At 35.8% G+C, this 144,179-nt stretch overlaps 1 protein-coding gene and 1 long non-coding RNA gene across 5 annotated transcripts in view; both read left to right on the forward strand.

Annotated features, from left to right (window-relative positions):
- The first annotated feature begins 20,387 nt into the window (after positions 1-20,387).
- On the forward strand, positions 20,388-120,995 carry ZNF644 (zinc finger protein 644). Of its 4 annotated transcripts, none has more exons than XM_040627052.1 (8): positions 20,441-20,518; positions 21,310-21,906; positions 53,485-53,545; positions 98,669-101,706; positions 101,884-102,489; positions 104,418-104,540; positions 119,170-119,272; positions 120,073-120,995. In XM_040627052.1, exons 3-8 carry the CDS (start codon positions 53,502-53,504, stop codon positions 120,263-120,265), a joined length of 4,107 nt encoding a protein of 1,368 aa, XP_040482986.1. In that variant the 5' UTR covers positions 20,441-20,518; positions 21,310-21,906; positions 53,485-53,501; the 3' UTR covers positions 120,266-120,995. The 4 variants fall into 4 exon arrangements, with proteins under 4 accessions (XP_008688829.1, XP_040482986.1, XP_040482985.1 ...); XM_040627051.1 differs by lacking the exon at positions 21,310-21,906 and adding an exon at positions 75,605-75,684 and having other exon boundaries at positions 20,445-20,518; XM_008690607.2 differs by lacking the exon at positions 21,310-21,906 and having other exon boundaries at positions 20,388-20,518.
- A 19,433-nt stretch (positions 120,996-140,428) lies between these two features.
- The window catches only part of LOC121102062, a 4,015-nt gene continuing 264 nt past the window's right edge, over positions 140,429-144,179 (forward strand). Inside the window, exons 1-2 of the long non-coding RNA XR_005834115.1 lie at positions 140,429-143,569; positions 143,670-144,179. The exon at positions 143,670-144,179 is cut by the window's right edge and continues 264 nt beyond it. This is a non-coding gene — a long non-coding RNA (uncharacterized LOC121102062). The remainder of the gene's footprint in view (positions 143,570-143,669) is intronic.

Consider the following 144,179-nt stretch of genomic DNA (forward strand, 5'->3'; position numbering starts at 1 on the left):
GACAGAGATAGAGGCAGCCAGCGAGAGAGGGAACACAAGCAGGGGGAGTGGGAGAGGAAGAAGCAGGCTCCTAGCGGAAGAGCCTGATGTGGGGCTCGATCCCATAACGCCGGGATCACGCCCTGAGCCGAAGGCAGACGCTTAACCGCTGTGCCACCCAGGCGCCCCTATGCATCTAGTATTTTAAATATATTAACAGATATCAGTATTTAAAAAGTCTTTCAGTATGTTTACTATATTTATAATTTGCTTATATTGGGACTGATATTTGAGTGACATTCCTTAATGTACATAAATTGGTTTAGATAAGAATATGCATTTCAAGGTAATTTATCAATAAAATGCAACAAGAAAAGTCTTAATGATCTCTAAAAACCAGCAATGTTTTCACCTATTATTCTTTATGTATTGAAAATGCTATCATGAACAATTCTTCCAGAATTTTCTAATGATTATTCAATAACTAAAAACTATTAAGTATTTGAGTATTTTCTATAAGATTGCGTATTTAGTATTGACAAAGATGGACAAATTAAGTGACCCTTTCTTATAAGTATTTTAAACAAGTGGAAAAGAAGCAGAGCAGAGCATGATTTTGACAGATTGATTTCTGCAGCCCACTCACCATACTTTCATCCTTCTTTCTTCTGTAGTAAATTACCAGTGTCAGCAATGTTCTGAATAGCTTAGAGTACTTCTCTGAGAGCAGCCCCTCCCCCACCTGTGACAGTTACCTTCACCTGTAACTAGTTGCTCTAGGAGAAATCAATTCTCATTTAAGAATATATGGTACGAACAAAAGAACGCTATTTGAGGGAAGGGGGAGAAGTGCGTTGATTTTTGTCTGCTAACAAAAATAACGCACATAGATACCTAAATAGATGGAGAGCTACACTATGTTCAAGAATTAGAACACTAAATATTGTTAAGATGGCAATCCTTCCTGGACTGATCTACAGATTCAATGCAATACTTAACAAAAACTCTGCAGGTGTTTGTTTTGTGTGTGTGTTTTTGTAGAAATTGAAATTGATTCTAAAATTTATGTTGAGGGGCACGTGGGTGGCTCAGTCTTTAAGTGTCTGCCTTCCACTCAGGTCACGATCCCAGGGTCCTGGAATCGAGCCCCAAGTGGGGCTCCCTGCTCAGCAGGAAGCCTGCTTCTCCCTCTCCCATTCCCCCCTGCTTGGGTTCCCTCTCTCACTGTCTCTGTCTCTCAGATAAATAAATAAAATATTTTAAAAAAATTTAAAAAACTTATGTTGCGGGGCACCTGGGTGGTTCTGTCGGTTAAGCATCTACTTTCGGCTCACGTCATGATCCCAGGGTCCTGGGATGGAGCCCCATATAGGCTCCCTGCTTAACGGGGAGTCTGTTTCTCCCTCTCCCTGTGCCCCTCCCCCTCACTCATTTTCTCTCTGTCTCTCAAAATAAATAAATCTTTTTAAAAATTAAAAAATAAATCTTATGTTGAAAATGCAAAGAACCTAGAATAGCCACAAAATTTTGAAAAAGAAACATGTTGGAGGATTTTTACACCTTATTTCAGAAAATACCTTAAACCTATAGTAACCAAAACAATATGGTTTGGGCATAAGGATAGACATATAGATCAAGGAAATAAGATAGAAAATCCAGACATAGATATAAGGGTAATTGATTTTTTTTTTTTTTGACAAGGTGCCAAGGTAAGTCAATGGGAAAGGATTTTTTTTTTCAAATACTGGTACTAGTATAATTGGACATCTTTATATTAACAAAACAAAACCTTTGCTCTTACCTCACTTATACACAAAACTTAATTCAAAGTAGAATGGTTTGGGGGCGCCTGGGTGGCACAGCGGTTGGGCGTCTGCCTTCGGCTCAGGGCGTGATCCCGGCGCTGAGGGATCGAGTCCCACATCGGGCTCCTCTGCTATGAGCCTGCTTCTCCCTCTCCCACTCCCCCTGCTGTGTTCCTCTCTCGCTGGCTGTCTCTCTCTCTCTGCCAAATAAATAAATAAAATCTTTAAAAAAAAAAAAAAGCTCAAAGTAGAATGGTTTGCAATACATAATATATCTAAATGTAAGAGCTAAAGCTCTGGAACTTTTAGAAAACATGAGAAATATCTTCGTAATCTTGAGTAAGCAAAGATTTCTTAGATATGACACAAAACACAAATAATAAAAATTTTAAATTGATAAGTTTAACTTTATCAAAATTAAATATGCTTGTTCTAAGAATATCATTTTAAAAATTAAAAGATACTGAGAGGAAATGTTTGCAAGACATGTATTCATAAAGGAGTTGTATTTGGAATATATTTAAAATACTCTTACAACCCAACAATAAAGACAAACAACCCATTAAAAGACATGGGTAAGAGATTTGTTTAGTCACTTCATTCAAAAAGATGTACAGATGACAATAAACACATGAAAGGATGCCCAGCATCACTAGTCATTAGGTAAGTGCAAATGAAAATTACAGTGAGATTTCATTACACGCTCAAAGAGTGGCTAAAATCTCAGACTGACAATAGCAAGTGATGGCAAGGATTTGAAGAAACTGAACCCCTCACCTGTTGTTAGATCCACTTAGGAACAATTTAGCAGTTTCTTTAAAAGTTACTGCATAGGGGCTTCTAGGTGGTGCAGCCAGTTAAGCATCCCACTCTTCTTGATTTCCACTCAGGTTGTGATCACAGGGTGATGAGATTGAGCCCTGTATCAGGCTCCACGCTAAGCGCGGTGTCTGCCTGGGATTCGCTCTCCCTCTCCCTCTGCCCCTCCTGCTTGCGCTCTCTCTCTCTCAAATAAATAAATAAATCTTTGAAAAGGAAAAGTTACCACATAAACCAGAAAGTCCACTTCTCTCTATTTACCCCAAAGAAATTAAAGCATAGGTCTCCACCAAACTTTTTTCATAATAGCATTATTCATAATAGTCACAAATTGGGGATAACTCAAATGTCCATCAATCTGTAAATGCATAAGCAAACCATGGTATATCCACACGATGGATAAGTAAAAACTTGGCAGTAAAAAGGAACCAGTTACTTATATATCTAACAACATGGGTAAATCTCACAAACACCGTGCTAAAGGAAAGAAGCCATGTACTTTTAAAAGACTGTATGTTGTATGATACCATGTATATGAAAATTTGGAGAGGGAAAAATTTCAAAATGTAGATCAGTGGTTTCCTGGGGCTGAGAGTGAGAGAAGTTGATATAAATGGAGACAATGTAAGTTTCCAGAGTAAGAAAAGTGTTATAAAACTTGAATGCAGTAATGTTTGCAAAGTTATATAAATTTACTAAAACCCATTCAATTGTATACTTTTAACATGGGTAAATTTTATGGTATGTAAATTATACCTCCATAAAGCTGTTAAAAACTAAAGGACAAACACAGTTAAAGGAGTAACTGTGAGAAAATATTTATAATATACAATCAACAAAGGATTAATATCCACAAAATATAAAAACTCCTTTAAAACAACAACAAATAGAATAACGAGGATATTTAGAACTTAGATCTACAGGGGAGAAATCACTCTCATACTACCACGAACATGTTACTGCATTTCCTCCCAGTCTGTGTTAGTATATATTTTGACATAGTTGAAAGTGTGATTTTGTGAGCCAGATCTATTTGGGGGAGCCTGAAGATTTTTTCAAATTATTTGATGAGGGATTCCATGCAATCAAATAATTATAACACCAAAGGAGGATAGTTCTGGCTAATAATGGTTAAGAATGTACATTTAGTCAGTATGGAATGCAGTGAGTAAAACATGTATTTCTTCTCACCACCCCCTCTCTCTTTGTGCCTGTAATTAGTGCTTACCCTAAGAAGTGCTGTCATGATGGCTTCTCTTTCTCAGGTCTTTTTATCAATAAATATAGAGGTAGAAAGTCAAAGGATATTGAGTCCCTACTTTTTTCTAGGAATTGTGCTGTTGGATATGGCTGAGGGTTCAGCAGCGACCAAGAAATGAGAGCTTTTCTTAGCCTTTATCTGGAGGAGAAGCCAGGCATTATACAAATCATGATAAATAATTAAATTGTTACAAGCTCTGAGACTAAATCTGAGCCCTATGTTCAATGCCCAAACTATAAGCTCACCTTTGGTCTTCTATCTCTATGCATTATCATCTTCATAAGGCACTGTGTTTTCTTGCCCTTTGTTCTGCCCTTTCCCCATTGCTCATCTTCTAAATTCTTCCTCTCTGGCCTCTGGAGCTGTTCCAGTATCAACAAACTGGCCTACATTCCCAGACTCATCTACCTCAAGCTGGATATTTACTATTTAGTTCATTGAAGCTCAGGCCTAACTTCCTTCCCTTCTCTGTAATCTCTCCCCAGGTGAGCTCATCCATGCCCATGATCATGATCTGTGTGCTGACAGCTCCCAGATCTTCAGTCCAGGCTGCATCCTTAAACCCCAGACCTGTGTATATAATTGCTTACTTGACTTTTCCACATCACATTTTAAAGTTATCTCAGATGCAACATGCCCCACAATTTGAATTTGTGAGTTCTGACTATCCCATCTGAAAAAAAGAAATGGAGGAGGGAAGGAAAGAGGAGGGAGGGAGGGAGGGAAGGAAGGGAGGGTGGGAGGGAGGGAGGAAAGAAGGAAGGAAGGCGGAAGGAAAGAAAATTACATAAATTATGCAGTCATATAAGCTAGAAATTGAGAAGTCATCATTGTTCATTGTCTCCTCCCTCCCCCAAACCCCATCTGAGATCTGAATAAATTAAAGAGTAGGTCAAGAGTCATGAAGACAGAGATCAGCTTTACTACTGATGAAGGCCAGGTTGAAGAATGTTACTTAGGTACATGGCAAAAATGAGTTTCTTAACTCTGAATCCAAGCTTTAGGAAGATTTATCTACCCTGTCCCAGGTAGCACCAGACCACTGGAGCCCTCTTCTCAGAAGGACAATCTCTTTATCAAAAAACTTGACCCTATGCAGACCAAGAGCCCATGCTCCCTGTAGATAGGCCAGTCCTAAAGAGAAGGCAGGAAGGGCTGAGCCTTGCAAACATACTCTCCCAAACTCATCCATTGTGTGGAAGGAATATGAGATGAGTCAAGAAGCCAGGAAATTTTAAGGGAAATCCCTCTTCATGGTAACCAGAAGAGTATGGAGGCATCCCCCTCCTAATATAATGCAATACCAAAGCTTATTGATTTCATGTCCAAAATAACTGACATTAATTTCTTTTCATTTCTATTTCTACTTCCCTCACCCAAGCTAACATTATCTTTTACCTAGACCTCTGCAATAGCCTTCTCACCATTTAACTATTGGAAACATCCATTCTCACCTATTTCCTATTTGTTCTCCACACATTATCCCCGGTGATATTTTCACAATGCAAATTGGATCATAATTTTTCTTCCCATCCCTTCAACTTTCCCCCTTACCCTTAGCTCTTAGCATTAAAAACCCAAATCCAGGGTGCATAGGTGGCTCAGTCAGTTAAGCATCTGCCTTTGGCTCAGCTCATGAACTCCCAGGCCTGGGATTGAGCCCCATGTTGGGCTCTCTGCTCAGCAGGGACTCTGCTTCTCTCTCTCTCTCTCTCTCCCTCTACCCCTCCCACTCCCCCCCCACTTGTTTTCTTTCTTTCAAATAAATAAAAAAATATTTAAAAAAATAAAAAATAAATAAGAACCCAAATCCTTTGCATAGCCCTGGGCACCTTGCCCCCCGAGCCACCCCCACTTGTTTTCTCTCTTTCTTTCAAATAAATAAAAAAATATTTAAAAAAATAAAAAATAAATAAGAACCCAAATCCTTTGCATAGCCCTGGGCACCTTGCAAAGTCTGTTCCCATCTTCTGCTTCAGGTCATTTTATAGGTATCCCTTTGCTCTTTGCTGTCCAGTTACAGTAGCCTTCTTTCTGATTTTAGATGCATCTAAATCCTTCCTGCCTCAGGGCCTATTGTATGCCGTCCTCCAGAAGGCAATTCACTTCCTTCTTCCAGCTCACTATCAACTCCTCCTCAACCTTCACATCTTGATCAATAATCACTTCCTTGGGAATGTTTTCCTGTCCCATCAAGTCCTTTCATAGCATCATGTACTTCTGTTTCATAGCCCTTTTCATAGGTACAGTTTTATATTTACATGTGTGATTGTTTGGTAATCTCTGTCTCTCCCATAAGGCTCTGAGCTCTGTGAGGAAGGTATTATGTCTCTTTTTCCTCACTAATGTATGTCCTGGCCTCCAGACCCAGTACCTGGCCCATAGTAGGTTCTTGCTGAGTGTCCATAATATTGAAACACCAGAGTGAGGGGGGAGGTAGACTTAGAATGAGGGGTTAAGAGGTTTCAGGGAGGAAGTGACCATTAGGTGAGACATGGAGGATGACTAAGACCAATTAGGTGAAAGAGGAGGACAGCAAAGCATCCCAGGCAGAGGGAACAAGTGGGAAAAACCTATGAGGAAAGCAACAGCTTGGATAGTGTGTCCCAAGAAATGAAAGTTGCAGAATGACTGGAGCTTGGTTAAGAGTTTGGAATTTATCCTAAGGGCAATGAGAAGACTTTGAAGTGTTTAAGCAAGGTATGACAGATATATTTGCATTTTCTGGCTGCTGTGTAGAGACTGGATTGGGTGGGGATGGAGGAGGCTAAATGTGGGAAGATAATCTGAAGGTCTAGGTAGACTATGGTGGTTGTAATGAACATAGTGAAATAGACTTGAGACACCCACACTGAAGATGGCAGAAGGAATAGACCTGATGACTGATTAAATGTGATGATTGAAGGAGAGGGTGGAGTCAGAAGTGACTGCCAAGTTTTTAAGTTTGACAGTACTTGAGTAGATAGCGGTGTACTTACTGAGATAGGGAACGCCAGAAGGGACTTTGGGAAAGAGGTAAGTTAGTTCTGAGTATTCTAATTTCGAGGTGTTCTTAAGACAACCAAGTGAAGATATTCACTAAATAACTGGAAATATGAGTCAGAAATAGAAGGAGTTTATAAGAGAGATCTGACATGAATATAAAAGTTTGGGAGTTATCATTTGGATGGTAATTGAAATCCCTAGGATATTATTGGTAATGGATGAGATGCCTACGGGGAGTATACAGAGTGAGAGAACATCTCAGGCAATCTTAAGGAGCTCCAAAATATAATGGTAGAGGAGAAAGGTGCCACAAAGGAGACTGAGACCGACCCATGAGTGGGATTGCCCAAAAACCAGGGGAACAAAGTACCACAGAAGCCTAGGGAACACAGTGTTTTTAGGAGCAAGTATCTTCTTATATTGACGGTCCAATTTCTACCATCTACATCTGTTTCTAGGAAGAAATGATCTAAAACATTTTTCATTTACTGAACCTTTTATGTTCCATTTCCCTGAAATATCCTCCCTCCCTTCTGTGCTTTGGGAAAGAGAAAAAAAGTTTCAATGTATTACTGTCTCTTAGGAAACCTTTCACATTTTACTATGGTCTGTTGCTTTCATGACTATCTTTCCTGTTACCTCATGACCAGCACAATACCTGGTACACAGTGGGAGTTCGACAAATGTTAACCAAATGAATGAGTGAATCGAATGAGTGGATAATATTAAGAATATCTATCATTTATTGAATATTTCCTGTTCCTGGGCACCTGTGCTGGTGCTTGATTTGTAATTACTTTTTTAAGCCTTATAAAAACTCCATGATGGGGCATGATTATGCCCACCTTATAGATGAAAAAACTGAGGCTAAGAGAAAAGTTCTCCAAAGTTACATAATTAGTAAGTTGCACAGCTGCAATTCACAAATAAATCTGCCTGATTCCAAAGTCCATGCTTTTAACCACCACCTCTCCCAAGAGAAGTAAACATTCACATTTTCCAGACATCTGTGGAAGAGACATTTTTGAACTGGCAGCTTTCCCAATTCATCTCAAATCATAGCACATAAGCAACAGCCTGCTCTCACTCCAAGTATGTTTTATTCTGGATCTGAATGAGCCCCAACTGAGTTGCCCACCATTCCTGTGAAACAACAGGTTTTCCTTCATTCCCTCCCCTGAGCCTGTCTGCCTCAGCAAACCTTGGCTTCCCAAGCCAGGGGTCTGTCTTGGGATTAATACTCTAATTTCATTTTTTCCTTTCCTAACAGTTCTTATCCCATTTTATTCATAGGATTACTGATGAATACTTTGCTTGAAGGGCCCAGAGTGATTTATTACAGATCCACTCCTTATGTTGAGCTATAGTCAACAAACTAGAATGAAAGCTTCATGAGGGCAGGGACCTTATTGATCTTGTTTATAGAATTATGCCCAGTATCAGGAACAGGGTGATTCCCAGCATCCAGTAGCACATGATGGGTAATTGTTGACTGAATCAGTCTGATGGTGATGCAGCCCCAAACTTAACTATCACAGCAACATAGACATGCTATGCTCTGGCACTTTACAGAGAATAAAATCATAAATTCATGGGTGCCAAGTACCTATCAAAAGCTCAGCTGAGTAAAACCATTTTCATGAAGGTTGCCTAAAAGCTGCAGGTCAGTCCTTCTAGATGCAAACCAATAAATAAGTGAGGAGGGACAGATCCAATTGTCTTTGGGAGAAGGGGAAATTCTTCACAAGTCACCATAAATAATTCACAAAGTAATCTGTCTTAAGAATGATTTAGAGTTATTTATGTAAGTGTTCTCTGATTATTTATCTAAACAAAAATACTGAGAATATACTTATAACAATTAACTTCTAAGAATTCCCTATCTCAATAGTTAAGGTTCTGAAAAGCTGAGGGAAATTATGAATCCAGCACTCGTCTTCTTCATTTGGTGTGGGTGTGTGGGGGGGTTGATGATCAAATCACAGTAAACTCATGGATCATCTCTTATTTTCTGTTACCATTTCAGCAATTTCTTCTGCCAAGTATATTTGCAGGCAAAATATTACTAGTTGGCTAGCTGTGACTTTTACACTTAATTATGAATGGTGATCATCCTGGAATCTACTCCAGATTCCTTATCATGGTTGGCTACACGGAAAATCTGTGCATTGACCTGATTTAGGAAAATATCTGAGACATGATTACTTTTCCTATAAAAAAAAGTTCATTATTACCGTAGGGATAAAGAGAGATTAATTTGATCTCTTTAGGGATGTTGTAGGCAGAGTCCCCTTTTTCCATTTTGTTCCTTTGGAAAATTTCATTGTCACAAGAAAGCCTCCCTGAGGGACAATTACAAGACTGTTTTGTTTTCCTGTACAATTAAAAAAAAATGTTGCTTTTTTGGTCCTAGTGCTTCTTTGCAACATTTTTTTCTTATTAGTCAGGTTGGCTATCACTGTTCTTTTCCAAAGCCTACTGCCAAATTCATCAATTTCTATTCCCAACCCTTAGGGATTCATTTTTCCCCTTTTCACTAAAAGAAACATCCCTTATGCATCTGTGCATAGTTTTAATTTTTTTGGATCACAGCAGTAGAGGAAAAACATGCATATATCTTTTTATACCTTTTTTTCTTTTACTGTTCAGCTATCTCTTCTTAGTGTCTCACAGACAGAGTATTGACAGTCAGCTAGGTGACCACCATACACTGGATTCTGGCCCCAAATCATAGCCTCATATAAGGTTTCTTGCTCTACTCAAAACAGATTTACAAAAGTAGAAAGCAGCTCTTACTTCTCTATCTTCCCTCAAATCATTGTAAAGGGATTCCTAACTCAATGTTCAATATGTATAAATACACAGTAAATAAATACACACTTGCATGTATTTGACTACTATGTACCTGATATTTCTCTGTTAAGAAGGTAAAGAACTAATTTACTGTCTCACTTTCATTTTATGCAGTAGAGCCACATTATTTAATATGTAAAGATTTTGTAATAATCTGTTATCCAAAGTAAGTGAGATAGCAGGTTGGCGTTCATCTTTAATGGAAGGTCATTGTGAAGGTTTATTGAATTACAAGTGAAGAAAATACCTAAAGCTGTTCCTGACAGTGTACTAGATATCAGTGTACATTTCCTTTTACCTTTGTGTTCTCTAGTTATAGGGCCTAGCAATTCAATATTGGCCACATACTTCTCCCAGCTCACAATACTCACCCTAGAAAGAAGGAACATGATTGGGTGCAGTTTAAAAATGGGGACGTGCAATGGAGCCACCCTGATTACAGATGGTCAAGTGATCTGTAGCTGATATGAGTCCCATCGTGGCCTATACCTGGGTAGTGTCTGGTCCCCTGCGGTCTGCAAGGGGTAGGAGTAGAGCCTGGGGGAGGAGGATGACGGAAGCCTGAAAGCAGGGACCATGTATATTTAGACTGCTGTATCTTCAGTGCTATTAGACACCTCATGCCTGAGTCAAAAGGCTCAATATAGGGGCGCCTGGGTGGCTCAGCCATTAAGTGTCTGCCTTCAGCTCAGGTCATGATCTCAGGGTCCTGGGATCAAGCCCCGCATTGGGCTTCCTGCTCTGCAGGAAGCCTGCTTCTCCCGCTCACACTCCCCTTGCTTGTGTTGCCTCTCTCGCTGTCTCTCTCTGTCAAATAAATAAATAAAATCTTTAAAAAAAAGGGCTCAATATATGTTTACTGGATGAGTGAATGAATGAATGAAAAATGTCTTGATATCCCTGGCAAAATAGTGGAGCAGCTGCCATAGAAATCTGAGTGCTCAAAAGATTAAAGAAGTTTCTGAAAGATGTGTTCAGAGAAGTGAGAGAACTGTTCCCTCACTTGTACTGCTGCCTTGTGCTAGAGAAAATTATATAATGATACAGAAGTGGGGTCACTGCAGATTCTTATTCTCTAATATCAGCGGAAACCCCAATGCTGTCCAAATGCTAAGGTCTGGGCTCACGCACTCTCCGTGGCAGCTGTTTCAGACCTGTTCCACTGTCCTCAAGCCCTCTGCCTGCCTCCTTCAGGTCACTTAGTACAGAGAGGCTTGCTGCCAATTTTACAGAGAAATTGGACAACATCTAGTCAAAGAAATAATTTCATCTGCCTGACACCTCATGTAGAAATGTGTCAAATGGGAGTGTTATCTCTCCCTCTCCAAGTCTAATCTTAAACTTCTATTCCATTCCTTCAAGGAACTCACTCATTCCATTATCTCTGTCTTAGAAAATTAGAGCTTTATTAAGGCTCTTTATTGGAACTCTTTTATGGAAGCAATAAACTGAACATATTTAAATTGTACAATTTGGTAAGCCTTGACATCTGACTACACCTCTGAAGCCATCACTACAATCAAGAGAATGAACATAACCATCACCTCCAGATATATCCTTGTGTCCCTTTGTAACCCCTTATCCCCACTCTTGTCTCTTTTTCCTCCTCCACGACAGGCAACCACAGATCCACTTTCTGTCACTATAAATTAGTTCACATTTTCTAGAGTTTAAATAAAGAGGATTATACATTAAGTATTCTTTTTGGAGGCTAGCTTTATGCATTTGGAGGCTAGCTTCATACATGTTTCCTGTTTCAGGCTCTTACAAAAAAAGCTGGTAGGAACATTCTTGTACAAGTCTTTGTGCAGATGTATATTTCTTCCATTTTCTTTTTAAGATTTATTTATTTATTTGAGCGAAAGCACAAATGCGGGGAGGGAGAAAGAGAGAGAATCCCTAAGCAGACTCCCGGCTGAGTGCAGAGCCCTACTTGGGGCTCTGTCCCACAACCCATGAGATCAGGACCTGAGGTGAAACCAAGAATCTGTCGCTTAGCTGACTGAGACACCCAGACACCCCATATATTTTATTTCTTAAAGAAACCACCAAGGTTTATTAAAGACTGTTGTACCATTTTACATTTCCACAAGCAGTGTCGTAGCATTACTTGCTATACATTCTGGACAACACTAAGCATGGTCAGTCTTGTTCATTTTAGCCATCTCACAGATGTATAGTGATATCTCATTTGTGGTTTTAATTTGCATTTCCCTAATGATTAATGAACATTTTTCCTGTGCTTATTTGACATCAATGTATCTTTTTTTGGTGAAATACCTGTTAACTCTTTTCTCCATTTCTTATTGGGTTATTTATTTACTTACTGAGTTTTGAGAATTCTTTATATATTATGAATATAAGTCCTTTATCAATTACGCAACTTGCAAAAAATTTCTCTTCATCTGTGGGTTGTCTTTTCATTCTCTTAACAGTCTTTTGAAGAGCAAAAATTGTTAATTTTGATGACATTCACTTTATCTTTTTTTCTTTTATGAATAGTGTTTTTGGTGTCATATTTCAGAAATCTTTGCCTAATTAGAGCTCCCAAAGATTTTTTTCCTAGCTTTTCGGTTTAGGTTTTATATGAGGTCTATAATTTGTTTTGAGTTAGTTTTTATATTAACTCAAATATATAATTAACATTATATATGGATCAAAGTTCAATTTTTTTCATATTAGATACTCATTTTTTCCAGCATCATTTATTGAAAAGACTCTTCTTTATCTACTGCATTGCCTTGTCTCCTTTGCTGAAAATAATTGACCATGTATTTGTGGATCTATACCTGGACCCTCTATTCTCTTCCATTGATCTATTTGTCTATCATAATGCCACACTATCTTGATTACTACTTTCTATGCCGCTATGTCATAGGTCACTTGCCAGCCTATGAATTGGTTTTCCTTGGATCAGTTTCCCATCCATGGTGCAGTCACTGCAGCCAAGTGTTAGAGGGAGCAGGCTTGCAAAGTACAAAGGAGAATTGCAGAGGACTATCCATGTGGGCTGAGGGCAGGGCAGTTTCCTTAACATGTGCTATGGTTATACGTAGGCACCAGATTCTATCCTGAAAATATCCCACTCTTCCTCTGCCTCAAGTTTTATACTCCCTTCAATAAAGACATTTCTAAAATGCAAATCTGATCATATAATTTCCTTTCAAACTTCATCAATGGTTTCCTAATTGCCTTTAGGGTAAAGTCCAAGTTTCTTGACCTTTGCGACGAACTTCTGCTTTCCCTTCCAGTTTCAATTCTTAGCATTCCCCATTCTCCACTTATATGCTATATTCTAGCCATGTGAATTACTTGTCATTCCCCAACATACCACACTCTTGCTCTTCTTAGGCTTTTTTCATATGCTCCTTCTGCATAGAATATTTTCCCTCCAACTCTTTTCCCCAAGCTAGCTTTTAAAAGTCTCGTAGGTCTCATGTTAGATATAACATCAGTTCAGTTCAGCAAATATTTATTAAGCTACTACTATGAGTTAAAAACATGTTCCCTGACAGTGCAAAACCAAGTATAACACATCTGGGCATAAATCCTGTCCTCTGCCCAGTTCCCAATTTCAAATGAGGTAGGCTAAATTTCTTAAATTGGGGTGGAGAGAGGCAAGGTGAAATGGAGGAAGTGGGATTCTGCATTCCCGATATTCTCCCAACCCAATCTTCCTGGATTAGGCAAGTGAAATGGATGCCAAGTAACTGAGAGATTCCTGGAATCAGCACTGTGATTCTGGAATTCCCAGCTAGTCATAGGACCTAGAATCATTCCTAGTATATTTAAGCTGGAGAAGTCAAGTACCAGCAGATTGGTCCAAACTCTAGCCTAGATGAGGATGGATTTTAATCATGCAGCCAGAGCTCTGGAACTCTTGCCTGCAAACTATGTAGGCTCACTCCAGCCATTTCATTAATCTCATAATAATATGAACTACTAATTAATGAAATAGAATTTTGGGGCCCTATTTGTTCCATCATGGTGGGGTTTACTGAATGCGGAAGACAAGTATAACAAAGGGAAAACAAAGAGTGCTAGGTGGGTGAAGTAAGGGGATGGGGCAAAGCCTCTCTGAGACAGGGATATTCAACTGAAACTGAAGGATGGTGCCTCAGAGCCTTCTCTGATCCCCCAGACTAGCGGAAGCCCTCCTCCTTCTTGTTTCAAGCCCCTCCTGGCTGCTTACTCCTGTCTTACATTTATTGCACATACCACAATGGTCTTTTTCTTTGTTTATCTCCCTCCGGTAGACTGGAAGCTCCTTGAGAGCCGGGACTGGGTATGTAGAACCGAGTAGCCTATCAATTCCCTTTGTGTGAAGTAGGAACAAGGACTCTCTGGGCAGAGGAATTAAAAAGGTGATGCTCTGTGCGGAAGAATTAAAAATAGGCAATGCAGGCCCGCAGGCATAAGGATTGCTCCACACGAAAAGGCAGTTTTGTGGGAAGAAAAATGGCATCCTTTCCTGAAGAAAGATTCAGCCTCTGTACTAGGGACATGATTTGGTGAGTGGAGAACAGGCTGGATTTCAGCCTCCATTCACTGCTTGGCTGAGTGTCTCCTCTGTGCAGCACACAATCCCCAGAGCTGTACATAGTGAGCTGGTGGAGTTTTCACTACAGTCTCTGCAGTGACTAGTAAAGGGCCTGACACAGACTAGGTAAATATTTAAAAAATCGTCCATAGAAATGAAAGCTTAGACTAAGAATCCCAGCGCTGCCTTAGTAACACGTGTATTCCAGATTGTCAGCTATGCCTATGGAGGTGTCTGGTGAAAAATGGTGGTGCCATGTGAGAGGCAGTCATTTCCAGCGGAAGGCTCACTGTAGCCACTGAAGATAGCTCGTCATATCAGGGAATGGGATAGTTGGTAGGACCTGTTCTTGAGTACACATGAGAATGCCTGAAGGAACTTTGCAGGGGTTTAAGGGTCCTGCAGTAAACAGTGGTAACAAAACCCCTGAAGGTTATTTCTGGTTTACTTTAGTAGCAAAGAAAGAACTTATGTATGAACTATCCTCCAATGTTCTATATCTTTTGGGAATATAGCTTCATTTATAACTGCCTGATCAAATATGAATTGGGAAGACAAAAGCTTGACATAGTTTTTGAACGTAGGCAATCAGTAATGATATTAGGGCAACTAAGTTTATGAAAGTCAACTTACTAAAACAGAATTGGAGGAGTTTCTAAAAATGTCAGTTATTCTAAGATTATGCCATTATTTTATGAACCCCTATGAAATAAAAAAATGCCAGTTACAAACTAGGATTTGTAAAACACACTTTGATCTCAGAGATGTTACAATAATTAAGAGAAAGCGTTATAGAACTGATGAAACTTGGATTACAAAATACCTCATCTTTTTCTTTTTTGAAGATTTTATTTTTAAGTAATCTCTACACCCAACATGGGGCTTGAACTTACAACCCCGAGATCAAGAGTTTCATGTTCCACTGACTGAGCCAGCCAGGCACCCCCTCCATCTTTTGTTTTGTTTTAACATATTGTTATATGTTTTTAAGGAAAAAAAGAGTTATTTTCCTGGTGAGAACAGACTAACAGTTTAAGTTCCCTTGACAGGTACATCTTCATGGCAGAGTGCAGTTTGCTATCAAAGTTTCATGACACCATCTGTTAAGATCATTTTCATATCATTCCATGCTCATTGAGCAAGTAATCTGGCGTTCCTGGCACCCTTCTCTACAGGGGAGGGACTGTGTTGATCAATCTGTCTGAGTATTCTATTATGGTTGGCAGTCAAAATTTTCCTGTAAATTAATATATTAACATGTGATTTATACACTTTCTCTTTTATATTTCATGCTTCTGAGCTTGATCAATTCTGGTCTAATCGAGTCTCAAACTGCAAAGCTAAGAGCCAAACCCTAGAGGAAAATGACTTCTTGGCATTATCATTACCACACGAGGCACTAATTGAACAATGAGCTGACCTCTTTCTTTGTCAACTTTAAAATGCAAACAGCACTTTGAGCGTGTGACTTTTAATCTATTTGACCATAAGACATTTGAGAGTCAAGAGTGTTCTATTTACCTTCACATCTTCCAAGAGGCCCAGTACAATGCCTGGAGTATTATAGGCACCATATGAATATTAAAAAAGAGAATGACTCTATATTTTCAGTGTACCATTCAGGGCTAGGTAGAAAAGGATTAAATTCATCAGCTACCCGGAGACCAAAGCCATTCTATGTTAAGGGTGAAGTATGGCAATCAGGAATGAATCTGACAGAGTTTGTAAGAAAAAATTTAATGTCCTGGAACAAAAAGAGAAATGGATAAGAAAAATAAAGGTGACATTATTGTATCATATTTTTAGAAATGTATTTTTACTTCAGACTAAATGTTTCCTAAATCTGTTTTTTAAAGGTTGTAACTACTGTTCTTTTCCTTCTTCAACATATTTAGAAAACTTAAGTGTATGATAGAGAAAATTTTAAGTTTCATTTTGAAGATATTTAATTTCATTTACAATTAAATTGGAGATATCAAAGTCTAGTTTCTACTTATTAGAATGTAGTTAAAGGAATACATTTGTACAGTTATAACTCCTAATTATTGATTACAAGGGATATCAATACATATAATGGAATATATTGGCTTACTATTTTATGTTCATTTTTCTATAGTAAAGCACATGAAATGGTTGAAATTGCAGATGCCCTTTTTCCTTGGATGGATCTCAACCAAATATCCCGGAACATCTGGAATCTTTCACTGCAGAAAAAATAAACAATAAAGGCATTTCTCAAATTTAATGTGTGTGGAAATTTGATGAAGGCCTAGCGAGGGCTTTTTTCTAACCAAGAGAAAGCTGGCTGGTTAGTTGCCAAGAATCCTTGAGCAGTGCGTTTACCTAGAGCCTGAGATTAGTCTCTCAGCCTTGTGAGTCCAGTGGCTCAGTTGCTATTTCCTCTTCGTTCCTTTTCTTTCACTCCTGAACCCACTGCAGTCGGCTGAGTCACTCCACTGACCTTGCTCTTACCAAGGTCACCAATGATCTTGTATACCCAGTGGACACCACTTATCTTTCATAACCTTTTTGCTACATTTACTCAGGATGTGCAGAGCCCCTGCTTTGTGTTCACCAGTCCCATTTCCTTTTCCTCCAGGGCACACTGCCTAACTACATTTCCTAGGCTCCGCCTGCCGTTAGGAAGGACCATGTGACTAAACTGCTTGTAAAAAGTGAAAGTGAGAAGTGATTTGTGCCACTTCTGGGCTTGGCCACTTCAACTTACTGCACTCGTTTCTCCATGTATACCTTCTGTCTCTTTGCAGAGGATCTCATAGAAGACTCTAAGATCTTAGGGGATGCCAAGTCAAATGGTGGAAGGACCTTCCGTGCTTTGGGGCCTCCCCTCTCCTTGACTGCAGTGGAGTGTGACCTGAATAAGAATGAAACTTGACTATGTGAAGCCATTGAGGTTATTTGTTATGGTAGTCAGCTGTTACCAATACCTCTTTGGCTTCTGTGGGGTTATTCTCATGCCTGAATCTACTTTTTTGGATCTGTCCTTCCATTTCTTGTTTTCTTGGACTTCTCCACTTATTTCTTAAATATTTTTTTAAGTTTCCATGGCCCACTGTTTTCTTTCTCTACATGTATTCTGTGAACAAACTTACATACTCTCACAGACTCTCAAGGTCTACTTCTGATATGCTGATGAGTTAAAGTAGGAAATGTGTTTCTAAATATTAAACATAATTCTTACTAAATATTAAAAAGTATATATGTACTTAACCTATTTTATACCATGTTTTACAAGATTTTGTTTTTAAAAGCTTTCATTTATTTATTTATTTATTTTTAAGTAGTCTCCATGCCCAGTATGGAGCTCAAAACAGGGCTTGAACTCAGGACCCTGAGATCAAGAGCCAGACACTTAGCTGACTGAGCCACCCAGGCAGCCCTATGAGGCTCTGTTTTAACCATGATTTTGTTTAACCATGATTTTGAAATCTTTATTATCTATTTCCTTATCTTCCCCATTCCCTGGTAAATTGAGAGTTGATTATATTTTTTGTCTAGTTCTTTTATTGGACTGTAAAAGCTCCTCATGCATTCAACTATGATTTATGAAATATGTACAACAAACTCTCTTATTCTTCTTTTTGCTGCAGTGCCTAGTATAGCACTTTGCATAGAGTAAGCAATTGGTGAACATTGGTTGAATTGAACAAAATTGTTTATTGCATACTTGCTATGTTTAAGGCTCTGTGCTGGAGTTAACGTGAGACAAAAATAAAGATAAGACTTGATTTCTATTAACTTCATCTTTTTCCATGCCAAACATCCTCCTACCCCCACCCCAATTGACAAACATTATAATATTTGCAGTTCCACAAATGAGGCTGCTTTACAGTCTTGGTACTCAGAGGTGGGTCTAGAACTAGTGAGGCCCTAAGATAAATCCAAAACTTGACTTTATTACCAGGATAGTAGATTAATCAGGTTTTATTTTTTCTTTTTGCTTGGAATTAAGAAGTATTAGAATGTGGAGGCTTACCTGCTTTTATTCAATATCAAATTGCATTTTCTTTTCGATTAGGTCATTTGAGACCACAGTTTACTTTGTATCTTTTATTGGGTAATTCCATTCACTGGAATAACTTTCTTCTCTCTCTTTCTTTTAAAAGATTCTTGATCAGATGCATTTATTAGAGCATTATTTTATTATGGTGAGTAGATGTGCTTTGTGAATTTTCTCCCAGGGTCAAACTGTTTTCTACATCTTGATGTTTATTCTCAACTGCCATTTCCTTTTAATGTCTTTAAATATTTTGGCATTGTACCACATAACTGGTCCTTGGATTTTTCCAGTTGCCTACGTGTATTTTTCTTTTTGTATTACCTTTTTCAAGCTTCCTACCCTTATTAAGTTTTTTGACATCTGTTTTGTTTGTAGTTTCATCAACTATTACTACTTTTACTATGTAATTACTACTATTTCTTGTACTACTATATCTATAGTACTAGATTTTAGTTGCCTGATTCTAGTATAAAACAAACAGCTTCATTACTAAGACAAGTTCCAGATCATGGTTGAGTTCTAAGTGGTTCCATTTGCTTGTTGTAGGATTTGTCTGCACATAAGTCAGTCAGTAATGTATATTCACAACAGAGGGTGGGGTTTATTTATTTATTTATTTATTTATTTATGTATTGGTAACTGCTTTTGTAGTGATACAATGTCGGGAGAATTTTCATAGTACAAAGTATTTTTATTAATTGTAAGTCCAGTAGTAAATGGAGAACGTCCAATTTTAATGATTCTGCAGATGAGATGACCCAAAGGGATCCCCCCTCAATTGGCTAGAAAAATATACACATTTACATTTTATTATTTACCCATTTGTGTAAATAAGGAAGGAAAATTCACATTTTAAAGAGTCTAAAGAGCTGTGTGACTTTGAGAAAATTACCTAACCTCCGTTCGCCTTACTAGGTTGTAATGAAATTCATTGAGTTAGAACAATATTTGGTACCTAGTAAGCGCTCAAAAGCATTAGCTATTAAAAAAAAGTGTTAGCTATTATTATTAACTAATGCAGCAAGTGTAAATATCTGTTTTGGGGGATCTATATTTCCTGCTGTTGATAGTCATATAGTACAGGATAGAGAATGTTCCTCATTCTTGTCAAATAAGCACAATTACACTGTGTTTCTCTGAATACCAATAACATCATGAGGGTTTGGAGGAGCACAGTTTATAATAGTTGCTAAACTAATGAAACTTTTTTTCCTTTTAAATTGAAAACAGAGATTCAGAAAAGCTGAAGAATTTATTAAGACAGGACTTGTAGATTTCTTGGCAGCTTTTGGTTCATGTCAAACGTATTAGCAACTTCTTGTTTGCTCAGTTCAAAAGCAAAGAGAACAGCCCAAGTCAGTGTTTCTCAAAGTACAGTGTGTGAAACTCTGTCCTCAGACTCTTGGGGTGGATGCTTCTTAAAAAGGGAGCTTTCCAGAACTCTCTTGGGACCTACCGATTCATTGAAGGGTTAACCGGTATCTCAAGTGTTTCTTATATAACCTTAATTTGGAGACTCCTGGCATATTGAGTAATGCAGGGAGAGAATATCCTCCCTGCACTTGAAATTTGAAAGAAATCAAATTGGGCCAAACCCTGGGCACCTTTTAGGGTAGGCTGCTCTGCTAATTGAGTTGCCACATTTGATGCTTCGGCTGGTCATCAAGCATCTCCCAACAATTGGTTCTGTTAAGATCCAAACCTTCCTCTGCCATTACAGTTGTGACTGGCAATCTTGAGTTCCTTAGCTGTTTTCATCAACAGTAGGAAAAGGAATTCTGGCACGCTAGTGATTATGGAAATCAAATATGGGCCTGTTCCACCTTAAAGGGCCTAGGCTTGCCTAAGTGCTTGGGTCTTGCAGAGTTTGGGCACCACCATATTTGGAGAGTGCCTACTTTGGGGCGGGAACCTCCTTGAGAGTGATTAGGTCAGCGCTGGGGGAGGTGACCTTGTTTGGTTTCTGGCATCCGAGAACAGTGGTGCACTGTTTCTGCTGCCCCCGTTTGCCTAATTGGCCCAGGCGCTCCATCAGAGCAAAGCCGCCCAAGAGCTCCTCGCTGGACGCCCCCGCGGCCCGCAGCTCGGTAGAGGCGGGAAAGCAGCGCGCCTGCGCCGTGGGAACCGGGGCCGGAGGCGAAAAGCGGGGAGCGGAGGGGGGCCGTTGGAGCCGAGTAGCGTACAGAGCGGCGTGTGACGCGGGGACGCCGCGCGCTCCCAACGTCGCCCCGGTTTGACGCACACGGCACCAAACTGTGAGTTTCAGGGGTTATTTGGTCGGATTCTCCGGGACTCGAGTGGGTTTCGGGCCTCTGGGCTGTGGCGGCGGCGGGATTGAGGGTGGCGGAAGAACTTGGGGGACCCGACCTTCGGCGCTCGGGCCCGGGGAGTTACGCCCTAGGCTGGGTCCCAACCATCCAAAAGGACGCGTTTTGCCGCACAGGCTAAGATGGCGGCGGCGGCCGAGGAGGCGGAGTTGGTGCTACACAAGGAGCCCGGGCCCCGGGTTCGGGGAGGCGGCGGCCGCGGCGGCCGCGGGGGGCGGCGGAGCCTGAGGTGAGCGGCGGCCGCCGCCGCGGGGCGGGACTCGGCGGAGAGTGGGTGGGGGGGGAACCTTTCCACGGCGGCGTCGGAGGATCCGGTAGCGGACACAAAGGGGCTGAGCTGGGCACTAGACTTGGGGGTTTTGTTTAGTCACATGAAGCCGAGCAGCCAGTGAGCAGTAGGGGGAAGGGGCCGAGATCAGGCGGCTTGGGGAGCCTGGCGGTCGCCATTGCAACGCACTGAGTAACGGGGCGGTCCGAGAGCAGTCACCAACCCCTCTCCGGGGCTGCTCGGTTTTGGCCAGAAGCGCCAGCTCTGGCATTAACTGTACACACCCCTCCCCTAACGTGGGACCAGGACTGCATAGCCGTCCCCTCCCCCTGTTCTGGAAGATCTTATGCCGATAGGTGCCTGGGAAGTAACAGCAAGAGGTAAATCGCCCAAAGTGTTTGGGTTGCCAGGGGCTTGGTGGGTGACCAGCTAAAGCTTTTTGCTTCTCCAGGTCTGATTCCCTGGCCTTTGTGTCCCTGGGAGCTTAATCTCTGCCAGAGGAAAGCAGGTGTGCTCCACTTCTCCCGTGAACCTGAAGATGAGTTGTCCCAGACCCTTCTCAGTGATTGGAAACTTAGGTGGTGGAGCTAAAGGTTTCTTGTTACGAGACTTCCACAGACGACTCTCGTGTTGGGATCCATCCATGGTTTAGCAACATTAGTGGAAAACTTTTCTTGAACTGTCTGAGTAATATTGACATAAATTTAGTTGTTATAAAACTTTCATGTTTAGACTTCAGATTTTGTGTGGTCATTAAGAACTACTCAACAAAGGGGTAAACACAATGAGGGCCTAAATGATGGTCCTGTTTTGTATACAAGTCAATAATTACAACAGAAATACCAAAACACCATCATCTCTTCTGGCCAGTTCCGACTAATGCCAGTCTTGTTGCATCTGGATGATAGATTAGATTTGCCTTAATAGTATATTGCTTCTCTGCAGTAGTTTAGTTACATTTCTTTGGTCCAAGAAGAAGGAAAGCATTTCAAAAATAGACAACTCAAGTTACTCAAAGGAAACCCGCTCTTTGCCTTCAGTGTCGTGTGTAAGTATCCAGGGAACTTGATGGCAGTAATCCTGCCTTGGTAGCTTTGGTGAGAAAAAATTAGTTTTTATGAGGAAGTTATAATTTAGTTTAGACATTTTAATGGGTAAAACATGAAGGCTTGACCACTGTTGGTGCAGTGATAAGTATATTCATGTTAAAACCATGGCAGTGTAAATTTTAGAATTCTAACACAACGTTATACTGCACTTATGGCTACATCGTACTTTGTATATTGTATTAACTAATGTTTGAAGTACAGAACTTGGAAACAACTAATGTTTTGGCCAGGTCACATTAACAGAGTAAATAATGTGATTGAAGGGATAAACACATTTAGATCGTTAACTTTAGATCTCTGTTCAAATTAAAATACAATTTTTTAATGTAACTTAAAACTTTCATTTTCCTTGCTTCTTTCAGATACATATTTTCCCCCTTTTAGCTTTTCTTCTAAATAGAGAACAATCTTACTGTATTAATGAATAGGAGATACATAGGCAAAACGTATTACTGAGTCATGCAGTGTTAGAGTGGAAGGAATCTCAGGGAACAGCTAGTTATACCCACTGTTTTATGATATATTTAGGGCTAGATATGATTATGTTAGTGCATAACGGAAGATTGTCTTTTCAACTTCTACCCCGTTGCTCTTTTCATCGGTCACATTGCTAGGATGAGAAGGTGACTCTGTAACTAATAGTGGTTGAAAACTAAGAGTATGTTTGAAAGTATCTGTGAGATACTATTATTTTAATGAGAACTTCTGTGACAATAAGTTAAAAACTGTTATTTAACATGATGCCGTGATGTAGTTTTTAAAGTGACTTCCGGTGAAATAATTCCAGATAACAAAATCCAGACATTTCAGGTAATTTTGGAGCAATATTGCTTTTGAATTTCGAGTTTTTAAAAAATCAGTCTTGACCCAAAAAATTTAAAGAAACAAACAGCTTGATGAATTTCTTGGAAAGTTTGAAATAACTGCCATTATTACCAGTTATTACATAAGAAATGAGATGCCTAGAACAGTGACGTAGTGCCTTCATTTTGTAATAGCTTTTTTTTGGGGTAAATGGACATGCCACTGAGATAGGCCCTTGTTAAAAACAACTTGTTAAGATTACTACTACCACTGAAGTAAGATCAGTTAGGAAATCCAACAAGTAGCAAAATCATTTATGGTAGGATCCCACAGTTCCTTAACTTCTTTGATATATGTAACAAAAACTTGTTAAATTGCATTGAGGTTTTAAAGCCGTTATGGGTCATTTAAACTGCATTTAAATTATTGATTTTTTAAGAAAGTTGATAAGCTATTAATTTTCAACACTGTGTGAGTGGATTTACTTACAGTTTAGTCTTACGATAATTAGGATAACTCTCAGATGATTTGTAATTACAGAGTCTGTTACCTGCAAACTTTAAACATTTTGCAGTTTTAATTTGTTATTCAAGTTATAAAAGGGAGAGTTTTGGTGTGGTTGAATTGAGACCGTATTGGGTAGCAGGGGGAAAAGAGAGTCAAGGACAGTCACTAGAAGTGGTGGGGATACCTGCAATTTAGAGAAATTGATAGACAAGATTAGGTTTGTCAGAGATACACTGTTAGGGTTACTTATTTAGATTCTTCTCAGGGTGTGATTCCAAAGGAAAAGAGTGGATCTTATTCTTATTATTATTCTTGTAGGAATACTTTTCTCATGATTGCTTTTCAGGCAATCTTAAGGCAGCAGTTTGCCCTGAATTCAGAAATAGGTATGATGAGTTTCCATTCCTAATTTTTAGAACAGTCCGTTTTTAGCAGTCCTTTTAAAAAAGTGTTTTTAACTTTTTTAGTGATAGCCCTATACAATAAAACATGAGAATAAAGGATAGCTACTATGATCTTTTGGATAGGTATTCAAATGAGCTCTAACTTTTTACATTTATTACCATTAATCCCTATAGAGTCTATTTTGTAGTTGGTATTTGTAAATATTTACAAAGTTATGAGATGTAGCAATGACTGAAGCAGTTTTAGAAGTGTTGTCTTTTAATTCAGGTTTATTGCAAGGAAATTGTTGCTTTTACTATTACAAGCCATTTACATCTTTGAATTTTCAGAAAATTGACAATAATAATCTGATTCTAGCACTAGCTCACCCTGCTGGTTGGCTGAAGTATTTCTATATTTTTCTTAAAAACAAATATAAAGATCACCGGAGACCTAGAAGGTAGAATGGCAAATTCAATTCATAGTCTTTCTTCAGGAAGATGGGGAGTCTCCATGAAAAAGGTATTTTCTCATCTCTAGGGTCTTTGCTCTACTGTTAAATTTTTTCTAAGATCTGCCAAATTTTGAGTTACTATCCTCTTTGAATTTACTAGGAACTCTTAAGTAATTATGAGGAGTTACTATGTTTTTGCCCTTTTAAATTCAAGATAGGACATCCTTCGACAATTTGAGAGATGATAGCAAAGAAAACAAAAAGTCCTGTGAGATAACTTTCCAGGAGGAGAAAAGCAGAGGATTTCAGGGGGAAGAAAAGAAGCATGCCAGGACAGAAGCAGCAGTGCATACTTCTCCGGAATGGAGGGAAGTGAGGCTGGATTAAGACTAGTGTTTCTAAGATATTTCCTTTATACTCTCCCTCTACTAATCTTTGCTTTACCTCTTCTGTTTGCAAGCTGTAGCCTTCCCATTCCATTTGGGATTCTTGGAACTGTGATCTTGTAAGTAACTTTGTGAAAAGTATAGATGAGTAATTTGTTCCTTGCAATTCAATTCTATTAGCCTAGATTGTGGTATAGTTGAAGTTGCTTAGAGTGATAAATATGATTTTTAGATATTAAACCTTTTAGTATGTATATCATTCATTGAAGCTGAATATATAGTTTTTAAAAGACTTTTTGTACAAAGTCCAATTTAAATATGTTAGGAGCCAAATGGATAATTTAAAATAAAATCCTAATAAAGTGTTAGGATTAAAGTACTTTACAGATTACAAAACATATATATATCTGTATTGTATCAGTTATTTATCTAACTTTTATAAAAGATTAACATTTTTATCCTTTCTTCTGTGGCATTTATTCTTTTAACTGAAAGCTTAATGCAGATCTTTTTCATCAGTTTCTTGAGGAAGATGTTAAATGTAACTGTTATTTTCAAAACACCATTTATTGGGGAGGGAATGATTGCCAGTTGTTGAATGGTTTGTGAAGGTGGACAAAACCTTGCCAAAGTGGGAATTGCCTACTGCTTACCATTGATTTACTGAATAATACATACACACATAAACATGTATATGTACACACACACAGGCAATCATAGTTGCATTTGTAATTATATAGGAATAAAGAGGCAGGATGAGATAAGGTTTAAAAGTGTAAGCCTTGAAGTAAAACTGATGGGGTTAAAATCTAGCTGTGTGGGGGCACCTGGCTGGCTCAGTTGGTAGAACATGTGACTCTTGAGTCAGAGTTGTGAGTTCACGCCCCACTCTCTACATTGGGCATAGAGAGTACTTAAAAAAATCAAGCTGTGTGAGCACTAAGCAAGAGGATTTAACAATATCATCTTCATAGAGGCTTAAGGTTTACATTGCATAATTCACGTAAAGTCCTTAGCTTTCTGGCACACAATGGGTACACAAATGTTACCTTTTATAATAGTTATTACTATTATATAGTATTTATAGTTATTACTATTAACTATAGTAGTTATTACTACTATAATAGTTATTACTATTACCATTGTTTAATTTTTTTTATAGTAACTTGAAATTTTCACCTGCAAGTGATTTGGAATTGTATGCTTTTACTGTTGTTCCTTTTTTAGACCCATGTCTACAAAGGTAAGGTTGTTATAAAGGAAGTCAGCAGGCATCAAAGTTTGCCTTCAAGCAGCAAAAGCTATTAACCAGGTTCAGTATTTCAGGAACACATTCCCTTTTGTTACTGTCAGCTGATGAATAAATGCACTTGGGAGTGAGTACATTTTAGTGAAGTTATTTCCCAACCAATATGTTGGTTTATCTTTGTTAAAACATCCTGAATTTCTTCACTCTCCTTTAAATTTCTGACCATGAGGATGGTAGTGATCATTAGTAGAGAGAAGAGGATGAGCGGCTGTGTGTATTTGTACGTAATATACGTATAAACCCCAGATAGGAGTGAAGAGGAGCTTCAACAGCAGCTAGATTGAGGAGAAGCATGTTATCTTTTCATTGCTTAGTCTGAGTCAGGGGAATTTCCTCAAACAGCATTTCCTTTTGCTGTTTTCCTCTCTATACTTTGTTTTGTATTTGTCTGTGCTGATACAGCCTTAAACTTATTTCTCTCTTTAATTTTTCTTCTACTACCTACTTCTCCCACCACCAACACAAATTTTAAGCTTTTTAAAAAAAAATGTAAAAGGAAGCTAGTAAAATTTAGTTCACATGCAGAGGGGTGTGAGTATGAAAAATTAGAAGTTTCGTATATGCTTAAAAATATTTTTCAGCAGTTTGGAAAATGAAGGGGGGAAAAGTCCCCCATAATCTTATCACCGTTATGTAGTCATTAGTATTAAAGGAAAGGGAGATGAGACTGACATACTTAAACATCTCCTGTGTATTCCTTACAGTAATGCTTGATATATATATTCCCATTTTATGTGCAAGGAAACAAACTCAGACTCAGGTCACATAGATAGTAAACAGTACAGCAGTCAAGTTTGAATTATAGGCGTATCTTGATTATATAGATAAGTTCTTTCTATTCTACCTTCCTCTCCTTTCTATCTGTCTATACTTTAACCTAATTATTACAATCTATAAGTTTTATTTCCTACTTATAAAACAACATTATAAAAGCATTTTTCTGCCTACCCTTATTTCAAGCGGTATCTTATTGACCACATTGTTTATTCATACAATCATATAAATACTCTTTGTCTTGGCTACTGGATATTGGTACAATGATATTGGTTAAAGTGGAAGCTGCCTTTTTCTTTACTGAGTGACCAAGAAGAAAAATAGTGTAGGTTAATCAAAACTAATACTCTCTGGTATTAGAAAAACTACAGGTTTAATGATACTATCTGATGAGATATTTAACTCAAAATTGGATATACATAAAATGTAGATGACATTTCCAGTTTATAGCCATCAGAGAACAACTTTTTAAATATTTTTATACTTTGAAATGCTGTAAGCTTCCTTGTTAGAAATACTTTAAAAGTGATATTAAAATTAAACAGGTACTTAATTCTGTTTAAAACGTTACTGTCTGTAATTCCTAATATAATAATTGCTATAGAAGGGAAAAATACTGAATTCTTATACTCTCATTGGGTGGATGAGATGTATTAAAAAACATTTGTGGGACTTTTATAAATAGATTATAGAGGGCACACTGCCCAAAAGAAATACGTTGAGCCACAAATGTGATTTAAAATTTTCCATAGCCATGTTAAAAAATGAAATAGGTAAAATTAATTTTATTGATGTGTTTATTTAACCCAGTATAATCAAAACAGTCTTTCAGTATGGAAATACAATTGAGATATTTTACATTCTTTTTTTCATGCCAATTCTTCAAAATCAAAAGTGTGTGTTCCACACTTAAAGCACATCTCAATTCAGATTAGCCAAACCTCAAGTGCTTAGTAGCGACATGGTTTTCATACTGGACGGTGCAGATATAGATAGTAAGTTCTGTACAAGTATGGAGAAAAGATAAAATAGAAATTGAACTGAGCCTTAAAGAATAGCTAAGAAAAGAGTATGCTGGAGAACAAATCTGTAAAGTGATAGGAATTAAAATAGGAGATGTAATTTGAAATCAGAGTGGCTTGAATCTAGTTTAGGGAATTTGTTTTGTATGGAGGGTGTGTATGTGAAATATATGTTGGAGGGTGCTTAATCCATGGCTTGTACATGAGCATTTAATGACTATTGAATTAATATTTAAGTGAATTAATATGAGGCAGAACAAGAAAAATGCTGAAAGAATACTAATAAAGTCTCATAGGTCTCCTAAGGGGAAAGAGTTGTACTCAGAGTATATTGGTGTTCTGTGATTAGCAGTATAATGGAGAATGATCAAAACGGATGAGATTTGAGAAAAGGTTTTTATATTTGACCATTGTTGGTGAGTTATTTTTAAATGTTTTATTTATTTATTTTTAAAGATGTATTTAGTTATTTGAGAGCAGGAGGGGAGGGGCAGAAGGAGAGGTTGAGAATCTTAAGCCGACTCCCTGCTAAGCACAGAGCCCAACATGGGGCTTGATCTCATGACCCCAAGATCATGACTTGAGCTGAAATCAAAAGTCAGATGTTTAACCAACTGAGCCCCCAAGGCGCCCCTATGTATTTTGTTTAGATATAACTTACATACAGTGAAGTGCACAAATCATGAATACAGCTCAGTGAAATTTTACGTGTAAGTACACATAACTTCTACTCAGATCAAGATATGGAACACTGAGAAAGGTGCCTTGTGCCCCTTCCTATAATTCCCCCTCCAGAAGTAACCACTATTTTGATCTCTGTCACCATGAATAAATTTGACTTATTTTAAAACTTGTTTATGGCATATTTGTCCTCCTTTCCAAGGGTAGTAAGAATTGATGGCTTAAATCTCTTTCTTTTCTATTCCTGTTTGGCATAAAGTGAATTTGGAGGTAATGAGATGATAAGTAGTTGGTACCATGGCTCTTCTGTTTTGTTTTTTTCCAGTGTGGTTTATGCCAGGATCAGAGAGGTGTTTCTTAGTTTTCATTAATATTGACCCTTTAGAAGTTTTATGACTAGAGAATTTGTTTAGAATGCAGAGATTGGAGTTGCTTGTACAGATAACATAGTTATCTGGCTTGCTTTCATTACAGTATTCTCTAGGCATATAGTCAAGAAGTAGGTAGAGGAGGTCTTGGATTGCCTCCTTCTATAGAGGCCTTTTGGAACCTCTTTAATAGCTTCTAAGCATTATGTGAGTTAGCTTTCAGGCATTGCAGGTTACTTAATAAGGTATTTGAGTATTTCTGATTGTGATTGTAGGGGTAAGAATAAAGTGGTATACTTCTGTTTACAGCTCAGTATCCATTCTCTACCTGAAAGATTTTGACATTTATGTGTAAAGAACTAAAATGTTACCTTCAGGACAGTTACACAAAAAATCGAATGGTTAAAATCCATGAGGTACACTTTACAAAATGAGAACTGAAATGGAATTATTGATAATGATTTTTACTTCTAGCACTTGCATTGGTTTTATTTTTCAAATGGAATTAATGGTCACAACATTGTGTTTCATAAATAATGAGCAGTGGAAGGCTTGTTTACTAGTGTAACAGTTGGTGTTTTTGGCAGAGGGATTTTTATTTCTGAAATATGTATTATAGTAAAGTTGTAAAAAGTACGTAACAATGAAAATATGTATCTACATTCTAGTATGCCTAGTTTTGAGGAATAGATATGTTTTGTAAATTGTGCAGAAGTGGACATAAAAATACTTTCTCGTTAACATTTGGATTATGAATGCTTTTGAACTTACAAATGAAAATATTTATATGAAGTTTTGGTTTTTTAAAATGTATCGTAACTTTGCTTAATATACTCTTGTTCTAAGAATTTAATAGTTGTCTTGAAGAAATAAAAGCTCATCTATCAACTTACGTAGGTTTTGTATTTGTGAAGTGTAGAAGGCTAACGCAAAATCAGTTAGATTAGACCTTGAAAACATACGGTTATAAGCTACAAAATATGAAGACTTTATGTAATACCTTTTGGGTAAGATTTAGAAAACCACAGTCAAAACAATTAGAATGTTACTAATTAACAGCCTTAAGAGCTGACTTCTGTGGGTAGAAAAAACACACTTAAGGGTATGTTCTGTGTTTTTGTGTTGTTTTGACAAAAATGGATTTTGTATTTGAATTTAGTTTTGGGAGATTGGATTTTTTCGTATGCAGAAAAACCTTATTTGTATGGTTGTATTTTCTCCAACCTTTGCTTGTTTTCATTGGGTTAGTTATTACAGAGAATTCATGTAGTACCTCACTGGGGGTAAGAATGCTGAAATACAGAGCAAAGGATATGGTTCCTCTTCTAAAGAACTCATGAGCACACAACTTGAGGAGTACTTAAAGAAACATTTGAATTACTGAGTTGACACAAAATAAAATGAGTGGTATCTAGTAAGATTGGACTAATTAATTAAGCTTCTTGGCAAAAATATTTTTATAATCTAGGTTTTGAAGAAGTGGTATGAATAGATTAGTGGAGAGGGAAGGGAATATCAACTAGGGAGAAAGGCATGTTAAAAAGCACAGAGATAGGAATTGTGGAGTGCAAGCATTTTCCTTACTCAGAGTAGCCTCTATTTTAAATGAATGTAATGAAAAATAAATTTGCTAAGATTGTGGCCTGAGCTGGAGGAATCTAAAGAAATTTGGATTAGAAATTAGAAATAAGGGGGGCGCCTGGGTGGCACAGCGGTTAAGCATCTGCCTTCGGCTCAGGGCGTGATCCCGGCGATCTGGGATCGAGCCCCACGTCAGGCTCCTCTGCTAGGAGCCTGCTTCTTCCTCTCCCACTCCCCCTGCTTGTGTTCCCTCTCTCGCTGGCTGTCTCTATCTCTGTCGAATAAATAAATAAAATCTTAAAAAAAAAAAAAAAAAAGAAATTAGAAATAAGGGATTCAACTAAAGTACACTGAACAGGAATAAATGAAGAAAAACAAAAAAGGATTAGTAGCCAGATATAACATGATTGGAGAAGAGATTGAAGTGAGGAAGGCCAGTTAGAGGTTATTACCTTGGTGGGTGGGAGGGAGGATATATTAAGAGTAAATAAGGGTGGGTAGTTTTAAAATCAGGCAGGTAAAATGTGTGGGTCCTAAGTTTGTTACGCAAAGTTAAAATTAGAATGAAACAGTTTTATTATCTCCAGCTATTGAAAATAAATTTACTTGGACACACAATTTGCAAATAAATTATTAACACTAATTGGGATACATCTGCCTTGTTCCATAAAAAAAACTGATGAGCTTTTAAGTTAGATTTTTTTTCAAATCAAAACTAAGTAAAACTCAGAGTTATGCTCTAGTGGTATTTTCTGAATTGCTAGTACTTTGAGGAAAAAATACTTGAGATGGATAGTAAGAAGAGCTTGTAATTGTTGTATTTTGTTATAATAGTACATTTTAGCCATGGTTTAAGAGACATTCTAATTGGTATAGGAGTTGGTGGGAAAATAGATAATGAAAATTAGTGGTCTGGACTTTGGTGTTTAAATTTGTTTTAAAATAAATGCTTATTTTAAAATTTAGAATAGTTGGAAACACACTGCTTTTATTGGAGGAAAAGATCCCTATAGTTTCCTTGGAGCAATAGTATTTTTTGATATTTAAGATGTAAGTTGTTTGTCTTCACTGGAGTTTTTAAGAGTTCTTGAATGTGTACCATGACTTATAATTAGTAGATTATTCTTAGAAGAATTTTTAAAAAGATTTATTTATTTGACAGAGAGCAAGAGAACACTTGCTGTGGGGAGGGGCAGAGGAAGAGAGTGTCTCAAGCGGACTCTGTGCTGAGCACAGGGCCTGATGCAGGGCTTGATCCCACAACCCTGAGATCACGACCTGATCCAAAACCAAGAGTTGGACACTTAACTGACTGTACCACTAGGTGCCCCTTAAAATAGAAGAATTAGAAGAGTATGAAAAAGTTATACAAGTAATAAAATTAAAAATTGTTTTCTGCCCGTTTTAGAGTTAGTAAATAGAACAGAATTTGGGAGTGAATAGAGTCTAGGAATTTAAGGTAGTATGTTAGTCTTACTTTAACAAATTTACATTTTCACCATTCTCACAGTTAATATAGGGTGAACTTCAGCTAGTAAAGAAGTTAGGTTTCTGGCAACCTGGTAAAATAGGGAGGTACATTTGTGTCCAAGTTACCTGTTGAGATATCAGTTAAAGCAAAAGAGAATACGCTGTTCCCTACTGTCACTGGAAATAAGAGAATTCATTGATCACTCTGAAGTTTGGCATTTTAGTATAAATAGTATGGGTGAGAAGGGATAATAGCAGAACTGTCTATTCTCTGATTATCCTGATGAACTATTGGTATGGGAATAGGAAGCTTCCCTGAAAGCTCTCCCCTGGACGTCTTTCCTCTTCCCTGTTTGCCTGTAAACTTCTTGGAAATAGATCCATCCCCACCTGTTTACGCTGCTTGGGTCTATGCAAGGTGAAAAGCAATGAAAAATCACCGTGTGCATGAGGAGAGGCCACAGTTTGAGAGGGAAGGGGACTAGGAAACAAAATTGACTGTCCCATACACATTGATCCTACCGAGAAGTTCATACAGGAAAGAGGTGGAGAATATAGAGATAATTTCCAGTGGCTGTGATGGAACCAAAAATCTTGTGCTAGATCAGTGAATGCCTTAATGGTGGCAGTGCCATTTAGAGTGATACAAATAGCATCCTCCATAGGTATCCTTTAGTGTGATATTCTTTGTCTAACTTCCTCCTCGTTCATCTTATTTTCTAAGACTTATTCACCAACTTCCTGTCAAGTTTCGTTCCCTGATACCCTTCTAACAGCTTTTTCTTCACGTAACAGGAATTGGTCTTCCTCGCTCCCTGCCTTTACGTACTGGATTAAAAATTCTTGGTGTGTGGTTTGGAGTTTTATCTAAGACATAATAATGAACCTTAAAAATAAAAGAATAGCAAAAATATGAAAACTTAAAAGTTAATCAATGTCAAGCAAAGGAAAAAACCTTTCTAGGGTAAAATGGGTGAAAAAAACATTTTTAATTAATAAAAAGTTAGAGCTACTAAACACTATTAGGCTTGAACTTTTGTGTGATAAACAGCATTGAAATGTGAAGTGTAGAGTAAGTAGGCTTTCTTTAGAGAAATTAGTAACACCAACTTTCATTTATCTTAGAATTTAATAGAGCAAATAAACAACAATTGAGGCTTTGTTTGAATAGCAGTATGTTTTATTTACTAGATGTATGTCGAACTTTGTTCCAAATAGAGAATAGACATTCTTTTCAAATTCCTGTGAATTTTTAAAAAATTGTGTCTTGGGCTTTAAGGAGAATTTGAAGTTTTAAATTAGAGAAATTGAATTGTATAGGCCAATGTTTTTTGACTAAAATAATAAAACTGGTGTTCAAGCCAAATGATTATAACTACTTGGATGATGAAAACTCTGTGTCCTACTGGGATTTAAGCTTAAATTTAATACTGATTAGAACTTAACAACAATGAGTATGTGGCCGAAAAAACAGATGAGGTTAATATTCATTTAAACACGAGTTAGAGACCTTTACTTTGCTATCAGAGCCCTAATAGAATTACAATAGTGGTTTTGTTAAAAAGGCATTGATTGTCAAGGACAAAGAAAACTGGAAAATTGATCACAGAAGTAAAACTTTGGAAGCTTGAAAGCAGAAGTGGTAACTAATTTTGTAGATCTGAGAAAACTGAATTTTCTGCAATTAGTGGGGGAGGCCTAGAATTGGTACTGTAGACCCTGGGATGCTTCAGAAATTGGTGGCTTCAGGTACTTTGAAAGAATTGCCCCAAAGCATATAATAAGTAAGCAATGCTTGTGGTACTAGGAGGGGGTTTCTTACTTTGAGGTTTCTTCTCTGATATTCAAATGGAGGATTTCTGTATCTGAGAACTCTACACACAGCTTGGGTTAAGGATGACATACTAAAAAAACAGAATTACATAGAAATCTACATGTTGAACCAGGAATCATCTCCAGCCTTTTTTTCTCTATTAGTTCTGAGAATACTGGGTGTCAGGCTCATAACCCCAGATGTGAGACTGGAAGATTAATCCTGTTATAGCAAACTAATGATCAGGAAAAAAAGACCAACAGATAATAACAGATGTAGATCCACCCAGGGAAATGGCCCAGATTGATCATCCTGCAGTGACACCTACCCATTAACACAGGATTTCCAGACAGCTTTTATGTGTTTCATTTTAAGATATGACATTAAGGATCATTAAACATTTGAGGATAACCCCACTATGAAAGAGGAGGAGATAGCAGCAATTCAAAACAACAAAACAAAAAAACTTAAAAAGTTAGTGAAATACGTTTGAAAGTAAGATAATTGTATCTTTGAAACAAGAAAGGATGTTTGCTATAAAAAGGCAACCCTCAGAAAACAAAAGCTCTTAGACATTTAGAATATGAAATAAGAGGAGGATTGGAAATATAGAATATGAGGTACTTAATAGAAGAGAAGTTTAGAATATTAAATTCTTGTAGAAGGTTGGAAGATAAAGTTGAGGAAATCTTCTAGAAAGTAGGACGAAAAGATGTTAAAGATAAGGAAATTAGAGGATCATACTTGGTGAGGTCAACATGAAAGATAAAAATTAGAGGATGGGAGAAAATGTGTGGAGGAAATTAATAATAATTAAACAAAAACTTCGGTTTTCACATTGAAAGGCCTTACAGAATGCTCAGGATAATGATTGAAAAAAACAACACATCGAAGTACATCATGATGAATATTCAGACACCAGAAATAAAAGGAAGATCCCAATAGCTTTCCTATATGGAGCATATAAAAGAGATTAGGAGTCAGTAACAATGGAAAGGAATTATTAATGGAATAATACCTTCAAAACTCTTGAAGGAAAGGTATTTACAAACTACTAATTCTGTACCTTGCCAAGCTGTCAAGTGTGGGAGTAGGTTAAAATTATGAAGCATATGAGGTTGTTAGAATATTTCCTTCAACTGCACTGTATCTCAGGAAGTTACTAGAGGACATGGACTTTATCAAAATGATGAGTTAAGTAAAAAAGAGGAATTCTCCAGGAAATAGAATTTAGTATAGGAGAGAAGTAAATACATATCTAAAAAGATGGTGAAGGGACATCCAAGGAGGGTGGCTGTGCAGCAGGTCTGAAGAATGATCAGTTCAGATTGGGAGAAGAAGAAAAGAGGATCTAGATGGTATGTCTTTAGAAAGACTTGTGTGCATGCGCACATGAAGTGGGAGTTTTGTGATTTTATTCAAAAGGGACATTTATCTATAGTTTTCTTTTCCTGTGATGTCTTGGTTTTGGTATGAAAGTAATAATGACTTCATAAAATGAATTAGGAAATGTCCGTTCCTGTTCTATTTTGGGGAAGGTTTGAGAAGGATTGGTGTCAATTCTTTAAACATTTGGTTTAGGGGCGCCTGGGTGGCTCACTTGGTTAAGTGTCTGCCTTTGGCTCAGGTCATGATCCCAGGGTTCTGGGATCAAGCCCCATGTCAGGGTCCGTGCTTAGCAGGGAGTCTGCTTCCTCTCCGCCTCTTGCTCATTCGCTCTCAAATTTAAAAAAGAACAAACATTTGATGTAAAGGTAGATTGCACCAGAGAATCCATCTAATCCGGTTTTATTTTTGGTAAATTTTTCCATTACCTAATCTCTTTAATTTCATTACTTAATCTCTTTAATTACTAAATCTCAAAGTAATTTTCATTACTTAATCTCTTTAAAGGTCTGTTTAGAATTTCTGCCTCTTCTTGATTGAATTTCAGTAGTTTTTTTCTAGAAATTTGTCCATTTTAGGTTATTTGTTACTATACAGTTGTTCCTAGTGTTCCCATATAATCCTTTTTATTTCTTACTATAACGCCAGTAGTAATGATCCTTTTATCATTCTTGATTGTAATAATTTGTCTTTTTTTCTTGGCCCACCCTAGCTGAAGGTTTGTAAATTTCATTGATACTTTCAAGGAACCAACTTTTGATTTCATTGATTTTTCTGTTCTCAGTTTCATTCATTTAAGCTGTAATCGTAATTATTTTCTTTATCTGCCTGTGTTGGGTTTAGTTTTCTCTTTTTCTGGTTTTTAAGGTCTGGTTATTGAATTGAGATCTTTTTAAATGTAGGCATATATAGCTATAAATTTCCATTTAAACATTGCTTTCACTTCATTTAAATTTTTGTGTATTATGCTTTTGTTATAATTTTAAAATATTTTATAATTTTCCTGTGTGATTTCTTTGATCTATTGGTTATTTGGGAGTTGGTTGCTTAATTTCCACATATTAATTTCCCATATTTCTTCTGTAACTGCTTTCTAGTTTGATTCCCTTGTGTTTGGAGAACATGCTTTCTATGATTTTATTCCCTTAAAATTTTTGAAACTTGTATAAAGCGTAATATATGCTCTGTATTGGAGAATGTTCCATGTACACTTAAGAAAGTGTTCTGCTGTTTTGAGTGGAGTATTCTATAGTTGTATGTCAAGTCTAGTTAATTTATAGAGTTAAAGTGTTGCATTTCCTTGCGTTTTTTTGTCTGGTTCTATCCATTATTGAAAGTAAGGTTTATGTCTCCAACTATTTTTATTTATTTGTTTTTATCTGTTGTCTATTTTTCCTTTCAACTTTATATGTTTCTGTTTCATATATTTTTTGAGTCTTTATTTTAGGAGTATATATGTTTATAGTTGATCTATAATTTTTGATGAATTGATCCTTTTATTATTATAAAATGTCCTTTTTTGTCCCAGTAACACTTTTTTTCTTTAATGTCTATTGTGTCTGATAAGATTATAGTTACTCCAGCTCTCTTTTGGTTACAGATTGCTTGGTATATCTTTTTCCATCCTTTTACTTTCAGTTTATTTCAGTGTCTTTGAACCTACAGTGTATCTCTTTTAGGTAACATCTAATTGGATTGTGTTTTTTTACCCATTCTGTAGTCACTGGTTTTTTTTGTTGGGATGCCCAATTAATTTCTATTTAATATAGTTACTGATAAGGGAGGATGTATGTCTGCTATTTTGTTGTTTTCTGTGTCTTAAGATTTTTTTCTGATGTTCCTTTATTCCTACACTATTGCTTTCCTTTGTACTAAATAGATTATTTTCTTGTACCATTTAAATCCCTTGTTGTTGTTTTTCACTATATATATTTTTTTCATTGTGGTTGTCCTGGGGCTTGCAGTTAATAACTTATTTCAGCCTAGTTCAGATTGATATCAATTTCAACAATATACAATAATTTTGCCTCTGTATAGCTCCATTCCTTCTCCTTCCTTTGTGCTATTGTCATGCAAATTGTCTCTATATGTCTTAAATCAGATAGAAAAAAGAAGTTACAAAATTAAAAATTATACTGTCTTTTATATTTACCTATCTAGTTACCTTTACTGTGCTCTTTATTCTTCAGGTGGATTCAAGTTACTGTCTAGTGTCCTTTCATTTCAGCCTTTAGTATTTCTTGTATAGCAGGTCTTCTGGCAACCAGTTCTGTCAGTTTTTGCTTATCTGTGAATGTTTTAACTTCACTTTCGTTTTTGAAAAGTAACGAATTCTTGGTTGACGGTATTACTTTTTCCGTACTTTGAATATGTCTTTCTATTGCCTTTTGGCTCCCATGGTTTCTGATGAGAAATTAATATTAATTTTATGGAGGATCTCTATATGTGACAAGGCACTTATCTGTTGGCTTCTTTCAGGATTCTCTGTTTTTTGTTTTTTTTTTTTAAGATTTTATTTATTTATTAGACAGAGATAGAGACAGCCAGCGAGAGAGGGAACACAAGCAGGGGGAGTGGGAGAGGAAGAAGCAGGCTCATAGCGGAGGAGCCTGACGTGGGGCTCGATCCCATAACGCCGGGATCACGCCCTGAGCTGAAGGCAGACGCTTAACCTCTGTGCCACCCAGGCGCCCCTGTTTTTTGAGTTTATAGTAGTTCTTGAGCTTTTTGGGTGTTAGAGTAATATTTTTCATTAGATTTAGGGGAATTTTCAATGATTATTCAGATATTGTTTCTGCGCCTTTCCCTCCTTTCTTTCTGGGACTCCCATTATGTGTATGTTGGCATGTTTAATGGTGTCCCTCAGGTATCTTAGACTCCTCTTTTTTTTCCTTTCTACATTTGTTTTTCTTTCTGTTTTCAGAGTAGATAATCTCGATCTTCAGATCCACGGATTTCTTTCTTCTGCCTGCTCATATCTGCTGCTGAAAATTCTAGTGAATTTCTAATTTTATTTAAAGTTTTTTACTTTTCAACTCCATTTCTATTTCATTCTTTTTCATAATTTCTTTCTCTATTTGTTTTCTGTTCATGGGACATCCATCTCATACTTTCCTTTATTTAGTTAGATTTCCTTTAGGTCTTTGAACATGTTTAAAGTAAGTGATTTTTGAATATTGCCTAGTAAGTCTAATTTCTGTGTTTCCTCAGACAGTTTCTATTGACTGCTTTTTGTTCGTTTTCCCATGTGTATGAGCCATTCTTCCTCATATATTTATAAGTCTTTTCATTTTTTTGTTGAAAACTACATTTTAAATAAGGTGGCAGCTTTGATAATCAGATTCTCCCCTTCCCAGTGCTTGTTGTTGTTACTGTTTGTTGTTTGTTCATTGATCTAATAAACAGTTTTTTAAACGAATTCTGTAAAATCTGTATTCTTTATCATGGGTGGCCTCTGAAGTTTCTATTCAATTAGCTTAGTGGTCTAATAATTTGACAGAGATGTCCTTAAATGTCTGAAATCCCCCAGTCTCAACATTCAGAAGGGAATTTTATAATTTTGCCTTACTCCTCACTTCCTGCTTGTGCAGAGCCTCTGGTTAGCGAGAGGTGAGTGCTTAGGGCCTTCTCAGGCCTTTCCTGAGCATATATGCACATCCCTTTGCTTACATGTGACCATGTAGATTCTCAGAAATATATTGCAGCTTTTCTTAACACCCAGTTTTTCTTTTTAAGCTCTTTCGGTTAGCCTGTTGTTTGCCTCAGCTCTTATCCACTGCCTTGGTCAGCTGCAGTATGAAACAATTGCCTCTGATAGTTTTTTACAGACACCCTTGGGGAAAAGTTTTGCTTGTTTTGTTTTTGCATTGGGTGAGTTCTGAGGTCAAATTAAGATAACTTTGGGAGTGGGGTCTTCCAAGAAGCCACCAAACATGTCAAATAATGACAGTCTTCTGGGAATGTAGTAGAGGTGATCTCATCATCTTCTACACACCCCACCCCCAATATAGCTGCCAGGCTATTAGTTTTCACCAGGTTTGTGGACTGTTGAGTTTTACGGCTACTATAGAGCTGGAGTGGGAGGATGGGAATAGGGCAAAATAAAATGCCACAAAGTTTGCTGGTCTTAATCAAGATTTAGCCATCTTTCTTGAATAAGTTCTCCCCAGATTGCAGCAAGATTCTGGCTAATTTCTCACTTGGAAAATGTTGACCTTTTTTTTTTTTTCCATTGTTCCTGTTGGTTTAATGGAGATGATGTTTTTCAAATGTCCTTATTTTGATATTTTTGCTATGTCTTACTGTTGAGTTTTGAGAGTTGTATTTTAGAGTCTTGTTATGTAGTTTGCAAATGTTTTCTCCACTCTGTCACTTGTTTTTTAATCCTCTTAACAGGATCTATCACAAAGTAAATAAAAGATTTTTGTTTTGATGAAGTCCACTTTATCAGTTTTTTTCTTTTATGGATCATGCTTTTGGTGTTTTTTCTAAGAATTCTTTTTCTAGGTCTAGATCCCAATGATTTTTTTTCCCATCTTTTGCAGGACTAATAATTTTACATTTAACATTTAAATCTATAATCCATTTAAAATTAATATTGGTATAGAGTGTGAGATTTATGTTGGTATTCTTTTTTTTCTCTCTATATTCAGTTGCTCCAGCACCAGTTGTTGAAAAGACCTTTTTTTCTCCATTGAATTGCTTTTACACTTTTGTGAAAAAGTCAGCTAGCCATCCTCATATAGGGCTTTGAGGAGGTTATAGAAAATATAGAACAAATACTAGAGAGTTAATTCATTTTCTTATGTAGGAGGCAATTAGATCCAAAATGAAAGACTGGTATAACCAAATTGTTTAGAAATCGGGTGGGGGAGGATGGTTAGAGAGGAGGTGGTGGGTAGTGCTGGTTTTCATAACAAGCTTTAGTTGATTCTTAAAGTAGACATTTGTATAATTTTAGTTAAAAACGAAATACTGTAGGGTAATGCCAGTGCTTTACTTAGGGGAAAATTTAAAACCTTCAGTGTCTATATTTTTGGTTTTGAAATGTATTTAATGTGAAAAAAATACTCAGAATAATATATGGTAAAAAAAATAATGTACAACTTCAGAATTCAAAAGCTCATACTTGCTTAACCAACCCCTAGTCAAGAATTAAAACATTGCCAGTTCCTCCACTCTTTTTCCTTCCAGTCAAACCTACCCCTCTGTCCTTGGGAAGCCACCATCTAACCTTTTATAGTAGTCACCTTTTTGTTTTTGTTTTATATTTTTACTACTTTTTGAACTATATATTTTTTCCTATTAATGAAATTTATGTAAATGGATCTTGGCTTTTCCAGCATTGTTTGTGAGATTCATACCTATTTTTGCATGTAACTATAATTCATTCAACTTCATGGCTGTGCAGGCATACCTCATTTTATTGCACTTTGCTTTGTTGAGCTTTGCAAATAGTGGTTTTTGTTTGTTTTTGTTTTGTTTTTACAGATTTAAGGTTTGTGGCAACCTTGTATCTAGAAAGTCTATTGGCGCCATTTTTCCAACAGCATTTGCTCACTTCATGTCTTGTTTGTCACATTTTGGTAATTCTTGCAACATTTCAAACTTTTTAATTATATTTCTGGTGGTGATCTGTGATCAGTGATTGTTGATGCTACTATTATAATTGTTTTGGGGTGCCACAAACCATAGCCATATAAGATGGCAAACTTAATAGATGTTGTGTGTGTTCTGACTGCTCCACTGACTGGCTGTTCCCCTTTCTCTCTCCTTTGACTTGGGCCTCCCTATTCTCTGAGACACAATATTGAAATTAGGCCAGTTAATAACCCTATAATGGCTTCTAAGTTTTTAAATGAAAGGAGGAGATGTATGTCTCTCACTTTAAATCAGAAGCTAGAAATGATTAAGTTTAGTAAGGAAGGCATGTCAAAGGCTGAGATAAGGCCAAAGGCTAGGCCTCTTGCATCAGTTAGTCAAGGTGTGAATGCAAAGGAGAAGTTCTTGAAGGAAATTAAAAGTGCTACACCACTGAACACATGAATGACGAGAAAGTAAAACAGCCTTATTGCTGATGTGGAGAAAGTTTCAGTGGTCTGAATAGAAGATCAAACCAGCCAGAACATTCCCTTAAGCCATAGCCTAATCCAGAGCAATAGGCCCTAACTCTCTTCAATTCTGTGAAGGCTAAGAGAGGTGAGAAGGCTGCAGAAGAACTGTTTGAAGCTAGCAGAGTTTGGTTTACAAGGTTTAAGGAAAGAAACCTTTTTTAGAACATAAAAGGGCAAGATGAAGCAGCAAGTGATGATGTAGAAGCTGCAGCGTTACTCAGAAGATAGCTAGCTAAGGTAATTAACAAAGGTGGCTACACTAAACAGATTTTCAGTGTGGACAAAGCAGCCCTATATTAGAAGATGCCACCTAGGACTATCGTAGTTAGGAAAAGCCAGTGCCTGGCTTCAAACTTCAAAGGGCTGGCCAACTCTTGTTGGGGGCTAATGCAGCTGGTGACTTTAAGTTGTTGAAGCCAGTGCTCATTTACCATTCTAAAAATCTTAGGGACCTTAAGAATTGCACTAAATCTACTCTGCCTGTGCTGTATAAAAGGAATAACAAAGCCTGGTTGATAGCATATCTTTTTATAACATGTCTCACTGATTATTTTAAACCTATTGTTAAAACTTACTTGGATAAAAAGATTCCCTTGTAAATGTTACTACTCACTGACAATGCACTTGATCAAGAGCTCTGACAAAAATGTACAGTGAGGTGAATGTTGGTTTCATACCTGCTAACCCAGCATCCATTCTGCAGCCCATGGATCAAGGAGTAAATTCAACTTTCAAGTCTTCTGATTTAAGAAGTACATTTTGTAAGACTGTAGCTGCAATAGATAGTGACTCCTCTAATAGATCTGGACCAAGTAAATCGAAAACCTAAATTCGCCATTCTAGATGCCATTAAGAGCGTTCGTAAGTCATGAGAAGCAGTCAAAATAAAAACATGAACAGGAATTTGGAAGAAGTTGAATTCAACCCTCATAGATGATTTGGAGGGGTTCAGGACTTCAGTGGAGGCAGTAACTGTAGATGTGGAAACAGCGAGAGAACTAGAACTAGAAGTGGAGCTTGAAGATGTGACTGAATGGCTGCAATCTCAAGATAAAGCTTGAACCGATGAAGAGTTGCTTCATTGGGATGAGCTAAGAAAGTGCTTTCTTCAGATGGAATCTACTCCTGGTGGTGTTGCTGTGAAGACTGTTGAAATGACAACAAAGGATGTACATATTACGTACCCAGTTGATAGAGCAGCAGCAGGGTTTGAGAGGATTTGGCTCCAATTTTCAAAGAAGTTCTACTCTGGGTAAAATGTTACCAAATAGCATCACATGCTACAGAGAAATCTTCATGAAAGGAAGAGTCAATAGATATGGCAGACTTCATTGTGGTCTTATTTTAAGAAATTGCCACAACCACCCTAATCTTCACGAATCACCACCCTGATTAGTCATCAGCCATCAGCATTGAGGCAAGACCAGCAAAAAGATTATGACTTGCTGATAACCCAGAAAGTGGTTAGCATTTTTTAGCAATAAAATATTTTAAAATTAAGGTATGTACTTTTTAAAAGACATACTGCTATTGTACACTTAATAGACTATGGTATAGTATAAACACAACTTTTTTTTTTTTTTTAAAGATTTTATTTATTTATGTGACAGAGAGACAGCCAGCGAGAGAGGGAACACAGCAGGGGGAGTGGGAGAGGAAGAAGCAGGCTCATAGCGGAGGAGCCCAATGTGGGACTTGATCCCGGTACGCCGGGATCACGCCCTGAGCCGAAGGCAGACGCTTTAACGACTGCGCTACCCAGGCGCCCCTAAACACAACTTTTATATGCACTGGGAAACCAGAAAATTCATTTGACTTGCTTTATTACAATTTTGCTTTATTGCAGCAGTCTGGAACTGAACCCACACTATCTCTGAGATGTGCCTATTTAATACAGTACATTATATGAATAGCCCACAATTTATTCATTCTGTTACTGATGGAAATTTGGATTGTTTCTACTTTTTAGGCTTTCATGAATAATGTTGCTGTGTATTTCCTTGTACATGTCTCCTAGTGCACACATGCACACATTTATGTTTAGTAAATATCTAGTTTAATAGCTTAGTTTTAGAGTTTATTTATGTTTAAGAAGATATTGAAAACTTTTTTCTGAGTGTTTTGTAATAATTTATAATCTCATCAGCACTTTTGCACTTCATCTTTAACATCTTCACCAACATTTTGTATTGTTAATTTTTAATTTTAGCAATTTTAGTGGATGTGTAGTGGTTTTATTTCGCATTTCCCTGATTCCAAATGTGATTGTACCTTTTTATATATTTATTTGCCAAACTTTATAAATACTTTGTGTATATTTGAAAAGAATGTGTGTTCTGCAGGTTTTGGGGTACCGTATTTATATGTGTCAAGTCAGTTTTGTTAAGCATGTTGTTTAAAACTTCTGCATCCCCCCACAATTTAATTGCAGCATGTTGGTTCAATTAGAGATGTGTTAAAATCTTCTCCTGTTATTGTGGATTTATCTTTGTTGTGTTGCTGCCCATTTTTGCAGATTTAGAATTGTTCAAGGTTTCTGATGAGTTGAACATTTTATCATCATCATTTCTCGTCTGTGGTAATGCTCTTTGCTTTGCAGTCTATCTTAACAACAGTGTAGCTACATGGGCCTTATAATTAGTGTTTGGGTGGTTCATTTTCTCCCCCCAACCTTTATTTTAAGTTTTTCTGTGCCCTTTTGTTTCAGAATTGCTTTATGTATCCACCATATCATTGTTTGTCTTTCAATCTGATCTAACACTGCATCTTTTCATTATAAAGTTTATTTAGAATTTCATGTAATTATTGATGCATTGGGGCTTAAATGTACAGTCTAATGTGCTTTCTATTTATTCTGTTATGTTCTTTTTCTCACCTTTCTTGCTGTCTTTTTGGATTAAGTATTTTTATTCTCTCCTTCCCCCATCTTTTTTTTTTAACTCTATTTTGTCTGCTAGCTAAAATCTCATTTTTATCTGAAAATATCTTTTTTTAATTCACCTTCATTTTGAAGGATAGTATCACTGGATATAGAAGGTGTTGCTCTGGTATGTTCCATTTTTTCTGATGATGTCAGCCATTACTTGTATTGTCATTTCCTGTGTGTAGCCATTTTTCTCTGGCCACTCTCGCTTCAGCCTTTAACAGCCTAAGTATGATATGTGTGTAGAAATGGTTCTTTGTGTTTATCCTACTTGGGTTTGTTGAGATTCTTGGATCTGTAAATTAATGTCTATCATCTGAAATGTTTTTGGTTATTATTTCTTCAGCAAACATTTTGAACCTTTTTTATTCTTCTCTTCTATTGCATCTTGTATATCAGTGTTGAGTTGGGTTATATTTGTGTTGGACTGCCTGATATTGTCCTACTGGTCTCTGAGACTATTAATTTTTCTTCATTCATTTTGCTTTCTGTTCTCTGGACAGTTTTATTGCCATATATCAAGCTCACTAATTCTTTGCCACCTCTAATCACCCCCTTCAGTTGAATTTTTTATTTCAGTTATTTTACCTTTCAGCTTTTTCATGATTTCTATCAATTCTTTGAATGTGTTTTCTTTTAATGTTGGTAATGTAGTTAGAATTGCTGCTTTGAATTCTTTATATGCTAACCCTAACATTGAGGGTACTCAGGATCAGTATTGATTAACCCCCCCTTTTTTCCTGAGTATGGATCACAGTGTACTGTTTCTTTGTGTATGATATAGTTTTGCTTGAAAACTGGACATTATGAATTGTTTTAGTGACTCTGGTTTCTACTAATGTTCTTCTGGGAATTGTTGATTGAAATTTATAGTCTGATTTTGACGCCTGCCCTGTGATTTTCTTGCTTCTAGGGATCCCAGTAATATCCATCTGTTCTCCTGGGCTTGCGTTCTGTCCTCTGGCACTTCAGTCTTATAAGGCTTCAGCTTCCTGTTGCCCAAACTCTGCACACTTGAGAAATGCACCCGGTTGAAAAGGAATCAATAATCGTACAGCTCTGTTTTTCAAGTGTAAAAATACTGACTTCTGCTAACTTTCCCCTTGACCCCTTCAGTTGTTCTCTGTGCATACATAGTTTATCAGTCATCCAGTGATTTGTGCAAAGTTTATACAGAGAAATTTTGTTTGACTGCTTCTCTGGTTCTCTTACTGCCATGTTCTTTCATTTAAATTTCCGTTTAAATTTTCAGCTGCCTCTCCAGGCTTAAATTCTGAGCCCTATGGTAATATCTTTTTCCAGAGATGATTTTTATTTGCTTGTGCCACACCTGGGGTCTCCAGCAGTCTGGGATTACTTTAATTAAATTTTAGGGATTGAATTTTTTTTATTTGCTCAGCTAAATGCCTTTAGGTAGGGCTGCAGTACATGCAAAGACTTGTTTACTTCTGGCTCACTAGAGTTTAGTCCTTTGGGTCTCAGCTCAAATAGTGGACCATTTAATATGGTCCCCACTATTTCTAAACCTTGCATTCTCCTTTTGATTCTGTTAGCTCTGTAATAATGTCAGAAATACTGATCAGTTTCTCAGCTGCCTCATCTGGATTGGCAAAAACCCCCAAGGCAAATCATCCTTGGGTGCTGGGTTGTTTTTTGGTTTTTTGTTTTTAAGATTTTATTTATTTGAGAGAGAGAGAGAGAGAGAGAGAGAGAGCAAGGGTGGAAGGACAGAGAGGGGGAGAAGCAGACTCTCTGCTGAGCAAGGGGCCCGATGCGGGGCTCAGTCCTAGGATCCCGGGATCGTGACCTGAGCCGAAGGCAGCCACTTAACCAACTGAGCCACCCAGGCACCCCAGGGTGCTGAGTTTGTATCTGTAGGTTTCTATCCTGTCTTAGATCCTGGCCTGGTCATTCTTTACTGTTGTGTTAGCTTTTTGGTGCCTTTAGATTGATTGTTTTAATATTTTTTTCAGTTTCTCTAGTAGGTTTCAGTACGAGAATTGATAAGTATTTACTGTTCTGCTGTTAACTGCAATTATTTGAGGCATGTTTGGATTGATAGGTGCATATGATATTATTGTAATAATGTTTATATCTCGTGGCTTGGGTTTTTTCTGTGGTGGCTTCATTCCTAAGTATGTTAGGAGGTGGCAGAGATGGCTACTGGCTGCTCTGACATACATAATTCTTATAGCTGTTATTTCTGCTATAGAGTATACCTTTCCTAGTACTTGCAGACATCCTGAGGAGGATTTTTAATTTCCCGCTCTCGCCTTCGTTCTCATCCATGAACAAATTACTGTGGCTACCTGAAGACTTCTCATCAGCCTGGGTGTCACTTGTTCATCCCTCAGTTCAAGGCCCTATGATTGGTATCACTTTAACAGTTGAGTAAGAGTGTTTTATTAGTTGGCAGTCAGAGTGCTCTTAACATAGATAGGAAAAGGAATGTTAGGTAAGATAGCAGATTACTTTATAATAGTTTTCTTAGATTTTTGGAAGATCTTGAAAATTTTCATTATATGGTTGAATCTAGTAAAGCTGTCTAGCAACAGAATTTCACACAATAATAGTTGAGTGGTAACATTACTTATAAAGATGATTTTGCTCAGTTTATATGTCTCTTGAGATTGGATGTTTTGTAGAGTCACTGCTAATAAAACAGTAAAATAAGCATATCTCTTTTTTCCCTTGCCTTCAAAAATTAAGATCTAGACCAACTGTTAATCTAAAATAACTCTTACAGGGATAAGAATAATTTAATATGGTATCTTTAGGATAGAGTTGTATCATTTAGCTATTACTGTGCAACAAACTACTCTAAAACTTGGTGGCTTAAAACACATTTATTATGAAAACAAGTCTGTGAGTCAGCTAGGCAGTATTTCTGGTCTTGGCTGGTCTCATTTATGAGTCTGCATTTAGCAGCAGTTCAGGAGGGTGGCTTTGCTGCTCTTGGCTGGATTCTCTAGGATGGCCTATCTTGTTTCCTCCAGCAGATTAGACTGGGCTTGTTCTTATGGTGGTGGCAGTATTCTAAGAGCAGAAGCATACAAGGTCTAACTCAGAATTGACAAACTGACATGCGTTGCATTCTATTGGTCTTTCTTATAAGGAAGCCTAGAGTTAAAGGGTAGGGAAAAACACTCTGCCTCTTGATGGGCAAAACTGCAAAGCCTCATTGCCAAGTGCATGGATAATGGAGTATAGAATTGGGGCTATTTTTGGGGCGCCTAGGTGGCTCAGTCGTTAAGCGTCTGTCTTCAGCTCAGGGCGTGATCCTAGCGTTCTGGGATCGAGCCCCACATCAGGCTTCTCCGCTGGGAGCCTGCTTCTTCCTTTCCCACTCCCCCTGCTTGTGTTCCCTCTCTTGCTGGCTGGCTATCTCTGTCAAAGGAAGGAAGGAAGGAAGGAAGGAAGGAAGGGAGGGAGGGAGGGAGGGAGGGAGGGAGGAAGGAAGGAAGGAAGGAAGGGGAAGGGAAGAAAAGAAAAGGAAGGAAGGAAAGAGGAAGGAAGAAAGAAAAAGAAAAGGAAAGAAAGAAAAGAAAAGAAAGAAAAAGAATGAATGAATTGGGGCTATTTTTGCAGACAGATTTTTGATTCATGCTGTAAAATTAATTTGTTCTAGGTTTATTTTATTATATATTTATATTTCAGTAGGAATTGTGTGTGAGTATAGAAGTTGAGGCAAGTATAAATTGAATACATCAATCTGTGTGAAGGTCCAGATGACTCTAGTTATACTTGTTTTGTAGGATATATCTGATGACATTTTGGAAGCATCGCTCATGCGTTGGATTACCAATTGTAGAGTAATTGTAGTACCAGTGGTAGGTGTTGAAAGATGATTCATTTCTGTGTTTGTTCTTTTTTGGTTATAAATGACAGTATTCTTTTTGTGCTCATTATTATTACTTTAACTTCTTTCATTTGAGATTTCGTTATTTTCCCAAGTTTATTAATATTTTCATATTGTGATCTTAAGCAGATTTGTTGAAGTATAATTGGCATATAATAAATCTTATATTTTATGCATATAATTTGAATACATTCGATATCTTGTATACACCCATGAAACCATCACCACAATCAAGATAATAAACATATCCTTTACCCTCAAAACTTTCCTTGTGCCCCTTTTTAATTCTTTTCATACTTATTGCTTCTCCCCTTATGCAGTATATAATCTTTTTGTCTACATTTTTTTCACTCAACATAGTTATTTTCAGGTTCATCCACATTGCATGTGTCATTAGTTCACTCTTTCTTATTCCATTATAAAGCTATAATGTAAGGGTTCACATGTTTGTGGATGTTTTTTCCTTCTGCTTTTGGCTATTACAAATAAAGGTGAACATTTGTATATAAGTTTTTATATGAACATATGCTTTAATTTCTTTGGGTAAATACGTAGGAGGGTGGAAATGACTGGATCATACATGTAGTAGGTATATATTTGACACTTTAAGAAATGGTGAAACTTTTTACAAAGTAGTTGTACCATTTATCTTCCTGTATGGTTGTATGAGAGTTTCAGTTCCTTCACACATTTACCAACATGTGGTATGGTTGGTCTTATTAATTTGAGCCATTCTTATAGTTGTATAGTGATAACTCATTGTGGCTCAAGTTTGTACTTTTCTTGTACAAGTAATAGTGAGTGTATTTTCATGTACTTACCATTCATGTATCTTTGGTGAAAGATTCCACCAAAAGATTTGTTGCTTCAGATCTTCTGCCCATTTTGTGATTGGGTGGTTTTGTTTTAATCGAAGTTATAAAAATGGATTTATTGACAAATAATTGACATGTAGTGAAATACACATTTAAGGTGTACAGAATAAATTTTGAGGTATGTATACACTTAGGAAGCTATCACCACACAAACAAGATACTGAGTACATTTATCACACCTGAAAGTTTCCTCATGCCATTTTGATTCTTCCCTTCTGAGCCACATTCCCCTTTTGGGTCTCTCTTTCAAAAGCATTTAGTCGAGGGTTACTCTAGTCAGTGCTACCTGAATTAAGAGGTTTTCCACTCTGAAGAAAACAGGTCTTATTTTTGGCTTTGTGTGAGACTAGGGCAATAATCCTTGTCATCCTTTTGAGTGGCTCTTTCCTCAGTCTTGGACTTGTTTTAATAATACTTAATGGATGTTCTCGCTCTGTGCAGTTGTCTTCTTTCTAGTACTCTGCCCTGCAGTCCCTAGCTGTCTTAGCGTTGGACTTCCAATTCAGTCTCCTTAACTCAGGGAAACCACCAGATTCTGCCTGGGTATCCCATCCCCAGGTGAGAGGCTGTAGTAAGTTGGGATTGTTGGAGGGTTTACCTCATCTGTTTCCCTTCTCTTAGGGTTCACCCTCTGTATTTGCCTGTTTAATACCCCAAAACTGTCATTTCATAGATAGTACTGATTTTTTAGGCTTTTCAGTTGGAGGGCAAACGCAATCCCTGTTAATCCATCTTGGCCCTTGTATGTATTTTTTTTTAGTACTTATTTATTTTTTAAATAATGTTAAAAAAAAACGTTAAATTTACTGTCTTAACGATTTTTAGTGTACAGTTCAGTAGCGTTAAGGATATTCACATTGTTGTGCAGCAGATATGTAAAACTTTTTATTTTGCAAAACTGAAACTGTACCCATTAAACTCTAATTTTATCACCCCCTCACTTCTGGCCCTTGGGTAACAACCTTTTTACTTTTTTTTCTGTGATTTTGACTACTATAAATACTTCATATGAGTGGAATCATACAGTGTTTGTCCTTTGTGATTGGCTTATTTTACTTAGCATAATGTTCTCAAGGTTCATCCTTAATGTGGCTTGTGATTGGATTTCCTTATTTTTAAAGGCTGCACAGTATTCCATTCCAGTGTTCCGTGTATATACCGCATTTCCTTTATCTATTCCTCTGTTGATGAACTTTCTCTGCCACTTGGCTATTGTGAATAATGCTGCAATGGGCATGGGTATGTAAATCTGTCTTTGAGATCCTACTTAAAGGTCTTTTGGATATATACCAAGACTCGGATTGCTGGATCCTAGGGCAATTCTATTTTTAATTTTTTTAAAGATTTATTTATTCATTTGAGAGAGAGAGAGTGCATGTGTGCAAACTGGGGGAGGGGCAGAGGGAGAGGAAGAGGGGAAGCAGACTCCCTGCTGAGTGGGGAGCCTCACACGGGGCTTGATCTCACCACCCTGAGATTCTGACCTAAGCTGAAACCAAAAGTCAGACACAACCAACTGAGCCACCCAGAAACCCCTGTAAATGAGATTTTTATAATTTTGTTTTCTGGTTTCGTCATTGTTATTATACAGAAATGCAAATGATCTTCACATGCTGATACTCTGAAATTTTGCTTAAATCATTTATTAGAGTTTCTGTTTTTTTTTAAGAATCTTTAAGACTTTCTACCTAAAAAAATCATGTTATCTGCAAACAGATAATTTTACTTCTTCCTTTCCAATTTGGAGATCATTTATTTCTTTTTTCCTATCTGTTTACCCTGACTAGTACTTCAGTAACATGTTGAATAGAAGTAGCAAGAGTCCGTATTCTTGGGGTATAATTGCATTTGATCCCCAGAGAGTCAAACCAGGTCACTGTAAACACTATATTTTTTAAAGGGGAATTTATAATGAAGTTTGGTAGAAAGTACTTTTTAAATCCATGCCTAAAAAGTATAATATAATTAGGAGGATAGAAGGCCAAGATTAGGGTGTTCGGTTTATTTGAGGCTTCTCTCCTCAAGATGGCTATTTTCTTTCATGGCATTTCCTCTGTGCATGTATCCCTTGTGTCTTTTTTTTCTTATAAGGACACCATTCATATGGGATTAGGGCCCCATCCTTATGTCCTTTTTTAACCTCAGTTAACCTTTTTGAAGGCCCTTTCTCCAAATGCAGTCACATTGGGAACTAGGGCTTCAACATATGAACAAATCAGTTCATAACACCTTTTATGTAGTGCCTCTGGTTTATTTCCTAGAGAACCTGCTAGCGTCAGTTTATTCATTTCTGTTGTTCTAACAAATTATCACAAACTAGGTGGCTTTAAAAAACAAACTTACTGTCTGACAGTTCTGAAAGCCAGGAGTCTGAAATCAGTATCACTGGACAGAAATCAAGGTGTTAGCAGGGTTATCCTCTCCAGAAATTCTAGGGTAGGATCCATCCCTTGCCTCTCTCAATTCTGGTGGCTACTGACATTCCTGACTATGGCTACAATCCTCAAGGCCAGTGTTTTCAAATCTCTCTACTCTGTCTTCACGATCTCTGTGTATAGTCAAATTTCCCCATCTCCCTCTTTATAAGAATACATGTGATTGTACTTAGGGCCCACCCAGATAATCCAGGATAATCTCTCCATCTCACAATTTTTAACTTAATCACATTTGTAAAGACTTTTCTTTTGGGGAGAGGGGTCATATAAGGTAATATTCACAGGTTCTGGGGATTAGGATGTGGATTCTCTTGCAGGGCCATTTTTTTCATCCCTTCACACTCAGCAATTCATAGTAGACTTTTAACGTTCTCACTTTGATTTATAGTTTAGTTTGTAATAGGTCACAGTATCCAGTTCTGGGTAGGTAAAGATTGGTGGCAGTGGGTGGCCGAGAATATTCTCATCTCTTCTAGACATTATGTAGAAAACACCAGGTCTGTGGTTCTTAGTGTGTGGTCCTGGAAATAGCATCACCCTAGGAACTTATTAGAAATGCAAATCATTGGGCTCTAACTTAGAATTACTGAATCAGGAACTCTGAGGGTGTGGGCTAGCAGTCCGTATAACAAGCCCTCCAGGTGATGCTGATGTGTGCTAAAGTTTGAGAAACACTTTGCTAGGTCGTTGACATTATTAGTATTAAGACTATATTCACCTTCTTCCCTAGCTCTTTTCTGCTTAAGTCTAATACTTCAATGAGTCTAGGATTTATAGTCCACAAGCTTTGTTTTCTGTAGGGATGCAAACATTGAATACCAAAATCTTGGTATTGATGATCAATGAAATTAATTAAATCACTCAATAAAAGTTTGTACCGGGGTGATTTTTATCAGTTGTCTTTTTACTTAGATGTAGTTGTTTCATGAAGTAACGTTACTGGATTCAGAAATGATGTGAATTCTTTTTCTCTAGTTTGGAAATGTGAATTAAACTCATTAGCCTGAATTTTACTTACTTGTCTTCTATATCCCTATGTACATTTTGGATACAACACAAAATTTCTAATCTTCGAGTCAGCCTATATTGTTTTACTTTTACTATGTGCCACCCAGTGAAAATGCTGAAATGAGATGAATGAATTCTTGTCCTCCATGTGTCCATACTGTAGTTCAGAAAACACATAAGTAAACAGTTGATATAGAGCTATCACCAGTTGCTATAGCAATTGAGAAACACCATAGCTGAAGAAATTGAAGAAGGATCTTTCAGGGTGACTAAGCTAAATATTGCAAAACTAATTAAAAAAAAAAGGTGTTAGCAAACTTAAAGAGAGATAGAAGCTAGGTATAGGTCACCATGTGAAGCAGTGGGAAAGCTGAGAAGGCATGGGGGCTGTTCTGGGAGTTGAAGGGGTTTAGTACTGGAAACCTTGAGTGAATGGGAGAATAAAGATTGGGGATAATGGTAAGGATAAGATCATTGATGAGTACTGTTAAAGGACTTGAAGCATAGATGTGACATCCTGAGGATAACCATTGTAAAATGATAACTTACATGATTCTGGGAAGTTTGAGATGATAGTCTGGAAATAGAATAGTTGCAGGAATCTAGGTGAGAATGGCAGTAGGGATGGTGGTACCATTTTTTGTGAATAAGAATTCAGAAGAATAACAAGCAAGTTTCAGGTTGGGGAAGGAGATGTGTAGAGTACAGGATAAGACATACTAAGTTTTCAGATTTCGTGGAATGTGATAAAATTTAGGGGTAGGTAATTTTTCAGGTCAATTTTCAATGGAATGTTGGGGTAGCTGTTACATTATACTAGATTGTGAATTAAATTGAGGAAGCAGGAGAGTATCAATGCATACTGTCCTCTAGAATAATTGTCCCTGGCATTTAGTAAGTATTTAATCATTGTTAGCCATTATTATATTTACTATTAGTGTATACTTTTATGCCATCTCATACTGTATTTTTTTTCTTCAGCTTTTTGGTGTACTGTTTGGTATATATTTAATAGTATTAGATAAACATCTAGATAGAAGTATGTGTTTTATTAACAAGTACCGATTTTAATTGCTATACTATTAAAATTAATAAAAACAAGTTATTGTAAATTTTTTGAAAGAGAACTAGAAAGTTTAAGTTTGTCATTTGAATAGATTATTGTTCATAAAAAAAAATGGTACTTAGCAAGTTTCCTAAAAGTTTAAAATGGTCATGTTTTAGTAGAACCACTTTTTTGGATACATGTTATGTCAAAATAATTTGATTTGCAGTTTTTAATTTCAAAGAATAAGTGAATCGTAGATGTACTTATTCATACAGGACACAAAAACTAAATGATGGTCTTTACATGTATTCTTTCAGGTTTGAGTTAATTTCGAATGAGATTGTTTTTGCAACGAGCTGTTAATAAGACAAAATCTAGGTAAGTAGAAGACTACTTTGTTAAATGTTACATATCAAAGTAGGAATAATACAAAAAACTTATGTTTTAAAAATGTGCCTTCAAGTTCAGAATTAATGAGTTTTTCAATAAAATTTTGAAATATGAAGAATTGACTTTGATGTACTTGCTCCAGTTGATTTGGTGGGAGTAACAGTAGAGTCATCAAATTGTGGAACTAAATTTTTAGTTTTCCTTCTTTTATGTTGAGTTTAACTTAGGTATGTAGTTTCCCGTGACTATTAAACATGTTAGAAAATGGAGTTGGTGTTTGGTTTAGCTATTCAGAAACCAGTTCAGTAAGAGATTTGCTGGATGCTTCAATGTTCTCTTAGTCGATTACAGTGCTTGAGTAGTTTTTGCCTTTGCGAATTTTACTTTCTTATTTCTATTAATGAAGCACGTCTATAAATTGATTAAATTTGCCAAATTGTGACTTCTTTATGTTAATGTTCAGAATTATAAATGATTGTTTCACTATTTTTCTTATGAGTGTCTCTACTGAATGACTTTTCTAATTTAGCATTCTGATTTGCTTTAATTTTTCTAAGACTGTTGACTCTCAGGAAATTGAATTATGATCATGTACGTTTTGGGTTTGATATGTGAAAGAAGGGTTTTTAATAATATAAACTGTAGAGATGTTAAAAAGATAGACTTACTATCTTTTGGCAAGTGAACATGGTTTCAGGATATAAACAGGTTAAAAGAATACTTAAATTGTAGTTAACTTGGTCTTTTTCTAATCTAACCAGATGTTTCAGCTGTCAGAAACTTGCTGATCTCCAAGTTAAAAAAAGAAAATAAAAAATATAGAATGAGAAGTGCTGTAGTTGAGTAATACGCAGTTAAACAGTGTATTCTCAATAAGTGGTTTAGGCATAATTTGAAGGGGAGTTTCCCTTTTATTACTATTATATAATAATAATTGTAGTGGTAGTGTGAAGAGTACTTATTGTGCTCTATATTGTGTTAACTGCTTCTCATGCCTTGTTAATCTTTATAATACTTTCTGTAAGGTAGGTACTGCTGTGTAGAAGATTTTTATTTTTTTGGTTTATAGTGAGCTATTTCTTTTCTTTAGTAAGAGTACATGGTCTTCACAGCATTTATTATAAAGAACACTTGTCTATATATCTTCTTGTGGGGAAGAAGAAGCTAGACTTTTGTACTTAAGGTCTTATAGGAATTTTGTTTGCTAATTGAATATGCCATGTGTTAGAACCTTTATTCTGATTTCGTGTAAGTCCCATATTGCTTAAGGAATGACACTGGTTTAACTTATTTTGACCCTGTTCTACCACAATTATGCATTTTTCTTTTTTTAATAAGATATAATTTACATTTTATATAAATTGAGTTGTAATTTATGTATGGTAAAATTTGGAGTATAGAGCTGAATGAGGTTTTTAGATATATGTTCACACATGTAACTACCATAGGGATCAAGGTGTAGAACATTTTCATTGACCAGGAAGTTCCTCATACTCTTCCCTTTCCAGTCCAATAGCCTTTTCCTCCTGAGATAAGCATCTTTCTGAATTTTATCAGCATAGCTTAGTTTTGCCTGTTCTTGAATTTTATGTACATAGAATTATATAATATGCACTCATTTATATGTGGCTTTTTTCAATCAACATACATTTTGTTGTGTATCAGTGGTTCATTGCTTTTTATTGCTGAGTACTATTCCACTGCATGACCGTGCTACAAATTTTTTATGTATTCTTTCTGTAATTTTGTTTATTGGATTCTCCAAGTCTCTGACCTCACTTTCCAGCATTCTACACTGCTTTTCCTTCCTCTAGGTGTCCCCTTTATTGTTCCCCTATCACCTGCACAATAAAATGTAAGCTCCATAATGTGGCATACAATGGTCTCACTGCAGCTATTCCAGAATGCCTAGAATTATCTGAATAACTAACTGTGATGTTTCATATATTTAGTTTTAGTCCTAATTATATGTTGTCACTCTCCCCCAGCCTCTCACCTCCCCAGCTGTCATTGTCCTTCCTCCTGCTCATCAGCTTATCTCCTAAGATAGCGCATCTCAAGCATTATCTTATCCTTTGAGCCAGACCTGGCCCTACTGCTATAGAGTGTTTTCTTTACTGGGCTGTGAGTTCTTTGAAGGTAGACACCATCAATGTCTTACTTATCTTAGAAGCACAGTGCAAGAGTACTGTATGTACTTAGTGAATTTTGTAAAACATGGAATGGTGAACAGAATTCTCTCTCAGTCAACTAGGGATTCAGAATACTGGCTGGAATGGGATGAAGACATTGGCACTTGAGTTGCCATAAAATATCCCACCAGTCTTTTTTGAATCCAGTTGAAAAAAATGGCTAGTAATGTTCTTAGTTGAGACCTTAAGGAAAACTGTGTTGATTTTGATTACTCTTTTTGAATGAGGGCATTAATCCGTGTTATGGAAATTGGAGTGTTTGCTACTAATGGTATTCTTTTTGTGAGTTTGTAGTAGTTATTTTTTTAAAGATTTTAAAGGATGTATTAGATTAATACAAGTAGAAGATTAGGAAGACTGGTCACATCTGTAAAGAAACCTTTTTCTTGTTTTCCTGAGGGTAAAAAAACACTGGAGTAGAGAAGGAAATTGAATGATGGTCTGGAATTGTGGTAACATTTTTTATTTTTATAGCTTAAGCTTGCTGTTTGATGAAAAGTATTTTTAAAAATTTTGTTTTTATCATTGTAGGTATGTAACATATAAATAATATGCTTACTTAAGAAACTTTAAAAATATTGTAATGTATTTTACACTAGTTTTTTCTTCCATATTTGAAATTAGGCTGGTTGGGTTGGCCATTGTAGTCACCTAGGGGATTTTTGTGCCTTCTAGCAAGTCCAAAGCAAGGAGAGGTTCTTCCCCACTGGGATCAATTTGTTGCTTTTCTTCTCTACAGCTTCTGCCATAAAGGTTGAATACAGAGTTGGACATTGACCCCATCTCATGCTGTTTCTTCTGATCCCTACAAGGATTTTCTTAGGCATAGATTCTTATCAAAAGTTAGAACTTCAGTTATTTGTTTTATTTCATCATGGGTGTGAAGTATGTTTAGTTTTCTTGTTGATAAAGTTTGAGTATTCAGAGAAATACAACCTTGAGGTTGTTTGACTTCTGTGTATTTAAAGATTTTAGGCTAGTTTCTCTTCTCAGAGGTTGATGCGTATACCTCATTTCAGACTCTTCGTCTTCATTCTGTGCTTCAATATTTTATATGGTCAGCCACTGCTTTTTTCATTTTGCAGAGTCCCTGAATCCAAGGATTTGAGGTTCTTTATGAATACTTACCTTATATTAGCTAATTTCCTTTATTTTCAAATTAAGTTCTCTGTGCTTCACTGTCCTTAGTAGCAATGTAGATGTGTGCTGCTCTTTGTTGTAATGTGAAAAAAAGACTTTTAAATTAATAAAAATATTTGTTCTTCATTCTAGATGAGATTGCACAATGTACATTTGACCTTTTTCAATTATATTGCCAAGTAACATATAGTATTTTTGAAATTTTATTTTTTTATGGAGGTGACATACACTTTTTTACATATGAGCAAATAGCATAGAGATGTTTAGAATAAGTAAAACTCTCCTCTCTCACCTACCATTGTACTCCCCATAAATTATCAGAAATAGCTGATATGTATTCATCTTTCTCTTTCCATTTGCCAGTATATCTTAGTCGTTTTTCCATATATGGATTATATTTAATTTGTTTCCTTGTTGATAGAGATAGTTCTGTAAATCTCAGGGTTTTTTGCTTGTATATGCAGTACAGCAATAAATATTCTTCACATTATTGGAATTATGTGAGAATGTAGGATAATGTAGCAGTGGGTTACTGGGTCAGTGTATATGTGCACTTTAATTCTGATACTGCAAAATTACAATGAGGTTATATCACTTAATATTTTTGTTAGCAGTGTTTGAGAATATCTCTTTCCCCACACCCCGCTAAATATTAACTCATGTTTTTTTTTTTTTTTTAAAGATTTTATTTATTTATTTGACAGAGATGGAGACAGCCAGCGAGAGAGGGAACACAAGCAGGGGGAGTGGGAGAGGAAGAAGCAGGCTCCTAGCGGAGGAGCCTGATGTGGGGCTCGATCCCAGAACGCCGGGATCACGCCCTGAGCCGAAGGCAGACGCTTTAACCGCTGTGCCACCCAGGCGCCCCTTAACTCATGTTTTAATCCATGCCAGTCTAATCAGTGAAAAGTGGTATTTATTGGTACATTTTTTTAAATTAGAAGGATTTTAAATTTCCAAGTCTTTTGAGAAAGCAAAATTAATGCACTGCAAATCAGAACATCCAATTAATAAATATAACAACAAGCCAGAGTAATTTTATTAACAGAATTAGCCCATTTCTTATGGGCCAGCAATGTTTCAAATGGTGGAGCTTCTACTGGTCTTTCATCTCCTTCAGTCCTCTGATGACTTCACTGTGACGGCAGGAGTGGTGTTGTAGTTGTAGGTCCAGGCGCAACCGGCTACCGTTTTCATGTAGGAACCACAACGCCTGATCCTCACAGCTTGTCTTTTCCTCTTGGTTTTGCCATGGAAGGAGAAGGTGTATTTGGCACGCTGACTTATTTCGCTCTTCTTCACCACTTTCCTGAGGGAGGGACCAGGAAAGTATGATAGGTGGAATCATACAATATTTGTCTTTTTGTGACTGGCTTATTTCACTTAGTGTAATGTTCTTAAGGTTCATCCATTTGGTAGCATATGACAGGATTTTTTTCATGTTTAAAGCTGAATAATATTTCATTGTTTTCATATACCACATTTCCTCTATTGATTCATCCATCAGTAGATGTTTGGGTTGCTTCCACCTCTTGGCTATTGTGAATAGTGCTGTTATGAACATGGGTCTGCAAATATTCTTCAAGACTTTTTAAATTTTTTTGAATATACACTTCAAAGTGTTATTGCTGGATCATAAGATAGTTCTATTTCTAAGTTTTCCAGGAACGTCCATACTGTTTTTTCACCACTTTACAATCCTACCAACAGAGCACACATCTTCACCAACATTTGTCATTTTCTGTTATTTTGAAAACACAACCATCCTAATGGATGTGCAGTGATACCTCATGGTTTCAATTTACATTTCACTGATGATGAACAATATTGGGCATTTTTTCATGTTTGTTGGCCATTTGTAGATCATATTTAGGGAAACATCTGTTCAAGTCATATTTTAATTGGGTTATTTGGGGGTTTTTTGTTTTGTAAGAATTTTTTTAATATATTCTAGACATTAATTCCTTATCATATCTACAGTTTGGTGATACTTTTTCCCATTCTGTAGATCACCTGCCTATTGACTCTGTTGATTGTGTGTTTTGATACACAGAAGTTTTTAAGTTTGATGTACTTCCATTTGTCTCTTTTTGTTGTTCTGCTTTTCGTATCCAAGAAATTATTGTCAAGTTTGATGATGTCACAAGGCTTTTTCCTGTTTTCTCCTAGGAGTTTTATAGTTTTAGGTCTTATGTTTAGGTCTTTGATTCATTTTGTGTTAAGTTTTATTTATGGTGTAAAAGAAGGGTCCAACTTCATCCTTTTGTATGTGTTTATCCAGTTTACCCAGACCATTTGTTGAAGACACTATCCGTTTTTCACTGAGTGGTCTTGGCATCCTTGGCAGAGATCATTTGTCCATTTTGTGAGTGTATTTCCAGGGTCTGTCTTCTGTTCCTTTGGTCTATTTGTCTTTACACCATTGTTTTGATTACTCTAGCATTGTAAATTTATTTTTAAATTAAGAAATAATGAGACATGCAACTTTATTCTTTTTTCAAAATTGCTTTGCCTTTTGAGAGCTCTTGATATTTGAATTTTCGGGTGAATTTATCTACTTCTGCGAAAAAAAAATGCCACGGGGAATTTGATAGTGATTATGTTGAATCTTTTGATTGCTTTGGATAAATGAACATCTTAATATTAAGTCTCCCAGTACTTGAGCACTAGATATTTTTCCGTTTGTGTTTTTCTTTAAGTTTTTTCAGGATTGTGTTGTGGTTTTCAGCACACAAGTCTTTCATCTCCTCGGTTAATTTTATTCCTAAGTTTTTTATTTCTGATGCTTTTGTAAATGAGATTGTTATTTTTTTTTGAGGTTGTTTATTGTTAATGTATAGACAAAACTGATTTTTGTGTGTTAATTTTATATCCTACATTGGTGAATTTGTTTATTAGTTATAATAGTTTTTTGGTGGTATTTTTGGGTTTTCTACACAAGGTCATGTTGTCTATGAAGAGAGATGATTTTATTTTTTCCTTTCCAATTTGAATGCTTTTATTTCTTTTCTTGCCTGACTGCTCTTGCTAGGACTTCCAGTACTATGTCTGATAGGAGTAGCAAGAGCAGACGGCCTTGTCTTATTCTTGGTGTTGGAGGAAAAGCTTTCAGTGTTTCACCACTGACTATGATTGTAGGTATGTGTTTTTTCGTAAATGGACTTCATTATGTTGAGGTAGATTTCTTCTCTTCCTAGTTTATTGCAATTTTTTTTTTTTAAAGATTTTATTTATTTATTCGACAGAGATAGAGACAGCCAGCGAGAGAGGGAACACAAGCAGGGGGAATGGGAGAAGGAGAAGCAGGCTCATAGCAGAGGAGCCTGATGTGGGGCTCGATCCCATAACGCCGGGATCACGCCCTGAGCCGAAGGCAGACGCTTAACCGCTGTGCCACCCAGGCGCCCCTATTGCAAGTTTTGTTTAGCATGAAATGGTGTTGCATTTTGTTAAATGTTTTTTCTGCATCAATTGAGATGATTTATGTTGTGTTTGTTCATTCTGTTAATGTGTGGTGTATTACACTGATTGATTTTCATATGTTCAATCATCTTTGCATTCCAACAATAAAACCCACTTACTCATGGTGTAATAATCTTTTCAATGTGCTGTTGATATCAGTTTGCTTTTAGTTTGTTCAGAATTTTTTGGTATCAATATTCATCAGAGATACTGGTCTATAGTTTTCTTGTGTCTTTGTCTAACTTTGGTACCAAGGTAATGCTGGCCTCATTGAATGAGCTTGGAAATGTTTCCTCCTCTTCAGTTATTTGGGAAGAGTTTCAAGAGAATTGGTGTTAATTCTTTAAATATTTGGTGGAACTCTTCAGCGAAGCCACTTAGTATTGGACTTTCCTTTTTGGGGGAATGGGGTTTGATTACCACTTCAGTCTCCTTACTAGTTATAGGTCTGTTCATACTTTTTTATTGCTTCATGGTTCAGTCTTTGTAGGTTGCATGTTCCTAGGAATTTATCCTTTTCTTTTTGGTTATCCAATTAATTGGTGTACAGTTCATAGTATTTTTTTAAATAATCCTTTATTTCTGTAACATCGTTTATAACATCCCTTTATTTCTGATTTAATTGAATCTTCTTTCTTTTTTTCTTAATTAATCCCTAGCAGAGGACTTGTCAATTTTGTTGATCTTTTCATAAAGCCAACCCTTTGTTTCATTTTTTTTTCTTTCTATTTTTATGTCCTCTTTGCCATTTATCTCTGCTCTAATATTTATTTTTTGCTTCTTCTAGCTTTGGGTTAATGTTTTCCTTTTCGAATTTCTGGAGTTGTAAAGTTAGGTTGTTGATTTGAGATCTTTTTTTCTTTTTTAATGTAAGTTTTTACAGCTGTATGATTCCCTGTTAGCATTCCTTTCTTTGTGTTCCTCAAGTTTTGGTATGTTGTGTTTTCATTTGTCTCAAGGTATTTTCTAATTTTCCTTTTTTTCTTTGTTTTGACCCTTTGGCTGTTTAAGAATGTTGTTAAATTTTTACAGATTTGTGGATTTCCAGTTTTCTTTGTGCTGTTGATTTCTAGTTTTGTTCTATTCTGGTCAGAAAAGATATTTGTATCATTTCAGTCTTGAATTTTTATGACTTGTCTTGTGGTCTATCCTAAAAAATGTCCCATGTGTACTTTGAAAAGAAAGTATATCCTCCTTTTGTTGGGTAGATTATTTGTATGTCTGTTAGGTCCACTTGGTCTGTAGTGTTATTCAAATTCTCTATTTCCTTATTCATAATCTGTGTGATTGTTCTATCCATTACTGCTTTTTTGCGTATGTTAATTGATCTTTGTGTTATGCATCATTTTGACTTCCTTCTTATTTCTTTTTATGTGTATATTTTAGTTACTGTGTTTACCTTGGCAATTACAGTTAACATTTTAAGATTATAATAATCTAGTTTGAATTAATGCCAGCTTTGTATCAGTAGTGTAAAGACTTATCTATACAGCTCTATCCCTCTTCTCCTGTTTTGGTGTTACTGTCCCAAATTACTTTATACAGTAGTACTGGCTTTTATGCTTACCTACTGTAGTTGTCTTTATTGTTGTTCTTTATTTCTTTTTACAGCTTCAGTTATATAATGTGTTTTTTCATTGTAGCCTGAAGGACTTCCTTTAACATTTCTTGAGGGGCAAGTCTACTAGTGGCTAACTCTCTTCAGCTTCTGTTTTTCTGAGACTGTCTTAATCCCCCCCACTTTTTTTTTTTGAAGGATAATTTTGCTGGGTATAGAATTTTTGGTTAAAAAGTTTTTTCTGGGGCGCCTGGGTGGCACAGCGGTTAAGTGTCTGCCTTCGGCTCAGGGCATGATCCCGGCGTTCTGGGATCGAGCCCCACATCAGACTCCTCCGCTATGAGCCTGCTTCTTCCTCTCCCACTCCCCCTGCTTGTGTTCCCTCTCTCGCTGGCTGTCTCTATCTCTGTCGAATAAATAAATAAAATCTTTAAAAAAAATTTTTTTTTTCTTTTAGCACTTTATTATGTCGGTGCTTTGTAGTCTCCATGGTATCTGATGAGAAATTAGCTTTTTATCTTTTCAGGGCCCAGTGTACGTGACTAATTGCTTCTCTCCTGCTGCTTTTATTATTCATCTTTTTTGTTTGGGTTTTGACCATTTTATATTAGTGTGACTTAGTCTGGATCTATTTTGAGTTTTCCTACTTGGTGTTTGTTTAGTTTGTTGGCTGTTTAATTTCATGTCTAATTTTGGATATTTATCACCATTATTTTTTGAAATATTCTTTCTACCTCTTTCTCTCCTTGTCTCATTATCAATAGGTTGGTACACTTGATAGTGTCCACAGGTCTCTTAGGCTCTGCATTTTCCTTCATTCTTTTTTCTTTCTACTTCTCAGACTGGAATTTCAGTTGACTTACTTTCATATCCACTGATGATCTCTCCTGCTTGCTCAAATCTTTTGAGATTCACTAGTGAATTTTTCATTTTAATTATTGTTGATCTCTAGGATTTCTGTTTCTGTTTTATAAATTTTTGATTCCTTTTTTATCTCTTTATTGATGTTCTCTTATTGAGTCATTATTCTTGTGGTTTTCAGTTGGCTCTTCTAAGATAGTCATACCTGCCACAGGTAAATAGGAACATTTAATCTGCAAGTTGGAAATTACTTTAAATGTAAATGATATAAATATATCAGTCAAAAGAAAGAAAATGACAGAGTGGATTAAAGACCCACAACCATACTATATGTAGCTTACAAGAAATTTACTTCAAATTCAATGACATAAGTGGGCTGAAAAAGATATGAAAGACTATACCATGCAACATTAACCTAAAAAAGAAGCAAGGATGGTTACATTAAATTCTGGTAAAGTAGACTTCAGAACAAAGAAAATTACTAGGGACCAAGAGGAGATTAAATAATGATAAAAGCATCAGTCTGTCAGGAAGACGTAATGACCCAAAATGTGTACGTACCAAACAATAGAGCCATAATCTAAACTAAAAACAAAACAAAACAAAACTCAACAAAAAACTGATAAAGTTGAGAAAGGAAGAGACGAATCCACAATTATAATTGAAGACTTTAATACTCTTCTCAACAACTGATACAACTATTAAGCATAAAATCAGTAAGAATACAAAAAATCTGAACACAGTAAACCAACAGGATCTAAATTACCTGTATAGAACATTCCACCTAGCAACATGGAATACATATTTTATTCAAGTGCCCATGAAATACTCATGAAGATAGACAACATCTTCAAAAATAAAACAAACCTGAACAAATTAGAATGGTTATTATACAAAGTATATTGTCTGACCATAATGGAATCAAATTAGAAGATCAATAACAGGAAAGTCTCTGTCAATTGAAAATTAAACAACATGCTTCTCAATAATCTATGGCTTAAAAATTCTGAAAATTAAAAAAAGGAACTTAATGAAAATGAAAATACAACATCAGAATATGTGGAATACAGCTAAAGCAGTGCTGAGAAATTTATAGCATTAAATGTTACGTTTGAAAAGAGAAAGTGTTCATGTAATAGAAAATGAAAAGCATGAAAAGTTCTAGAGGAGAACATAGGCAGCAACCTCTACGACATCGGCCAAAGCAACCTTTTTCATGACACATCTCCAAACGCAAGAGAAACAAAAGATAAAATGAACTTATGGGACTTCATCAAGATAAAAAGCTTCTGCACAGCCAAGGAAACAGTCAAAAAAACTAAGAGGCAGCCCACGGAATGGGAGAATATATTTGCAAATGACACTACAGATAAAGGACTGGTATCCAAGATCTACAAAGAACTTCTCAAACTCAATACACGAGAAACAAATAAACAAATCAAAAAATGGGCAGAAGATATGAACAGACACTTTTCCAATGAAGACATACAAATGGCTAACAGACACATGAAAAAATGTTCAAAATCATTAGCCATCAAGGAAATTCAAATCAAAACCACACTGAGATACCACCTTACGCCAGTTAGAATGGCAAAAATAGACAAGGCAAGAAACAACAATTGTTGGAGAGGATGTGGAGAAAGGGGATCCCTCCTACATTGTTGGTGGGAATGCAAGTTGGTACAACCACTCTGGAAAACAGTGTGGAGGTCCTTAAAAATTTAAAAATTGAGCTACCCTATGCCCAGCCATTTGCACTACTGGGTATTTACCCCAAAGATACAGAGCGTAGTGAAGAGAGAGGGATATGCACCCAATGTTCATAGCAGCATTGTCCACAATAGCTAAATCGTGGAAGGAGCCGAGATGCCCTTCAACAGATGACTGGATTAAGAAGTTGTGGTCCATATATACAATGGAATATTACTCAGCTCTCAGAAAGAACGAATTCTCAACATTTGCTGCAACATGGACAGCACTGGAGGAGATAATGCTAAGTGAAATAAGTCAAGCAGAGAAAGACAATTATCATATGATTTCTCTCATCTATGGAACATAAGAACTAGGAAGATTGGTAGGGGAAGAAAGGGATAAAGAAAGGGGGGGTAATCAGAAGGGAGAATGAAACATGGGAGACTATGGACTAGAGAAACAAACTGAGGGCCTCGGGGGGGGGGTGGGGGAATGGGATAGACCAGTGATGGGTAGTAAGGAGGGCACGTATTGCATGGTGCACTGGGTGTTATACGCAACTAATGACTCATCGAACTTTACATCGGAAACCAGGGATGTACTGTATGGTGACTAACATAATATAATAAAAAAACATTAAAAAAAATGAAAAGCAAAATAAACCCAAAGCAAGCAGAAAAATAAAATAATAAATTTAAGAGTAGAAATAAATGAAACTAAAAAGAGAAAAATCACTGAAACAAAAAGCTATTTATACAAAAAATCAATAAAACTAATGAACTTCTAGCAGGACTGACCAAAAGAAAGTGAATAAAAATTACCAATTTAATAATGTAATGGGGTATCACTATAGACCCTTATAGACATTATAGGGATACTAAGAGCTTACTATGAACAACTTACAGACAAAATTTAACAATTTGGATGAAATGGCCCAGTATCTTGAAAAATACAACCAACCACAACTCACTCAATATGAATTTATATTTCATAGCCCAGTAACTGTTAAGGGCATTGAATTTAGAATTGTGAAACTCCCAAAAAAAGAAATCTTTAGGCCAAGATGGAAAGTTTCATGGGAAACTTTTCCAAGATTGAAGTTTCACTGGAAAGTTCCAAGCTGGAGAATTATTTTAAACAATCTTAAGAAGAATTAACACCTCAATTCTATCTAATCCTTTCCAAAAAATGGAAGAGGGAACCCTTTCCATTTCATTTTATGAAGCTAATATTACACTGATATTGAAACTAGATAGAGACAGTACAAAAACAAGAAAACTACAGGGGCGCCTGGGTGGCTCAGTCATTAAGCGTCTGCCTTCGGCTCAGGGCGTGATCCTGGAGTTCTGGGATCGAGCCCCGTGTCAGACTCTTCTGCTGGGAGCCTGCTTCTTACTCGCCCACTCCCCCTGCTTGTGTTCCTTCTCTCGCTGGCTGGCTCTCTCTCTCTCTGTCAAATAAATAAAATAAATCTTAAAAAAAACACACACACACAAGAAAACTACAGATTAACATAGTTAAAGAACTGATGGACTTAGATGCAAAAATTCTCAATAAAATATTGGCAAATTGAACCAAACAATGTATAAAAACAATTATACACTATAAACAGGTGGGATTTATTCAAGGTATGTGAAGTGAATTCAACATTTGAAAGTAAGAGTCCAATTTCATTCTTTTGCTTGTTTATTCAGGTTTCTCAGCATCGATTGTTGAGAAGACTATCTATGCCTTTTGAATGTTCTTGGCATCCTTGTCAAGAATCATTTGACCTTATATATGAGAGTATATTTCTGGGCTATCTGTTACAGTCCATTCATCAGTATGTTTGTCTTTATGCCACTACCACACTGTTCTGATTACTGTAGCTTTGTGGTAAGTTTTAAAATCGGGAAGTGTGAGACCTGTAACTTTGTTCTTCATTTTCAAGGTTGTTTTGGCTATTTAGGGTGTCTTGAAATTCCATGTAAGTTTTAGAATGAAATTTTCTCTGTCTGCAAAAATGCTACTGGGATATTCATAAGGATTTCATTAAATCTGCTTTGAATACTATTAACATTTTAATGTTATTAAGTCTCCTAATCCATGAACGCTGGATGTCTTTTCATTTTTTTTTGTCGTCTTTAATTTCTTTTGGCAATATTTGCAGTATACAAGTCTTTAGCCTCTTTGGTTAAGTTTATTACTAAATTTTTTTTCAAATAAATAATTAATTTTTAAATAGGCTCCCCACCCAGTGTGGAGCCCAAGGTGGGGCTCAGATTCATGGCCCTGAGATTGAGACCTGAGCTAAATCAAGAGTCGGACACTTAACTGACTGTGCCACTGAGGAGCCCTGATATTGTGTTCTTTCTGATGCTTTAGTAAATGGTATCCTTTTCTTAATGTTTTTTCAGGGTGGCCAGTATCTATTTATGGAAATGCAGTTGACGTTTGCATGTTGATTTTTTCCTTCTATTGTTATTTTTAATTTTTTCTAGTTTTATTGAGATATAATTCACATACATCACTATATAAGTTTAAGGTGTATGGTGTAGTTGACTTTCACATCCAGCTGATCCTTGAATGATACGAGGTTTGGCCCCTGCAAGAGAAAATCCATGTATAACTTTTGACTCCCCAGCAACTTAACTACTAATAGCCAACTCTTGATCAGAAGACTTACCAATAACATGAAGAGTTGATTAGCCATCCTTTGTGTGATATGTGTTAGATACTGTTCTTAAAATAAGCTACAGAAAAAAATGTTATTAGGAAATTCATAAGAGAAAATATATTTACAATACTGTACTGTGAGATATCTGCTTAAAACTGGACCCACACAGTTCAAACCTGTGTTGTTCAAGGGTCAGCTGCATTGTGAAATGATTACTGCCATTAGTTTAGTTAGCATTCATCATCACATAGATAAAATAGAAAAAGCAAAAAAAAGAGAAAAAGAATTTTTTCCTTGTGATGAGAACTCTTAGGATTTATACTCTTAACAACTCTCCTGTGTATCCTATAGCAGTGTTAACTGTAGTCATCATGTTGTACTGTACATCTCTAGTACTTAATTGTCTCATAACTTGAAGTTGTACTTCTTGGTCACCTTTCTCCAAATCCCCCCCCCCACTACCACCCCACCTCTGGTAACCATAAATTTGATTTATTTGTGATTTTTTTTTTCCTTTTAGATTCCACATGTAGATGAGGTCATACATTATTTGTTTTTCTCTGACTTATTTCACTTAGCATAATGCCTTTAAGGTCCATCTAGGTTGTTGTAAGTGTCAAGGTTTCCTCATTTTTTAATAGCTAAAGAATATTCTATATATATACCATAACTTCTTTATTCATCCATCGATAGACACTTACGTAGTTTCCATATCTTAGCTGTTTGTAAATAATCTGCTATGAACATAGGGTGAGAGATGTCTTTTCAAGTTAGTGTTTTTGTTTTCTTTGGATAAATACCCAGAAGTGGAATTGCTGGATCATAGGGTAGTTCTATTTTTTGAGGAACCTCCATACTGTTTTTCATAGCGGCTAAACCAGTTTACATTCCCACCAGTAGTACAGAAGGTTTCCTTTTCTCTGTGTCTTTATCAGCATTTGTTATTTCTTGTCTTTTTGATCATGGCCATTCTAACAGGCATGAGGTGATATCTCATTGTGGTTTTAATTTGCATTTCCCTAATCACTAGTGATATTGAGTATCTTTTCATGTACCTGTTGGCCATTTATATATCTTCTTTGAAAAAATGTCTATTCAGATCCGATGCCCATTTTTTTTTATAATGATTTTTTATTATATTATGTTAGTCACCATACAGTACATCCCCGGTTTTCGATGTAAGGCTCGATGATTCATTAGTTGTGTATCCAATGCCCATTTTTAATTGGGTTATTTGGCTTTTAGCTATGGAGTTGTATGGGTTCTTTATGTATTTGAGGTATTGACCCCTTATTAGATATATGGTCTGAAAATATCTTCCCCCATTCTGTAGGTTGTCTTTTCATTTTGTTGGTTATTTCTTTTGCCTTGTGGAAGTTTTTTTAGTTTCTTGTAGTCCCACTTGTATTTTATTTTGTTGCTTGTTCTTAAGATGTCTTATCCAAAAAGTCATTGCTAATACCTATGTCAATACCATGTTTTACTTCTAGGAGTTTCACGGTTTCAGGTCTTACAGTTAAGTCTTTAATCCATTTTGAGTTAATTTTTGTAGGTGGTGTAAGATAGGGTGTGTGTTGATTTTTATATGCTGCAGTTTTGCTGAATTCATTTATTTCTGACAGTGTTTTTGTGGAATCTTTAGAATTTTCTACCTGTAAGATCATGTCATCCACCAAGACAACTTTTTTTCTTTCTTTCCAAATTGAATGCCTTTTATTTCTGTATCTTGCCTAGTTGCTCTGCATAGGAATTCTAGTACTATGTTAAATAGAAACAGTAAAAGTGGGCATCTTTGTTTTATTTCTGATCTTTGAGGAAAAGTTTCTGTCTATTGCCCTTGAGTGCAGTGTAAATTGTGGACTTTCCATATATTGTCTTTATTATGTTGAGGTGGTTTACTCCTATTCCTAGTTTGTTGAGTTTTTATCATGAAACAATGTTGAATTTTGTCAATTTTTTTCTGCATCAACAGAGATGGTTGTGTTGTTCTTGTCCTTTATTTTGTTAATGTTACATTGATTGATTGTCTTACGTTGAACTATCCTTGCATTCCAGTAACCCCCTCCATAGTCATAGTGTTCATACTTTTTAATGTACTGTTGAATTCTTTTTGCTATATTTTGTTAATGTTCTTATTCCCTTTTCTACTTAGATAATTGAAGGTTCACCGATACCTTTCATAATGAAGCCATACTGTAGTCTATAGTATTCTTTACTCTGTCTTTGTTACTAAGGAAAATATGTTCAGTGGAGTGTGATAATATATTTTTCAATAATTATTCATATATACCAATATTTGGTTGTACATACCTCACATTAATCACAACATGTAATAGCCTTGTGATAACCTGTATTCTGCACTATGGTTTTCAATCATGGCTGTACATTTAGCTCCCTAGGAGTTTCTTTTAATGTGTGTGTGTGTGTATATATTCTTTTAACAATGAATCCTTTTAACTCTTTAAATATATTTCAAATTAACAATACCAGAGCCACATTCCTAAATTCTTCAGAGGGAGACTGAGCATCAGTATTTTTCAAAAGTTCTCCATTTGTAGACGTGGTTGAGGAACCTGTTTTAGATGATTCTACATATTAGAGTTGACTGGGGATACTTAAAACTGTGGAAACTGAAAAACTATAGCAAATTTGAATCAGAAACTCTAGGGAAGAAGATCTGGCAATCTGTGTTTTTTTGAAAAGACTTAATTTTTCACTGTTAGGGTTTTGACCACTAGTTCACAGTTTCCTCAGCCATAGAAAAGGACATTTAGCAAACTATCTTAAGGTCATTTGCAAGGACCTTGAATGTAAAGTTTTTTATTTTATGGGTTCAGAGGAGATCCACATGTTTAATATTTTCAGGTATAGGATAGCTAAGTTGTTTTCTTCTGACCATTAAGGAAATTGATGTCCATATCTATCCAAATAGAGATCCAGCTCATTGCTGCATAGTGTGCAGTAATACAAGTAGGCAGGACTAAATTTTTTTTTAGACAAATCTGCTCATATGCCCAAACACATATTCTTTTTTAACTCCCTACATTTAGCATTAAGCATGGTGGAGGTGATCTTAGTTTGGTATATTCATAGGGCAATAATTACTCGTCATTCACATATATTACAAAAGACCAGGACCTTCATAGCAGTATGAGATAAGTGTATTAGTCTACTAGGGCTGCTGCAAGAAAATACCATGGACTGGGTTGGCTTGAACAACAGAAATTTATTTTCTTACAGTTCTGAAGGCTGGAAATCCAAGGCAGGTTTGGTTTCTCCTAAGGCCTCTCTTCTTGGTTTTAGATGGCCGTTTTCTTGCTATGTCCTTACATGGCCTTTTATTTGTGTATGTGCATCTTGGTGTCTCTTTGTATGTCATAATCCGTCCTTTTAAGGACACCAGTTAGACTGGTTTGGGGCTTACCCTAATGGCCTCATTTTAGTTACCTGTTTAAAGACCTTGTCTCTAAAAAGAGCCGCAATCTCAGTACTGGGGGTTGGGGCTTCATTATATGATTTGGGGGGGAGCACAATTCAGTCTGTAACATTGAGTTCAAGATGTTCTATATAGCTGAATGAATTGAGTTGAATGAAATTATGTGGAATTGTTTTTTTCTAAGAAACATTTTACCATACCATTTGAGTGCAATAGCAAGATGTAATACATCAAGTCCAATATGTAACTTTTGGTTTACTGTGGTAAATACCTTTGCCATCTGAAGGTATTTTAAAGTATTTGGAAAAAATGTCATAGATCTGGGAGGGTATTATAGCTTTATGGAATGAATTTATTTTAAAAATTCATTATGACCCATTTTAATTTTTATGATATTGTCATAAAGAAACAATAAAAGTTTGTTCTATTGCTGTTTAAAGCAACCTGAAAGCTAATGATAGAATGACAAATGTTGTAAAGATTTATATTACTCTTACTTTCCAATTAATAGAAATATTAAGTAAGTTTTTCTCTTGTGCATACACTGATGGCTAGGGAGAGGCAGTTACCCAGAAACAGGCAATGTGTCTGGATAAAACAATTAAAGTTAATAAAAAAGAAAGTTTGCTTTGTTGATTCCCATAATTGACTGATCGCAGGCTTTCTTATTCACTTATAGTTAGCCTGCTTTTTCTGTGTCCCTTCATTTAGGTATTCAAGTACCTTCTAGTTGCTCAAAATATAGTACATACAACAAAAATGTGGTTCCTATTCTGTTGGAACTTGGGTTCATTGGGAGAAATACATTAATCAAAAATGATATAAATTAAATATTCTAAAGACATTAGAGCTCTGAAAGGAACAGTTCTTCAAAAGCCTCTGACAAAGGAACTTGACATAGAGCGCTTGAGGAAGGCTTCCCAGAGTAAGTGACATTTAGAACTGTGATCTGAAGGAAGTTTAGGAGTTAAGGTTAACTAAATTTATGTGATGGAGGGTGGGCAGAGGAGAGCAGAGGATTCCAGATTAGAGGAACTTCTTGTGCAGGGGCCCTGTGATGAGAAGGGACACATTGGGGAATCTGAGAGAGGGCCAGAGTGGTTGAATCCCTGAGAACTGTGAGACCAGATGGAAAGGTAGGCAGGACCCAGTAAAGCCTTTTCCGCTGTGATAAAGATTTGGGACTATGTCCTGTGAGAGAGGAAAATGTTAGGTTCCATAGAGGAGTGGTCAGCTTGAAAAGGTCAATCTGCTTATAGATGTGAAGAACTGATTAGAAAGGAACCAATAGATCCAGTTAGAAAGCAGATGCATTAAGTTTTAAAAATTCTTTCTGCTTGTGACACTACAGAAATATACGGGAGTCACCCTAGGTACTGTTTTAGATGTCAGGGGTACATCAGTGAACAAAACATTAGTCTTTGCCCTCAAGCTTATTTTGTAGTGGGGGAGAGAAAATAGATAATCAAATAAGTATATAATCTGTCAGTTATTAATAAGTACTGTGAAGAAGAATAAAACTGGAGAGGGGGGTGAAGAGTGACTAAGGGTGCTGTTTTATTTAGGTTGATCTAAGAACTGAGATCATTGGAACTGAAGGAACTGATCTATGCATATACTTGGAGGAAGAACTCCAAGCAGAGAACGTTAAATGCAAAGTACGTGGGGCCTGGTCAAGGAACAGCAAGGAGGCCAGCATGGCTGGGATGCAGTGATAAGAAGTGTTAGGAGATGAGGTCTAGGACTTAGTGCATTATATTTGGGTTGGACATGAACTATATGGCATTTACTACTTTGATATTTTATATATATAGCTTTATACTAAAATTTAGTCATTTATTTTGTTGGCAATATAGTTCATGAAAGTAAAATAGTATTATTAGGTTAGACCAATTCCAGTGTATGGAGGGGTGGTTTCCACACACCACCAGGCAGTTCTCCACATACCAACCTCGTGTCCTACAATTCAGCTCAATTCTGATACTATTTCACAGGTTAATGTTACAGTCCTTCAAGACTCCTCCCTCCCCTCGACTTCGGGTGCTAATTGTAAGCTCAGGTTGTCATCTGCGCTTCAGAACTGGCTACCAATTAGAGGTTCCCACAGCCCTGTCCTTAGACTTACGATACCAGTTGCAAGTCCAGGTTGTTACCTTGTTACCTGTACTTCAGACCCACTGGCTGTAAATCAGGGGTTCCCATGACCCCCTCCTTGGGTTTGATTAATTTGCTAGAGCAGCTCACAGAACTCAGGAAACCAGTTTACTTACTAGATTTCCAGTTTGTTGTAGAAGGATATAACTCAGGAACAGAAGAAAGTCATAGGGCAAGATATGTGGGAGGAATTGTGGAGCTTCCCTTGTCTTCTTTACACTGTCTTCTCTAGGCACACAACTCTCTTAGCACATCCCTGTGTTTACCAATCCAGAAATTCTCCAAACCCCATCCTTTTGGGGTTTTATGGCAGCTTCATTATATTTGCAGGATCCATTAAAGCATTAGCAGATGTCAGTTGACCCAACCTCTAGCCCATCTCCCCTCCAGAGATCAGGTGGGTGGGACACATAGCACTGCACCTTCTGGCTAGCAGTCCCCAACCTTAGGTGATTTCCAAAAGTCATCCCACTCATATAACAAAAGACATCTTTATAACTCTCTACTCTTAGGAAATTCCTAAGGCTTTTATGAGCACCGTGTCAGAAACAGGGAGGAAGACCAAATATGTTTCTTATAAATCTCAATATCACAAGTATTTATCATTTAATAATTTTTTAAAAAGATTTATTTATTTTAGATAGAGAAAGAGAAAGAAAGCATGGGGGGTATTAGGGGCAGAGGGAGAGGGAGAGAGCGTCTCAAGCAGACTCCATGCTGAGCTGGGAGCCTGACGTGAGGCTCGAGCCCACGACCCTGAGGTCACCACCTAAGCTGAAACCAAGAGTTGGATGTTCAACTGACTGTGCCACCCAGGTGCCCCTCAGTTTTCTAAGAGCTGTTTTGTCTTCTTTTTATTTTTTATTTTTTTAAAGACTTTATTTATTTGAGAGAATGAGGGAGAGAGCATGAGTGGGGGGAGGGGCAGAGATAGAGGCAGACTCCCCACCGGGCAGGGAGACCGATGTGGGGTTTGATCCCAGGCTCTTGAGATCATGACCTGAGCTAAAGGCATTTGCTCAACCGACTGAGCCACTCAGGCACCCCCCCCTTTTTTTTTTTAAGATTTTATTTATTTATTTGACAGAACACGCACGCACAAGCAGGAGGAGTGGCAGGCAGAGGGAGAGGGAGAAGCAGGCTCCCCATTGAGCAGAGAGCCTGATGATGTGGAGCTCAATCCCAGGACCTTGGGATCATGACCTGAGCCTTAAGCAGATGCTTAACTGATTGAACCACCCACGCACCCCCTCAGGCGCCTGATATTTTGTCTTTTTAAATAAGAAAATACAGTCATCAATAATACAGAAGATTAGTGTTACTGCTTGAATTGTTGTACCACCTTCCCCAACCCTGAATTCACCCCCGCTGCCCAGAGTAGGACCTGAAGTAGGTACCTCGGAGTACCTTAGAGTAAACCTTATTTGGAGATAGAGTATTTAACAAAGGTAATCAAGTTAAAGGTAGGTCATTAGGGAGGATGGGGCAGATCCACTTATAACTAACTGATGTCCTTATTAAAAAAAGGGATGTTTGGACACAGACATGCATATGGAGGGAAGACAGAAGAGACATAGGAAGATGATCAATAAGCCAAGGAGAGGCCTGGAACAGATCCTTTACAACTCTTCTCACTGTTTCCCTATACTTAATGAGGGTAATACTTTTATAAAGCCTTTAGGTTGAGGGGTGCCTCATTGAGGGTATGGCTCATTAAGCCTCTGAGTCTTGGTTTCAGCTTAGGTCATGGTCTTGGGGTCGTGTGGGATTGAGCCACAGGTCAGGGTCTGTGCTCAGTAGAGAGTCTGCTTGGAATTCTCTCTCCCTTTGCCCCTCCCCCCTCAAATAAATAAATAAAATTTTAAAAACCCCTTCAGGTCTTTAACTGTGTGTGTTTTACTAATTTCTAAAGCAATTTAAGTCTTTTAAGAAAACCTGAAATTAAAAGACAAGCAACAAAAAGTAAACACTGCAGCATTATATTCATAGTTGTTTGCTTTCTAAGAAAGATTAACTTTGAAACTATAGGTTCTTCAGGGTAATACAGATGTTTTCCAAAAAGATTGACCTTTTTGTTTAGTTTTGTTTTTAAACTTTTGTACCAAATATTTCACAAACTTAGCTACTTAAAATTTATTGTCAGATTGGTTTTTATTCCATTTCAATATTATATTTCCGTAAAACTTTTTCTGTTGCTTCAGAGTGGTGTGTTAAGGAAAAAATTTGCCACCACTTGGTGGCACTGCTTGGCTTAAAAATGAATCAGATTGTCTGCTGTTAACTGCTGTTCTACATAAATGATTAAATTCAGAGGGGATCAATTTGATATTAAGCAATTTAGTATTATAAATATTTGATTCTTATTTTGTAAACAAAATAATAATTGGTGTTGTAAACTTGAGTTGTATTAAATGCTATATGGAATATAAAAATATAAACCAAAGCTTAGTTTGGTAGGGAGGGAAGCATTCCAATTTTTGATAGAAATATCTTTTTAGTTCAGGCATCATTTATATTCTGCCTTAATCTTCTTTGTCTCTAAGTGTCAGAAACAATATTTTTAATATTAGAAACAAACATCTTCAACTTTTCTTTAATGTTACAATTTTCCAAGATGTGTATATAAAGCTAAGAAATTGGATTTTTCTTTTTGGGTGATCAAGGCAAATTAAACATATAGGAAAATAGAATATATAAATGTGTTTATGTCTTTCTGCAGCATACTGAAAACTCAGGCAGTCCTTTTTAAGACATTTTATTTGTTTCATTTAAATAGAGAAAGGATCCAGAAGTGTAAAATATGGGAAGTTATTATGTCCCAGACATGAATTTTACTCCTAAAAAGTTGATATCTAATATCATAATAGCTAAAGCATTTGTAATTATTGTATTCTAGGTTGCATGTACAGCATATAAAAGATCGCGATCCATGTCTTTAAAATTCAGATGTAATACATACAGGAAAGTGCACAAAGTGTAAGTATACAGCTCAGTGAATCACCACAAAGTAAACACCCCATGACTACCACAGATCAAGAAATAGAATACTGTCAGCAACCCAGAAACCCCCTATGTTTCCTTTCCCAGTCACTCTCTCTTTCTTATTTCCTTGGAGCAGCCATTGAGGCCACTTCAAAGAATATGTTTTTTAAGACCTACTTTTGTACTTTTATATAAATGGAATTATATAGTAGCATTATTTTGTCTCTGCTTATTTTGCTTAACATTAGGTTTGGGAGGTTCATGGATGTTTTCAGATGTAGTCGTAGCTCACTTGTAGTATTTTATCACTGTCTTTTTATTTTTGGACATTTGGATTGAATAATACTGTCATAACATTCTTGTATGTGTTTCTCGAGGCACATGTACAATATTTATGTTGTGTAGATACCAGGAGTAGAATTGCTGGGTCGTTGGTGTATATGTGTTCAAATTTAGAAGATAATACAAGAATTGTTTTCAATACGATTGTACCTATCCCATCAATAGAATATGAGGGTTCGTGTTACTCTGTATTTTCACCAGCACTTGGTATTAATAACCTCTTTATTTTAGTCCTTCTGGAAGATGTATTTCCCTGATTCCAAATAAGAGTGTACCTTTTCATAAATACTTTAGCTGTTCATATATCCTCTTTTGCGAAGTCTCTTCTTTCCCCCCACTTTTATTAATTATTATTATTGAACTTTCTGTATTCCTAATTTATAGGAGTTACATACTTTATGGATATGAGCCCCTTTTTTCCTATTGGTGTTTATGGCTTTTTGTTTTTAGGAGTTTTTATATGTGCAAGATACAAAACCTTTGTTGAGTTAAATTTGTTATAAAAATATATCCCACTTTGGCTTGATTTTTACACTACTATTACTATTTTTGATGAAAGGAAGGTCATAATTTTAATGTGGTTCAGTTTATCATTGTTTTCCTTTATAGTCAATGCTGCTTGTATCCTGTTTAAGCGGTCTTTCCCTGCTCCAAGGAGATGAATATCTCTCTTATGTTATCTTCTAGAACAATGGTTCTTACCTAGAGGCAATTCTCCCTTCCCTCACCCCACACCTTCCATCCCTGTGCAGGAAATTTGGTAATGTTCAGAGACATTTTTAGTTTTCACAACTAAGTGAGTGGAGTACTCCTGGCAGAATCTAGTGGGTTGGCTAGGGATTCTTGTAAACATCCTACAGTGCCCGGAATGCTAAACATTCTATAACGCACAAAACAGCTGCCTAACCCAGAGTGTCACTAGTGCTGAGGTTTTAAGACTCTGTCCAAGAGACTTTATTATTCTGCTTTTTGCTTTCTGCCTAGAACTGATTATTTATATTATTTTTGCATATTGTTTATTCGTTTAGTTTTACTTTCTACCTAGAACTGATTGTGTATACACTTGACCCTTGAACAGCATGGGGGTTGGGGCACTGACCCCTGCGTAGTCGAAAATCAATATATAACTTTCGACTCCCAAAAAATTTAGCTACTGATAGTCTACTGTTGATTGGAAGCCTTACTGACAACATAAACAGTCAATTAACGCATATTTTCCATGTTATATGTACTATATACTGTATTCTTACGGTAAATTAAGCTAGAGAAAAAATGTTAAGAAGAACATAAGAAAAATAATATTTATAGTACTGTACTGTTTTACTGAAAAAAATCCATGTGTAAGTGGACCTGAGTAGTTCAAACCCATGTTGTTCAAGGGTCAACTGTATTAATGTGAAGTGTAGTGGTCACTTTTTTTTTTTTTTTTTTTTTTTTTTTTTTTTTTTTTTTTTTGTTCCTTAGGGATATGTATGGTATGAAGCACCATTTATTGAAAAGATTGTCTCCCCCCTGGTCGACAGGATCACCTTTGCATATAAATCAAGTGACCATATATACGTGGGTCTGCTTTTAGACTCTGTTTTTTTTCCATTGGTTTACTTTATCTACCCTTACACCAAAACCATGCTGGGTTTTTTTTTTTAAACCATGCTGTTTTAATTTATATGTCATTATAGCAGTTCTTTACATTCAATAAGGCAAAACTTTCTACCTTGTTCTTTTTTTTTTTTCTCAAGATTTTATTTATTTATTTGACAGAGAGAGACACAGCCAGCGAGAGAGGGAACACAGGCAGGGGGAGTGGGAGAGGAAGAAGCAGGCTCCCAGCGGAGCAGGGAGCCCGATGTGGCTCGATCACAGGACCCCGGGGATCACGCCCTGAGACGAAGGCAGATGTTTAACGACTGAGCCACCCAGGCACCCCTGCCTTGTTCTTTTTGATTCTTTGTACTTCCATATAAATTTTGTAGCCACATTGTCAGTTTTACAAAAATTGAATTTATTCATTAATTTGAGATAGAGTTGACATCTTTATGGTATTGTCTTCCAGTCCATGAATGTCATATTAACCTTTCATTTATTTAGGTCAGGAATCTCAAATTCTGCATTCTCAAGACCCATTTAAATTCTTAAAAAGAACTTTGTTTATTTGGTTATATCAGTGTTTCTCATCCTTGGATAGTTGACATTTTGGGTTAGATAATTTATTGTTTGTGGGAAGAGTTTCCCAGTAAATGTTAACATAAATATTTTGTGAAGAATATACTTTCTAAAACAAAACTTAGTGGAAAGAGTAGTTTCACATTTTTGCAGATCTCTGTAATATCTAGCTTAGTAGAAAACAGCTGGATTCTTAAACCTGCTTCTGCTTTAATCTGTTGGAATATCATGAGTCACGTAGACTATGAACAACTCCATTGTATAGTTTTGAGAGAATGGGAGTGAAAAAGGCAGATCAGGTCTTTGTGTTATTATGAAAATAGTTACAATTCTAAAGATCCCCTGGTAGGGTCTCAGGGACCACCCCCCCCAGCCCAGAGGTCTGCAGATCACACTTTTGGGAACTGCTGCCATAGAGATTACAACATGCATCTTTGACCTATAAGAGTCTAATTAAGTTATTTTATATTTTCCAGACAATTAAAACACTTTTAATTCCATTAATTCTCTCCCCTTTGCCCTATTTTCTGTAATACTCATCACTATTTTTAACTCCATGTGTATTTTAAGCCCCATAAGACATCATCATTGTTTTATCTCATTATTTTAGATTTACCCACATAGTTACCTTTAAAAGAAAAAAATCTTTATTTATTTATTTTAGAGAGAGAATAGGAGTGTGGGGAGGGGCAGAGAGAGAGGGAGACAAGCAGACTCCCCACTGAGCAGGGATCCCAACATTGGACCTCGATCCCAGGACCCTAAGGTCATGACCTGAGCCAAAATCAAGAGTTGGACGCCTAATTGAAGCCACCCAGGCACCCCATATAGTTCAGATTTTATCACTTTTTATTCTTTCTTGCATCTTCAGTTCTCCATTTGTGATCACTTCCTTTTTTTGAAGAGTACCTGTGCTGAGAAATTGTCCATATTTGTTGTCTCATCATGTTCTGTATTTCACCTTCATTTTTGAATGATAGTTTTTACTGGTTAGAATTCTGGGTAAGCAGTTGTTTTCTTCTAACTATGATGTTTTCCCTTAATTTCTGGCGTCTTGTTCTTTCTTTTCTTTTTTTTTTTTAAGACTTTATTTATTTATTTGAGAGAGAGACAAAGACAAAGAGAGACATGAGCAGGGGGAAGAGGGAGAAGCAGACTCCCTGCTGAGCCGGGAGCCTGATGTAGGGCTCAATCTTGGACCCCGGGATCGTGACCTGAGCTGAAGGCAGACGCTTAATGTACTGAGCCACCCAGGTGCCCCTAGCTTCTGTTATTTCTCTTGAGAGATTAGTTGTTAGTTTTGTCAATGCCTTCCAGCCAAAAAGACCAGCAAGAACACTTACAATTTTTTTTATACTTGTTGCAGTGAGGGAGTCTGCGTGTATTTATACGGAAACTTCAGGTGTTTTGTTTTGTTTTTTTTTTTTAAGATTCTATTTATTTATTTGACATAGAGAGAGAGACAGCCAGCGAGAGAGGGACCACAAGCAGGGGGAGCAGGAGAGGAAGAAGCAGGCTCCCAGCAGAGGAGCCTGATGTGGGGCTCGATCCCAGAACACCAGGATCACGCCCTGAGCGGAAGGCAGACGCTTAACGACTGAGCCACCCAGGCGCCCCCCTTCAGGTGTTTTTTTAAGAGGGTATTAGAAAAATCCTATTACAGGATTTGGACTTTGGTCGAGTAGTTTTAGAGGATATAAGGAAGTAGAAGTTTGCTGCAAATTGGTTGCTGTCAGAACATGGGAGCATTTTAATATTGCCATCTTTTGTTTAATTGAGGTAAAATTCATGTAGCATACAATTAATCATTTTAGATGTACAACTCATTGTTATTTAGTATATTCATAATATTATGGAACCACCAGCTCTCTTGTTTCAAACTGTTTTGACACTCTTACAGCTATGTAATTATTTCCTATTTCCTCCTTCCACTATCACCTGATACACTTTACTTTTTGTCTTTTTGGATTTGCCTAATCTGGATATTTCACACAAAAGGAATCATGTTAATATGTGACCTTCATGTCTGACTTCTTTCATTTAGCATAATGTTTTCAAGGTTCATCCAGGTTGTAGCATGTACTTTGTTTCCTTTTTTGGCTATTATGAATAATGATTCTGTAAACATTCATGTACCAGTTACTGTGTGTACATAAGTTTTCATTTCTCCTTATATGTATCTAGGAGTTGAGTAGCTGGGTCGAAAGGTAATTTTCTGTTACCTATTTTTAAGACACACCAAACTGGTTTTCCACAGTGGATGCACCATTTTACGTTCTCACCAGCAGTGGACGAGGGTCTCTGTTTCTCCATATTCTCATCAACACTTGTTATTTTTCATGCTTTTCTTTTTTTTTTTTTTTAATTAAAACTATTCTGATGGGTGTGAAGTGGTATCTCATTGTTTTCATTTTCATTTTTAAAAATTTTTTAGAAAAGATTTTATTTATTTGAGATAGAGCACTCCCTTCTGGCCTGCAAAGTTTCTGCTGAAAAATCCACTGATAGCTTTATGTGGTTTCCCTTGTGTATAACTGTTTTCCTTTCTCTTGCTATTTTTTAAATTCTCTTTTATCACTTTTTGCCATTTTAATTACTATGTGCCTTTGTGTGCGCCTCCTTGAGTTGCTTTTATTGGGGGCTTTCTGTGCCTCCTGGATATGGATTTCTGTTTCCTTCCCCAGATTCAGGGAAATATATTTCTTCAAATATTTTTCTGCCCCCTTTTCTCTCTTTCTCCTTCTGGGATCCCTATAATGTGACTATTACTACACTTGGTGTTACTGAGTTCCCTCAATCTATTCTCATTTTTTATTTTTTTTAATTTTTTATTATTTTTTCTCCTTTTCAGCCTGATTACTTTCCATTATTCCATCCTTCAGATTGCTGATCCATTCTTCCACTTCTTTTAGTCTACTATTCCCTCTAGTGTGTTTTTAATTTCAGTTATTGAGTTCTTCATCTCTGATTGGTTTTGTGTTTTCTGTCTTTTTGTTGAGGATCTCACTGAGGCCCTCCACTCATTTCTCAAGTCCAATGAGTATCTTTATGACCATTACTTTAAATTCTCTATCATGCTTATTACTTATCTCCATTTCATTTAGCTCTCTTGCTGTGATTTTGTCCTGTTTTTTCATTTTGGACATAGTCCTCTTTCTTCTCATTTTGGCTAACTCTCTGTTTCTGTGTGTTAGGAAAATCATCTATTTCTCCTGCTCTTAAAAATAGTGGCCTTATGAAGAAGAGGTCCTGTAGTGCCCTGCAGTGCAATGTCCCCAGTTCACCAGAACTTGGCATTTCAGGAGTGTCTTGTGTGTGTGTTGCTTTTTTCCTACTGTTGTGGCTGAACCACATTTGCCTTCAGTCCAGTCATCTGCAATGGCTCTTTGCCTGTTGTGGCTGGGGTTTGGTCCCTGTGGTGTTAGTGGGCCAGTCTGAGCCTCCTTGGGCTTGAGTTGAGTCAGATCAGGTGTTTGCCAGAGCTGTGGTAGCACTGATCTGCAGGACACTTTCTCTTTGTCGCCCCTGAGAAGCTTTTGTTGGTGGGCAGGGCCTGCAGTCAGACCAAATGTGTGCCCCATCCCACTACTAGGGCCATAGTTGGACAGGTGTGTGTGGTAAATTATTCCCTCTACCTGGGGCATGAGTCATTTTGGAGTTGTGCTTGTCCTTGTCAGGGCTGCTTGCACACTGCCACCCTTGTGGCACTGCTTTGGATGGACTCCTCTGGATCTGCAGTAGAGCATGGGGACAGGGTACAGGGTGCCAGCAAGGTCTCTGCCAGTCTGTTGCAAGAGGGGACCTGTAGCTGCCCAGGAAAACTTTTGTCCAGGCTGGGATGGGGGGACCGAATCTGCAGAAGAGCGTGGGGGTGGGGAACCCTGTTAGAAAGCTAGATAGAGAGTGTTTGTGCTGTACTGGTTCCCACAGGTATCCTTGTATCTAGGCTGGAGGGTATGGGAGGGAAGTGATACCTGCTAGCTCTTCTGTTGAAGTCTTCCAAAGATCCTGACCCCTCCAGTGCATGCTCTGGGATTAGTAAACCAATCTCCCTCCTGTATATACCCCAGGTGTTTTTCAGACTGCTGCTTCTATGTTGTATCTCATCAGGGCTGTTTGTAGTGCTGTCTCTTGAAGGGAAGGACTCAGTTTCCTCTCACCCAGCCTGCTGATTTTTAAAGTTCCAGTCCCTCTGGTTTTCAAAGCCAAATGTTATGGGGATTCATCTTCCCAGTGCAGGTCCCCTATGCCTGGGGTGCCTGGCAGGCGGTCTGTTCATCTCCCTTCTTTGTGCCTACAGCATCCCTCTGTCCTGCAGACAGTCCCATTGGTCAGTTTGGCCCCTACTATGTCTCCACCCTTCCTACCCTCTTCTCTACATTTAGCTGTGGACATTCTGCTCTACCAGTCTTTGGGTCATTTTCTGAGTTATTTACACTGATGTGGGTATTATCTGGTTGTGTCCATGGGACAAGGGGAGCTTAGGGTCCTCCTTTGTCATCTTCCATGTTCTCAGCTGAGCCTTTGTCCATTTTTTAAATTGGGTTATGTTTTTGTTGTCCAACTGTTAATACATTCTGAATACTAAACCCTTATCAGATACATCTCCATAATGCTCTTTGATGAAGAAACTTTTTTACTTTGATAAGTCCAAATTATCTATTTTTTCTTTTGTTCATCATGCTTTTGGTGTCAAATCTAAGAACTTATTGCCAAATACAACATCGTAAAGATTCATCCATACGCCTTCTTCAAAGAGCTTTACTGTTTCAGCTATTATATATATATAGTGTTGATCCATTTTGATTTAGTTTCTGTATGTGATATGAGGCAGGGGTCCAGCTTCATTATTTTGCCTATGTTGTTCATTTGTCGTAGCACCATTTGTTGAAAAGACTATTCTTTCCCCCATTGAATGGTCTTGGCACCTTTGTTAAAAATCATTTGGCCACAGATGTTTGGGTTTATTTCTCAATATTTCTCAATAAATTTCTCAAAGAGTCCCAAATCTTTTCCAGTGGTCTCTAGGTCTCCCATTATGCCAGTACCACACCTGATTACTATAGCTTTCTAGTAAGTTTTTAAATCAGGGTGAGTATTCCTACTTTATTTCTTTTCAATATTGCTTTTGTTCTTCAGAGCCCTTGCAGTTCCATATGAATTTGAGGATTAGCTTATCCGTTTCTGTAAACAAAGGTTCTTAGAATTTTCATAGAAATTACACTATAGATTACTTCACTTTGGGAAGTTTTGTCATCTTAACAATATTTCATCTTCAAATCCATGAACATGGGTTGTCTTTTCCATTTATTTATACCTTCTTTAATTTCTTTCATCAGTGTTTTGTCATTTTAAGTGTATAAGCCTTTTACCTCCTTGGTTACATTTTTATTAGGTATTTTATTTTGGATGCTTTTATAGATGAAATTTTCTTAATTTTCTTTTGGATCATTCATTGCTGGCATAGAGAAACACAACTGATTTTTGTGTTTTGATCTTATACTTGCAATTATGCTGAGTTCGTATATTATCTTTATAGGATTTGTGTGTATGTGTGTGTAGTCTATGATGTTTTCAAAATACATAAAATCATGTCGAGATAGTTCTATTTCTTCTTTTCTAATTTGGATGCTTTTTATTTATTTTTCTTGTGTAATTGCTGTGGCTAGAACTTCCAGTTACAGTGTTGAATAGCAGTGGTGAAAAGCAGGCAGTCTTTTACTGATCTTAGAGTGTGAAAGCTTGGTTTTTAACCAAGTTTTAACCATTGATGAGGATGTTAGCTCTGGGTTTTTCATGGATGCCTTTTACTGAAATTCCCTTCTTTTCCCGGTTTGCTCAGTGTTTTGTCATGAAAACAGTGTTGGATTATCAGGTATTCTTTCTGTGTCTGCTGAAGTGATCATGTATTTTTTTCCCTTTGTTCTATTAATATGATGTATTACATTGATTGCTTTTCTTCTTTTGAACCATCTTTGCATTCCTGGAATAAATCCCACTTGGCTATAATAGGTAACCCCTTTAATGTTGGATTTAGTTGGGTAGTATTTTGTTGAGATTTTTACATTTGTGTTCGTAAGGGGCTGTAATTTTCTTTAAAGTATCTTTGTCTGGCTTTGGTTTTAGGGTAATGTTGGCTTTATAAAATGTGTTGTGTTTCCTCTTCCATTTTTAGAAGTTTGTGAAGGAATGGTGTTAATTCTCTAAATGATAGAATTTATTAGTGAAACAATCTGATCCTGGACTTTTAACTTTTGGGGAGGTTTTTGATTACTGATTCAGTCTCTTTACCTGTTATAGATCTGTTCAAATTTTCTATTTATTCTTGAATCAGATTTGTGTTTCCAGGAATTTGTCCTTTTCATCTAGATTATCTAATTTGTTGGTGTCTAATTGTTCATGGTATTCCATTACAGTCCTTTTAATTTCTCTAAGGTCTGTAGCAGTCCCTCCCTTTGTTTCTGATTTTAATTATTTGCATCTTCTCTTTTTTTTCTTAATTTCTTTGTCAGTTTTGTTGATCTTTTAAAAGAACCAACTTTTGATTTGTTTTATTCTATTTTTATATTTTACCTGTCCCCTAATATTTATTAATTCCTTCCTTCTGGTTTTGGGTTTAGTTTTTTTTTTTTTTTTCTTGTCCCTTAAGGTATAAAATTAGGTTATAGATTTAATATCTCTTTTTTTTTTTTTAGAGAGAGCACACGAACATGGGATGAGGGGCAGAGAGAGAGAGAGAGAGAATCTTAAGCAGGCTCCATGCTGGGCGTGGAGCCCAACACGGGGCTTGATTTCACAACCCTGAGATCATGACTTGAGCTGAAATCAAGAGTCACATGCTTAACTGACTGAGCCACCCCTTGTAATCTTTTTTAAATGTAGGCATTTATAGCTATAAATTTTCTTCTGCGTACTGCTTTTGCTACATTCATGTCTTGGTATGTTGTGTTTTGTTTTCATTCATCTTAGGTTTACCATTTTAATAAATGAATTTTAACTAATAGGGAGGGTAGACTGAAACTGGTATCCCAGCTTATAATTGGTAAAGGAGGTAGCAGTTAGCTCAGTGAGAGAAAAGCATGTTTGGTACTTTGTGTTACACAGTGACCTTGTCTGAAGTGATTATTCTGTGAGATATTTTATGTTCAACAGGAAAACAGTATGATTTAGCTGAAGGCATCAGATTAGTGCTTAGACTTTAGGAGCTAGCTGCTCCCCCCCCCCACCCCAGGCTAATTATTATCTCTTTATATGTTGTTGTTGTTTTTTTCTGCAGCAACTTTTAAGATTTTCTCATTGTTTTGCAATGTTATCACTTTTACTGTGATGTATTTAGGTATATTTTTCTTTTATATATCCATCTTAGAGTTCCTGGTGCTTCCAGAAGCTGTGGCTTGATGTGTTTGGTCAAGTTTTAGAAAATTCTTTTTTTTTTTTTTTTTTTTTAAGATTTTATTTATTTATTTGACAGAGGCAGCGAGAAAGGGAACACAAGCAGGGGGAGTGGGAAAGGGAGAAGCAAGCTTCCCCACTGAGCAGGGAGCCTGATGCGGGGCTCGATCCCAGAACGCTGGGATCAAGACCTGAGCTGAAGGCAGATGCTTAACGACTGAGGCACCCAGGCACCCGAAGTTTTAGAATATTCTCAGCCATTATCTTTTCAAGGATTGTGTGTGTCCAATTTTCTCTCCTTTACTTCTGGGATTCCCATTAAGTATATGGTAGATCTTTTTTATTGTATCATCTTTTGGCTCTATTCCTTTCTCTGTTTTCTTTTTGTGTCTCCTTTCTTCATTCTTAGACACTTTATTCTGACCTAGACACCACACCGGAAACCCACCCCCCCCCACTCCCCTTTCCCCCCAGTTTTATTGAGATGTAATTGACATGTTAATAAACTCTTTAATTGTACCTAATTTTTAGTTTTGTTGCATGGTGACCAGAGAATGTGGTCTACATGATTTCTATCTCTATTGGAAATTTCTCTGTGGCTATTACAATATATAGTCAGATTTTATAAATGTTCTATTTATGTTTTGAAATAAGAAAACCTATTTATATTTAAAGTAAGAATGTCAGTTTCTTGTTGTATAGTGCTCTCTATATATTTGGTCATGGCTTTTAGACTTTTTTCTTTGTATATTTCCTAAGAGAATTTTGAAAAACTGGCATCTTTAAGATGGCATTTGGATTTCTTATCATGAGTGAAAATAATTATCAGTGTTTATATATTGTGTATATGCTGTAAATCTAATTTCTTCAAAATCTTTGCACTGTAGATTTAATTCATTCAGCTCACTGAAAATGTTGGCCATGTAACATACTTAACAAAGCCAGTCTTACTAAATCAAAGTAAGCCTTTGTCAGTAAATATGTGGCTTTACTTTCTAAATTCAAGGATCATACCTGGCACTGTTGACAACCTTTTCATTTCTGAATTTTAATTCTAAAACTGGGAAATGGAATGAGGGGGTATGAAAGAAGGGAAAGTAGGTATGGAGGGATAGAAGGCAAAGTGAGAGACAAGACAATGGAATCTTGCCTTGAGTTTTTCAGTGAACTAAAACTATATAGCCTTTCCATATTGTTTTCTTTGCTGCCATGGCAAGGAAGTATTTCTCAAACCTCCTTTTATTTGGTACCCAGAGGTTTTTATATAGAGCATTATCAAAGCAGTGCACAATACCAAGGTTCTGAATGGTGGCACTTTTCTAGACCCTTGAGAGATTCTGTTAACGAATACAAAGATCTATGCCCTTGAAATTTAGTTCTATAGGAGGGTTACACAAACAATAACCATAATAAATATTACACAGTATATTAGAAAGTGATAAGTGTTCTGGGGTAAAAAAAGGGTAAACCAGTGTAAGTTTATTTGAGAATGCCCACAAAGTAGAGAAGGTAAGGGAGTTTGGGATATAATTTTAATCAACGTGGTCCAGGTAGGCATTATTCAAAAGAAAATGGTTGATGAAAGGCAATGAAGGAATTTGCCATGAGTATCTGGGAGCAAGAGTGATCTAGCTTGGGAATAATCAATAATACTAAGACCTCAATATGGTAAAGAATGTGTTCAAGGAATAGTAAGAAAGCTGGTGTGACTTGAACTGAGTAAGTGAGTTGGGGGGAGGAGTAGGAAGTGGGGTCAAAATGTTGCTGGAAAGGATCTTTGTAGGACATTACAGGTTATTATAAAGTTGTTATTTTTTTTCTCTAAGAGGATAAGACCAAGAGCTGTTGAAGGATTTTGAGGAACATTATCTTTCTTAGGTTTTAAAACAGTCATGTGGTTGCAGTGTTGAGAATAGACAGTAGGTTGGTAAGGGTAGATGCACTAAGACCATTTAGGAAGCTATTAAAATAGTACAGGGGAGAGATAAGAGTGGATCTGGATGTAGCAGTAGCGAGAAGTGATTGGATTCTGGATATAATTTAAAGATGGTGGCAATAGGATTTCTTGATGGCTTTGATATGAAGTGTGAATAAATGAATAAAGAAGATTGCTCCAAGGTTATTGAGCTGAACAACTAATGGAGAAAGGGAAGGTTGCAGATTTGTGTTTGGGATCCTTTTTAAAGTGAGAGAAGAGTGATCTTGAAAGAGGAGATAAAACTGGAATATTGTCCTTGATCTGTAGACTTTTGGGGAGAAATGTTTAAAGCCTCCCTCTGTGACTGTCAGTTTTGCTTAACACTTGTAGCTGTTTACAATTTATGTATTTTGTAGCCATTTTGTTGTGTACAGAGGGGTTCATGAATACTATATCTTCTTGGTGAATTGTATACTTTATTTTATGTAATATTCATTTTTAGCAGGTGTAGTGCTTTTTGCCTTAAATTCCATTAGATTGTTCTGATGGTAGTTATTATTATACTAACATTTGCTTAGTTTATCTTTATCATCTTATTTTTAACCTCAACATTTCCTTTCCCTTTATAAACAACATATAGTATATTTCAAAACAAGAATGAATGCCTTTTTCTTAATTTATAAGCTTTTAATATTTATTGAGAAGACTGATGTGTTTGGACTTCTTTCTGCTTATTTTCTCTTTACTGTCTTCTGTTACTTTTTATTTTAATTTAATCAATCAAATTTTCTTTACTTTTTAATTCTATAGGTTTGAAATTTATATGTTATTTCTCTATTTTATTTGGTCATCCTTAACATTTTAATACATTTTTTAAGAGATTTTCTTTGAATCAGTGTCCACTAGTCTAACTTCCCATGTTGAAATCTTTTGGGCTTTTAGTTTCCATATTATTACATACCATATAATGGTATATAATAATATAATAATCCTTTTTTAACAATTATCAATTGTTAATACGTTTAGTTGCCTTTTTCAGTGGTTTAATTGCTTACTAATGTTTACTGATTCTTTTTTTTAAGATTTTATTTATTTGACAGAGAGAGCACAAGCAGAGGGAGCAGCAGGCAGAAGGAGAGGAGGAAGCAGGCTCCCCACAGGGTAGGGAGCCAGAAGCGGGGCTTGATCCCAGGACCCTGGGATCATGACCTCAGCCAGAGGCAGTCACTTAACAGACTGAGCCACCCAGGCACCCCTGTTTATTGATTCTTATGTCTTTCTTTTTGTATATTCTTGTCTCTGTGCTGAAGAATTACTCTATGAGTGAATGATAAACTTTTGGAATCCTTGCTTGTCCAAAATGTCTATATTTTGTTGTTATGCTTGAGTGGTACTTTAGCTAGTTATAGAATTCTGGGTTGAAAAGTATTTTCACATTTTTCACCATGATGCTGGCAAAAAATTGTAATACTGTGGGAAAATAGGCATTCTTACACATTGAAGGTAGATATGCATATTGTTAGAAATTTGAGGAATGATTTGGAAATGTGTATTAAACGAAAATACACAAGCAACTTTGAAAAATGTGTATCATTGAAATAACACTATATGGCTATCTATATAAGGTTATTTATTATAGCATGTATATTATCTAATCCTATTTCTATAAAGATAATCATAAAACACATACATGTCATATGTTTGTATGAATAAGAAAAAGGAGTAGAAGGATACACCAGACTATTATTACATTGGTAACTGAAGTGGGAGAGAGTGGAAAACTTAGATGAGATAATTTATTCAGACAGATTTGATTTTAAAATATCATTTTTCCTCAAAAGTCTGAGATACTGCTGATGAAGAATTGTGTATTTTTTTTTTTTAGGTAGTCTAGTTTTTATTTTTATTTTGTTTTCTGGAAATGAGTAGAATTCTACCTTTTATTCTTAGAATTACAAAATTTCCCCAGGACTTGTCAAGAGGCATGTTTTTTTCTTCAGCCACTGAGCACTGATTGGGCTCTATTAATCTAAAGACTTCTATATTTCTTGAGCTCTGGAATTTTTTCTATTGTATCCTCTTCTTTATTCCCCTGGATTTTTTTTCCCCCTGTAATTCCTACTTGCTATAATCTGTGGATTTAACTTTATGGGGTTTTTTTACTCCCTTTTTAAGAAGTCTTTGTTCTGTAAGAGTACCTCATTTCATCAGCTATATTCACTCTGTTTTTCACCTCACCTAGTGAGAGTTGTTGTTATTATTGTTGCTGTGTAGTAATTTTTTATTTCAAAATTGTCATGCTTTGCTCAGAGTATATTGTACTTCTTTTCTTAAAACACAGTAGGTTATAGAATTTGAGGATCTTAAGTATATTTACTTATTATTCTTCTAGTGACCTTATAATTTTGATAAACACTTAAATTTATATATTTCAGTCACTTGTATGAAATAATAAAAAAACACTTAACACAATAATTTTAGCCATTTTCAGGACACACCTCTCCCCCACATTCCGCCTTTTGGAAAAACTTTTCTGAGATGGTAGGTGAGTGGTGAACTTAGAGACCCTGTGCCATGACACTTGAATATTATATATTCTGTCTCTATATAAAATAATTTTAACACCAAACTTTGATGTTATTGCACCTTTGACTTAACACTCTCGACAGTGAAAAATCTGTTGCTTTTCTGATTCATATTTTTTGGTATAAAACCCATTTTTAATTTTTTTGTTTGTTTTATTTGGAATTGCCATCTCCATTCTTTCCAGTAGTCCTCGTCTATGACTGTTCTAGGTGACGGTTTTATCCACCTTGGTATGTCTCTCTGTTCTGGTTCATCTGCTTTCATTTCATTGGCATTTTATGAGAGACAAAAATTAAATTCATGTTCTGATAGACCGACCCTATGGAATCAGAAACTCTTAAATCCTGAGTGGCCACTTCATGCCCTTTTTCCTTGGGGCACTCGGTCAAGCACGTAATTCCCTTCTTTATTGCTTATTGAATATTGTTTTACTGAAGCCCTGCTTTATCCTTACAAGAGTGTTATTCCTATAGCCCCAGCAACTCCTAAGATGTTTCTTCTGAGCTTCTGCCCATTTATCCTTAGTAGTGGTTTTAAGGTACCAGGTTTCTCCTCCTAGAATAAATTTCTGCTTATAAGGGTCTCTTTCATCAGTAGGAGCAGTATACAAATTCAATGTCATCATAACATAAATGAAACAAGTTAATGGCAAGGGTCATAGGGAATTAACATTTAATAAGTAATTACTAAATGCCAGGCCCTATGCTGCATGTATTATATTGTCTTATTTAATCCTCACAGTCCTCTTATAGGTTTCATACTTTATTGATGAAGCAACTGAAATTTAAGAAAAGTTGGAGTAACTTTGCCCCAGGGTGGAAGTTGTGGAGCCATTTTTCAAACTCAGGCATGTCTGCCACCGAAGAATGATTCTTTTGGCTCAGTACAATATAAAATTTAGCTAAAACCTCATTTTTCTGAGGCTTTTTTTATCCGTGGTATTTTATAGGACCTTCTACTTCCTCTGAACCATAGAGAGTATAATCCATATTACTCACTGGGGACATAATTTATTGCCTTTTACTGCTAGTTTTTTATACATATGTGTCCTATATATAGTCTTCCTTAGTTAGCAATACAGTAAAAAAAAAAAAAAAAAACTGCCAGCAATACCATTTGATTAATCTTAAAAATAATTAAAATTTTCCCTGAAATAATCTCAATTTTAATATGCTTTAGTCACCTTTTATAAAACAATATACTATTCATGATATTTTGGTGCTATGGATTTTAGATAAATTGGAAATCATGGGTTCTGTAAGTTTCTTATGGTTCAAAATTGCTACTCTTGACCTTGCCATCTTTCTCTCTTCGTATGAGTAAATTAGAAGGAAATTCTTTTAAATCACACTTGTTTGAATAGAGCTATGTACATTTGATTATTAATAAGTACTTGCATTTTCTAAATATTAGTGTTTTCTTTAACATTTTGGAGAAATTTTGTAATGATTTATATTCACAATAAATAAATGCCTTTGGTTTTATAAATGAACTCCCGAATCAAACATGTAATAAGGAAAACTTGTTAAATCAGAAAAAAGTCATGGCTGGTTTGTGATTTGCCATCACAAAAATATGTTCTTTTTTTAAAAGACATTGGTGCAAAAAGGTGTATCTTCTTGCATATTTTGTTTTAAGGAAAGCAGATTTCTTGTATTTGAATTTTTACCATCCTGAATGAAGATAATTATAGAATAATGATTACTTTGGAATATTTTTCTTAGAAGATAATTGTATTTGGGTGGCTGATTTTAGAGAAAGGAAAAAAGGTAAGTTGAGTAAATGGTATCAGTAACAGAGTTCACATTTAATGAAAATACTTTATAGAAAGTAAAACTTCTGGTTGTATTTCATTTTTCTAGTTCTCAGTGAGAGTGTCAAACTTTCCCATCTGTATATAAGTTAGAATTTACCTACCTGAGTTAAAAGTACATAATACGGAAAAAAGGCTAAGTACTCATTACAGATTATTACCAAGTTGCAGAATTTTTCTTTTTACAATCTTAGCCCCTTTCAATAAAATTAAATTATAATTCAGTGAAAGAATTTATTCTCTTGACTTTATAGTGTTCAAGTTTACTTCTCAGACCATAAACAGTTTTGTACTTCATAAATGTGACTAATATGTGATTATTAAATGAATTAATGGGATTTTTATAATAAGAGTTTTACTTTAACTATAAAATCTACAAAAGTTTTTTTTTTTAATGTACATACAGTTGAATATGTGAGGTTTTGAATTTGAAAGAGCAAAATTATTGAGTATTAGAAGGGAACATTTGTTATGTTTCAGGCAGTCTTTTGAGGCCAGATTATCTCTGCCACTGTTTTAAGGAATTTCTTCAAAGCCCAGTTGTTTGCATTTGCAGTAATGTCACTAACTTCAATGTGCATACTGTAATGGACCTTGGTCCTGTGGAATAAGACGTGGTTGGGGCAGAAGTTTCATCTGCGGCACTTTGAATATTATTAGCTTTTAAGTTCTTAAACAAGTTCCTAGCCTTTCCTGAAAACCATTAGGCAAATAGACATCTAACACCGATGCTGATTTTGTACTTAAGAACCTCTTTTGGGGCGCCTGGGTAGCGCAGTTGTTAAGCGTCTGCCTTCGGCTCAGGGCATGATCCTGGCGTTCCGGGATCGAGTCCCACATTGGGCTTCTCCGCTGGGAGCCTGCTTCTTTCTCTTCCACTCCCCTGCTATGTTCCCTCTCTCGCTGGCTGTCTCTCTGTCACATAAATAAATAAAATCTTTAAAAAAAAAAAAAACCTCTTTTGTCATATTTCCTTTTCTCTTGCTGATTATTGTCAGATGTATAGGCACAGTAATTTCTTAATGGTGACATCTCTCCGTTCTTCACAATTCTTTCATCTCTCAAGCAGTTCATTCCATATGCATATATAATATTTATATTACCACTTTAGGTGTTTTTTATTATCTCTGTTTTCACTTCTAATATAATTATGTTTGGTCTTCCTAGGACTTTAACACTTATATTTCTTTTGCATTTATTGGACACGATGGGTTAATGTTTATAAAATATCTCAAAAATAAGCACAAAGAGCAAACTCATCATAGACTGGAGAACACTAGAAGACCCAAAGTAAAATAACAATTAATGACAGTTAATACTCTGTTGGCGGAGGGCAGAGTTGACACACTACCTCTGGAGTGTGAAACTGACATATTTATGATTCATGTTAATTATACAATTGTGGTCAAAAGTTTGCTCTGTTTGAAAAACATATAAAGAGGTTATCACTCATTTTTTTTAAACCACGTAAATTGTTCTTGTTGGGGTCATGTGCGTATGTACATTATTTACCCTATCAAAGCCATGATGATCATTTACCTTTTTTTCTTTAAGATTTTTTATTTATTTGAGAGAGGGGCGAGGGGGAGCACAGAGGGAGAAACAGGCCACCTGCTGAGTTGGGGAGCCCACCGCAAGGCTCGGTCCCAGGACCCTGAGATCATGACCTGAGCTGAAGTCAGATGCTTAACTAACTAAGCCACCCAGGTGCCCTGATGATCACTTATCTTGTTCTGACTTTATGAAAGCATAAACAATGTGATAAGCTGTCATTCCATGATGAATATGATTTAGCATTCTCCTTTGGTTGCAACTATAATTTATTGCCTGGCCTCTTAAAATTACAAAGCTCTTCATTAGGAAATTAGCCTTTGATTAGTGAATATCCGTTTGTTTTTCGACTACTCTTCTCATTATTGTATAATTTTGTCAGGTTGCTAAAGTTAGGCCTTTGTAGCTTCCCTACCACCTTTTGTCCTTCTTGTAGTTACCTGCTTCTTGAGATGTGTCAGATTATGTTAAGTATTTAGTATACTTGGCAGTAAGAATCACTTTGTGTTATTAGGTATTTATGATCTAGTATCTTACTATTTGTAACATTTTCCTATTAAATAATGAGGATAATTCATGGCATCAGGAACAAAACTATTCAACAAGTTCAGTGTAATTTGGTGGTAGGTGGTAAAATTACATAAAGATCATTAGTTTGTAATGGCAGTGCTGCATGCTGCTGGGAAGAAAGCATTATGTGCCCAGTGTATTCTTGCTTTATTTTTCTGTTCATTATTTGAAAACTCATTGACCATTTTTTTTTTAGTATTACCAAAAAAACTATTTATTTGAAAACTCACTGAACATTTTTTTTTCGGTATTACCACTAGAGAAAAACCTCTTCGTATGTAGTTTTCATGATTGCAGATAGTTCTGTGGCCTCAGTGTGTTAGTCATTTAGTGCCATATCATTGTTCAAGAATCAGCTTACCAACATATTATATTTTAACTAAAGAATTATTTCAAGTAATTATGAATTTACAGGGTCATTTTAAAGTCCAATAGTATAATTTTCACTTCCATTTTTAGCTCATTATTTCAAATAATGTTAAATGTTACTAATGTAATAACCAAAAATTTAACATATATAGTACATATCAGAACAGATGTTAGAAATCATCTTATCTAATCTCCAGTACCATATTACCTTCTACAGTGTTCCTGACAGTAGTGCAACCTGCTGAGCCATTCAGTTCACTGTTGTGTAAGACAGCCCTTTGCAATGTTGAGTGGTTCCTCTTTTTAGTTTATTTAATCTTGAGATGAAATCTATCATTACAATTCAGACACATTGATCGTATGTTCTTTTATATGCCACACCTTCAAACATTTGAAGATTGTTAACTGTATTGGCTAATTGCTAAAGTAAGCATACTAAGTTTTCTCTTTATTTCATCATGTGGCATGCTGGATACCCATATGAATTTCTGTATTTTTTTAGTATTTCCTCTCAATGATATCCAGAATAGGTTACTGCCTGAATGATATGGTTATATAGTATACTCCGTCTTCACTTGCTTTATATACTAGGTGAGTCTTGGGTATATATTTGTACATTGTGTATAGTTTATATAGACTTAAATATCACAGTAATTGTAGATGTAGTATTTCAGTTAATTAAGATTTGTTTTGCAATTAGAATGACAGTTGTGAATGTTTTTCTCTTCTTGACCCAGTCTCATATATTACTAACAGAAGTTGTCATGTGTTCTCAAGGATAATTTAAATGAACATGGGGTTTGTGAAAATCTGACAGATATTAACTGTAACTCAGCTAGTGGGCAACATTATAATTTATTTATAGCTGTGTAATATAGCTATTAATGAGCTAATGTGGAATGAGGGCAAATTGTATTATATTTTTGTATGAAATTATACTACATGACAAAGGTTGGTATTATGTAATAAGCGCCCACAAAATATTAACCTACTCACAATAAATACAATTAATAATGTACATAAAAGAATGAAATTAAGCTAGTTTTCTATAAAAAAAAATTATTCATGAACAGAAAGTGGACAGCACAGATTCGATGACAGAAAGGTTGTATCTAATCTGAATTACTGAGTGACCTAGGAAGCTTGCTCAGAGGGATTACAGAATAATTATGTTAATATGCAATTATCACCTCATTTCTTCTGTAGTAACCTCAAGATGTAGTGTAGTGAGGGTGTTATAGCAAGTGCTGATAGTTTGCAAAAATACTGATGTTTGAAATTTCTAAGACAATAAGTCTAGCTTGAGGCATTAAAGTGATGATCTGTCATCTTGAAGACAGATCTGACCTTTGTACTATTTTTTTTAATGCTCACAGTATATAACTACAGGCAGTTATAGCTGTAGAACTCATTATGATTTTCAAGAAACTGAAATATGTTTTATGTAGATTTAAAGTTCTATTTGCAGCTTTTTATAAAGTGTGTGAATTTTTTTAAAGAACATTTTAAAATTCATTTAAAAGAAAAATTCTGTGGTTATATGATTACATGGAGGAGGACATAGTAATAGTATCTAAGCATTTTATTAAAATATCCTAATTGGTATAGCAAATTCACTGAAATTTAAGGAGTCCAAGCAATATAGCATTAGTTTTTTATTATTTTAATTTTTTAGTTTCCCTTTTTTGAATTTAATGATGTCTACCTTCAAATATGTCCCCTACTTAGTTATATTAACATAAACTGGTGTTGATGGCTCTGTTACATATATTTGACTACATAAAGATAGTTGGAAAATCTATTTGAAACAGTGTGAAATTAGCTTATGGGTTAAATGCTTTCTTGCCTATATGCTACATAACCATCCATGAATGTAGGGGAATAATTTTGATGTCAAAGTTTTAGATCCACTATTCACTGCAACCAATTTTGAAGGTTCATTGTTCTGCATTATATCTCAGTGTAACAGCTATCAGTTTTGAATACTGTTAAGAAAAAAAAATGTATTTTTAACATTTTTTTGTTAAGATATACTCTGAAAATTAAACTAGGAAAAAAAATTTTATTGTTGCTAAAACACTAGCTTATGGAGCCATTTCTTGTAGCATACTTTTTAACTGATGGAGTACATTTCTAATATTAATGTGCTAATAAATATTCTAAAAAGGAATAACCTCTATTTTTGAGTAGAGTTAATCATTAATTTGAGGGCAAGTAAGGTATATTTCCTTAGGTGTGAAGGAAAACTTTGTTAAAGACTTCATTTTATATTAACAATGTTTAATTTGATTTTGTGTTTTTCCTTCAGCTAGATGTGTTTTATAGATAGAAGGTATGTCATTTACATAGAAGATAAGTCATATACATATATTCTTTATGTGTTTTTGAGCAAAACAGTTTGGTATCTTTAGAATGTGAACTTTTGGAAGGCTCATATAAAGCCATTCTGGTAATGAGAATGCAGTCTCCAAGCAGACATGATATTCTCATAGTTTGTCACCCTGCTGTTCAGGGGGTACCAATGAAGTTGCTTTAAATGGGAAGCGTCTGTTCCATCTCTGAACCTCTAACACCAGAACAGATGGGTGGAACATGGAACATAGAAGGTTTTACCTCTGAGGTGGTAACAGTGAAGCCACTCATTAACACTGAATTTACCACTTCGTTAGCAACATTGCTTCCTGTTGAGAAAAGCTAATATAGGCTTTCAAATTGACTGAGCATATATTTGTCTACCTCTGTGATTATAATAAATAGGAACACAAAGTAAGTGTCTTTCAGGCTAGTTTTTTAAAAATTCTATTGTCCATTTCAGATTTATGAGATTGTTCCTATTTGGACATTTTACTTTTTCTATGTAATTTAATGAGAAATGTCAGGAATGGGGAATAGTATAGCATCAAGGTTTGCTTTTCTTTTCATTGACATTTGCACACTCTTCCCTAACACATGTTTATGTGCTGCCCATTTTTAACTTCTGTGTATGTGATGTAGAGACTCCTGCTGGGTGCTGCATTAGCACCATTTTGGGGTGATATCATTGAATATGATCTTATTGGATGTCTATTTTTATTACTGTGGAAGTTTGTCAATCTCAAAACAATTCTGAGGCCTACAAGAGGCAGAAAAATTGTTGGTGTAAATAATAATGCCAAAGACAGATATTTGTAGTATTTATTTGTAATATTTGTTGTATTAAAGAACACATCTTGTGGAAAGAATAAGCTCATACTTACAAGTGCTTGTTCTAAATTGTGAAATAAAGTAATTAGAAACAGTTCTTTTATTCTTTAACTAAATGTTTCACAGAGCATGTATTTGGTACCATCAAAGATATTAGAAATAATGAACTGTATTGAAAATGTTCTAATTTCTAAATATCAGATTAAGTTCCTCCTGTCCTAAAATAGCATTACTTGTTATACAAATTAAAAATACTATGAAGGAAAAATGGAAGACTTTATTCTTTAGTAGAGAGCAGGAACCTAGTCTATCTTGTTTACTGCTGGTATTCCTAATAAAGCAGTGCCTGGCACATGGTAAGGGCTCAGTAAATATTTGGAGAATGAATAAACTGTACTTGCTACCATGTACAAAAGGAAAAGAAATATGGAACTTTATGCCAGCACTTCAGATAGTTCATACTTAGGGTTGCCAAATACCAGATTCTTTAAATTGTACTTGAGGACTATTGAATGTATTGAAGGCTTTGCTGTAACTGCTGAGTCAAGAAGTCAGAACCATGATGGAATTTGCATTATTTGAATGGGGTGTCTACGTTTCATAAGAAAAAAACTGTTTTTCCTCTTACATACTTGGGCTTTGATTTTGCACTTGTGTTTTTATTCATTCAACATGTTAGTGCTTTCTTCACCAAATACTGCCTAAGTACCTATGCCAAGCACTGTGTTAGGTTCTAGAGATAAGAGAGTGACAAGGTACAGTACCTGCCCTCAAAGAGCTTACATTCTTCCAAGGAGATGGGCAATTCCCAGTGTAATGTGGCCATTTCTAATGTTGCTGTTCCCTAGATGTTTTGTAGATATGCAATATGGAGTTGTTGTTGCTTAGCACAAAGAAAAAAATTAACCTTCGAGATACTTTTAAAGTCTTTCACATTTTTTAAAGTGTTTCTTCCTTCTTGGAAAATTATTAGGATCTTGGTATAAACAGTGGAGTTACACTAACAAAAATGTGTGCTTTGAACTCTCCATACATTCTAATAGAATTTTTTCTTTCATGCAAATCTAAATTTTTTTTCTTCCATTTTCTAGACTAAATGTGTTAAATGGGCTTGCCAACAATATGGATGATTTGAAGATAAACACCGATATTACTGGTGCTAAAGAAGAACTCCTAGATAACAACAGTTTTATCTCAGACAAAGAGAGTGGAGTTCATAAACCAAAAGATTGTCAAACATCATTTCAGAAAAATAATACGCTCACTCTGCCTGAAGAACTGTCAAAGGACAAATCTGAAAAAGCCTTAAGTGGAGGCCAGTCTACTCTATTTATACATGCTGGTGCTCCTACTGTTTCTAGTGAAAACTTCATCTTGCCTAAAGGAGCTGCTGTTAATGGACCAGTTTTACACTCCTCCTTAGCTAAGACTTCCAGTATGAATAAAGGCAGTGTTTCATTAACCACTGGACAACCTGTGGATCAGCCAACAACAGAATCTTGTTCAACTTTGAAGGTGGCACCTGATCTTCAACTATCTACACCGCAGAAAGCAAGTCAACATCAAGTTTTATTTTTATTATCAGATGTAGCACATGCTAAAAATCCAACCCATTCCATTAAAAAACTACCTACCTCTGCTTCTGTTGGTTGTGACATTCAGAATTCAGTAGGGAGTAGTATAAAGTCAGATAGCACTTTAATAAATCAAGTAGAGGTGGGAGAGGATAGTGATGATTTATTGGTAAAAGATGATTGTGTTGATACATTGACAGGAATTTCCTCAGGTACAGATGAATTTAGGTCAGAAAATGATACAAACTGGGATCCCCAAAAAGAGTTCATTCAGTTTCTTATGACTAATGAAGACACAGTGGATAAAGCCCCAGTTCACTCTAAAGTAGGTCTAGAGAAAAAGAGAAAGCGAAAAATGGATGTAAGCAAGATTACTCGTTATACTGAAGATTGCTTTAGTGATTCTAATTGTATACCCAATAAGTCAAAAATGCTAGAGGTAGACTTTCTGGAACAGAATGAAGAACTACAAGCAATAGACTCACAGAAATATGCATTATCAAAAGTGAAGCCTGAATCAACTGATGAAGACTTGGAATCTGTGGATGCTTTTCAGCATCTAATTTATAACCCAGATAAGTGTGGAGAAGACAGCTCACCCGTTCATACTAGCACTTTTCTTTCAAATACCTTAAAAAAGAAATGTGAAGAAAGTGATTCCGAGTCACCTGCTACTTTCAGCACCGAAGAACCATCATTCTACCCCTGTACAAAGTGCAATGTGAATTTTAGGGAGAAAAAGCACCTCCACAGGCATATGATGTATCATTTAGATGGGAATAGCCACTTTCGCCATCTTAATGTCCCAAGGCCATATGCTTGTAGAGAATGTGGACGGACATTTCGAGATCGTAACTCACTTCTAAAGCATATGATTATTCACCAAGAAAGAAGACAGAAGTTGATGGAGGAAATTCGTGAATTGAAAGAACTTCAGGATGAAGGAAGAAGTGCACGATTGCAGTGCCCTCAGTGTGTGTTTGGTACCAATTGCCCTAAAACATTTGTGCAACACGCTAAAACCCATGAAAAAGATAAAAGGTACTACTGTTGTGAGGAGTGTAACTTCATGGCAGTGACAGAAAATGAATTAGAATGCCATCGAGGCATTGCCCATGGAGCAGTGGTAAAATGCCCTATCGTCAGTTCTGATGTAGCCCAGAGAAAAACGCAAAAAAAGACTTTCATGAAAGATTCTGTTATAGGATCATCCAAAAAATCAGCCACCTACATATGTAAGATGTGTCCTTTTACTACTTCAGCCAGAAGTATTTTAAAAAAACACATGGAGTACTTGCATTCATCATCATGCATCGATTCATTTGGTAGTCCTCTTGGACTTGATAAAAGAAAAAGTGACATTCTCGAAGAACCTATAGATATTGATAGCACTAAACCATTAATTAAACAGCAGTCAACCACATTTCCAAAGAACTCTGCTTTAAAACAAGATGTAAAGCGAACATTTGGATCATCTTCACAATCAAGTAATTTTTCTAAATTCCATAAGCGGCCACACAGAATACAAAAAGCTCGGAAAAGCATTGCCCAGTCAGGTGTAAATGTGTGCAATCAAAACAATTCTCACAAGACTGTTATGATTAAAAGCAGCACTGACCAAAAACCTAAGTATTTCCATCAAGCAGCAAAAGAAAAATCTAATGCCAAGGCAAATAGCAACTATTTATATAGACACAAATATGAAAACTACAGGATGATCAAAAAATCAGGTGAATCATATCCTCTACATTTCAAAAAAGAAGCAGCCAGTTCATTAAATTCTTTACATCTGTTTTCGTCATCAAGTAATTCCCACAACAATAGTTTCATTTCAGACCCTCAAAACTCTGACACCAAAAGGCCAGAAAGCTTCAAAGAACACAGGCGTGTAGCTGTAAAGAGAGTAGTTAAGGAATCTAAGAAGGAAAGTTCTGTTGGAGGAGAAGACTTGGATAGCTATCCAGATTTCTTGCATAAAATGACTGTTGTTGTTTTACAAAAGCTTAATTCCGCTGAAAAGAAAGATAGCTATGAAACAGAAGATGAAAGTTCCTGGGATAATGTTGAGCTAGGTGACTACACTACACAGGCTATAGAAGATGAAACCTATAATGATATTAATCAAGAACATGTAAACTTATTTCCGCTGTTTAAAAGCAAGGTGGAAGGTCAAGAGCCTGGAGAAAATGCTACCCTCAGTTATGATCAAAACGATGGCTTTTATTTTGAATATTATGAAGATGCTGGAACTAATAACTTTTTGCATGACATACATGATCCTCAGCATTTAGAAAATGCAGAAACTTCATTGTCAAAGCATAGTTCTGTTTTTCACTGGACTGATTTATCTCTTGAGAAGAAATCATGTCCTTACTGCCCAGCAACATTTGAAACAGGTGTTGGGTTGTCAAATCATGTCCGAGGACATCTTCACAGAGCTGGATTAAGCTATGAAGCCCGTCATGTTGTATCACCAGAACAAATAGCCACAAGTGACAAAATGCAACATTTCAAAAGAACTGGCACAGGGACACCTGTTAAGCGAGTTAGAAAAGGTAAGTTTCCGTGTAGATAATTTGGGTTAATATGTCTCTATTCAAACTCAAAGGATTCAAAGGTTTTGCTCAAATTTGGTCTTTATTAGAAACACATGATTTTGTATTTCAGCGTTAATTGGCTTTAAGATCACTTTATAAAAAATTCTGATGTTACTCTTAAAAAATTTTTTTTAGCTATAGAGAAGTCTGAAACCACTTCTGAACACACTTGTCAGCTCTGTGGTGGTTGGTTTGATACTAAAATTGGATTATCGAATCATGTTAGAGGCCATCTGAAAAGACTTGGAAAGACCAAATGGGATGCTCACAAATCTCCAATCTGTGTTTTGAATGAGATGATGCAAAATGAAGAAAAATATGAAAAAATCTTGAAAGCATTGAACAGTCGTCGTATTATTCCCAGACCATTTGTAGCTCAAAAACTTGCATCAAGTGATGACTTTCTATCTCAAAATGTTATACCTCTTGAAGCATACCGTAATGGCCTAAAGACCGAAGCTTTATCAGTGTCTGCATCAGAAGAAGAAGGGCTGAGTTTCTTAAATGAATATGATGAAACAAAACCAGAACTGCCCAGTGGAAAAAAGAATCAGTCTCTTACACTGATAGAACTGCTTAAAAATAAAAGGATGGGAGAAGAACGAAATTCTCCTATTTCTCCTCAAAAAATTCATAATCAAACTGCAAGGAAGAGATTTGTTCAGAAATGTGTTCTTCCATTAAGTGAAGACAGTCCGTTGATGTATCAACCACAAAGGATGGATCTGACTATGCACTCAGGTAAGAGGATGTCTATGACTGTCGTATAAAATTTAAACACAATTTAATTATGCTTACCTGTATGGAATATTTGTAGAAAATAATTTCTTAGAATCTTTTTACTTAAGCTGCTTTTTTTGCAGAGCAGAGATTGGTTATACTGTCATTTCTATATAAATCATCAGTAGATGCTCATCAACACTGAATTCTCTGTGCCTCATTTCTTGGTCAGAATGTAAGGTGAGAAAAAAAACAAACAAAAAGCTGATCTGTAAAAATAAAATATGCTATGGCTGGGGGATGGTCCTATGGATGGGAGGTTGACATTGTTCAAAAGCGTAGCATTACTGAAATGGCGTACCTGTCCTATATTTGCCAGTGCTCCAAGGTGATGTTTTCAAGATACAGCTGTTGGTTTTCCTTCTGCTTAGGTCAAACGAATAAACAAACAAACAAAAAATAGACTCTTTAAACTGAATGGATTGGTGTCTGTTGTGTGTTGTGATTAACCCAAAGAAACTTCTCCCTCTCCAATTCCTCATTGTATTGTGGGATAGTTTGGTTTTGGAGAACTGTTGTGAGTATAAAACCTTTGTTTGGGGTTTTAGATTTTATAATGGTGGTCTAAAGGAACAGAACAGATGGTTTAGGTTAGTGCTTCTGCACCAATAGTTTTTCCTTTTCAAAAGAATAGTTTGTGTGTGCCAGCAAATGATATAGCACATAAAATAGCCAAACTATATTTGTTATTGCTAAGTCTGGCTTATACTTTTACACTAGAAATTTTAAGTGTCTTCATAGGTTTCTTTTGGTGGTTAAGAATGTTGAAGATGAACTTAGATGGTCTCATAATTTAGCTCCGAGTTGAATGTGTCTAAGGTAAAAGTAACTGGTCAGTGGATTAATAATGAATGAAATTACGGTAATGTTGATTTGTTTACTTTGGTCGACATTGGGAAAGCAGAGATATTTGTATGCAGTTTTGACTTAAGGAAAGATTACCTTGTGTTGTAAATGGTCTGAAAAACTATCTTGATGGGTTTCTGGTTAATAGGGTTCTTTTGTTTGTATTAAGAGAGTCTTTCAAAGTCAAATCTTCAACCTTTTTGAGAAGGATAAAATGTAATAAGAAAGGTGTGTTAGCTGTGTTGACTAAGGTATAGTACACTTGAGAGATGAAAAGTGTATTTGTGGCTGATTTTCATAGTTGAAGAGACCAACTGAAAGGAGTTGGGGGAGTGAGGATTGTCTTTTGGAAGTTAGGAGTTTCTTATTGTTCCATCGTGTTTTCTTTCCTGTGATGACTAAGATGTTAGCTTGTTGATCATTTATTTAGCACAAAGATTTTAGCAAAAAACTTCAAATAATTAACTTTCATTATTGATTGCGCATTCAGAGTAATGAACATAAAATGCCCTAAATAAAATGTTGTGTCTAACAGCTGCTCAATGGTGTGTTTTACCACCTTTCTCCCAGCCTTCATCAGAAAGCCTAATTTAGTATTGAGACTTTTACGGTTTTGTGGGTAAAACACTTTAATTACCACTTTGTCAACTAGACTTTTTAATTCTTTTTATTGGTAATGTTGTAAGCATTGAAACTTCTCAACTGAACTGTGCTCTTCAAACCACAGGATTGTATTTTAGGTTTAGGAAATGATCTGCGTAACACAGAAATCTGCAAGAAAGTGATAATAGGTGTTAAATCCAGAGGAGCTCAGAGGTTCAAGGCACTCGTCTTCCACATTTCCAAAGAGCATGGGTTGGCTCTAAATACTAACAACAAACTAATAATAGTTAACTTAATTCCCCCTCCTTATTTTAAGTTAAGCTAATTCAATGAACGTTTTTTAAACCATCCTTATTGTGGTACTTTTCTTCACGCTTTTAGCTAAGAAAATTTCACTTTTTGAAGTGAGAACTGGATTATAGTTTTCTTTTGAATGATAGGTATGCCTGTGAAGCTTAGAACATGTGTGCATTGCAATACGACGTTTACAAGTGCTGTTAGCCTGTCCAACCACTTACGCGCTTATGCACGAAAGAAGAGTGCTGGACTTTTGACTGGTACAGGTATGTTTGAACAGATAACACAGCAAGTCTGCTTGGTACAGTACACTTTTTTTCTCACCAGACTGGTGCTAGTTCAGATGATATTTATAGCTTTCTTTGGTAAGCACAGTTGAGACTGAATATACATTAAATTTCAGCAACTTGTAAACTGTTAGATATAATTTTAAGCAAGTTATTCTTTTTCATTTGGCTCTTACTGACTTGATTTGGGGGAAAAAAACCAATAGAGGTGTGGAACTTTTGAGTCTACATAATTCCCATTGATTTTTAAATTATACTATTTTTGATTCTTAAATTTATTTTTGTTAGTGGATTCCAGTAAGGCACCTCTCTTTGGTAAAAAAAGATTGTAGTTCTAGCTTAAGGAAGTGCTTTATTAGGAAAGGAAATTATTGTGAAATTTTAAATATGTAGCTTGATTAGAAAACTAAGCAAAACTAAGGAATTTTCATTAGTTTATATATTAGATCTTTAAAGGGACAAGCCTTAATAATGGCCCATGTTGACAACTGAATAGATTTTTCTTTTAATGCTCCTAAACTATGTTTAGGATTAATAAATACAGCCAAGCACATAAATGTTAGCATGCACATTTCTGTGTTATTTTTGGTTGGTTAGCCCAGCCTTGCAGATACCTCCTCATATTGCTAGCCTGTGAAAAATTTATTAGTTTACTCACATGTAATACTGCTTCTTACCCTACTAAATGCCTTGCTCTTTTCATTTGTAGCCTTTCAAGCTACCCTGCTTTAGCAAATCCCATTTCTCTCACGTCTTAAAGTATACCCTCTTTTCTAAATCTATCCACATAAATCCTTTTGCCTAAAATTCTCCTTCCAATCTTTTTATTTCTCTTGCTCTTTTAGATCACTGCCTTCTGCTTTCTTCTAGTTGTTGTTTTCCCAACTTTTTTGTTCTTCCTCATGTCTTCCTATGGCTTACATCCAATATGTTCTTGCTACCAAAGAAACACTTGTATTCATACTAATGTCTTTCTTTCTTCTGCTTCTTTGCTTTATCCTTTGACTTGATACACAAATGACCAGGGATGACCGTTGACTGTATTAAAAGAATAGAGTGAGTTTTACTTTACTGAATTAGTAACCTCTTACTGCGAGGTTTAGTTTTTATGTTGTTATTCCTACCTTCTTCAGGCTTGGAAGGTGATTGCTGACATTATAATCAGGGAGACAGTGAAAATAAAAGAATATAGAAACAAATTCATCATTGTTACCATAATCACTAACTTTTATTAAACACTGTGTCAGGCACTGTGCTGTGCATATCATTTAACTTCACAACCACTGTATAAGTTATAGGTACAGTAAATCTCTCAATTTCACAGGACACTGGGGCTTAGAGAACTTAATCAAGTTACCCAAACTTCTGTAGTTATTAATAGCAAAGTTGAAAAATAAGCCTGTCTTATCCTAGACCTATGTTTGTAATCACTATTGTCTGCCACATACAGAACACAAGCAATTGGAAATCCTAAAATGAAGTTCACTTTAAGTTGGGGAGCATTCTGGTGAAGACTGAATAAATAAGAGTCTTACAAAGAACAGGGACCCAAGAAAGAGGCCTGGATTAGATTTTAGAGGACTTTAAAAAATATTTCAGTCTGACATATCAGACAGATAATTGCAAATACTCAATGAGGCACATCTCTCCAGTACCGATTTTGTAGGCCATTAAAAAATGGTTTTGCTTCATCTGAAAATCTTTCAAAACATAGGATTAATTATTTAAAAATAACTGATCGTTAGTAACCCTCCACTGACCAAGGGTGCATTCTAATGAATACTTTATTATCTAAAAAATGTCATTATTAAAGAAAAAAGTAATATAGGATGAATGGGGATACATTTCTTACGGCATTAAAAAAAAAAGAGGGTATTACTTTTTAAATACCTTCGATACTAACCGAAATGTCAGAAGTGTTAGAAAATATAAGTTGTGTGTTTGGCAGTCCTAAGGCAAAGAGAAGGGAAATGAAAAGCTGAAGAAAGTCTAAGGTGGTGTTTTCCACAGCCCATACCCACTTTTAAGAAAAATAAAAAATTCATGCACCTTTTTCTTAGAAATTCTGAAACTTCTCCCCTGGTTTTTGAAACTTTTTGACCAGTAGAGCTACACAGAAGATGTCTTTGCTGCTTACTTATGCCAACTATAAAGGTTTTTTTTATCAGCTTTATTAATATTTTTCATTTTCCAAATGGAACATTTTGTATTATATTTATAAACTCCAGTTGCCTATTTTCTTCCCCCATATCAGTTTCAGTGGTGTAAGTCAGTGGTCCCAACCTGTAGTTTCTGGAGGGTTCCACTGGATTATTATAAGGGAGTCATCAATGTGTATGAGTAACAAGAATTATTTTTCAAGAATATATAGATGCTGTTTTGATGAAAGAAACAATCGTTTTTAAAACCTTATCTTAATTGAAGTAGATCACAAAACTGGAACAATATAAGGGGAAAATAGGTAGGACTAAAGCCTCCATAAGAATGTCTGGTACCCAATTCAAGTAGTCTTCATTAATGTGGATTTTATTTATGTGGCCTCCTCTTGAAGAAGAAGCTTAGGTATCCCTAGAGTAAATGCTAAAAGTCTGCATGGCTACCTAGGATAGAATAAACCCCCAAGCCTTCTCTTAGAAGACACCAGCTCCTGGCCTCTTCTGTGGGAATTAACAGTCTTTTGAGGGAGGTAAATATTCTAGCTAGCCTCAGTAGACCAAAAAGAATGCTTCTCTGCTTCCCTAAATAACTATTTACTTGATGACTCACATAATTCTAATGTGATAGTTCTCAGTCTTTTTTGGGTCTTTGACCTCTTTGAGAATTTTATGAAAGCTGTGGGCCCCATACCAGAAACATGCACTTATTCATCCACAGATAAAAAGTTTTCTATATATAGGTTTTATATCCCTTGAAGGTTATCATCTATAGACCCTTCTCCCTCTGTCAGGAAGCTGAGAAAGTGGAGATGACAAAATAAAAATGAAGTAGAAAGAACACAGAACTAGGAATCAGGAGCCCTAAGAAATCTTTTTTTTTTTTTTTTTTTGGTAAGAGTTAGAAAATGCTTAAAATACCAGAATTTGTAACATCAAAACTAATTTATGTGGTCACAAATATAAATTAAAATCTAATATGCTTCATTATTTTAGTGAAAGGACATGATGAATAATGAAGTAGGAAAGCTTGGAATTAATAACTTGGAAGGGTAGCCATACTTGGGACAGAGTTAAATTGTCAAAAAAGAATAGACTTCATTTTGCCCAGAACTGACCCAATTTATAATCCATTGGGCAGGTTCAAATAATTGTTTAATAATTTCCATGTGCCTTCCGTTGTGGATAATAATTTATGAAGTGTTTTGTTTGTTTTTTTACCTTTTTTAAAAATGCATTTTTTTTCTAAAGAGACTAGTGCCAAAGGTTTACTTTATATCATATATCGTAAATTCAAGGCATACTTCTAAATAGGAATTTATTACAGTTAACATAGACCACACTATTGGTGGACTTCTTTTTCAGGTTTTGTTCTCTTTAGATTAACTGCTCACACAAATTTTTTCCTGATTAATTCTTTATACAATCTAATGAGAACATTATATAATTTTCATTAAAAATCAGAAATCTTATGTAGTTCATATTAAATGCTTTTGGACTTTTAATTTTACTATTGACTTTTTTATGTTTAATATTTAAATTATATGATACCCTTTTTATACTGGCAGTATTAAAAACACAGCATTACCAAGTTATTAATAGAGTGTACACACTGGGTAGCCCTGTTGTCCCAACCGAGTAATAGAAAAGTGCCTCTTTCATAAGTGTCCTGTATTGGACAATAAATTATATGGTCACCTTGGTTATTAAAGTTTCTAAAATATTTAAAATTATTTAAGGCAGAGTATATTCTATTAACTTAATCTGCAGTAAGGAACTGAAAAAGAAAAATATTCTGAGGTCAAAATAAGAGTGAATTCCAGCAGGTAAAGAAAAGGAAATAATTAAGGTCTGACTAGGTTGTTGTGAAAGGAAATATATCAGTCAGATGAATGCATGTTTGCACTATGCTTCCCTGCGGTACAGAGCCATGTTTTCTCTTGGAAAGAAGAAAGAGTAGCAGTGGTGTTCAGCATTTTTATTGGAGCTCCATTTTACATCTTGACCTGTATACAAACTCACATTAATACACAAACTCACTTTTGTTTGCTCATTACTCACCTGAATTGAATGTGATGTACTCTAATATTTCTATTTTATTCTTTTTCATTAAAAATAATGTTAGTCATAACCCAGTAAATCGATTTACTACCTACTAAGAAGTTAGTACCCACAGATTGAAAACACTCCCCTTAAGTGACTTTTTCTCTTAAGGACTAATACTGACCAGAATTAACAATAGTAATGTTTCAGAAATCATAGTACTTCCTCTCTGGCAGCAAGTAAATTTTCTTTACTCATTGTATTCAAATGTTTATCTGTAGATCATATTTTTTTAATAAAATGCTGGCCTCCAATATTTAAAATAAATTGGAGATTTCTAGTTACTTAAAATTAATGCAAGAAAAGCTTTTTTTTTTTTTTAAGAAGGGGTGGGGCAGAGGGAAAGGGAGAGAGAGAATCTGAAGCACACTCCACACGACAAGCGTAGAGCCCAACACAGGGATTGATCTCACAAACCTGAGATCATGACCAGAGCCGAAATCAAGAGTGGGAAGCTTAACTGACTCAGCCACCCAGGTGCCCCCAAAAACATTTTTATATGCAAATATATTTGGGGGAAGGGCTTCATTTCATTACCTTCAGAACACTTCCATGACAACATTTCTTAGAAGTAAAGCAGGATTATTGCTATTCTACACCAGCAGACTCACCACCATCATAATTAATAAATAACTTCCAATGAGATAAAGAGAACTTAAAAATTGGTATTAGAGAGTCTTTCAGTCAATACCACCAGTGCAATATATCTGCTTTCCTTTTTTAGGAAAGTCAGTGTTTTATTTTTCATACCATCTAATTTTAAATGGAATAGTAGATTGTGTGTTATTATTTAATAGGGTCTTTTGCCTGTTTTCAGCTTTAATGATATAATTGGCCATAGAGGCCTGCAACAACAAGCGCTAATGAATGCGTAACACAGTACCAGGTGCTGAGCGCGTGGATAAGCCACCAGAAAAGTAATTCTTACATTGTGGAAAGTGCTATAGGAGCACTTTTCTCCTGTGGTGGAAAGAAAGAGTAGTATTGTGAAAGCTTCTCAAGATGAATTAAATTATTTGTCTTTTCATGAGTGTCTCTGCAGTGTCTTTTAAAACACTATTATAATATTGCATCTTGAGGAAATTGTATGCTTTTATAGTGATTCATTCAGCCTGAAAGAGTACAAACAGAACATTTTTACCTTATGATTAAACTTTAAAGGAGCAAACTAGCTTTTAGTTAAAGCAGATACCTTGATAATTACTCTAGACTAGGCTATATGGAGGATGCATGAGAAGTATGAAATATGTCCCTGTCATCAAAGAACTTAGGAAAGCATTATTGGCAACACATATAATACTATCAAAATTAGAGAACTGTGCAAGATAGTATACGAGTAAATGGAGGTAAAGTATAAGTGTTGTAGGAGCTAAAGGTGTGTTTATTTTAGTCTAGGCCTTTTGAGGGGAGTTGGGAATTAAGTTGGGTTCTTTTTTCCTGTTGCTCTTACAATTTGTCTCATTATTAAATAGAGCCTCAAAAAGAAGGAAAAAGGAAAAGTAAGAGTAGTTCATGTTCCTGTGTTTCTTGTCATTATGTTAAAATAAGAGGGAAAAATAAAACTGGTAGTCAAAATTTTCATTGATTCAACAAAAGTTTTAGTTATTCTATCGTGTACCAGGACAGTGCTAGCTCTGAGGCCACAAAGACCCTGCACTTCCGCTGCATAAACATACTCATGATTCTGTGGGATAAGTACAAGTGTGTTAATATGGAAAAGTTTAAGCTAAACCCTAAACCTGAAGGATGAGTAGTTTTAGGAAGAAGAGATGAAGTAGAACATTCTAGGTAGAGAGAAGGACATAGTTTAGGCACAAAAGGATGAAATTTTGAGTTCAGGAGGTACTGGAAGATTGAATTGCAGGTATTTGGGAAGACAGTAATGCCAGAAAGGTGGGGTTGAGGCTTTGAATGCTTGCTTAAAAATTTAGGAAATCATGGAAGAATTTTTTAAAATAAGGGAATAATGTGGTCAAACTTGTATTTTAAAAAGCTATTCCTGATAAAATGAAAGATGTCTTTCTGTATTTTCTTGGCTATAACTTATCTCTGTAGTATTGTTCTTCATTAAAAGTGCATATCTGTATGTATTTATCTGCACAATAATGTATCATCATTCAGCATTAGCACAACAATAAATTGTTCAAATTGAATAAATTTTCCAGGTAATCGAAGACTAGTGTCACACCCGATTTTATCCTAACCATTTTGATGATAATGTTTCTAAGATGTTGTTCTTATTTCTGCCTTGTGAAATAAGAGTCACCCTTTAATCATTTGTTAATTAAGAGTCACCTTTATGGATACTAAGTGTTTTATTATGTCAGCAAGAAATGGGCTGTTTGCCCACAATATTAAAAATTGATTGGCTGATCTATTCAACAAGCAGTTTTTTTTTCAGTTCCTGCTTGGTTTATGCATTGTGCTAAGTACTACAGAGATAAATTGGATCTTATAGTAGAAGCATATAGTACATAACTGTAATACCAGACAAATTGTAAGTGCCATTGGAGAGGTACGCCTCTCCTCATGAAATACTGTGGAAGTTCAGAGGAAGAGGAAGGTGCTTCAGCTGGACCAGGACCCAGCAAGGCTTTTGGAAGTAACATTTGATTTGGACCCTGAAGATAGCTAATTGAAGTGGAAATAGGTATCTGGGGTAGGGAAGAAACATATCTGTAGGATGGAGCAACTTGGGACAGTGGGAAGTTTATTGAAAATACAAGGAAGTAGGAGGTAGAGGTGGACAGGTAAAGGATGTGGAATGCTAATCTATGATGATAGAATTAACTTCGTAGTGAGCAGCAAATGAAATTTTGTTTGTTTTTTTAAGAATTTGAGAAAAGTTAAAGGATTTGCTGGGGAGGTGGAGAAATTGTAGGTGAGGCATTTTAGGAGGACTGAACCAGGACAATAACAATATGAATATAAAGGAAAGATAATAGATGTACAGGTAATACTATGGAAGTAAAATAAGTAGAACTTGGCATATTAATTAGAGGTAGAAGAATAAGAGGACAGAGATAGAGATGACTCAGGTTTTAAATCTTGTTACCAGGAGGATGGTTATACCAGTCAATATAGTTAATGAATCTACTACCATGGTGTTCCTGAGCAAAGGGTAGGCTTCATTACTTATCCAGCAAGACATTGTCATCTAGTTATTCACTGTAACAAAGCAAATTTATTGGATCAGTAAATTTGTGTTGAGAGTGGAACCCCCGAAGAGTTTTGTACCATTGTAGCACAAAATACTTACGTTTTATGTTGCCTGTTTTTGATGTCATTAGTTGTAAAATTTAGGAGTTCTATTTGGTTGATAATCTTTTTTGACCAGCCACTTGTTTTTCATAAAAATCTTAACTAGTCTCCTACCATTCTTGTTGGTTCTGTTACTAATTTTCTGAGTTTTGCTTTTTATATCTTGTTTGATCTTTTTAACAATTGTATTAACCTAGATTTTTTATGTTTGGACTTTGTAACATGTCTAAAATCTTTATATCCTTTGTTGTAATGTTTTGTGTTTGCTGTGATTTCTATTCTAACATGAATTTTTTAATGCTGTTTATAATCTGTATTAAGATATAGTTAGACCTTCCAAGTAACAAAGCATGTTCTGGCCAGAGCTAACTTGTGAGTAATCTGCATTAAATGACTTTATGGAAATAATAAAACAATACACAGACTTTCTCTTTTAGAGGTTAGGGTGAGAGTATGACTTGATGGAGACTGTTGGTCCCTCATGTATCTAAGAAGTGGAAAAATAGTATTCACTGTTTCTTTGTTGTTTCTGGAATTTGAGGAATAAGGTTAATTTTTGCTGTGCAGTGTTTAGAACATATATTTAATTGTGGCCTTAGCTTGTAGTTAACTCAGAGCAGAAGGTACGTGGTCAACACCATTTTGATTATAGTTTGGATTTTGGCTGGAATGTGTAAGCACTTCAAAATTATTAAAAAAAAATCAGATCAATGGGGATTTGTGCATTTGTGACCTTTAGATATACCATTATAATTATTGTGCGCCCTATGTAACTTCAACATGACTATATTAAAGATAATTTATGGCAATATTAAAGTAAGGTGGTTTCCTTACCTAAGCAGTTTTATAATCAGGAACATTTAATTACTCCTACTAAATATGAAATGATATTTTGAAAATACTGAGGTTTTTTAGGGGTCAGGGAGTGATTGTATGCAAATAATTATAAACAAAAGTGTTTTGTAGCAGACTAGTTATGTATTTTAATGTTTATTCCAGTTTTCGGTGTGTCTTAGTTTTGGAAAAGTGGTTGATATTGGTAAGTGCATATTTTGCTTTAGTAAAACAGCATGCAGGGCCAACCCATCTTAAGAAATTTTAAATGTTTTTTTCCTAGCCTGTTACCACAGAGAAATAATACATTTGCTATCCTTATTAACTCTTAACTAATCAGTAAACAATTTGTAGCCAGGGTATTGTTAGCTTTTAGCTTTTTTTTTTTTTTTTAAGATTTTATTTATTTGACAGAGATAGAGACAGCCAGCGAGAGAGGGAACACAAGCAGGGGGAGTGGGAGAGGAAGAAGCAGGCTCACAGCGGAGGAGCCTGATGTGGGGCTCGATCCCGTAACGCCGGGATCACGCCCTGAGCTGAAGGCAGGCGCTTAACCGCTGTGCCACCCAGGCGCGCCAGCTTTTAGCTTTTGACAAGCTGGAAAAACTGGTCTGCTTCTAATTTCTTTGTTTATAAAAATCTGTGATAAAGTATACTTTCGTTTAGCTTTTCTCTTCACATCTTAGGGGAATATTGCTCAGAATATTCTTTTACAAATATCCCCTCTACTTTGAAAAAGCAGAAACTTCTACAAATTGAATGTACCTTTTTTTTCTCCCAATTAGACCTAAGTTTAAATAAAGGCTTGGACTCATTCTCTGAACCAAGGATAGAAGGCTATTCCTACCCTTAATATAATCCTTAACTTCTAGGGCAAACTCAAGCTACCTGCCTCTTCTAGACTAATACTTTAAGCAGGAAACCTCATACTTAAAGCAAAGGAGATCTGCTTTTCAAGTATTTTGCATTCCATCCTCTTCTAGGTAAAGTGTTAAATCATGCAGGATCTAATTAACTTTGCCATGATTGCTCTGTGATTCTGGGTTCGTTATTACTTTTAGTCACTGAGAATGAAAACTCTAAAAATTGATGAAAGTAACTTAGGATACTGAAAAAATATCTAATTTTGGAATGAAAATATCAAGAGAAAATAATGGTGAAAATATACTTCTGAGGTTGCTAATTGTGTATCTATATGCTTAATTCTGATTGGAAGGGGAACATTGCTTTTCATGACAATAAACCCCTTAAACTGCTTTATGTGTATCTTGGGAATAATGACTGGTTTGATTATGGCAGTATACCTAGACACAAAAAATTGGTATTGGGAGTAGGGAAGTCCTTTCCATTTTAATGGGCTATAGAGAGTGGGATTTAACGATTTTTCTCTTAATAGCTATTTTTTTTTTTATGAGCCAAGAGATTAAGAGGTAGAGCTGAGGGCTGCCTTTCTCATTTAGAGTGGTAGGTACTCAGGACCCAGAACTGGCTACATAATTTGCAGGATCCAGTGCAAAATGAAGATGTAACGTCTTGTGTTAAAAAACTATTAAGAATTTCAAGACTGCGTACGACAACAGTGTTGAACCAAGTATGGGATCCTATGTGACTGCACAAGTCATATACCCATGAAGTCTGTCTCGTAGGCACTTTATGCAAAGAGAAGAGTGTACACTGAAGAAATAAGAATTTGGCTTCCTCTATCCCCCATCCCTATTTTATACAAGGTAACATGTTTCTCCTCCCATTCCTACCCCCCCCCCCCAAAAAGCGATGTTCCCTTTTTAGTTGGGGCTAAGGGAAAGAAAATGCTCTTTGCACAGTCTTTTATGTGATTGGGACTTACGAACTTTGAAGGATTAATGACAGCAACTAGAATTGAGTTTATCATCTTACATTTGTGTACCCCTTGGGACATATGCATTCTCCTCCCACCTCTCCACTGCCACTACTTACCTCCACCACCAGTGTGTTAATGGTGGTGGAATGATGACTTAACCTGTTTCCATCTTTTTTTATTCCTACTGTCTTCCTGAATGAGTTCATAGCTGCTATTGCTGCCTACCCATCTTCCACAGGCTAACTAGGTGGAGAAGAAATTTTCTTCCCTCTAGTAGAGCTATACCATACTTCTTATTTTGGATGTGTATAATTTGGCCATTGTATTAAGTTTCACTTTACTCCAGAGATGCCAAAAACCAGTTAGGAACAAAACAGATGAAATGGAACTTTCGGTTAAATGGGTGGGGGAGAATGATTGCAAATAAAAATATTTTGAAGGTGAATGTTAATTTAGTTATGATGTGCTTCTTTACCACACTGAAGGTTCAGGTGTTTCTAAAAAGTAAACACTCATTTTTGGAGGTCATTTGTGTAGTGAACTAAAAAGAAAATGACATTCATTGAAACAGTTATATGTAATGGGCAGAAAGGTGGAAAGGTCAAAAGGACTTATTTAATAATGTTGGAGCCCAAAGTAAATTCTTTTTCTTCTAGGTGTAAAACTAAATAAGGCTCAGAAAGCAAACTCGAATTTGTATCTCTTGTGTTACCCATTGATTTGCTTTTAACTGATCTGGTTTAGTGCTTTAGATGCATTTGTTGTTGTTGCTATTGTTGTTGCTGCTGTTGTTGTATTTTGTAGCATAGCAGTATGGTGTTCTTTTTGAGGGTTCATAAGTCTACTGTATTTCTCTTTCATTGCTATTTGATCAAACAGCTGTTTTACTGAAAGGAAAGGTATATTCTAAACCTTACAGCGTTATTTATTCTCCTTATAAGTAAAATACTCCCGGTAGCAAATTAGATCCTTTATAAATCAGATAACTGCAAAGATGTTTTTAACAGTCTTCTGGTTAAAATTGATCACTTAGACATTTTCTGCCCCTCTGAATAGGTACCTTAGGAAGGTTTGAATGACTGAGTTTGTTCCTTTCTAAAATGTAGTTACACTCAAGGAGAAGAAAATTAAGATTCTAAAAACCAGTCTAATATATAGTGTAAATTTTAAGTATAGAAACAGTGTTAGATTACAATGCTTTGGAAGAGATAAAAAGTGTGTGTGTTTTTATTTTTTGACACTAACAAATAAGTGCAAATAAAATCCTGTAACAAAGAAAGGCTTTGTATAAAGTTATGTATTTGGCAGATTATTAATGTAAACAACTTTTGTTAAACCTTTGGCTATTTATCGCAAATATTGATAAGCCCCATTATACTAAAACTGAATGTGTTAGTGATCTGCTTTTAATGTTCTAGTGACTTCCTGGTACAGTCCAGAATAAAACTGCTTTTCCCTTTAGATATAATAAAAACTGTTGAATGAGAAGATTTGTGTAATAGATACATTTGTACATCATCTTTTTCATTTAGCGGAACATTTTGTGTAAATCATCTTTTTCATGTAGAGAATACCATATGGATGTCCCCTTTGTGTGTGTATTAATAATATATTAAATACTCATTTTTTTGCAGATTTTTCTAAAATGTTTGGGCAATAATGAAGGGGTGAAGTTTGGTTGTTGGTATTAGAAAAATACTATTCCTGTAACATGTATTCATGTTTTACCATCTAAAATAAATAAGTGACATTTCAGGGGATAAGAAATTTAAAAGTGATCATGGAGATATTAAGACACAAAGGTATTTAGGTATAATTACCAGAGATCCCAAGCTTTTAATATCCTTACTTTATGGACACATTTCCAAGGATGCCCAATGCATGTGGTTCTATAAATTTACTTAGAATCCTGGGTAATAGAGATTCTCGATCATACGCTGGGAAAGTTGTCCTACTTTCCAAAGTCATGATACCTTCAAATATTAATTACTACAAAAGTTTATGGCATTGTCATTTAAAATTTAAATCTGATCATTCATAAAACAGCTTAGACCTCAGTTTCTTGAGTCCATACAACATCAAAAGTCAGAAAAAATCTTTTTCCTGTATTAAAATAGAAAACATTTCTATATCTCAAAGTAAACATGTCCAGTTCCATTTTTAAGAATTACGGCATCCAAATACAACGGATAAAAACATTCTATTGCATACATGCCCATCACCCTCTGCCCGTCTCTCTCAATTTGCTTTACACACTTAACATTAGCATTCTGTGAACAAATTTTTAAAGAACTGTTATAATGCATTCTGTTTGTATCCTACAGTAATTTATTTACATTTAAAAAGGAATTTGAATACAGTGTGGCAATTTTGACAACCAGCAAGTTCATCAAAGTAAGATTCTCCCTATAATCTCATAATGAACCAAATGCTTACTCTGTTCCACATAACAAAGACAGGGATTGTGTGTGGTTTTACCTTTTATATAGGGAAAGAATAGCTGACATCTAGTAGCACTTAGCCCTTTGAGTTCCCTAAACTTTACTTCTAGTGTATGAATTGCTTTATGCTTTAAAATCCACTTAAATTCAGATGCTCATCAGTGCAACTAGGAAAAAGAAGGTGCTAATTAGAAAGCACTTGATACCTCACTCTTCCTACTGGTTGTGAAGAACTTAGTTTCTACATTTAAGCTAGACTGATCAATGAAGAATTTCAGTGTGACTGTTAGCAACATACTCATTTGAACAAATGACGCACAGGTGTTCTACAGGAATGCTACCTGTATTGCATAGTGATAGAACAAATTTCCATTCATATGCTGTCTAAATGTCAAAGGTTAAATTATTGGGTTTTCCTTTGTGTTTTACACCAGAAGTTTTTGAGTTTCTACTGTGTGCCAGGCTCTTGACTGAGATAACTAATAATTTATAAGATTTTTCTATTCCAGATTTTGGTGGTTTAGCTTTGAATTAGCCATTCTTAACTTGATTTTCTGCAGTTCTTTACTTATTAGATTCTTCTTCTGAACATAAGCAAAGGAATACTCTGGGCCCAAGCAGGATTTTACTTTTAAAGAGGCAGGTGACTAGAAGCAGAAACCAGTGGCTTGAATGAGATTTATCTAGGCTTCTCATGGTTTTTAATTTTCTATATGACATTTCTGTTAGCATTGCCACTTGACTACTGTAAGGAGCTGTGTGTACTGATTTTGTAATAGCATCTATTCTTTTTGGAATCTGGACTTTGAACAACTCATTTCAAAGAATCCTTGAATACCAGTTCCTATTCTCTCTTACCTAGATTTTTCCAGGGGATTTCACATGACAAGTTAACAGAAGAAAAGCCATTTGTGTAACTCTTCTGTTACATTTGTTTCCCTCCCCCTTGGATCCCTAGAGATAAACTCTTACCTTCTCTTCCTGCTAATTGACCAGCAGCACCCTGGAATATTGTCATCCCTTTGTCCGAAGGAATGGTGTAGTTGTATTCAAAGACCAAAAAAAATGTTATGTCCTGTCATTCCTACCTATAAAAAAATACCTTTTTTCCCTCTATTAAATTAGATTTTTTAGAATAAGTGATTGAAGAAGTCAAGAAATTGAAAATTGTCAAGAACAGCACTAAAATTGTGATCCACTTTTAATATAAAAATCTCTTTTCCCTCTTTAATCACATTTTAAAAATAAGTTGTAGGAGAAAATGTAAAAATTTTTTTAAAAAATGTAAAGAATAGCATTACGTTTCCGGTCCATTGTAAACTTATTTGAGATAATCTGGATTTACATTTATTTCTTAGTAAAATAAAACATTATTATACATGCAATACAGGTTGAGTTAAAAAATGAGAGTTGAGCTTTTTTTGCCCTTCCAAATGTAGGGCCAGCATATAATTTTAAGAGCTATTTATTATGTATTTGCTATAAAATTGATTTCTCATTGACTTTTTATTATGTTGTTGATGATTCTTTACTAAGTTTTCAAAGCATGTGAGACCTACTTAATGGAATAGTAATCAGATGGAAACTTAATTTAATGATCTTAAATAAAAGGTTATAATTTCCTGGAAATAAGGAAGATTAACTAGATATGAAAATAATGTACCTGTGATTGTAAGAGGAAAGATTACCATTGTAATAATTGGCCGCTTTAGTAATTTCAAGTTTAGTTACATTCTCTCAGTTCTAGTTTGGTATATGATAAAGCATTATTTGAAAAGTAGTACAGGAAGAATGTATACAGATAATATTACTGTTGTTAAAGACCCAGCTGCAAGTTAGTGCATGCATGTAGTCAGGGACTACAAATGAATGTAGACTTATTCTAACTTGGTTTAGATGGTCTGACCTCTCTAGAAGTATGTATTTATATTTCAGAATATATATAAAATGTTAAGTCTTTCTCATCCCTTTTTTAGCCTTAGATTGTAAGCAAAAGAAATCAAGGTCAAGATCTGGAAGCAAGAAGAAAATGCTAACATTACCTCATGGTGCTGACGAGGTTTACATTCTCCGATGCAGGTATATGCTTATTTTGCCATATTTGCTCAGTTTCTTCAGATTTTGTTTTGAGACATATTAGGGATTTTTAATTTGTGGCAGAAGGTTCATTCTCATCTATCAAGTTATAAATGAACTTTTGGAGATAGGCTTAAAATCTTACTTAGCTCATAATACACTATTTCACAACTGATGAATAAATATTTTATATTATCTCAGAACTTCAATGATACTGTGATTTATGAAAGTAGCTTTTTTTGTTGTGGTGTTTTATTTATTTGCTTTGTTTGGTTTACTTTGATTTGGTTTGAATTGTTTTTTTATTTGTCTTAAGTTTCTGCTTCTTAGGAATACATTTCTTTCCACTCATACTTATGAATATAGCTATACAGACTTATTCCCACCTCCTTCTGTACTCATCCCCATGCAGTTTAAGGAATTCTGAATTGGGGAAGGGTCTTTCAAAAAGAATGGTACATTTTAGAATTATAGTTTTGTTTTTAAATGTTATTGAGATTAATTAAATTTAATTTAAATGTTATTGAGGTTAATTAATTAATTTTAATTTAATAATGTTTCCACCTCTACAAATACTACTACAGGTAATATAGCTGTTGAGCATATGAATTGACAGTTTTATATTGTATTAAATCATTTTGACTTTATATGTATTTAAAAACTGTTGTCAAGTACTCCAGTATAGGATAGTATCTCCAAGATATAATAAAGTCTGCTTCTTATGTTTATGGATTTTATGTGAATTGGTTTTAAATAAAGGGAATTGGTCATGTTAAGAGAACTGTTATCAACTTCTTCTATAGGTTTTGTGGCCTAGTCTTTCGTGGACCGTTGTCTGTTCAGGAAGACTGGATTAAGCACTTACAACGACACATTGTAAACGCTAATCTTCCACGGACTGGAGCTGGCATGGTGGAAGTCACGTCACTACTTAAAAAGCCTGCCTCCATTACAGAAACTTCATTTTCTCTACTAATGGCAGAAGCAGCTTCATAGAACAAGGAAACCTTTTAAATAGCAGATTTAAATTGGATGTAAATTTGAAATTCTTTGTCTTTTTTTTTTAAAGCCACGTTAAATTATCCGTTTATAAATACTAAAGCAGGAAAATGGGGAAAAATGAATTACAGTGACATCAGAGCAAACTGAGTACTTCAAACAGTAAGTAGTCTATATATTTTATATAGGATGGAAGATGTGTTTTTAAGATTTACTAAGTTTTGTCAGTTAACTGTGTTCACTCAATGAAAGATCAGTACATGTAAGCAGTCATTAATTAACTGTTGCACATGGATAACTTAAAGACAGACCTATTGGAAAATTACATTTTCTGCAGTGTTACCGGAATCAAGGTTCTGTTTATTCCCCACAAGACTTGCATTGAAGAATAAGATATTATATTTTGTTTGTATGTATTTAGTGTTTTGTATAATACCAGGAACCGCTAAACTAAATTTACTCAACTTAGGGCATTAAATATCATGTACTTCATAGTTTGAGACTGTTCACTCAAATAGGGCAGAGTACTATTCTATCTAGATGTGTAAGTGTTTTTTTAAAATCACATGGAACGGTTTTTTTTATACTAAAAAGTGGAGGGAGATTTGTTTAAACAAGTATTTCTAAAAGAAATATGTACATAGTCCTGGAAATTATTTGTGGTAAGGAAATATTCTTTACTCCAGTTGCATTTCTCAGACAATAAAGTGGTGCATCCATGCTACCTCCTACTTTGTCAACAAAGATGCTATTTACCCTTGACATTTTTGTATCATAATAGATTTAAAAAATCTAATGATCTTTATTGCAAGACATCCTTTTGTTAACAGATTTGTTTCTTTTTAATGTTTTACCTAAATTTTGACATGCTTACAGGACAGGTTTGCCTCTTACTTTATTTAACATTGTAGAAATGTAATTAATAAACAACGCTCACTACACAACTTAGAATAGGCTTTCTCATTTATATTCCAAATTTGATCAGTTAGCAAAACTTAATACACCAATTGAAATATTTCTACATATGATGAGAATGTTTACAATTTAAATTTTAGAACTTGTTTTGGATGTGATTATATGTACGAAAATCGTGTAACACTATGCTCATGCTAGGAACCGACATAACGGAATTACTGAAATAAATGTGCTGTGAGGAATGGAAAATATGGTGCAGATGTCTTGGTCATGATAAATTGTGATTCTTTTAAACTCTTTCCAAAAACAAATTATTTCTTTTAACTTGCAATCAGATTCCTTTACAAATAACAGTTTTTGTATGCAAGCACCATTTCATTTTATTTCATGTAGTATGGCTAATACTATAGTTGAAACAAGGATATGCATTGATAACTTTCTTCGTATGTAAATAAAGTTAAAAACAGTTAAAATAAGGAGTATTTTGGTAGAGTATATACATACCTCACTGCCAGTGAAATTGCTTTCCTATGGTATATCTCCTTACCAGAAAAATCTCTAAATAAAAAAAGACTTAAAGAAAATTATAATGTCTATATTGTGAAGCATTTCTTATTTTTATCACTGGTGGAAATAGTCCACTTGAGGTTGTGTTTTATTTTATTTAAATTGTTTATACTTAGCAGGTTACTCTATTCATATACCTTCTATATGAAATTAGGAAGCTGAATTAGATGGATCATTCTCAACCAAGGGTCTCCTGATCTCTGGGATACTAGATAAGGGAAAAGTACTTCTACGTTATTTTTGTTTTTTGAAATGCCTAATATAAACTATTTTCTGTAAAGATGAGACTAAAATTTCAAATTTCTTTACTTCCGACTGAAATTATACCAAGTCTGTATATACTAGCTGTCTCTTACTGAGCATGTTTCATTGATAGTTATAAGTGATAATTTATATTTTTTAAATTGGAAGACTTACTTACATACCAAGTAGAGGTCAGGAATTTTTTAAAAATTACAGTTTTGGGGAGGAAAGACTGGCAGTCACTACAGCCCCTTTCAGCTCTATTTTTTATAATGCTGTGATTTTATTAAGCAAACTATCCAGATGTAAGAATACAAGTAGAGGGGCGCCTGGGTGGCTCAGTCGTTAAGTGTCTGCCTTCGGCTCAGGGCGTGATCCCAGGGTCCTGGGATCGAGCCCCACATCAGGCTCCTCTGCTGGGAGCCTGCCTCTTCCTCTCCCACTCCCCCTGCTTGTGTTCCCTCTCTCGCTGGCTGTCTCTCTCTCTGTCAAATAAATAAATAAAATCTTTAAAAAAAAAAAAAAGAATACAAGTAGAATAGGTAGTTTGACCACAGATTTTATAAGCAAATCTAGATTAAATTTTTTATGTTAAGCTATTTAAAACAAGAATTTCTTTTTCTTCATGTGAGAAGAATTAAATAGAATAATTCAAATTAAAAACAGTAAACTAGAGGTATTCCTGGAAAGTAAATTAAACAAAAAACATTTTTCATGGTAAAGATATTTGGGTTTCAAAATTTTAAAGATTCTTTTGGAAGCAAAGTTGATCTTTTATTTGACAACTGGAGAGTTAAGACTTATTTTCATTTGGCTTCCACTAGGAAAGAAATTATATTGTCTCAGGTTACATGGTATCAAAATATGGCATGATTCAATATTGAGTATTGCCTAATTTTCTTCTAATTCTTTTTTTTAATCATTACTTAAAATATTTGAGCTTCTTCAATATTAGAACTTTTTTCTTTTTTTTTTAAATCTGGTTAAAAGTGTTGATTTATTTAACAGCATCAAAACAAAAAAGTTAACTTCTCTAAAAGTAATATTTTCTACTCTGATTCTTTAGAATATATTAGAACCTTGGTATAGCTAATATCTCTGTTTTGGAGTTCACATTTAATTTGGGTTAAGGAGATGATAGTTTTTCAGTAGTAATTTAATAGACTTTTCTTATGGACATACATATAACCTCTCAAGAACTGTACAATTAAAACCTATGAGTCTAAAGATAGCTTTGATTTTTATTTCCTAAGAAAGTTGAATATATGCTCATTTTGGAAATACTATGAAAATGAAAAAGTAGAAAATGGGGGACATTGCCTTGGTATAATCCCTCAAAGACATTTACTTGTAACAGCCTGTTATATTTCTTTCTCGTTTTATTGTTTCAATGTACTTGTGATTGTATATATTATAATGTATACTGTTTTCCCAGTTTTAAATTTGAATGGTGCATTATATAGATTAACCTTTGAATACTAGATCTGAAAAATTTTCCAATACCAACAACAAATTCTCTGATTCTCCAGGTACCAACTAGGTATCCAGGAATTGGATTCAATTCTGACATTAACTACCTAGAGTTAGCAGCAGCAGACTCCTTGGGCTGAAGAGCTCAGTCCCCACACTTCAGATGCCAGTTACAAGTATTGGGTCACTTGTACTTCTGACCAACTGGCTATAAATTGGGGGTTCCCACAACACCCTTTTCAAATTCAGTAATTTGTTGGAAGAGCCTACAGAACTCAGGAAAACACTTGACTTTGCCAATTCACTATAAAGGCTGTAACTCGGGGGCGCCTGGATGGCTCAGTCAGTTGAACGTCCAACTCTTGATTTTGGCTCAGGTCATAATCTCAGGGTCATGTGATCGAGCCCCACTCCAGGCTCTGTGCTAAGCACAGACTGCTTGTCGCTCTTTCCCTTTGCTCCTCCCCTCCGCCCCCCAGCTTCTCTCTCAAATGGATAAATAAATAAAATCTTTAAAATAAATAAAGACATAACTCAGGAACAGACAAATGGAGAGAGATGCAAGGTATGCAGGGAAGAGGGTGGCATGGAGCTTCCCTGCCCTCTCTGAGTGCACCACCCTCCCAGCATCTTGGTGTGTTTACCAACCTGGAAGCTCTTTGAACTCCGTTGCTTAGAAGTTATTATGGAAGTTTTGTTACATAGGCATGATTGATTAAATCATTGGACATTGGTGGTTAACTCAATCTCAAGCTCTTTTCCCCCTCCCTGGAGGTCTTGGTGGGGCCAAGGTAGGGGTGGTGGGGAGGGGTGCTGAAAGTTGCAATTCTCTAACCATGCCTTGGTTTTTCGGGTAACCAGCCCCCATCCTGAAGCTATTTAAGGGCCCCCAGCCACCAGTAATCTCATTATTCTTGCAAGTTCAGCTGTTACTCATTTTAAAATAAGCTGTTCTGTATTTCCTGATTACTTTCAATATATTTACTCAATTTTATCTCTAGTTTTCTAAAGTTTTACTGTATGGATGGGAATTTCTTTTTTTATTATTATATACTCAAGTTTGGGATCTCTGCTGGGCATTGGAAATTTCCTAGTCATTGTCTCCCAGCTATTTCTTCTGCCTCGTTGTCTCTCTTTCTTTTGGGACTAAATGTATGTTAAATCCTTTTCACTGTGTCCTCTAGGTTTTTTACCATTTCTTCTCAGTTTTCTGTCTATTGGTACTACATTTCAGATAATTTCTTTTGACCCATCTTCCAGTTTACTCATTTTCTCAGCTACTGCTAAACCCCATTTACTGAAGTCTTAATTTTGGTTGTAATATTTTTCAGATCTAGAATTTCTGTTGGTTCTTTTTCAGATACGCTTTTTATTGTTTCTAGTAGCCTGTGTGGCTGTTATCTCCTTAAATATGGTCTGCATAGGTATTTATATATTCTCCTACTGATAATTCCAAATAATTGTGGGTCTGGGGTTATTGATAATTGCTTTTCCTGCTTCTTTTTATGGTATCTTGTTTTCTTATGTGCCTAAATGTTTAACAATACATTATTTTTAGACATTATATTTAGAAGCTATTCTAGATCTATTTTAAAGCCTAGGATAGTACCTTTTCCCATAGGATTTTCATTTACTTCAGCCAGATGAGTAGGGGTTCTACCACTTTAGAACACCTTAAACCCAAATTCAAGATTTGTATTTTCCTGGCCTACCAGATGACCCAAAGTCAAACTATCTATAAGAGCTAGATCATGGGAAAGTTCATATATCTCTGGTTCACCTTTTACCCTGTGAATATAGTTTGTTCTACTAACTCCAAGCAGCCATCAAAATTGCAACTTAGTTTCATAGCTATTTCTTCCAGATAGAATATGCCCTCTGGGCAAAAATAAAAGGTTTTATTACTGGGTAGTCCCACAGGGTTTCTTGTCTTCTCTTAGAGGGTGATTGAATAATTCTTTATTCTCGGTGTTATTTCTTTGTTGCTTATATGATGTTTTTATTTTTATTAATCCAACCTTTTTAGTTGACCTCATTGAGAGAAATTATTAAGATTATGTAGTCTACCATTATCAGAATCGGAAGCCCTTATATAAATTTCTGGGAGAGGGAATTTTTGTGTGTTTTTTTAAATTCTGTTTTCCTATAAGCCACCTGGGTGGCTCAGTGGATTAAAGTGTCCAACTCTCGGTTTTGGCTCAGGTCATGACCTTAGGGTTGTGGGATCAAGCCTGGAGTTGGGCTCTGTGCTCAGCATGGAGTCTGATTGTCCCTCTCCCTCTGCTCCTCCCCCTGCTTGTGAGCGCTCTTTCTCGCTCTCTCAAATAAAATCTTTTAAAAAAAGAATTCTGATATATAGTGTGCGTCCAGTCAATATTCACTGAATGATTAAGTGAATAAGGTATTATTTTAAAGAAAATGTAAATACTTTATGGGATACGTTCCCCTTGTTTTTCTTCTTAAAAATAAATTTTGGTTATTTTTTTAAGTTTTTATTTAAATTCCAGTTAGTTAACATACAGTGTTATATTAGTTACAGGTGTACAATACAGTGATTCAGCACTTCCATACAACATTCAGGACTCTTCACAAGTGCCCTCCTTAATCCCCATCACCTATGTAATCCATCCACCCACTCCTCTCCCTTCTGATAACCATCAGTTTGTTCTCTATAGTTACGAGTCTGTTTCTTGGTTTACTTCTTTTTTTTCCTTTTCCTCATTTGTTTTGTTTCTTAAATTCCACATATGAGTGAAGTCATATAGTATTAAGTGTTTTGCTCTTCCAGATATATTTTAGAATTAGTTTGTCAAAAAAAGAATTAGTTTGTCAAATTCCATTTGAACTCTGAGATCTTGCTTAGAACTGTACTGAATTTATGAAGTAATTTGTGGAAAATGGGGAAATATGGCTCTTTTTTTAGGAATTTGGTATTTTTAGGAATATGGCATATTTTTCCATTTATCTTCATGTCTTACAGGGAAGTCTTATAGTTTTATTTATAAAGAATTGCACATTTAAAGTTTGTTTCTATATATTTTAGTTTTTGCTGCTATTGTGAATGGATTTTTCTCAAAATTTTTAGTTGAATATCACTGATATAAAGAGAAAGTACTGATTCTAGGTGTGGCAGTCATTTATATCCTTTCACATTGCTGAACTCTTTTATTCTAATATTTTTTCACTTAATCTTTTTGACATTTCTGTAGCCAATCATATCATCTGCAAAATGTGATATTTTCTCTTACTTTCCAATATTTATCCTTAGTCTTTTTCTTGGGTTTTTACATTATCAAGGATCTTCAGTACAGTATTGAGTATTAGTGGTGATAGCTTGCATTCCTATCTTGCTTCTGAATGTAATGGAGATACTTTTATTTCATCATTAAATATAATTTCCTGTGAGTTACTTGTAGACACAGTTTATTGATTAAAAAGAGTTTATTTCTTATTGGATAAGGTTTTTTTATTTTCTTTTAACTAAAAAATGGACTGTCAATGTTAACACATTTCTTCAGCCTCTGTTGAGATTTGCTTGTGATTTTTCTTGTTTAATCTGTTGATGTTAGTAAAAAAACATTAATAGACTTTTAAACATTGAACCATCCTTATATGTCTTCTTAGTCTTGATGCTTTGCTTCATCTGTGAACTTAATTTGCTTCTATTTCATTAAAGAATTTTTTGATGTCTATCTATTAGTGATATTAGACTTTACTTTTCTTCTGCTGTAGTTGTCTGGATTTGGTACCCAAGTTATCCTAACCTCATAAAATGAGTCGGGAAGTTTAAATTTGCCTATGCTCTGAAAGAATTTTCTTAACATAGACAATTTTGCTTTCTTCAAAATTTGATAGTACTCATCCATAAACTCATGAGCCTGTTACTTACCTTTGAGAGAGATATCTTTTGATTACTTTTACCATTTCTTTTATAATCATAGGTTAGATTTTTTTTCCCCTCTCTGAGGCAAGTTTAGTTATATTTTCCTAGAAGAGTACCCATTTCTTCTAGATTTTCTAAAATTTTGGAATAACTTATACACAGTATTCTACAAGTTGTTTAATCTCCATATCTGTCATTGTTTCCTCACATTACTAATGTTTACTTCAAGCTTAGCTTTTTTTCCTTAATTAAACTTACTGAAGGTTTTATCTGTTTTTGTTAATTAGTCTTTCCAAGAACTTCTACTTGGTATTTTTTTCGTCATCTCTATTTTTCTACCTACCACAACTCAAGGCTTATTTTCATTCAGCCTTCTGATTTCTGTTAACCATACGTAAGACTATATGTTTTCACACGCATATCAAATTTGACCGTATCCCATGAATTTAGATATATAGAGCTGTCATCATTGTTTGTTTATTACCTATGTTTCAATTTCAATTTCCTTTTTAGCCTTCGTTGAAATTTTCTATGTGGCCTAAGATTATAGTTACTTGTTGGCAATATCTTGTCTGAGAAAACAATGTATAAACTCCTGAGTTTTGGGGTATGGAATTATGTAAATATACAGATATATTTGTGATACAAATCATATATTAAAAACATGCTATGTACATAAATGTTATATGTATATACACGTACACAGGATGTGTGTATATATATACACACACACGTGTGTGTGTGTGTATATATATGTATATATGTATATTCAGGATTAATGATGCCATTTAAATTATATCGTACTCCTCTGTCATGTACTTCACCTGCCAGATTCTGTGAAAGGTATGTTAGGATCCCAGTATGATTGCTGCTGTGTCTATTTCTCCTCATCTTCACCTTTTGCTTTCTATATTTCCATCGCTGTTCTTGAGTATGACTATTGGATCTACTTGAATACAGTAGAAGCACCCAAAAAAGCCCTATTTTTAATTTTTATTATTTACCTGTTATGCTTTTCCCCCTCCTTCCTAGTGTCATTTTATTTTAGGTTTGCCTTTTGTCAATGACATATAGTTTGATTTTCTTATTATTTCACCCAGTTTGAGATGAATAGGTGAATATAACCATTCATATTTTTGTGCTTATGTATAGGTTTATATTTATTCTGCCCATATTAACTTATACTTTCTATGTATTGTATTTTCTTAGTGCTTCTTTTCCTTTCCTATCTTTTATTGAATTTGAGTATTCTTTGTTAATTATATATATATGTGTGTGTGTGTGTATATATATATAGGTATATGTGTATAAAAATATCTCTTCCGTTTAATACAGTTTCTAGATTTTCTTAGAATATTGTATTTTTCAAATTAAGTCTTTGCTATGGTCTGTATTTTGTGTCATTTCCCCCACCTCACCCACCCCCACTGCCAAATTCTTCTGTTGAAATCCTAACCACCAAAGGTGATGTTATGAGTAGGTAGGGCCTTTGGGGCTGATTAGGTCATGAGGTTAGAGCCCTCATGAACAAGATTAGTGCTTTTATAAAAAGATTTCCAGCCCCTTCCACCACATGAGATATCCATGACTTGTAAGAGGGCCCTCACTACAGTCTGACCATGCTGGCATCCTGATCTTGGATTTCTAGCCTCCAGACCTATGAGCAATAAATGTTCCTTGTTTGTTTATAAGCTACCCAGTCTGTGGTATTTTTTTTTTTATAGCAACCGAAATGGACTAAGACTAAATTAAACTAAGTCTTTAATCCATTTGAAATTTGTTTTTGCTTATGGCGTGGTGTAGGAGTCTGTTTCTCTCTTCTTCCAAAATGAATAGATAGCTATACCAACACCAATTTTTTATACTGTTCTTTGTCCAGTAGAATTGAACTACTACTTTTGTCACATATCAAATCTCAAATAACCTGGGATCTGCATCTGGAATCTCTGTTCTGTTCAGCTGGTTTTTTGTTTTGTTTTGTTTTTGTCTTTTTTCTAAGTCTATACTAAACAAACACCATATTTATTTGATTACAGGGGTTTTTTTTAGGCCATATTCTGATAACTGACAGAGCAGAATCCCTGTCCTTCCTTAGAATATACTTACCTTCTTTACTCTTCCTTCACAGTGAGATATTTAGAGTGATTTTACTGCCTTTCTCTTCTGCTTCAAAAGTTTTAATTCCCTATTTTCATAACACTGAGAAGTCTGATTTCACATGGCTACTAATGTTTCCATTTCTCTCATTCCATCTTGAGGTCTCTTTTTAGTTTGTTTTTTACTTTTGCTCTGAAAGGTGAATAATAAATTTATTGAGTAAAGACTCGGAGGCAGTCCTCTTCTCTCAGGATGGGTAGATGCTGTTTGTCTCAGGGTGAATAGATGGGCTGTCTCATTGCCAGTCTGAGTTTTTTCCTTTAAGTAACTTGCTCTTTCTACCTGGATGTTTATAAGATTGTCTTTTTATCCTTAGAGTTCTAGAACTTTGCCAAGCATACCTAAATGTGTGCTTTTCTCATCAGTGTAACCTGGAACTTAAAATTTTCTATTATCTGTTGAATAGTTTTATCTTTTCCATTTGTTTTTTTGTTCTCTTTCCAGAATTCCTGTTATCTGCATTTTGTATTTCCTTGGCCTGTTTTTCAAATCTTCACCCTCATGATTTCCATTTATGTATGTTTGCCATACTTTGAAATATTTCTTGCACTTACAGTGAAAGACCTCCTCTTAAATTCATTTAAAATTTTGTTTCAAAATAAAATTTTGTTTCAAAAATAACGTTACTAAGCTTTCAGAAATGTGCGTGTGTGTGCGTGTACACGTATGTGTGTGCGCACACTGCACTTGATTCTCCTTAAAGGCTGTGATTTATTTTCATTTATGTTTTCATCTTCTCTAGTATTTCTGTTTTACTGAGTACATGGTTTTTTTGTTTTTTTTTTTAAGGATTTTATTTATTTATTCGACAGAGATAGAGACAGCCAGCGAAAGAGGGAACACAAGCAGAGGGAGTGGGAGAGGAAGAAGCAGGCTCATAGCAGAGGAGCCTGATGTGGGGCTCGATCCCATAACGCCGGGATCACGCCCTGAGCCGAAGGCAGACGCTCAACCGCTGTGCCACCCAGGCGCCCCTGAGTACATGTTTTGATTATTTTGCTGATTTCCTCTCTGGTTGCTGGGTTGCCTTAAATGGGTTGTTTTTCTTTTCCAGCTCAGTGGGTTCAGATCTGTTTGTTGGGATATGGGGATATCCTTTATATTAATAGTCCTCCAAGTAGTGAAAAGTGAAGTGGCAATCCCTTGCTGAGGTACCTGAGGGATATCCCTGATGTCTTTCAGTGCTCTCTAATCTCTCCATCTCCAGGGCAGGGAGGATTCAGTCTACCCATTCAGTTCCTTTTGGGCTTGAAAAAGATATAATATGCTTACATAGGGAACAGATATCTCTGATCACCGAGCTCTTCCTAGGATCCACCATCTTCTAGTCCTCACCCTTGAGCTTCAACAAATGGAGAAGAAAGTCCTATATCAGTTCCCTTTTCCCTCAGATAGTACCCCAAGAGAGCCTCATGTCTCACATTTACACCAGTTACCTGTAAGTCTTAGCAGTCATCTGGCTTAGAAAAAACTAAAAGGTTAATAATAGTGTTGAGAGTGGAGGAAAAGGAAATTCTGTTAAAATTACACCTATTCCCATAATTTCCTCACCCTTAAAACTTTTAACAATTATTAATTTTTAATTAGCATCTACTATAATCAATATCTGTGTCTTTTCCTCCACCACAAGAACCTTAGCGTGCTTTACTTCGCTCCTATTCAGCAGTCTATATCTTTTTTATCTTCTGAAGTTTGGCGTCCATATTTATTAAATTTTATTAATTATATCAAATCTCTATACTTTTTTTAAAAAAAGAATTTCTTTGTTTATTTAGAGAGAGTATGTGAGCAGTGGGGGAGGGGCAGAGGGGGGGAGAGAATTTCAAGCAGACTTCACTCTGCGTGCAGAGCTTGATGCAGGGCTTGATCTCACAACCTTGAGATCATGACCTGAGCTGAAACCAAGAGTCAGACACTCAAATGACTGAGCCACTCAGGTGCTCCAAATCTCTGTCCTTAGTACACATCTTTTTATAGTCTATGTGAAGAATACACTGTGTATTGAAGTGCAGTGGTTGGGTTAAGATTTTCTCTTTCAGGCAGATTCCATTTATCATCTGTTTTCTGAAGGGATTACTCATAGTTTCTGATTAATCAAAATACACTCTCTTCTTTCCCAGCACTGTTAAAGACTTTCACATTTTTTCTTTGTGTCAGTTTTTCGGGATCTTGATCCAAACTTCAGAAACTAATGCATAAATTATTGTGAAATGTATAACCTTCCTAATTCACCCAAATAACTTCTCCAGTGATTTCTTAGTCACTGGTAAACCTCAGTATGTTGCACAGTCTATAAGACATATATTTAACATGAAAGCCCTTTTTTGACTAATAGAAAAGTTCTATAATTGGGGTGGTATATTATTTTCTTAAACCCTTACGAAATCATGTTATAGCACATGGTAGTTATATTCAAAACAGTGTTCTTTTTAGCTGCCTCAAATCTTTTTTTTCTGCATATAAGTCAGTCCTTTCAGAATATCAGAACAGTGCTTCCTATTCACTGCAGTCACTAGATTTATATTTTATAAAGATGCATAGAAAAAGTTAAGAAAAAAAATTTTTTTAGAAATTAGTCTGAAACACAGGTTATTTTTAAGATTTTATTTTTTTAAGTAATCTCTATGCCCAGCATGCGGCACAAACCCACAACCCCCTGAGATCAGGAGTCGCATGCTCTACCATTAAACCAGCCAGGCACCCCAACAGATGATTAAAACGAGTAAATTACCCTGTGATTTAAATAATATATTCTGCTTTTTAATTTTTTGTTTTTAGAAGATGACATTTATTGTTGCTCATTTTTCTTTCCTCAAAGTGACCGAGCTACTAATTTGAAATGTGTATTTTGGTGCCGTTTCAGAACCAAAACATTTACCAAAGGTGAAAAATATTATGTGAATGTGGTTTCCCAAAACCCCTGCTATCATTTTACATAGTATATTTAAGCCCTTTGAGGTCCAAATATTATAGATCATAGCTTATGAGACCTCTTCTCACCCAGAAGGCCAATACAATAAGGACTTAAGGCAATTCACTGAGAAGATAGTATGTTCTCTTATATATAACTTTAAAGGTCCATTTTCTCTATTAGATATCTGCTACTGCTGTATTTCCTATTTTGATACAGGAGGCAAATGTCCTTAAATCTAAAGCTAACATGGCTGTTTGAATTGATGATTAGGAACTCTAGTAGAGTAGGTAGTCTGCTATGTGGTTTTGGGCCCACACAGTTTAAAAGGAAGTTAATTCCTCACGTAATTACTGCTAAAATCACAGGGTTCTAAACAGTAATACTGGCACAACAGTAAATTTTATTTTATTTTCATGACGATGCTCTGAATTGCCTAAAAACACATGCCAAAATGTAGTATGTGCAGTTAGCGGCAAACAGATTCAGTTAGGGCTAACTTTATGTAAGATCTACCAGTATCCTTAATAAATTCCATATTTTACTTAACTTTTCAAAGGAAAGAAAGGTCTGATCCTATTTGTTCTTCATTGCTTCTTCTGGACTCCTCCCTCTGCCCTCCCTAAAATCCTCAGCTTTGAAGCTCGTACTATTAGACTACTCACTCCTCATGCTCATTGCAGCCATCTAACAGTTCCCCCGGATGCCACAGCCTCGAAGATTTTTAGCTTCTGGTCTGTCTCTGCAACACTACCCATGTTCTAAATCTTGAAGATTTCAGTGTCCATGAGAAAGCAACATTAGAGAAAATTGCCAAAGAAGGTGAGGGGGCTAGTTATGTAATTATCTTGGAGGAAAGTATAATGAGGGAACAAGCACAGAGACTGAAAGAGCATGCTTGGTGTGCTGAAGGAACAGCAAGACCTTCATTATGGCTGGAGAAAAGCCAGGAACAAAGGAGGAGAAAAAGTCAGAAATAACAGAGCTGGATCATATTGGGCTTCTATGCCATTGTAAGGCATACAAAATGATAAGATTTTTCTAGCAAATTTATTCTTCACTCTATTTTAGTTCTCTGATAATCATGTCCTAAACCTTGTGTGTATCCATAATTACAGCTCCATCTTTTTTCTCAGTTTTAGTATTCCTACTCAGAATTAACATTTCTGGTATTCCAGTTTTATTCTCTTTTATACCCTGATTTCAGTAATTCTTCAACCCCACCAGGGCCTACAATCCAGTGACCTTATATCATTTTTTATTATCTTAGCCTCTCCAAGCCTCCTTTCTCCCTTGCTCTCTTATGAAAATTATATCCATTGGTCCTTCATCAAGATCACACTGTTGTAATCACTCATCCCTTGTCCCTCTCCCACTTTGTGTACTCTCTTGACAAAATCTCAACTCCAGCTAAACCAGCTGTCCATGCTTATGCTTTTTTCCTCCCATATTTGGCCTCCACTATCCTCTCCAGCTACGATCCATTGCTTTTTCCTTTTTAAAGAAAAACTCCTATCAAAGCTATATATAATGATCATGATAACAGTAAATATTTATTAAGCACTTCCTATGTGCCAAGCACAGTTCCAAATATTTTACATATATTAATCTTATTTTGTTCTCATAGCAATCCAATGAAGTAAATACCAATTTTTACAATGAGAAAAAGGCATGAAGAACTTATTTTCCCAACTACTCACTGGCAAATAGTGAAGCTGGAATTAAAATCCAGGCAGTCTGTCGTCAGAGCCTGTAGTAGCCCAAAGCAAAATGTTCTAAGTCTCAGTTTAGCAGCACACTCCCAATTTCCAAAAGTGAGTATACCCTACCCCAAGCCTCATTCCTCATGAGCAGTAGTGTAATAGGTTCTGTTTGCAAAGCCATGGTATCGTAAAGTGGAGCTTTTCATGTAACCAGAAGCTTAAAAGTGATTTCTTCTGGGGCACCCAGGTGGCTCAGTCGCTTAAGTGTCTGCCTTCGGCTTAGGTCATGATCCAAGGACACTTGGAGTGGAGCTCCACATCGGGCTCTCTGCTCAGCAGGGAGTCTGCTTCTCCCTCTCCCTCTGCCTGCTGCTCTGCCTACTTGTGCGCGCGCTCTCTCTCTGTCAAATAAATAAAAATCTTTAATTAAAAAAAGTGATTTCTTTTAAGCGAAAGACTCTTTCTCTCATCTAACCTTTTGACGTTAGTTTTCTTGGCTTCCTTGTGCTTTGCATTTGCCTCCTTTTCTGTGAGTTCTTGGTAAGGGTCTCAAGGCTGCCTCTCTCTTTGGTACAAGGTCATGCTCATAGTGTGCCAAACAGGAACCAGACTGGGGCCAGGGAAAAGGAGTTATGGAAAGACTTTTCTAATCCTGATCTCTAGTTAAGAGACAAAAATCCCTGAGCTGAATCAGATTAGTAATAAACACAGTTTCTTTGTCTGCATTGCCCCCTCTGCAGTTGCTACTTTGGCATCTGTGGTGTTAATAGATGGCAAATGGAAAAAAAAAATCAGGGACTTTTCACTATTTATCAAAGAGGAGGAAGAAATCTAATGACATGATGTTAAACTCATCAATTGGAGGTTTTTTTTTTTTAAACCCAATCCGACATTCCTAGAGAACTTCTTACTCAAAGAATTAATCCATTATTAATTTGTCACTTCTTTTTTATATCATCTTTAGGAAGAGAGGAATTCACTTGAACATTTAGTGTATTTTTAAAATAACTACTGATTTAGAAAATTTCAAATAGTAAATCCCCAAAATCAGTTTTTAAGTTTTAAGAACAAGGAAACATCAGCTGACTAACTCCTAATGTCATTCTCATTGGCAGGGGTCATGTGCCCTTTCCTAAACAATTGCTGGCAAAGAGAAGGAATTTCTGTGATTGGCTTTTCCGTTTTCTGGTTGAAGGAGGTTGTTGAGTCAACCACCATCCCAAAGAAGAGTGATGTTTCTTATTTCATTTTTCTTTGGTTGGTTTTTTTGGTTCCCTTTTGAAAGTTATCCTCATGTCAGAAATAGTTTAAATCTCTCACTGTAAAGAACAGGCAAACTTTTCCCAGCTATGTTGTTGCCCCTCACACCTACCCTCTCTACTCCATTGTAATGTATGTAGTATATAGTTCTGCCTTCCTGTAGCCACATGTTTTAGTTACATTTAGCTTGCAAAAATGCTAAAATTTTATTCACAGTGAATGGTCTAATCTGTTCAAAGGAACTGATGTTAATATGAAATCACTAAAAGAGAATAAAAAAGAATTGACCTATAAACAACCATGGCAAAATGAAGTTCTAAACATTTCCCAAGTGATTATGAGCGAAAGACTCTTTCTCTCATGTAACTTTTCACTGTGGAAGTTTTATTTCTCAGAAAACATAAAGCTGAATAATTTTGCCAAACTAGCCTAAACTTGATGAACAAACTCCATTGGCCCTTTAAGACTAATATCTGAACCAGTTATCTCTTCAGTTCTAAAAAATGTATATAACTTGATAGAGATTTGGCTTGAGTTTTATTTGGTTTTTTTAAATTTTTTATTATGTTAGTCACCATACAGTACATCCTTAGTTTTTGATGTAGTGTGTTCCATGATTACATTGTTTGTGTATAACACGCAGTGCTCCATGGGCTTAAGAGTTTTAAATCCTATATGCTTTTGGGTGAGTTGATCGCTTTTACTCGACATCTATCTGCCTTAGGGATTTGGTCTAATTACTTTTAGTAAATAAACTATTTTCATATAAATGGTTTAAAGAAAAGCAATATTATCAAGGATTGTGAAGACGAGGAATATAATTTAACAATCTAAAAACCCAAGGTTTTACTGCAATATATCCAATTGTACCTGTGTTGGATGTTGCCACTTCCTACTGCTGGAAAAGACCTTTTATGTGTGTTCAATATAAACACTAGTCCTTATATCAGGTCCTTCAGGTTAATGCCAATAGTGTGCCTGAGGACAAAATCATATTTATAATATGTAATACTCCAGAGGGATTATGTATTGAGCGGGAGCTGTAGAGAACATGAGAGGTGTGACAAGGCTGAGCAGGTCAGAGAGTCTAATTTCTGAAAGTAGAGATCAGAGAGTAGAACTAGCACTAGAGAGTATTAGGAAACAGATTTTGGTTTAGAGCTGTTTCAGACTCAACCCAGTGGGTATGCTTATTAAAGAGCCAACCAGGAGAAAAACAAAAATGAAAATCTTTGTTTCTTTATATGGACTTAGGGAGGTGTTCCAGGAAAAAAATGTGTTAAAACTCATACAGGAAGGAAGAGGACTTCTGATTCAAGAGTACCTCTGTTTTCTCCATCTTTGCCACCGATTTTCACACAGCTTCTTTCTCTGGTACTAACTGTCAGAAATACCCAAAAGACAAATACAACTTCAGTTGATTTTTTTTTTAATTGAATAAATACAACTTTTTTTTCCTTGACCGTAAGAAAGAAGAAAATTCTGCAGATAGAAGACCTTTTTCTATGGTTAAAAAAAGAAGGGGCGCCTGGGTGGCACAGCAGTTAAGCATCTGCCTTCGGCTCAGGGCGTGATCCCTGCGTTCTGGGATCGAGCCCCACATCAGGCTCCTCCGCTGGGAGCCTGCTTCTTCCTCTCCCACTCCCCCTGCTTGTGTTCCCTCTCTCGCTGGCTGTCTCTATCTCTGTCGAATAAATAAAAATAAAATATTTTTAAAAAAAAGAAGAAAGGAAATGGGTAGTATTTCTCATTGTGGTCAGTTATGACGGTGAAATGATGAGGAGGAGGTGGACAAGGATGGGGATGATGATGATAAAAGCATTTTGAAGTTTAGTGGCTATTAGGGGAAGAAAGTTGGGAGTAATGGAAAGAATACTAAAGCAAGTATTGTAACTTGATTTTTAGGTCTTGGTTGTTCCGTACTTCAGCCAAACATAAGACTGAATTCATATTGACTTTAGTTTCCTTATCAGTAGGAAGTGGACTATATGATCTCTCGTCCTTCTACCTCTAAAATTCTGTAATTACAACAGCAAGTGTCAGTGCTCATACTAATAAAATAGACTGAACAGTATCAAGAATATGAAAAACAGTATATAGAATGAGGTGTCCTTTTATAATTAAGTTTATGCTTAATTAAAATGGGTTTATGTAACAAATTTTTTTCCAGAACCTCTGTACCTTAGAGAAGGTTGTACAGTTCATTTTGGCAAAGAAAAGGCAGAACTGATATCATATCATATTGCCACATGGAGGCTAACAATCAAACATAAAGCCAGACAAAATCACAAGGAGAGCCATAAATAAAAGAGTGTCTTAATGTGATTTAAATACCGTGACTGAGTTGCATTCAGTGTCAGCCTGGTCACCAAGTCCAATGCGACATCATCCTCTATAGAGATGTATCCTAGCAAAAGACTTCTGCATCCGCCATCTGGCCCCTGACTCAGGGAGCACATCTCACTGAATGACACATAACCCAGTGGGATGCACCAAATTTGCTTAAACATGAGCACATCCTCTTCTCATAACAAAGGCTGAATATGACCCTAATTTTATATTCTATAAACTGTGTTGTAGAAATTATTAAAACAACAGTCTTCAGGGGAGGCCTATAAACATTTACTGGTTTTGTTTTCATTGTCACAACCACAACTTCAAGAAATAACGTAAATTTCAGCTTAAATTGAGAAGCGAATTAGATGTGCTTTAAATTTAAAAATTCATTCTTTATGTGGTTAAAATATAGAAGTAAAAAAGAACTAAACTGTTTGTGACTAGACAGTCTGACCTTCCAAACAGAAGAGTTTGAGCAGAGTTCCAGAAATCAGAGTTTCTGTTCTCTGTTACAACCTTCAGGGCAGCGTGCCAGATGAGCTGTACTCAAGAGACATTTCTGAGGTTCTGATTTTTTAGTTTATACCTTAAACTGTGATTTCAGGCATGTTCCAGGGTAAAGACAATCATATCCAGTATTTCCTATCTCTAAGATAGAGGCTGCTCGGCTTCTTTTACTCTGTAGTACTTAAGAATTATTTTACACTTCAGAAGGAACAGTATGATGTGCCTAAATGGAAAGTGTTTTTCCTTTTAGTACATTTTTGGCATTCCTCAGAGTGTTAAATATTTTATTGGCTTTTAGGAGGGAAGGATACTATTTTGTAGCCTCTTCTCTGTTTGAAAAGCACCCCAAGTTAATACTGAAGAATTTTGATGGTCTGTGGTAATCTGATAAAGATAAATGCTAAAGAAGTTTGTGGAAATAGGGATAAAATTTAAAATAACCATTTTTCTTCAAGTTATATAAAACTATAATGCTTTGTTGGAAAACCTTAGGCAAGAACTGAGCCGCAATTAATAGAAGTAAAAGGAAACGGAAATATCATTCTTTAGACACAGAAAACTCAAAGAGGAAGGAAATAGTCTCTTTATAAATGAGAAGAACAAGTATGGAAGTGTTGAATCCCTATATTGTACACCTGAAACTAATACTACACTGTATAGTAATTAACTAGAATTTATTTTTTTAAAGATTTTATTTATTTGAGAGAGAGAGATAGCAAGAGAGAGCATGAACAGGGGGAGGGGCAGAGGGAGAGGAAGAAGCAGGCTCCCCGCTGAGCAGGAAGCCTGACTTGGGGCTCGATCCCAGGACCCCGGGATCATGACCCAAGTCAAAGGCAGACGCTTAACCAACTGAACCACCCAGGTGCCCCAATTAACTGGAATTTAAATAAAAACTTTTTTAAAAGTTTAAAATGATACAAGATGGAAGAAATATTCATAAATGCTAATGCTAAATTTCATGTGAACTGTTAATGAGAAAGTAGAGTAAAGGGTGCCTGGGTGGTGCAGTCAGTTAAGCAGTTGACTCTGGGTTGCTCAGGTTGTGATCTCAGGATCATGGGATCAAGCCCATGTCAGGCTCCAGGCTCAGCATGGAGTCTGCTCAGGATTCTCTCTCCCTCTCTTCCTGCCCCCCTAAAATAAAGAAAGAAAATTTTAAAAAAGTAAAAATGGAGCATGTCACTGACTAATAAGGTAAGAAATGATACGAAATTCTTGGGAAAGCCTGGTTAACCTGGACTACTTTAGGGCTTATAGCATTGATAACATTTTCTCAAGTTTCAAGAATTAACTTGAATTATTATGGAGACTTGATAATGGAGTCACTATGATGTAGGGTAGTGAAATGAATGAAGACTGCAAGAGAGCATCGTAATGCTGAGATTGTCAGATGTCCAGTCAAGTGGACCTGCCAACCTGCAAAACTGCTGAAGCTAGTATAGGGGGAAGATATCTTAATTTATAAACTCATTTAAAAATTAAAGCAGTAGGCTGGATAATAGCAGTTTTAACATTTTTTAAGAATAGAACCTATTCAGCCAGTCTAATACCAGGCCCTAAGCTTCTGTCTTGAATGTATGCTCCACCTGAAAATTAAGGGTCATTATATGGAAGATGAGGACCAGCTGTTCTCTTTCTCCCCTGAGTTCCAAACAATAAGAAATGGGCATACTCTTTAGTGTGAAGGATTTGGATAAAGAATGAGAAAGAATATTGTGGATTGAAGTGCATTACTGAGTGAATTTTATTCTATGGATGTCTTTTAGGAAGTCATTACTATCACTCAAGACACTTGAGTCTGTCTGTGACTTACATAGGTAGCCCTGCAATAAGAGATGTGAATAATTACACAAGAATTAGAAGGTCTTTGAGTTGGGGAGTAATTAGCCCAAACACCCAATAACACAAGAAAGAAGCGTGGAAATATAGAACCACAAAAATGAGAGAGAGAGGGTACCTGGGTGGCTCAGTTGGTTAAGCAAGTGCCTTCGGCTCAAGTCACAATCCCAGGGTCCTGGGATCAAGTCCCCCATTGGGCTCTCTGCTCAGTAGGGAGCATGCTTCTCCCTCTCCCTCTGCCTGCCACTTCCCCTGCTTGTGCACTCTCGCTCGCGCTCTCTGTCAAATAAATAAATAAAATATTTTTAAAAAACTTTTTTAAATTAAAAAAAACTCTGAGAGACACATGTATAGATCAACATAATGACAGCATTTAGCTAATTAAACTCTCTGGAAATGTTCTGCTTTTGGAAAGCAAAGAAGTCTTCATCTGTAGCATTGTCAGTTGACATAGTTTTGAATTGAGTCCGATTCTCATTGGTATACAGTTTCTGGAACAGCCGTTTCCTGGACAAATTTTCAAACAAACATTTGGCATCAGTGGAATATTTTTTACACACTGTCAGTGTTTTTCATAGTACAGAGTTTGACTTCCAGAAGATTCAGGCTGTCTTAAAGGCTCTGAGAACGCTAGGGTATTAGATGAATGCCCGGTATATTACACTGTGGGCTTGGATCCTGGGGAACTAGAATTCTGAGAACTAGGATGTCTGACTGAGATTGAACTGTCTGTTTATGCTGGTATAGATACAGGAAGATATCGATAGGATTTTAGATTGGAATTTTTCAACTTCATTCAAACAGCCTGTTAAAAGCCACGTTCTCTTGTATCTGTAAAATCATAGATTCACTGTAAGAATAATATGTTCAAGAAGATTTGGTTCAATGCGGTGGTTTGCTGGTAAATGTTTTAATATCTGGTGTTCCAGGCAAGGGCTGTGTGTTGTTGGGGGTGGAGGAGTGGAAGTGGAGGGTGGTAAGCAGGTGTCTGATTTGTAGCATTTGCCGATTTCTGTGATGTAAATACCACCACCATGGCCAGTTGCAAGCTAATAAAATGACATCATTGAAGTAGAGTTGGGAAGAGGAGGTGCACATGAGCCTCTTGCACATGAGAGGTACTATATCAGGTATACCATGAAACACCAAAGTTCAGAAACCTCATTCTGTGTCATTGAATGACAGCCACCATTGTCATTGTGAAGTAGAACTTCTCACTCCCACCTTGTGACAAATGGTCTAAGAGCATGCCTAACAAACATGGCGTCTCCATCTGAGAGCTGTGATTTTTAAATCTTACTGAAGACTTTATAACAGAAGATTCCCCATGATACTGGTCTTTGTAGTAATATCACCCAGTCCTTTATATGTTCTGTTGCTATAAACAGCAAATGAAGTGCTTATAGGTCAACAGAACTGGTTCTTAGATGCATTAGCACAACCTTCAGAATGGAAAAATCGTTTGGAGGCATGTTTATAGTATTTTTATTGTTAAAAAGACTGTTAATGCACTGAGAAATAGTGTTTACCATTAAGTAAAAGCCTGGCTGGAAATACATTTCGTAGCAGTTCAAGAATTTCTCTATTTGCTTATTTTTGGAAAGAGTAGAACTATTATGTTAGCGTATCAGTTCATGGCCACTACCTCCTTTCTTCATTCCCAGACCTGCACCTATTTTTGTAACCCCAGAATACATTTTATCTCATATCTTCAGTCTCTCTGTAAAAGACTTTTTGTAAAACAAAATGGCATTAACTTCACCAGTGCCAGAATTCCTAAATGCTTCAGGTTCCTGACCATAAAACAAATCTTGGGTAGGGACTGGAAAATGTAGTTGCTTTAACATTTACTTAAGAAGTCCTGCTCTTTGTATTTAAAAGACAAAACATTTGGCAGAAACCCTCCTGAACCTTCAGAGAGAAAGCAAATGTATTCTTAGAACACAGGCATTCCAATCATGGTATGGTTAATATTCATTCTAAACTGATAATGTTCAGGATAACACTTATATATTGCTATTTACAGTGAACTTTCATATGGATGTCCTCCCCATTACACAATACTGAATAACATTGGTAATATGAAATGTCACTATCTAGTCTCAGAGCCCTTGCCAATAATTAATATGTATTTATTCAGTAAGTAGGGGATAGGTGCTTTCTGTGGTGAGCCATTGTGGAGTCTGTCAAAATGAATTAAGACCAGTCCATTAGTATTTGACTTAAGCTGGTTAGGGTTTAGAAAATTCTCACTCATATTTAGACTATATGAAATTTTTATTTTATCACTGGGAGAAAATTTAAACTCAAATAGGTCATCACCATGTTCCTAATAAAATTTTTGTTAGATTGTTTGGTGGTTTCTTTTTTTGGCCAATTGCTTAATGTAAATAATAATCATAGTTGATGAATACATCAATAATTCAATGAATTTTTTATACCTCATATCTCAGGTCATTCTCAGGATTTACTTCTTCACTGAATTTTTTCCTGACAGTAACAGTTAATGACAATGTGACCCCAATCTTAATTACTGTGAGTTAGCACAGCTCTTCTGCATTGCTGTTGGCTGATGAATCAGATTCATTGGCTGGTTCTGACAGGGCTGACATAACATGTCACTGACAGAGTGACAGAGTAGAAAGGGACAGGAAAAAGGAAGAAGCATGAAGCATCGACCAAGACTAAGCATGTCTTAGTCAATACACTAAGGCACACTAACACAACATCACAGTCTGTGCCCAAGGAAGAAATGAAAAAACATACAGAGGTCCTCCTGACCATTTGACTTAACATCACATTTTTATTCTCCTCTGATATTAAGGAAAAAATTAGTGGTAGCGTGATATTTCTGAAACTATCATTTATAAGTTGTATTTTGGGAGAGATTGAAATAAGTTACATAGGGTAAAGAAGAGAAGAGGGAGATCTTAATAAATATTAAGCTGGGGTGGACCAGAGGGAAAACATCAGAAGGTAAGTAGAAATACAGAAGTAAATTGGGTGTTTCCACCAAGTACCAATCCATTTATCTAATTCTTGTTCATAATATAATTAGGTGGAACCATGCGAAATTGCTGATATTCAGCCATTTTTGACCTACAAAAATGGTCATGGGTGTGGTTCAACTTAATAAAACTATAAACTATTGGAAACAAGGTAAATTTGTAAAATACATGAAAAAAGCACACTAAACTATCCCATGGCTTCTAATAGTAGGGAACTAGAAAAACAATAATCCAGAAAAAGTTTTGTTTTTGTTTTAATGCTATAGTGAACTCCCTAACCTCAAATACCTATGGACTTTTAATCCAAAATACTCTCCATATACTTGGGGAAGATTTGAGAAAACTATACATTTGCAAGGTTTTTTTGGAAAGAAAGTAAGCTAGTTAAGCAGACATTTTCTATTAGCTCCAAAGGAATGTAACACCAAGCAGTGTTTTTCATTTTTAAGAATCTGCAGGACGGTAACTTTAAAAAAGATCAACAACAGTCACATGCTGGTGAGTATTAGCCAGTCTTTTTGCAGTGACCGTGCAAAACTTCCCCAGCTTCGGAGTCTCCCACCCACAATGTAACTTTGACCTGTGTTGTTATTCACAGGTCCTCCACCACCCTATAGCAAGAGAGTCAATGGGGGTCTTCAAGCAAGCATTTGGGCCTGGCTGTGCCAGCCTTGCCCTGGCCCACCTCCTGGGCACAAGTGGGATATGAACTCTGAAGAGAACCACCGACGTGTTATTCCTGCCACTTCTCATCCATGGTTTCTGGGTCATTTGAGACCAGCTTTCTGTGTTTGCTAACAGATCTTATTATATATGTGTGTATATATTAATATATACATTTTATATGTATATAAAATACTTTATAATATAATGGATGTCATCCATTATAATAAGAATGGAATATCATCTAACCTTAAAAAGGAGATCCTGCCATTTGCAACAACACGGATGAACCTGGAGGACATTATGCCAAGTGGAATAAGCCAGACGAAGAAAGAAAAATACTGCATGATCTTATTACATGTGGAGCCTAAAAAAAATTGGATACATAGTAGAAAGTGGAATGGTGGTTACCAAGTGGGGAAAATGGGGAGGTGTTAGTCAAAGG

Source organism: Ursus maritimus, unplaced genomic scaffold (assembly GCF_017311325.1).
Source record: "Ursus maritimus isolate PB19 unplaced genomic scaffold, ASM1731132v1 scaffold_12, whole genome shotgun sequence".
Classification (NCBI taxonomy): Eukaryota; Metazoa; Chordata; class Mammalia; order Carnivora; family Ursidae; genus Ursus; species Ursus maritimus.

Excerpts from the sequence above, each read along its gene's own strand:
- ZNF644 (XM_040627051.1), top strand. The coding sequence starts at position 75,638 with ATGTCTTTAAAATTCAGATGTAATACATACAGGAAAGTGCACAAAGT. Across the intron at positions 102,490-104,417 it reads GGATCTGACTATGCACTCAG|GTATGCCTGTGAAGCTTAGA; the intron begins GTAAGAGGATGT and ends TTTGAATGATAG. Across the intron at positions 104,541-119,169 it reads TGGACTTTTGACTGGTACAG|CCTTAGATTGTAAGCAAAAG; the intron begins GTATGTTTGAAC and ends TCCCTTTTTTAG.